This window comes from Oncorhynchus keta, chromosome 15 (assembly GCF_023373465.1).
Source record: "Oncorhynchus keta strain PuntledgeMale-10-30-2019 chromosome 15, Oket_V2, whole genome shotgun sequence".
In the NCBI taxonomy this organism is placed as follows: domain Eukaryota; kingdom Metazoa; phylum Chordata; class Actinopteri; order Salmoniformes; family Salmonidae; genus Oncorhynchus; species Oncorhynchus keta.
In genome coordinates, this window is record NC_068435.1 from 44,693,622 (window position 1) to 44,837,800 (window position 144,179).

At 43.9% G+C, this 144,179-nt stretch overlaps 3 protein-coding genes and 2 long non-coding RNA genes across 11 annotated transcripts; 3 read left to right on the forward strand and 2 right to left on the reverse strand.

The window, feature by feature from the left end:
- Positions 1-20,130: 20,130 nt before the first annotated feature.
- Positions 20,131-96,380, forward strand: LOC118395073 (receptor-type tyrosine-protein phosphatase S-like). Of its 3 annotated transcripts, XM_052464237.1 has the most exons (33): positions 20,131-20,306; positions 23,435-23,580; positions 23,904-24,045; positions 45,887-46,075; positions 56,405-56,515; positions 61,819-62,088; positions 62,327-62,706; positions 63,293-63,494; positions 63,753-63,889; positions 64,460-64,604; positions 67,136-67,456; positions 70,534-70,727; positions 71,066-71,092; positions 71,390-71,507; positions 71,691-72,332; positions 73,629-73,723; positions 73,892-74,145; positions 74,245-74,332; positions 74,501-74,716; positions 74,991-75,148; positions 75,833-75,945; positions 79,784-79,881; positions 80,166-80,301; positions 81,012-81,187; positions 81,893-82,012; positions 86,016-86,170; positions 86,405-86,690; positions 86,913-87,091; positions 87,317-87,443; positions 87,539-87,664; positions 88,503-88,657; positions 92,762-92,897; positions 93,546-96,380. In XM_052464237.1, the coding sequence occupies exons 1-33, from the start codon at positions 20,168-20,170 to the stop codon at positions 93,612-93,614; spliced, it is 5,850 nt and encodes a 1,949-aa protein (XP_052320197.1). In that variant the 5' UTR covers positions 20,131-20,167; the 3' UTR covers positions 93,615-96,380. The 3 variants fall into 3 exon arrangements, with proteins under 3 accessions (XP_052320197.1, XP_052320195.1, XP_052320196.1); XM_052464235.1 differs by lacking the exons at positions 67,136-67,456; positions 70,534-70,727; positions 71,066-71,092; positions 71,390-71,507; positions 71,691-72,332 and adding an exon at positions 60,434-60,448; XM_052464236.1 differs by lacking the exons at positions 67,136-67,456; positions 70,534-70,727; positions 71,066-71,092; positions 71,390-71,507; positions 71,691-72,332.
- On the forward strand, positions 24,399-26,096 carry LOC127907684 (uncharacterized). Its single transcript, XR_008065446.1, has 3 exons — positions 24,399-24,572; positions 24,603-24,794; positions 24,825-26,096. It is a non-coding gene; the product is annotated as an uncharacterized LOC127907684 (long non-coding RNA).
- Positions 96,381-104,870: 8,490 nt separating the features above from the next.
- Positions 104,871-118,564, forward strand: LOC118395041 (GRAM domain-containing protein 2A-like). Of its 3 annotated transcripts, XM_035788818.2 has the most exons (13): positions 104,872-105,121; positions 107,715-107,876; positions 107,991-108,051; positions 108,220-108,292; positions 108,659-108,762; positions 110,454-110,543; positions 110,653-110,724; positions 110,925-111,023; positions 111,306-111,387; positions 111,532-111,612; positions 111,861-111,960; positions 117,555-117,663; positions 118,079-118,564. In XM_035788818.2, exons 1-13 carry the CDS (start codon positions 105,081-105,083, stop codon positions 118,127-118,129), a joined length of 1,125 nt encoding a protein of 374 aa, XP_035644711.2. In that variant the 5' UTR covers positions 104,872-105,080; the 3' UTR covers positions 118,130-118,564. The 3 variants fall into 3 exon arrangements, with proteins under 3 accessions (XP_035644712.1, XP_035644711.2, XP_052320205.1); XM_035788819.2 differs by lacking the exons at positions 117,555-117,663; positions 118,079-118,564 and adding an exon at positions 113,441-115,740 and having other exon boundaries at positions 104,871-105,121; XM_052464245.1 differs by lacking the exons at positions 117,555-117,663; positions 118,079-118,564 and adding an exon at positions 112,086-113,264.
- LOC127907685 (uncharacterized) lies at positions 109,744-110,396 on the reverse strand. Its single transcript, XR_008065447.1, has 3 exons — positions 110,325-110,396; positions 110,097-110,174; positions 109,744-109,870 (listed from the first exon to the last, which is right to left on the reverse strand). It is a non-coding gene; the product is annotated as an uncharacterized LOC127907685 (long non-coding RNA).
- Positions 118,565-127,005: 8,441 nt separating the features above from the next.
- On the reverse strand, positions 127,006-139,499 carry LOC118383302 (alpha/beta hydrolase domain-containing protein 17A-like). 3 transcript variants are annotated; one of them, XR_008065444.1, is made up of 7 exons: positions 139,338-139,499; positions 138,484-138,561; positions 137,958-138,361; positions 137,447-137,641; positions 128,029-128,208; positions 127,447-127,808; positions 127,006-127,293 (listed from the first exon to the last, which is right to left on the reverse strand). XR_008065444.1 is itself a non-coding variant. In XM_052464247.1 (6 exons), exons 3-6 carry the CDS (start codon positions 138,353-138,355, stop codon positions 127,583-127,585), a joined length of 999 nt encoding a protein of 332 aa, XP_052320207.1. In that variant the 5' UTR covers positions 138,356-138,361; positions 138,484-138,561; positions 139,338-139,499; the 3' UTR covers positions 127,006-127,582. The 3 variants fall into 3 exon arrangements, 1 of the variants encoding a protein (XP_052320207.1); XR_008065445.1 differs by having other exon boundaries at positions 127,432-127,808; XM_052464247.1 differs by having other exon boundaries at positions 127,006-127,808.
- Between the last annotated feature and the right edge of the window lie 4,680 nt (positions 139,500-144,179).

Below are 144,179 nucleotides of genomic sequence, written 5' to 3' on the forward strand. Positions count from 1 at the left end.
ATTGTAGCTGGAAACTGCATATTTTTAATGGACTGGCAGTTTCATTAAATAGTACCCGCAAAACACCAGTCTCAATGTCAACAGTGAAGAGGGGACTCTGGGATGCTGGCCTTTCTAGGCAGAGTTCCTCTGTCCAGTGTTTGTGTTCTTTTGCCCATTTTAATCCTTTCTTTTTATTGGCCAGTCTGAGATATGGCTTTTTCTTCACAACTCTGCCTAGAAGGCCACATCCCAGAGTCACCTCTTCACTGTTGATGTTGAGACTGGTGTTTTGCGGATACTATTTAACAAAGCTGCCAGTTGAGGACTTGTGAGGTGTCTGTTTGTCAAACTAGACACTCTAATGTACTTGTCCTTTTGCTCAGTTGTGCACCGGGGCCTCCCACTCCTATTTCTATTCTGGTTAGAGACCATTTGCGCTGTTCTGTGAAGGGAGTAGTGCACAGCGTTGTACGAGATCTTCAGTTTCTTGGCAATTTCTCGCATGGAATAGCCTTCATTTCTCAGAACAAGAATAGACTGATGAGTTTCAGAAGAAAGGTCTTTGTTTCTGGCCATTTTGAGCCTGCAAACGAACCCACAAATGCTGATGCTCCGGATACTCAACTAGTCTAAAGAAGGACAGTTTTATTGTCTCTTTAATCATAGCAACAGTTTTTAGCTGTGCTAACATAATTGCAAAAGGGTTTTCTAATGATCAATTAGCCTTTTAAAATGATAAACTTGGATTAGCTAACACAACGTGCCATTGGAATACGGGAGTGATGGTTGCTGATAATGGGCCTCTGTACGGCCAATGTAGATATTCCATAACAAATCTGCCATTTCCAACTACAATAGTCATTTACAACATTAACATTGTCTTATCTGTATTTATGATTAATTTGATGTTATTTTGATGGGAAAAAAGTTGATTTTCTTTCAAAAACAGGAACATTTCTAAGTGACCCCAAACTTTTGAACAGTAGTGTATATCACAAGACCACTGCCATGTGGGTTAACCCAACGGCACTGTAGTCAGTTCTCCTGTACATGGAGCAAATAGTGTGCAGGTTTGTTTCCAGTCAGATCCAGCGACCAGAATCTTCGTTTATATGCTCAGAACCTCTGTACTTCATCCAAAAATGGGGTTTATAAGCACACCATAAAATACTTTTTTTTAGTTTTTACACAGCTCTTACAGGACCTCCTTGGTAGATTAGAAGACAGGAGAGGAGGCCAGGGGAGAGAATGAGTAGAGGAGTGTGGGGGTCTGGAGTGTACTGTGGATGAGTGAAAGCTGTGAGATGGGTTGTGACTTGATTGATGCCCTTCACCAGATGAATCAGAGATTGTGATGTGTCAGCACAGATTAATAATGCACACTGCTTTGATATACCTCTCCTTTACCTCTCTATCCCACTTCTCTCTCTTTTATCTACCTTTCTCTCTCTGTTTTTTCCCCTTTTTTTTCTCCTCTCCACCCTGTCCTTTCATGTTCTTTCGTTCATGTTTTTCTCCTGTCTTCTCTCCTCTCCTGTTCATTTCTCTCTCTCTTCTTTCTATCACTTCCACCTCCTCTCTCCTTTTTTTTCCTCCTCCCTCCCTCTCTTCTTCCTCACTCCCCTTTCTCCCCCTCCCCCCTCTCCCCCTCCTCCCCTTTCTCCCTCTCCTCCCCTTTCTCCCCCTCCTCCCCTTTCTCCCTCTCCTCCCCTTTCTACTATCTCTCCTCTTTCCCTATCCACTGTTACATTAGGATTTATTTTTTCTTCATTTTGCAATATTCTTCCTATCAGATCTTTACTCTAGCTCTGTTGAAGAGGCAATGTATATGTTAATGTGTTGATTTGCAAGCCACTGTGAAACGCTCCAACGTGGAAGTAGCCAAGTGGTCGCACTGAGGTGCTGTTGCTGCCGTGTCACCGAGTGACAGAAGTTATAAAGGGCAGGGAGATTGAGTGACAAGATGGCTGACGTGATAGAAACTCATCAGACGTGGAATGGAGGCTGTGGTTGGCAAAGAATATTGGAGAACGTTCTGAAGAATGCGGGTGAATTTGCCTGGTGTTTTGGGCAAGGAAAGTGTTGGGAAAGAGAATTAAGCTTCTTTGGTTTTTGGGCTGTAGAACAAGGCTATTTCCGTTGTACAAAGAAAAGAAAATCCTCTTTCTGATTGAGAATCCCTTTTTGGCTCAAGAGTAAGGCTAGTAAACTCATGAATGTTTCCTGGATGGCTGCCGAGACCTAGAAGAAAAGAGAAAATTAATCAGTATCCAGACAGTAATGACTTGTTTTGATGAAATCTGTCCATGTTAATGCTTTGACCTCAACTGTATCACTATCAGCTATGGATTATGGCTACTGCTGTCTACACTGGTCTGTCTGTACATGATTATTTCATATCCCTATCTGTGTGGGCTGGGCAGATTTCAAAGGTTATGACTCTATTTGCATAACATCACCTCTCACGACGACAGGTCAGAAGGATGGAGACGATTTGGGTCCTGAAAGAGTGGTGGGGGAGTATATATAATTGTATTTTTTGGGGGCCAGATATTGCGATTATGAATTGATATTTTCAAAACGTGGTAATTCCATCAGGGCAGAGAACATCACTTCTAAAATTAGATCTTAAGAAAGAATAAAAAACTGTGCTAACTGAATACAAAACCAAATGAAACAAATATTTTCCAACATTGATATAGGCTACAATGATATAGGCTACAATAATAGGCTTATTACAACTACATATTAATAAACATATATTTTTTTACATAATCATCAAAATATAGTACGCTATAAGCACTTATTAATTAGTTAATGAATAACATTGAGTTCCTATTTCCTATTTTACCAACATTGAGTTCTTAAATAGCCTAAGTTAATTATTTATTCAGGCAGCCATAAGAAACAGATGGAACAGGAAGCTTATGATTGTGTAATTATGTATACACTCACCAACAAGTTTATTAGGTACACCCATCTACTACTGGGTTTGACCCCCCTTTACCTCCAGAACAGCCTGAATTCTCAGGGGCTAGGATTCTACAAGTCGGTAAACGTTCCACGGGGATGTTGGACCATGCTGACGGGATGGCATCATGCAGTTGCTGCAGATTTAATGGTGGTACACCACCGCCACCAGCCTGTACCGTTGACACCAGGCAGGATCGGTCCATGGACTCATGCTGCTTACGCCAAATCCTGACTCTGTCATCAGCAGGATGCAACAGGAACCGGGATTCGTCAGACCAGGCGACGCTTTTCCACTCCTTAATTGTCCAGTGTTGGTGATCGCGTGCCCACTGGAGCCCCTTCTTCTTGATTTTAGCTGTTAGGAGTGTGGAACCCATTGTGGTTGTCTGCAGTAATAGCCCATCCATGACAAGGACCAACAATGTTTGAGTTCCCGAGATGCCGTTCTGCACAACACTGTTGTACTGCGTCATTATTTTTTACGTCTGTTGACCCCCCCCCATGTTAGCTTGCACGATTCTTGCCATTCTCCTTCGACCTCTCTCATCAACAAACTGTTTTCGCCCACGGGACTGAGACTGGATTCGATTTTTGTTTGTCGCACCGCTCTTGAGAAACCCTAGACACTGTCGTGCCCAGGAGGGCGGACGTTTCTGAGATACTGGATCCGGCGTGCCTGGCACCGGCGATCATACCACGCTCAAAGTCGCTTAGGTCAAAGTAATTGAATACCTTGATGTCTGCCTGCCTGCTTCATGTATGTGATTCACTGTACGTCGGCGCACTCCATTTTTGTGAACCATTTTAGTGTATCATCAAAAGACAGTATGATAACCATTATTCAGTCTGATGGTATTTGGTATGCACCAGGCTGGCTGAGATGTCTGGCCGTTGTGAGGACGGGGGTGATTTGTCAGTCTGTTATCTTTGGCAGCTCTTTCATTTGTCACAGACACACACACACACTTGCCCAGAAGTGCGTACGGGCACGCACACACTGCACACACACACAGCCGCAAGGACACACACACATATAACAACAGAGAGCACGGACATGCACGCAACCCACACTTGCGCGGCTGCAACAACACACACTCGTGCACACACGCAAACACTCTCTCAGTCTCCCTCTCACTGACAGACAGGACAGAACCATGTCTGTTTTTCTACGTCATTACTTTGGCTTTCAATTCGATTCACATCTTTTCTGTCCCTCAAGGCAAAACTCACCTTGGCGTCACAAATCTCTCATCTCCATCAGGAACCAATGCAATGAATGGCTCGCTACTAGTAGAATTGCTCAAGATGGGTGCATGACACAGGAGGTTGGTGGCACCTTAATTGGGGAGAACGGGCTCGCGTGAATGGCTGGAGCGAAATGAGTGGAATGGTGTCAAATACATCAAACACATGGTATCTAAATATAATCCTACACTTTAGTGCACCATTAATGAGTATTTACGTTTTGTTTCTTAAATTTTTTTCCCCTGCAGATACAATGATGTTAGCCTGGGTGCCAGTCCGCTCCTGCTCTCATGTTTGCCTTGACAATGACAGCAATGGAGTTGGCAAGTGCACAAACAGATCTGGGACCAGGCGACAATGACATCAGTGTGGTTCTTCATTTATGCGAGACCATGTAGCCAGCAGCGCCAGGGATAATTAGATCTCAGAGGAGAGGACAGGGATCATGTGACCAGGCCTAGCCAGGTGTCGCCGTGACAGTCTATATCGCCATGACAGTGTGTGTACTCAGAAGGGACGGAGCTGGGTCAACATACAAATGTTATACCAAGGAATTAATACACAGAATATCGATGGCCGAGGTTTTACAATTAGAATAATCTAAATCTAGCCTGCATGATGTGGACAGCAGAGGCCAAAAGCACTACTGAATGAAGTAGGCTCGGCCTACACGTTCCAAATAAAGGAAAGGGGATCCCTAGTTAGTTGCACAACTGAATGCATTCAACCGAAATGTGTCTTCCGCATTCAACCCAACCCCTCTGAATCAGAGAGGTGCGGGGTGGGCTGTCTGAACCGACGTCATCGGCACCCGGGGGGCAGTTGTTGATGTTGGGGGTTAACTATGTTGCTCAAGGGCAGAACGGCAGATTTTTCAACATTGGAGGCTCGGGGATTCGAACCAGTGACTTTTCGGGTTATTGCAGTGCCTATCTGATAAATAGTCCTCATCTTCCTGAAAAGCTTGATGTGTCTTAATAATGACATGGAAGTGAGTGAAGATGATCAAGGCCGTCTCTGTTGTCAGGGAGCTTCTATTGTTCTTTCTTCCATCTTTTCTCCCCTCCTCCAGAAGCTACTTCACTAATTGGCTGCTGTTGCTCCCGTCAGAAGCATCTCAGGTTTCACTGTGTGGCTCGCTTGATGGGTTTTTAATCGTTCATTTGCTCAGGAATGAGGGGAGGCCTGCTTCACAAAAGGCACCCTATTCCCTATATAATGCACTACTTCTGACATTTTGACAAGGGCCCATAGAGCTTTGGTCAACAGTAGTGCACTACATAGGCAATAGGGTGCCATTTGGGATGTAGACGAGAGCTCTGAGGAGTATGGCGGCCGCTCAGCTCAGCCTGGACATCTCATTAACTCCCCTGAGAGACACGACAGACAGGCAGAACAGAACAGGACTGACTGAGCCTCTACTGTAAAACTAAAATGGAGGGCGCGGGTGGGAGGGAGGCAGTGATAGAGAGAGGGACAGAGACAGAGAGAGACAGGGCCCGGTGCCATCTTGGTTATTAAAAACATGGAGGGAGAGAGAGAGAGAGGGTTCGTCACTAGTTACCACAGCCACAAAGTCATAAACCCTGCCTATTTCAACAATTTATCTTCTTAAAATGTGATTTTAAACCTCACCTTAACCCTAACCTTGATCCCACTGCTAACCTTGTGCCTTGCCCTAAGCTTAAATTACATTTGAGTTTTCACGAATTTCTACGACATGGCCATTTTCACTCTGTGGCTGTGGTAACTGGTGGAAACCAGAGAGAAGGAGGGATGTGTGTGTGTGGGGGGGGTGGTGGATTGACAGATGAATACATCTACTTTCACAAACATACCAGAATATTGCATAAACATGTTATTAATATACACTATTTTTCACTAGTCTATCTGATTACTTTTACTCATTGAATCAGTAGGAGTACTGTCAAACAGATCAGCATCCACATAAACTGCATGTAGCCAGTCCTTATCTAGAATACAGTATGTAGTACATACTGTATTCTATTTAATGGTGCTCCGTGTACTGTGCTGCCTCCAGCATGGATCCAGGTTTCTGGCAGTAGGAATACTGCATAGTAAATGATCATCTGCACGAGTTGCATGTAGCTAGATATGCAGAACATACAGTAAGCACTGTAGCTACTGCACCCAGCTTGTATGGAGGTATCTGGCAGGCTCAGATATGGTAATTGACCCACGAGCTGACAAGGTCTCAGCCATCAGGCTGCTTAATGAGCCAATGAACAGACAGACAGAGTTAGACAGACCAAGGGCCTGTTTTAGTGATAGAGATTGCAGGGATGTGGAGGATGACAGGACTGAAGTGTGTCTCTGGTTGTCGGTAGGGGAGATTTGCCTGTTTCTCTCTGTTAAAGCTGTTTATCCCCCAAGAAAGTGATGTTTAGTCACAGGAATTAGCATAATCTCTCTCTGTCGGTGAGAGTGTGTTTTAGTGTGGGCGTGTGTGTTCGGTTTGTGTGTATGGATACGCCTATGTGTGAATGTGAATGTTGTGATAATGATTATTGTTCATGCACAGCTGTATATGATTAGAAACTTCTCTTTACAATTATGATAACATTTCAGGTCCATTTCTGTTAAGCGTTTTGAAAACAGTAATGGTTCCCGAACCTTTTTCCGGTGTGGCCCACCTAAAGCTAATGGGAGTTTTTGGCCACCCACCAAGCCAACAGCAGTGTGTTTGTACTGTATATACAGTGCCTTGCGAAAGTATTCGGCCCCCTTGAACTTTGCGACCTTTTGCCACATTTCAGGCTTCAAACATAAAGATATAAAACTGTATTTTTTTGTGAAGAATCAACAACAAGTGGGACACAATCACGAAATGGAATGACATTTATTGGATATTTCAAACTTTTTTAACAAATCAAAAACTGAAAAATTGGGCGTGCAAAATGATTCAGCCCCCTTAAGTTAATACTTTGTAGCGCCACCTTTTGCTGCGATTACAGCTGTAAGTCGCTTGGGGTATGTCTCTATCAGTTTTGCATATCGAGAGACTGAATTTTTTTTCCCATTCCTCCCTGCAAAACAGCTCGAGCTCAGTGAGGTTGGATGGATAGCATTTGTGAACAGCAGTTTTCAGTTCTTTCCACCGATTCTCCATTGGATTCAGGTCTGGACTTTGACTTGGCCATTCTAACACCTGGATATGTTTATTTTTGAACCCTTCCATTGTAGATTTTGCTTTATGTTTGGGATCATTGTCTTGTTGGAAGACAAATCTCCGTCCCAGTCTCAGGTCTTTTGCAGACTCCATCAGGTTTTCTTCCAGAATGGTCCTGTACGTGCCTACCACAACGTGCCTACCACTTTGAAGATGCAAAATATTTTGTTGGGCGTAACAAACAAGAATTAAGACAAAAAAACGGAAAACTTGAGCATGCATAACTATTCACCCCCCTAAGCCAATACTTTGTAGAGCCACCTTTTGCAGCAATTACAGCTGCAAGTCTCTTGGGGTATGTCTCTATAAGCTTGGCACATCTAGCCACTGGGATTTTTGCCCATTCTTCAAGGCAAAACTGCTCCAGCTCCCTCAAGTTGGATGGGTTCCGCTGGTGCACAGCAATCTTTAAGTCATACCACAGTTTCTCAATTGGATTGAGGTCTGGGCTTTGACTAGGCCATTCCAAGACATTTACATGTTTCCCCTTAAACCACTCGAGTGTTGCTTTAGCGGTATGCTTAGGGCCATTGTCCTGCAGGAAGGTGAACCTCCGTCCCAAGTTGGATGGGTCAAGTTGGATGGGTTCTCGAATCTCTGGAAGACTGAAACAGGTTTCCCTCAAGAATTTCCCTGTATTTAGCACAATCCATCATTCCTTCAATTCTGACCAGTTTCCCAGGCCCTGTCTATGAAAAACATCCCCACAGCATGATGCTGTCACCACCATGCTTCATGGGGATGAAGAGTGGTGTTGGGTTTGCGCCAGACAGCGTTTTCCTTGATGGCTAAAAAGCTAAATTTTTGGCTCATCTGACCAGGGTACCTTCTTCCAAATGTTTGGGGAGTCTCCCACATGCCTTTTGGTTAACACGAAACGTGTTTGCTTATTTTCTTCTTCAAGCAATGGCTTTTTTTCTGGCCACTCTTCCATAATGCCCAGCTCTGTGGAGTGTACAGCTTAGTGGTCCTATGGACAGATACTCCAATCTTCGCTGTGGAGCTTTGCAGCTCCTTCAGGGTTATCTTTGGTCTCTTTGTTGCCTCTCTGATTAATGCCCTCTGGCTGGTCTGTGAGTTTTGGTGGGCGGCCCTCTGTTGGCAGGTTTGTTGTGGTGCCATATTCTTTCCATGTTTTAATAATGGATTTAATGGTGCTCCGTGGGATGTTCAAAGTTTTGGATATTTTTTTATAACCCAACCCTGATCTGTACTTCTCCACAACTTTTGCCCTGGCCTGTTTGGAGAGCTCCTTGGTCTTCATGGTACCACTTGCTCGATGGTGCCCCTTGCTTAGTGGTGTTGCAGACTCTGGGGCCTTTCAGAACAGGTGTATATATACTGAGCTCATGTGACAGATGATGTGACACTTAGTTTGCACACAGGTTGACATTATTTAACAGATGATGTGACTTCTGTAGGTAATTTGGTTGCACCAGATCTTATTTAGGGGCTTCGTAGCAAAGGGAGTGAATACATATGCACGCTCCACTTCTCCGTTTTCTATTTATTTTAAAGATTTTTTTCATTTCACTTCACCAATTTGGACTATTTTGTGTATGTCCATTACATGAAATCCAAATAAAAAATAATTTTAAATGACAGGTTGTAATGCAACAAAATAGGAAAAACGGCAAGAGGGATGAATACAATGCAAGGCACCGTAGATATATCTATATTTTCTTTTTTACCAAGGACTGACTAACCCTGTTGTGAGCCTTGACCTAAAAGGCACCAGCAGCTAACCTCTATCTGGGATCATTTTGAGTGCAATAACTTATCTCATTCATCCTAAAAATCTGTACTCCTAACAGCATATCATCTTCCCTCTTCACTGGGATGTTAACAGGTTAAAAGGGGATAATCTGGGATTGACCAAACCTAGGTTACCATGGTAACGGACATCACAAGGTCAACATCATATTCTGGACCAATCCGTTTGATTGGAAAGTCATATGTATCCAATCCGCATTATATGCTACAGTCTACCATAAGGCCACCACTTCAATTGAACAGTCATATTGTGGTTTTTGCCTATTCTGCATATAAGGCCTGGTTGCGTGTGAATAAATTGTTTCCCTTCCGCTCTTGTAATCCGGCCTATATGTACTTTAATACCATTTGGTGCTAAGTTTTCCTGCCAGTCCATCTGTTCGCTTCATTCTGAGGGCACACACGGTCAATGAGCAGATGTCACTTGTTCTTCTGTGTCCCAGTACAGTACAGTACAGTACAGTACAGTACAGTACAGTACAGTACAGTACAGTACAGTACACCACTCCTTTAGAGGTATTATGACCAGTGACCACATCGCTGCACTAAGCACTTGACTACACCACCTATGCAAATCAGGTTAAACCCTTTGGTGGGTTTGTTTGGGTCTGATATGGATAAGGTCCCTGGTTTGAGTCCCTCTTTCACGGGGCAATAAGAGGAGGCATGTACAGGTACTATGAGTACACCTTGAGAATGCAGCCAAGAGAGTACAGTTTATACCGTTTTTGACACCACGGCTACAGCCACTGCTGAGCTCAGCCTCAGGCAGGGAGGTCTAAAGGCTCCTGTTATGGTTACTTAAGTGGTTGACAGGAAATCGAATTCTGAAATTGGTTGAAGAAAAACGAGGCGTATAGCATACACGCCTGCACGCACACTTGCACACACACATGCACACACACAAAGTCACTCAGGAAGCATAGCACACAGTCGTTCTAAGCCCTACAATGCCCATTCCGCCTCACCAAACCCCAGGGAGGGACGATCACTAAATGCAGCATCCACCACAAGCCAAGCTTACGTTCCCTATGGTTGTGGGGGAACTTGTTTTTTTTCTCATATTCATTCTCGGAAGTATGATTTGAGGATCACTCATCCTGGCTCGTAGCTTAACATGAGTAAATGGGGTAATCTCTTGACGGCTTCTGGTTCCGAATGTTTGAGGTTGATAACGTTCCTCGTTCCCAAACATTCCTTCCTGTAGGAACTGGTATTAGTTCGTCTAACGAATATGTTATTGCCAGTGGGAATAGCTAATACTTCGGATTTCTAAATACTGCTATATAACTCAGTGGAAAAAACCTTAATATAGACGCTTTGTTCAGGCACCCTGGTCTGTAGCTTCATTGATATGCAGCAAAGTGAACAGTGCTGGTACTAGGAGACTGGCGGTTATGTCGTTTTGTCAGAAAGAGCTTGGATGACTTGTGAAGTGGGGATCACAGGAACATAAAGACAGCAGCTCTCCTGCTGAAAACGTAACCGAGGCCGATGCAGCAGCACCCCGCCTGCCGTAAGCCGTGCCTCATCCTGCGCCACTCTCATTCCTGGCTCCTCCTCTCTCTGTGTGTTTGTGTGTGTGTGTATGTGTTAGGGAGAGAGAAAGTGAATGTTGTGCTTTGCGTGTGTGTGTGTGGTGTGGGTGTGTGTGCGTGCGTGCCTGCCTGCTTGCGCGCATTTGAGTGTTAGTGTGTGTGTGTGTGTGTGTGTGTGTGTGTGTGTGTGTGTGTGTGTGTGTGTGTGTGTGTGTGTGTGTGTGTGTGTGTGTGTGTGTGTGTGTGTGTGTGTGTGTGTGTGTGTGTGTGTGTGTGTGTGTGTGTGTGTGTGTGTGTGTGTGTGTGTGTGCGTGCATGCATGCATGAAGGAATGACTGTCTCTTTGCCAACAGGGTCTTGGGTCATGTAGATTGTGCTGCTCCAACAGCCTGCTCCACCACCACAGGAGATTCTGTAGCCCACAAATACACATTTCCTGTGCTAAAAATGATTTGTATTGTATGGAACTATACATGTGTGTATATGAATAGTTTCACAATATGTGTACTGTATACATACTACAATATGAAATCTCGAATGAAAGCGAAGCACCCTCCAACAGTGTGTGTGTGTGCATGCGTACTACTGTATGTGTGTGGTTTTGTGTATCCTTATATTCTGTCACTAAACTCAGAAATCTGTTCAACTGTATTGGTCTAAAGAGACTATCCTGTAGCTATTAACTGCTTTAGCTAGCTGTCTCCCAGCTACTGATGGGCTGTAAACCTGCCCAAGGAAACAGATCCTGCCTGTGATCTCAGATCTCACTGGCTGCTTTGTTGTCATGGAGACAGGGCCCGTAGAGGCTGCCTCAGCCCGACTGTGGTGAAAAGCATGCTGGGTAAGAGGGAGGGGGAGGTGATAAAAACAAAACATGTTATCTCACCCACAGTGGAACGGGAAAGGGTTGTTTTCCTCAGTTCAATGTGTTGATGCTTAGAATCATAATAGAGTAATTTCCCTTGATTTGCTCTTTAGATTCCCCACGAGGTATACTCCATGTCTGGCAAACTGAAGATAACTTCAGTCTCATACAAAGGCTGCATCTGTCTGTCTGTCTGTCTGTCTGTCTGTCTGTCTGTCTGTCTGTCTGTCTGTCTGTCTGTCTGTCTGTCTGTCTGTCTGTCTGTCTGTCTGTCTGTCTGTCTGTCTGTCTGTCTGTCTGTCTGTCTGTGTGTGTGTGTGTGTGTGTGTGTGTGTGTGTGTGTGTGTGCATGTGTGGGGGGGGGTGGTGTGTGTGTGTGTGCATGTGTTCGTGTGTGTGTGCATGCATGCGTGAATGTGTCTGTCTGACTGAGAATCAACCCCACACATGAATGGTCTCAGGATGCTTTACTGTGTGTCGTTGTGTAGTCACACATTCCCGCAGGTCATGTTGACTCATTCCCTCCTTCCTGTGTTGTTGCAGGTCCGCTGGATGGTCACACTGAGGATTCCACAGAGCAGGCCATGATGCCTCAGCTTCAGTCAGGGCTGTAGAAAACACACAGAGGTAAGGACTCACACACATACAGTCGTGGCCAAAAGTTTGGAGAATGACACAAATATAAATTTTCACAAAGTCTGCTGCCTCAGTTTGTATGATGGAAATTTGCATATACTCCAGAATGTTATGAAGAGTGATCAGATGAATAGGCAATTAATTACAAAGTCCCTCTTTGCCATGCAAATGAACTGAATCCCCCAAAAAACATTTCCACTGGATTTCAGCCCTGCCACAAAAGGACATCATGTCAGTGATTCTCTCGTTAACACAGGTGTGAGTGTTGACGAGGACAAGGTTGGAGATCACTCTGTCATGCTGATTCAGTTCGAATAACAGATTGGAAGCTTCAAAAGGAGGGTGGTGCTCGGAATCATTGTTCTTCCTCTGTCAATCATGGTTACCTGCAAGGAAACACGTGCCGTCATCATTTCTTTGCACAAAAAGGGCTTCACAGGCAAGGATATTGCCAGTAAGATTGCACCTAAATCAACCATTTATCAGATCATCAAGAACTTCAAGGAGAGCGGTTCAATTGCTGTGAAGAAGGCTTCAGGGCGCCCAAGAAAGTCCAGCAAGTGCCAGGACCGTCTCCTAAAGTTGTTTCAGCTGTGGGATCAGGGCACCACCAGTACAGAGCTTGCTCAGGGATGGCAGCAGGCAGGTGTGAGTGCATCTGCACGCACAGTGAGGCGAAGACTTTTGGAGGATGGCCTGGTGTCAAGAAGGGCAGCAAAGAAGCCACTTCTCTCTGGGAAAAACATCAGGGACAGACTGATATTCTGCAAAAGGTACAGGGATTGGACTGCTGAGGACTGAGGTAAAGTAATTTTCTTTGATGAATCCCCTTTCCGATTGTTAGGGGCATCCGGGAAAAAACTTGTCCGGAGAAGACAAGGTGAGCGCTACCATCAGTCCTGGGTCATGCCAACAGTAAAGCATCCTGAGACCATTCATGTGTGGGGTTGATTCTCAACCAAGGCAATGGGCTGACTCACAATTTTGCCTAAGAACACAGCCATGAATAAAGAATGATGCCAACACATCCTCAGAGAGCAACTTCTCCCAACCATCCAGGAACAGTTTGGTGACGAACAATGCCTTTCCAGCATGATGGAGCACATTGCCATAAGGCAAAAGTGATAACTAAGGGGCTCGGGGAACAAAAAATCTATATTTTGGGTCCATGGCCAGGAAAGTCCCGAGACCTTAATCCCATTGAGAACTTTTTTATTTATTTATTTCACCTTTATTTAAAACACCCCATTATTTAGCGATTTCTAAAAATTGCAAATGAAATGAAATAAATATGCCTGCCCTCAAGCTTATCCTTTTCTTAACAATCCTGTCGTCTCAGATTTTCAAAATATGCTTTAGAACCAGAGAAAATCAATCATTTGTGTAAGAGTGGTGATAGCTAGCTTAGCATTTAGCGTTAGCATTTAGGCTAGATGTCCAGTTGAAACTAACCGAAAATTCAGTCACCTAAACGTCCAACTTTTTTCCGAATTAACTCCATAATATCGACTGAAACATGGAAAACGTTGTTTGAATCAATCCTCTCTTCATTGAAATGCATTTGGAAAAATACTGGTACCTGACTTTTTGCGCACCAATTTCCACGCAGACACTTTTGTAGGCTCTTATGGTCAATCTTCCAATATGCCTACAAATAATGCTGCAGACACCTGGGGGAAACGATAGGAAGTGTCCGTTCATTCCTGTCGCATTCACAGCCATATAAGGCGATCATGGAAAACAAATCCTGTTGATTTCCTGGTCACTCAAACATCTTGGTTTTGCCTGTAGATTTTGTTCTATGGCACTCACAGTGAAAATCTTTGTAGTTCTGGAAACGTCAGAGTGTCTTCTTTCCAAAACTATCAATTCCAAGCATAGTCGAGCATCTTTTCGTGACAAAATATTGCGCTAAAAACGGGCACGTCTTTTTATCCAAAAATGAAATACTGCCCCTATAGGTCTAACTTAACCAGGTAGGCTAGTTGAGTAAGTTCTCATTTACAACTGTGACCTGGCCAAGATAAAGCATAGCAATTTGACACATACAACAACACAGAGTTACACAAGGAATAAACAAAACATACAGTCAATAATACAGTAGGAAAAAAAAAAAAAGTCTATATACAGTGAGTGCAAATGAGGTAAGTTAAGGCAATAAATAGGCCATGGTGGCAAAGTAATTGCAATATGGCAATTAAACACTGGAATGGTAGATGTGCAGAAGATTAATGTGCAAGTAGAGATACTGGGGTGCAAAGGGGCCAGATAAATAAATAAATACAGTATGGGGATGAGGTAGATAGATGGGCTGTTTACAGATGGGCTATGTACAGGTGCGGTGATCTGTGAGCTGCTCTGACAGCTGGTGCTTAAAGCTAGTGAGGGAGATATGAGTCTCCAGCTTCAGTGATTTTTGCAGTTCGTTCCAGTCATTGGCAATAGAGAACTGGAAGGAGAGGCGACCAAAGGAGGAATTGGCTTTGGGGGTGACCAGTGAGATATACCTGCTGGAGCGCGTGCTACGAGTGGGTGCTGCTATGGTGACCAGTGAGCTGAGATAAGGCAGGACTTTACCTAGCAGAGACTTGTAGATAACCTGTAGCCAGTAGATTTGGCGACGGGTATGAAGCGAGGGCCAACCAACGAGAGCGTACAGGTCGCAGTGGTGGGTAGCATATGGGGCTTTGGTGACAAAACGGATGGCACTGTGATAGACTGCATCCAATTTGTTGAGTAGAGGGTTGGAGGCCATTTTATAGATGACATCGCCGAAGTCGAGGATCGGTAAGATGGTCAGTTTTATGAGGGTATGTTTGGCAGCATGAGTGAAGGATGCTTTGCTGCGATATAGGAAGCCGATTCTAGATTTAATTTTGGATTGGAGATGCTTAATGTGAGTCTGGAAGGAGAGTTTGCAGTCTAACCAGATACCTAGGTATTTGTAGTTGTCCACGTATTCTAAGTCAGAGCCGTCCAGAGTAGTGATGCTAGACGGGCAGGCAGGTGCGGGCAGTGATCGATTGAATAGCATGCATTACGTTTTACTTGCATTAAAGAGCAGTTGGAGGCCACAGAAGGAGAGTTGTATGGCATTGAAGCTCGTCTGGAGGTTCGTTAACACAGGTTATTTAACACTTGTGGTCAATCCTCAAGAGGCAGGTGGACAAACAAAAACCCACAAATTCTGACAAACTCCAATCATTGATTATACAAGAATGGGCTGCCATCAGTCAGGATGTGGCCCAGAAGATCATTGACAGCATGCCAGGGCGGATTGCAGAGGTCTTGAAAAAGAAGGGTCAACACTGCAAGTATTTACTCTTTGCATCAACTTCATGTAATTGTCAATAAAAGCCTTTGACACTTATGAAATTTTTTATTTATTTTTTATTTTACCTTTATTTAACCAGGCAAGTCAGTTAAGAACAGATTCTTATTTTCAATGACGGCCTGGGAAATGCTTGTAATTATACTTCAGTATTCCATTGTAACATCTGACAAAAATATCTGAAGACACTGAAGCATCTCCAAACTTTGTGAAAATATATATTTGTGTCATTCTCAAAACTTTTGGCCACGACTGTACACATGCAGACACGCATGTGCACAAACACTAATGACGGGGGTAAAAAATCGATACAATTACATATCGGGAAATTATTTTTGACTATATATCATATCGTATTGACAATTTCGCAATATAATTAATGCAATAATTAATGCAATATAACTCTTTCATTGCTTGTTCTCCTGTTTATTTTCAAATTGGGAGGCCATTTCTTTTCAAAGTTTTTTTCCCCGTGACTGATCAAAACTTGTTTTCTCATGGCTTTGTCTTGTCCCTCTGCAGTAGACAGACTGTATATACTGAACAGAAATATGAACAGAGCATGCAATCATTTAAGCGATTTTACTGAGTTACAGTTCATATAAGGAAATAAGGACATTTTTATTAATTAATTAGGCCCTAATCTATGGATTTCACATGACTGGGCAGGGGCCCACCCACTTGGGAGCCAGGCCCACCCACTTGGGAGCCAGACCCACCCACTTGGGAGCCAGGCCCACCCACTGTCCAGGCCCAGTCAATCAAAATGAGTTTTCCCTCACAAAAGGGCTTTATTACAGACAGAAATAGTCCTCCGTTTCTGAGTGACTGGTGACTGGTCTCAGACGATCCTGCAGGTGAAGAAGCCGGATGTGGAGGTGCAGTGGTTGTGAGGCCGGTTGGACACACTGCCAAAACGACGTTGGAGGTCAAATTCCTTGACTTTTTTCACCTTTTATTAAGTTTTTATTACAGCCTTATTCTAAAATTGATGAACTATTTGTTCCCTCATCAATCTACACACAATACCCCTTAATGAAAAAGCAAAAACATGTTTTTAGAATATTTTGCTAATTTATGTAAAAAAAAAAAACAGAAATATAAAATTTACATAAGTATTCAGACCCGTTACTCAGTACTTTGTTGAAGCACCTTTGGTAGCCTCAAGTCTTCTTGGGTATGACGCTACAAGCTTGGCACACCTGTATTTGGGCAGTTTCTCCCATTCTTCTCTGCAGATCCTCTGTCAGGTTGAATGGGGAGCGTCGCTGCACAGCTATTTGCATGTGTCTCCAGAGATGTTCGACCGGGTTCAAGTCCAGGCTCTGGCTGGGCCACTCACGGACATTCAGAGACTTGTCCCGAAGCCACTTCTGCATTGTCTTGGCTGTGTGCTTAGAGTCGTTGTCCTGTTGGAAGGTGAACATTCGCCTGAGAGCTCTGGAGCAAGGTTTCATCAAGGATCTCTCTGTACTTTGCTCCGTTCATCTTTGCCTCGATCCTGACTAGTCTCCCAGTCCCTAACTCTGAAAGCCATCCTCACAGCATGATTCTGCCACCACCATGCTTCACCGTAGGGATGGTGCTCCAGACGGGACTTTTGGCATTCTCGCCAAAGAGTTCAATCTTGAATTCATCAGACCAGAGAATCTTGTTTCTCATGGTCTGAGAGTCTTTAGGTGCCTTTTGGCAAACTCGGAGCAGGCTGTCATGTGCCTTTTACTCAGGAGTGGCTTCCATCTGGCCACTCTACCATAAACGCCTGATTGGTGGAGTGCTGCAGTGATGGTTGTCCTTCTGGGATGTTCTCCCATCTCCACAAAGGAACTCTAGAGCTCTGTCACAGTGACCATCTGGTGCTTGGTCACCTCCCTGACCAAGACTGTTCTGTCCCGATTGCTCAGTTTGGCCGGGCTGCAAGCTCTAGGAAGAGTCTTGGTGGTTCCAAGCTTCTTCTATTTAAGAAGTATAGAGGCCACTGTGTTCTTGGGGACCTTCATAGCGGCAGAAATGATTTGGTACCTTTCCCCAGATCTACAGACATTTCCTTCGACCTCATGGCTTGGTTTTTGACATGCACTTTCAACTGTGGGACCTGATATAGACAGGTGTGTGCCTTTCCAAATACTGTCCAAACAATTGATTTGAACACAGGTGGACATCTCAAGGACGATCAATGGAAACAGGATGCATCTGAGCTGAATTTCGAGTCTCATGGCAAAAGGGTCTGAATACTTAGGTATTTATGTTTTTTTTATTTTGAATACTTTTGTAAATGTTCTTAAAACCTTTTTGTCGTTATGGAGTATTGTGTGTAAATTGTACGTTTTTAAAATGTATTTAATCCATTTTACAATAAGGCTGTAATTGTTACAAAATGCGGGAAAAGGGAAGGGGTCTGAATACTTTCCGAAGGCTCTGTGTATGGCCCTGCTCCAAACACCCTGTAGATGTGATGTATGCTATAGTCTATGCTCTCTGTAGGTACAGTACACTAAGGGACGTGTGCCAAGGCTGAACATAAGAACCCAGAGGCAAATCTGACATTGTTTCCCAGCCAACAGGGTCAATGCAGGGGTAGTAGAGATGAGATTAGTTTTACGGCATTAACAACTGTTACGACCGCTCCTGGCAAGGCCTGCACTACAGTATGTAGATGGGACTGTTTTCTCCATTCCCAGACTCACAGTAAGCCCGTTTGTTTAACTGTGTTTATGGACCACAGCCGGACAGCCGGTGCTGCTGGGGAACAGGTCATGTGGGGGAAGGAGAAGGATCAAAGGTTTTGATAGCAGGTTAAATACAAGAGGGACGGCGAGATGGGGGAGACAGGGAGTTGGAGGGGGGTGAGACAAGGTGGGAGGGGTGAGACAGGGGAGCCTTGTGGGGAAATCAGGGATCAAAGGTTCACGTAGATGTCCAGTTAAATACAATAGAAGGAGATGGGGTGGAAGAGACAGGGGACAGGGAAGGCGGAGCCGGGGAGAACAAGATGGGGTGACGGGTAGAGACGGTTGGGGGTGAGACAGGTGATGGGTTGGACGGGTAAGGGGGATATAGAAGTAGACAGGATTGAGATGAGAGAAGGGTAGACCAGAACAGGGGCTTGATTCGAGTGACAGACCACTAAAGATTGAATTAGATCAGGATCAATTCGCCATAGTGGGAAAGAGCGATTTCCAAAAAGGACATTTATCCCATTGACTTTCTTCAACCCTTTTACAATGTTACCCTACTGAGTCAGCCCAGTTCAACAGGACCCACATGCTTCTTATCATCCGTTGCATCATGCTGATGATGCTTGCTAACAAATTGAGTTTCTTTAAGAGGAGACTTCATCGTGCTGGATGGAATGGCACTTGGACGATCTCTGATTAGGTTGTAGCTATTAGGTTATTGAATTGAAAAATAGATCCTGAAAGCTCTTCGATTCCCTATCTGTTAGGAACTTCTCTCCAAGCCTAGATAAGAGAGAGGGGGAAGGAGGGAAGTAAGCGCTCCATGAAATACATGTCAGATGGGCAGATATGTTTATAGACCGGTTATACTTAGAGCTCGGGCGGGTTAAAGAGCCAGACTCCAATGCCTTTAAGCGTGTCAGATAAGAGCTAGAGAATTCCATATACGTTTTAATATGGAACTCTCGACCGGAAATGGTAGAAAGTCCCTGTATTAGGCAACCACGTTCAACACTTTCACTGGATGTGGGAAACTGTAGATAACTGTGGGACGTGTAGGATGTGTGTGCACTCGCTTGTCAACATCCTTGTAAACGTGTGTTCCTCTAATCTGTATGTATCTATATAAGTATGTGCGCACTTTTATCTGTGTCTCTGTGTGTCTTCCATCCGTTCTGAACAGGATGGAGCAAAGAAGCCTGTCTCATTTGCTTTCACACCTGCATTCCCACACTGGGGGGGGTGAGGTAGGAATAGAGGTAGAGAAGGAAAGAGGGAGGGATCGATGCGACTGGAGGAGTTATCGACTCCTGGAAGGGGAGCTTCTGCAGAGCTCGGCTGAATATCTCCTCTCCTGTCAGGGATAAAAAAAATCCCCCCCAGGCAAAGAAGAGTCAGGCCTGATCCCCCTGGTTGGACTAGGATTACCCACAGGACATCTACTATAGGGGGCCTTCGCCATCTAACATTATAGATATTACACTCTTATTGAATATTGCACGGTGCCGGGATGGCATAAACACCCCTTCTGCTTCAATATCATCTTTGCTTGAGTGTTTCCATATTAGAGTTTTATGTGCGGTTTGTATGTATGTTTGTGGCCAGTGAGGAAAGACTGTGTCAGTAGAAAGGCTTGAAGAACAGTGGGTGGATAGACTGAGGATAATGTCTGTACTGGGCTCAACACCTTCCTTTTATTTATGGGTGTTTACTGTATACACATGCAGAGGCTCGCTCGACCTGTCAATCCAAAGTCAAAAGTGTTTTTTATTCAACTGACCAAATCCGGTGTGATCATCGACTCGGTTTAATGTTCTTCAAAAGGATATTCTCTCCCTCGTATTTATTTGAACACATTTGTTTTTATGGGTTTGTTTGTTTTTCCACAGAGTGCCAAGCCCTGTTGAGTGAATCCCCCCTCATCCCCCACCTCCATCCCCAGTCGCCGGAGGTACCATGGTTCCCCCCAGTCCTGGCGGAACCATAGCCCAGTCCAGGGTGCCTCGCCCTGGGTACTGCCTCTGCCTCTACCCCCCTTTTTTGCTGCCACTGCTGCTGGTGCTCACTTCCCTGCCTAACCTCTCTGACGCCTTAGGTAAGTAACACACTGCAGATTTATGTTTGTGTGGGTGTGTTAGTTCATGTGTCTGTATGGTATGTCCTCCAATTGGTCGATTTGTTTATGTGTAGGTTTGTCCGTTTTTCTGCATGGCCACCGATGCATCCTATCTCTCTACCTCACCCTCTCTCTATCCCTCTCTCTCCCTCTGTGCTGACAAGCGTCTGTAACAGTGAGTTGTGTTGGTCAACGCCAGCTGCAGTGAGTGGTGACGTGGTGTTGGGCTGGAGGTGGACCGGTGAAGGTGTGTCTGCCTGTCTGTTTCGGCGGTGATGGGTGTTTAACAAGATCTGTCAGGGCCGTGGTGGTTTTATTACACCAATAAGCAGCACACACACACACACACACACACACACACACACACACACACACACACACACACACACACACACACACACACACACACACACACACACACACACACACACGTCAGCGCTTATCCGATTGTCACCTTCATCAAAGCATGCCAACAGATGTCTTGTCTTATGGATCGACAGTCAGACAGGTGAACAGAGAACACATCTCATTTAACACTGCAGCACAGAAAACTCTACGGAAGTATGTGGCACTTGAAGAGCATGAATGGTTTTTTGACACTGATGAGCAGTGAGGGGAAGTCAGCCTATAGTTAGTCATCACATTGCGGCTACTGTATGAAAGCATGCCTTGATATGTCTTACAGTTCAACATTTTAAGGACAGTGTGTTTACCTAGAGGTATTACTGCGAAGTGTTGCTCTGTGACTCAAAGAAAATAGCATCCCAAAAAGAGCAGTCTGAACCACCATATTTCTTACACTGATGGAGTGCCCGTGTTAATATTTGTTTTGGTTGGTGGCTAGGACCGTGCGTTTTTCTTGACCATGTAACCTGACCAGGAAAAACTCTGGACCCTAATTATAGGCCACTTCTGTAATTGGTATGGATTTACAGTGAACCTGAGTGATCGATCTGGTCAGACTTGTCCAGATGGATCTCATTTCCAGCCTCCAGTCATAGTGGGGGTGATTATAGTATCATGACACCCACTTGCTACCTACTGACGCACATCTGCACATTATACTTTCCCAGCACTGCTATTAGATAATCATAGCCATGTGGTGTTTCATTATGATAGGCCAGATATATGTAAGTCCGAAGTCTATCATTATATCCCACTGGCAGCCAGGGAGTCAAGGAGTCAAGGAGTCAAGGCTACTCAGCCGTTAAAGGGACGGACCGCATTCTTGACTATCCTCACCAAATTCGTGGGAATTTTTCATGAAAGGAAAACCAATATGTATGTCTTGTTTGAATCAGAACCAAAGGCTCTAACCAGAACAGAATGCAGCTGGAGGCCGGTAGTTGCACCCATGTAATTGGAATTGGTTCTAGTGTGCAGCGGGAATAGCACAATAATGTCTTTGGAAGTGACAGTGCAGAAATGTAAACCAATGTTGAATGTGAAATCAACCCTCTAACACAGCTCCCCAAAGTACTGCCTGTTCCCGAGTGCAACACTTCACAACTGACAGAGTGTGTGACGTGTATGGTAAAAAGGCTCCAATAATACTCCGTTTTTTACCCCCGAAAAGTATTGTTGAGGTTTCTCTCGGTTTCTGCTCAGGCACTTTACCTCACAGCTCAGAGGTGGGCTGGCTGCTGTGTGACTGGTACTCACTGAAGTGTGAAGTTAGCAGGGGAGGGAGTAAAGCCAGAGAGCTTTTCCGTCTCTCAGTGATTTTTGGGGAGTTATTGCAGTGTTTCTTTGCAGTGTTTCTTTCTTCTTCAGCTGCTCTGCAACTCTATTGTAGAACTGAATCGACACAGGAGGGATCTGGCCCAGTGATAGAGTGAGTGACAGACCGAGGTGGGAGAGCGGTAAGAGAGGGAGGAAGGGAGGTTGTTATGGTGAGGGTCAGGCCGGCTTTGCCCTGATGGATAGAACCGATTCCGCCACTGAGGAGGAGTTAAGCTGGCTGCCATGGTAACAGACACAGAGGGATAGAACTCTGGGCTTGCCGAAGAAGAGTCTGACATTCTAAGATGGGCAGAGAGACATAGGGAGGGAGGGACAGTATGAGACCGTGTGCGAGAGAGAGGAGAGAAAAGTGTATGAAGTAGCTTGACAAGATTATGGAATTTTTGTGCATGAAATAGATTTGTATTTGCTGTTAGTAATAAGCATTACTGCATTTCGGAAACTCTAGCAACCGACATGACACGTTCTAAAACTAGACCGTTCAGATCAAGCACACTGTGTTCTAAAACTGCATAAAACTGTCTTGTCTGTTAGAACTGGACTTTAGAAATATAAAAAGTATAAGTGAAAAGCCAAATGTATGTACTAATTCAATCCCTAAATCCTTGTACTCAAAATGGTCTCCTTGTTTCATTGTGATTTACTGCAGAGGCTGAAAAGGGTATGTGTGATATTAATACATTAAAGCCAATTATCTGCTGTGAATTTCCACCACACCTTTTCATACACCCGTGTAGCACCCACCCATGTATTCTCACAATCTGTGCTGCATAGTGGAGTAGCGTGCCCCAGTGTAGTGAAAAAACCTTCTCCTGTGAAGCTGAAGCACATCTTTTATAGATGACACACAGGAAGTCCTTGGTCATGTCCTCTAAATGATAGCCAGGAAGTGAGCTGTACTTAGCGGCCAATCACCATGTCCATCACGACTCAGTGATGTCATGTATCTCTCTTCCTGTCCACGGCTTTGGGCTAGTTAGCATCTCTTGAGAGAGAGCTGTCTATCTTTGGGTAGATCAGTTGGTAGAGAATTGTGCTTGCAATGCCAGGGTTGTGGGTTCAATCCCCACAGGGGACCAAGTATAATAATGTATGCACTTACTGCTGTAAGTTGCTCTGGATAAGAGCATCTGCTAAAATGTCAATTATGATTCATGTATATTTACATGGGGAAAATATTATGCAAAATCATTTTAGTACCATCATTCTAAATGAATGTTTAATCATTTGGATGTGTCTGTCTATCTATCTGCTTTATGGATGTTTGTTTTCTGAACTGCATTTATGTCTTGGACTCCTGGCTACAGAATTTCCCTATGAGGACAATAAAGTTTTAATTGATTTGAATTGTCTGCCTATCCCAGCGGCGCCCAAGTTTACCAAGATTCCCGGAGACCAGATTGGGGTGTCGGGAGGAGTGGCCTCGTTTGTGTGCCAGGCGTCAGGTGACCCCAAGCCCATGGTCAACTGGAACAAGAAAGGCAAGAAGGTCAACTCCCAGCGGATAGAGGTGAGCTCACTCCATTCTCCAATCTGTAAAGATCATATTTGTCTATTAGCAATTTTTAGGGGTTTTGTTTTGTTACTTGTTGGACCTGCTCTTCTCTTCTTTTTTTTTTATTCCCCTGAACACTGGCCTTTTCCTTTCGTTCCCAATTGGTCTCCTTCCTGGTTACTCACCTGGTTTCTGTCTCTTCCTGGTTCTTTGTCCTGTTTTCTGTCTCTTCCTGGTTCTTTGTCCTGGTTTCTGTCTCCTCTTGTTTTCCCCCTCATTCCAAACTGTTTCTCCACTTTATGTTTCCTGACTGTTTCCTATCTCCTCCTCTCCCCTAGACGATAGAGTTTGATGATGGAGCAGGGGCCGTGCTGAGGATCCAGCCTCTCAGGGCCCCCCGAGATGAGAATGTCTATGAGTGTGTGGCCCGCAACACTGAGGGAGAGGTGGCCACCACCGCCAAGCTAGCCATCATACGAGGTGAGTGTGTGTGTGTGTGTGTGTGTGTGTGTGTGTGTGTGTGTGTGTGTGTGTGTGTGTGTGTGTGTGTGTGTGTGTGTGTGTGTGTGTGTGTGTGTGTGTGTGTGTGTGTCCACAAGAATAGGAAACAAACAACATTTTACCAACTGTGGACATTTTGTTAGTCCCTACCAGGTCAAATGCTATTTCTAGGGGGTTTAGGGTTAAGGTAGAATTAGGATTAGAATTAGGTTTTGGAGTTACTAGGGGGTTTAGGGTTAAGGTAGAATTAGGATTAGAATTAGGTTTTGGAGTTACGGTTCGTTTTAGGATTAGGATTTAGGTTTAGGGTTAAAATTCGGTTTTGGGGTTAAGGGTAAAATTAGGGTTAGGGAAAATAGGATTTTGTGTGCCCACAAGGTTATTTAAACAGGACTGTGTGTGCCCACAAGGTTATTTAAACAGGACTGTGTGTGCCCACAAGGTTATTTAAACAGGACTGTGTGTGCCCACAAGGTTATTTAAACAGGACTGTGTGTGCCCACAAGGTTATTTAAACAGGACTGTGTTACCACAAGGTTATTTAAACAGGACTGTGTGTGCCCACAAGGTTATTTAAACAGGACTGTGTGTGCCCACAAGGTTATTTAAACAGGACTGTGTGTGCCCACAAGGTTATTTAAACAGGACTGTGTGTGCCCACAAGGTTATTTAAACAGGACTGTGTGTGCCCACAAGGTTATTTAAACAGGACTGTGTGTGCCCACAAGGTTATTTAAACAGGACTGTGTTACCACAAGGTTATTTAAACAGGACTGTGTGTGCCCACAAGGTTATTTAAACAGGACTGTGTGTGCCCACAAGGTTATTTAAACAGGACTGTGTGTGCCCACAAGGTTATTTAAACAGGACTGTGTGTGCCCACAAGGTTATTTAAACAGGACTGTGTGTGCGTGTGCGACTGAGTTCCTCTTTATGACCATCTTCATTACAGTACAATTGCTAACATGCATTGGTCAAAGTAGCCTTGTGGCTAGAGTCAGTGAAATAGAAGTGTAATGTGGACCAAACTGTGAATCATTTTTCATTGCTTTCACACAAAATGCATTCAATGACCACATTCTCCGAAATCCATGAACCCTTTTGTCATTCGTACTCCGCCACCTGCAAAACTATATATTTGCAGCACATGTTTTCAAATGCTAACACACTGTTTCCAAAACTGTTAAAACACACATTCAGAACAGAACGATGGCAAATTTCTTGCATGTCTGCAGTTACCAGATTGAACTATATAGAAAATCTCAGCAGAATATATAATCATTCCAAACACAGCTGATTGCAATTTCAGCTGAAAGCCTACACAAGTGTCCTGGAGTTAGTCTCGTTACCAAACAGACAAAAGAGGACGGCTTCGGAATAATTTAGTTTGGAAACATGGATCAAGGAAGACAGGTTGTTGGGGAGAGAAGAGTGGCAGGGTTGAATTAGACATTCCAGAAGACACTTTCCAAGATGCATCGCCAGAGAAGACATAAGATGTGATGTTGATGAGAACTTGTGGCCAAATGCAAGAGCGAGGGAGAACTAGAACCCTCACAGTACTGTACAGTACGAGTGATTATACTATACATTTTGTTGATGGGGTTTTTTGTAATTATTATTGCCGCCCTGGAATTTCACGAATTCGTTTTTTTTGTTTCAGCTTTTAATTTTTCACAAGTAAATTACTGTATGTGTCACGTTCTGACCTTTTTATTTCCTTTGTTTTGTATTTATTTAGTTGGTATGGGTGTGAGTTGGGGTGGGCAGTCTGTTTTGCGTTTCTATGTTTTTCTATTTCTGTGTTCGGCTTAGTATGGTTCTCAATCAGAGGCAGGTGTCTTTAGTTGTCTCTGATTGATAATCATACTGAGGTAGCCTGGGTTTCACTGTAGGTTTGTTGGTGTTTGTTTCCTGTGTCAGTGTTTGTGCCACATGGGACTGTTTCGGTTTGGTTATTTCACATATTAGTTTGTTTTTGTATTTCATAGTGTTCAGTGCTTTTCTTATTAAAGTCGTCATGAACACTTTACCACGCCGCATCCTGGTCTGATCCTTCCTCCTCTTCAGACGAAGAGGAGGAAATCTGCCGTTACAATATGCAAAGACATAGAAATAAATAAAGGCTATTGAAGAAAATTGCTGCATTTCTGACTCAATCTTGTTACATATACTTCAGTACAGTCAGTGAAAAGATGGTATTTTTATTCTACAATGAAATACTGATGTCTGTGAAAAATCATTCAAACTTCAGTGAGAAGTTCATAGTTCATAATTCATGTAATGCTCCCTGTTAGTGGTTTCAAGGACAGTGTGTTATGAGTGACGGTGTGCTTTCTGAGTGAACTCTTACCAGTGTTTTGGTCGAACAAGCTTATTTTGAGACGTATGAAGTGTTTTGGTGGTTTTGAGTGAGTTTTGGAGGTGAGATCAACTGTTTGGCCAAGATGCACATTGGTAGTGCAGACTGTGTGGAGCGTTTTGAAAAAGTGGCTTTAGTATTGACCAATGCTTGTTACAATTGAAAAAAACCTAATACTGTCTATTTTAAGCACACACGTCTTGCACACACATTCTCACACCTGCTCACACAACTGCTTACACACAGTCTCTCCCTTTGTTCCCTTCCCTCTCAACACAAGACGTGACAAACACCCTGCTTACACCCTTCTATAGCAGGACAGAAGGAGCTGTTCTTTTTTAGCCTGAGAGTTAGTGTGATTTGGCTGTGTTGAGGACCAGTTAGCATGTGATTTAGACTACAGCTTCGCTCTCATAATCACTTAATTTGTTCGGTTCCCAGACTGAGATGGTGTGAATCTAATGTAGCTGAGTTTGGCTGTAAAGCCTGGCTGTAAGCCTAGGAGCTGTGGACTGGGCTTAGGCCCAACACAGGAGAGGGGGATGGAGGGAGAGAGCGGGATGGAGAAGCGGGATGGATGAGATAACGACTCCTTTTTACATGGGAAAGCAGAGGATTAGAACTGGGCTTGGACAGGAACCCAGTTCTGCAGGAGGGAAGATGAGGAAGAGAGGGATGGAGGGATTGAGGGAGGGATATACGGGAGGAGAGAGACAGAGGGGATATAGGGAAAGATGGACGGGGACTCAGTGGGGGAGGAGGGCGAGTAGTGACACAGCAGGAGAAGGAGTGGAGAGAGGCGGAGGGGAGAGAAATAAGAAAGGAGGTATAGAAGAAAATAATGAGGAGTGAAGGAGGGAGGGGTAGATTTGGCAGGCTTGTGGTATTCAGCAGAAGGCTGGTAGCCTGGGGAATAGCCTCCTGTCCATCTGTTCACAGGCCTGTCATCACTATACATACACACCCAACCCCCCACTCTGTGTCTGTGGGACATTACTACATAAACCCTATAGCCCTTCAGTGCGTGTGCGTGTTTGTGTGAGCCATTAAATCATAAGCTATTTTTCCTCAATGGAGCTGTGTATATTCTGAATTTGAATTTGAACTTAAGCCCCTTATGTAGCCAGAGGTGTAGACTTACATTCGATGATACTTTGCAATCTGTCTCCGAGACCTTGACTGCACCATAGACTTAAATAATGAAATAATAATGCATATTTGTGTATATATATATAGGGAGGGGGGCACGTGGGTAACTGAGGGGCCCTGCCTTGATAGGGTAACTGTTTAATACAAAATATAAAAATATAAAAATAAAATGCATAATAAATCAATGTTACTGGTCAATTGTGTGAGTCAGGGGCCCAAGAGGCAATCTTTTTATATATATATATACACAGTACCAGTCAAAGGTTTGAACACACCGACTCATTCAAGGGTTTTTCTGTATTTTTACTATTTTCTACATTGTAGAATAATAGTGAAGACATCAACATTATGAAATAACACATATGGAATCATGTAGTAACCAAAAAAGTATTTATATTTGAAATTCTTCAAAGTAGCCACCCTTTGCCTTGATGACAGATTTGCACACTCTTGGCGTTCTCTCTACCAGCTTCATGAGGTCAGCTTCAGTTGGAATGCATTTCAATTAACAGGTGTGCCTTGTTAAAGTCTAATTTGCAGAATTGATTTCCTTCTTAATGCGTTTGAGCCCATCAGTTGTGTTGTGACAAGGTAGGTGTGGTATACAGAAGATAGCCCTATTTGGTAAGACCAAGGCCATATTATGGCGAGAACAGCTCAAATAAGCAAAGACAAATGACAGTCCATCATTACTTTAAGACATGAAGGTCAGTCAATCCGTAATATTTCAAGAACTTCTTCAAGTGCAGTCGCAAAAACCATCAATCGCTATGATGGAACTGGATCTCATGAGGATCACCACAGGAAAGAAAGACCAAGAGGTACCTCTGCTGCAGAGGATAAGTTTGCAGCCCAAATAAGATTGCAGCCCAAATAAATGCTTCACAGAGTTCAAGTGTGCGCTGGGAGTCGGGAAGCAAGTTCAGGCAGTGCATCATTTAATAAACAATTGAACAAAACAAGAAACACGAACAGCGTACAGACAGGAAACAAACAGAAACAATGACGCCTGGGGAAGGAACCAAGGGAGTGACATATATAGGGCAGGTAATCAAGGAGATGAAGGAGTCCAGGTGAGTCTGACATGCAGGTGCGCGTTCCGAACGATGGTGACAGGTGTGCGCCATAATGAGCAGCCTGGTGACCTAGAGGCCAGAGGGAACACACGTGACAGTACCCCCTCCCTCCCAGCCGCAGGACACCGATCCAAAATTACAATCTCGGGATCAGGAGCGGAACGGTCACCTCTGCTGAGGCGCGGAAACCTGTCAGTCCGGCTGAGACGCGAAGAATGGTGACCTAGAGCGCCAGAGAGAGCATATGTGATGGTATCCCCTCCCCCCCGTTCGGCTCCACCCGCAGGACGCCAACCAAAGGGATGATCCCGGGGATTCCGGAATGGACCGGTCGCCTAGCCGAGGTGCAGAAACCTGACAACCCAGCTGAGGTGTGAGTGCCTGATGAGCCGGCCGAGACCTCCCGGTTGCCTCGGTCGAGGCACGGGAACATGTTCACCAGCTGAGGCATGGGAGCCTGTTGAGTCTGCTGAAGCATGGGAGCCAATCGATTCCGCTGAGGTATGGAAACCCATCAAGCCAGCTGAGGCAGGGGAACCTGACAAACCTGCTGAGGCCTCCCAGGTAGCTCCGGTTCGGACACCCGGACCCAACATCACCTCCAGCACAAAAAAATACAAATAAAAACACCCCCTGATTCTTCCCTTTGGTGAGGCGTCATTCTGTAATGTGTGCGCTGGGGGTCGGGAAGCAAGTTCAGGGAGTGCATCATTTAATAAACAAATGAACAAAACAAGAAACACAAACAACACACAGACATGAAACTGAAACAGAAACAATGACGCCTGGGGAAGGAACCAAAGGGAGTGACTTATATAGGCAGGTAATCAAGGAGGTGATGGAGTCTAGGTGCGTCTGATGACGTGCAGGTGCGTGTAACGATGGTGAAAGATGCCACTACCAAAGGACACCAGTAAAGAAGAAGTGTCTTTGTGAGACGCAGAGTGGGTGATGGGATGATCTCCACATGTGTGGTTCCCAACGTGAAGCATGGAGGAGGAGGTGTGATGGTATGGGGTGCTTTACTGGTGACACTGGCAGTGATTTATTTAGAATTCAAGACACACTTAATCAGCATGGCTACCACAGCATTCTGCAGCGATATGCCATCCCATCTGGTATGCTCTTAGTGGGACTATCTTTTGTATTTCAACCTAGCAAAATGTGGAAAAAGTCAAGGACTCAAATACTTTCCAGAGGCACTGTATATCCTCCTAATATTGTGCAATCTGTGTGTTGATTTATTGGCCTGGGCTATTGTTTGTTTGAATTCAATACCAGATTGATCAGAGTAGCCACTCATTTTGGTTATTTGTATGGTATTAAAAAATATTCTTCTGTCATGTAAATTATATAGAATTGCATGAAATGTGTTTTAAAAAAGGCTTATTTTTTAAATAATTTTATAAATAAAGCCCCAGGGTTTATGATTTCTTAATCTGTCCCTGGGTGGGTGGGATATGGGTTACATTTACAGCTCTCTTATGAAGCCACATAAGACTTTATAAGATCATGTACAATAGCATCTTTTTGTAATGGTTGGCCACTCAGTACTCTCTGTCTCCCAACGAGATTTACTCCACAGAAGACTTGTTGTTGGCCACAGGAGTGAGCTACTCCTCAGCCTGACTGCTAATGGAGGGAAGCTTATGTAGCATGCTGGGGTAACTGGGGTCGGGCAGAGGAGATATCTCATTTAGACACTCACACCTCCCTCTCTCTCCTTCGCTACATCTCTCGCCATCACTCTCTCTCTCTCCATCTAGCTTGCTCTACCAAAGTACAGTACACCATATCTTTCCATATGTATTCCTCTTCCCCCTCTCCCTCTGGACACTGCGGTTTTGCGGTTTCCTAGCCTAGGGGAGGTTTTAGTATCTGCAGTTCTGCGTGTTTTAAACCTCCGGTGGGCGAGAGATTCTCATCGCTGCAGTAATGTGTGTGTGTGTGTGTGTGTGTGTGTGTGTGTGTGTGTGTGTGTGTGTGTGTGTGTGTGTGTGTGTGTGTGTGTGTGTGTGTGTGTGTGTGTGTGTGTGTGTGTGTGTGTGTGTGTGTGTGTGTGCTAAACCATGATTACCAACACCTCCCACTGCCCCATTTTCAGAAAAAGGGGTCTAGGAAGAAGGGTGTTAGAGAATGATTTTCTACCACTATGACAAATATGCTATGACATAGACTGTCTGATCAAGTAGAATCAAATCCAATTGTATTTGTCCCATGTGCCGGATACAACAGGTGTAGACTTGACCATGAAATGCTTACTTCTCAACAATGCAGAGTTAAAATTACGAAACAAATTAGCAAATAAAAATAGAAAATAGTAGCACAATACATAACAACGACAAGGCTATATACAAGGAGTAGCGGTACCCAGTCAATGTGCAGAGGTATGAGGCAGTTGAGGTAATCGAGGTAATATGTGCAGTAGATGTACTTTGGGCAGAGGTAAAAGTGATTAGGCAATCAGGATAGATAATATACGGAGTAGCAGCGGCGTATGTGGACAGTGTGAAAGTGTGTGTGTGTGTGTGTGTGTGTGTGTGTGTGTGTGTGTGTGTGTGTGTGTGTGTGTGTGTGTGTGTGTGTGTGTGTGTGTGTGTGTGTGTGTGTGTGTGTGTGTGTGTGTGTGTCTGTGTGTGTCTGTGTCTCTGTGCGTTGGAGTGTCAGTGTAAATATGTATGCGTGTGTGGGTGGAGTCCAGTGAGTGTGCATAGAGTCAGTGTAAGAGACTCAGTGCAAAAAAAAAGGTCAATGCAATAGTCTGAGTAGCCGTTTGATTAACTGTTCGGCAGTCTTATGGCTTGGGGGTAGAAGCTGTTCAGGTGCCTTTTGGTCCCAGATATGGCTCTTCGGTATCGCTTGGTGTGCGGTAACAGAATGAACAGTATATGGCTTTGGGTGGCTTTTTTTCGGGCCTTCCTCTGACACCGCCTGGTATAGAGGTCCTGGATGGCATGGAGCTTGGGCCCTGTAGCGCCTTGCGATCGAGGGAGGTGTAGTTGCCACACCAAACAGTGACGCAGCTGCTCACGATGCTCTCAAAGGTTGCAGCTGTATAACATTTTGAGGATCTGAGGGGCCATGCCAATTCTTTTGAACCTCCTGAGGGGGAAGAGGCGCCTTCTTCACGACTGTGCTGGTGTGAAGGGACCATGTTCAGTCCTTAGTAATGTGGACACCAAGGAGCTTGAAGCTCTCGACCCGCTCCACTACAGCCCCACCGATGTGGATGGGTGCGTACTTGCTCCTCCGTTTCCTGTAGTCCACGATCAGCTCCTTTGTCTTGCTGACGCTGAGTGAGAGGTTGTTGTCCTGGCATTGTGGTCCACACTGCCAGGTCACTAACCTCCTCCCTGTAGGCTGTATTATTATTGTTGTGCCGTCAGCAAACTTGATGATGGTGTTGGAGTCATGCTGTTGTGGGTGAACAGGGAGTACAGGAGGGGACTAAGCACACACCCCTGAGTGGCCCCCGTGTTGAGGATCAGCATGTGTTGTTAACTACCCTCACTACCTGGGGGCGTCCTGTCAGAAAGTTGCAGAGGGAGATGTTCAGTCCCAGTGTCCCGAGCTTGGTGATTAGCTTGACCTGTAGTCAATGAACAGCATTCTCACATAGGTATTCCTCTTGTCCAGGTGGGAGAGAGGAGTGTGGAGTGCAATAGAGATTGTGTCATCTGTGGATCTATTGGGGCGGTATGCAAATTGGAGTGGGTCCAGGATGTCTGGGATGGTGGTGTTGATGTCCTCCATGACCAGCCTTTCAATGCATTTCATGGTTACAGATGTGAGTGCTATGGGACAATAGTTGTTTGCTTGCCTACGGAGCTGTGAGGGGAACGGCACCTCAGTACCTCCAGGCTCTGATCAGGCCCTACACCCAAACAAGGGCACTGCGTTCATCCACCTCTGGCCTGCTCGCCTCCCTACCACTGAGGAAGTACAGTTCCCGCTCAGCCCAGTCAAAACTGTTCGTTGCTCTGGCCCCCCAATGGTGGAACAAACTCCCTCACGACGCCAGGACAGCGGAGTCAATCACCACCTTCCGGAGACACCTGAAACCCCACCTCTTTAAGGAATACCTAGGATAGGATAAAGTAATCCTTCTCACCCCCCCTTAAAAGATTTAGATGCACTATTGTAAAGTGGCTGTTCCACTGGATGTCATAAGGTGAATGCACCAATTTGTAAGTCGCTCTGGATAAGAGCGTCTGCTAAATGACTTAAATGTAAATGTAAATGTTGTTTAGGCAGGTTACCTGTGAGTTCTTATAACAGGGACAGTGGTCGTCTATAGACTGGGACATGGAGATGTTGAAAATGTCCGTGAAGAGATTTGCCAGCTGGTCTGCGCATGCTCTGAGAATGCGACCTGGTATTCCAATTGGCCCATCGACCTTGTGAGTGTTAACCTGTTTAAAAGTCTTACTTGCATCGGCCACGAAGAGCAAAATCACACAGTAGGGGCTCTCATGCTTGGCTCAGTGTTGTTTGCCTCGACGCAAGCATAGAAGGCATTCAGCTCATCTGGGAGGTTTGCATCACTGGGCAATTTACGGCTGGGTTTCCTTTTGTAATCCGTAATAGTCTGCAAACCCTTCCACATCTGACGAGCGTCGGAGCCGGTGTAGTAGGATTGTATCTTAGTCCTATATTGACGTTGGAGGTCGTAGTGGCATTTCTTGTAAGCATTCATGTCCGTGTCCTGTTTCTTGAAAGAAGTAGCTCTAGCCTTTAGGCCGGTGCGGACACTGCCTGTTATCCATGGCTTTTGGTTTGGGTACGTATGTATGGTCACTGTGTGGGATGACGTTGTAGTGGCTTCCTTTCGTCTTTACCATAGCCACTGCCCAAGCCTGAAGCGGGGTTGTTTGGTACGCATACAGTCCACACTCAAGGTTTCCAAACGGCCAAACATTCCATGACATCCAGGGATATGGTGCAACAAAAATGTTTATTCTTCTTATATCTAACAAATAAATGATTCTCCAATCAACTTAAAGCACAAAATACTTGATATGGAAAATACATATTATGACATGTCTGTATGTCTGTATGTCTGTATGTCTGTATGACTGTATGGTCAAAAAACTATACCGCTCCCGCATCTAGCAAGGACTCCCTCTCCCGAAGGCCCAACTTCCTGCCTTTATCCTAACACACTTACCACAATACAATGAACAGGCAAGAGGGGGGGCCAAATGGCCGAGTTACACTAACAACAAATTAATATATCTCAATCGGGTAAATATAAATCATAAAGGTACGTACCTAATATTTAATCATTTACATGAATATTTAATATATTTACACAAATATACATGGAGCTCCATATGTTCGGTCTTTTATACAAATATGTCCAAATCGGCTCTAACAGACGTCGTCAATGCACTTATTGCTGAAACCTGTGACTGATGTGGTAAACCCTTCAGTGTTATCGGATGAATCACTAAACATATTACCGTCTGTGCTAGTGAAGCTGTCTTGTAGCTTAGCTCCGGCAAGGGACGGTCTTGTATGCGTTTCTGTGGGTAGAGAATAAGTGCTCCAGAGTGTTAGAGCCTCTTGTGGTGCAGGAGACGCGTTGGTAAAAGTGATGTTAAAAGTGATTCCCCCAGAGTGTTCCTTGTTGGGATGCAGAGGTCCCTGATGCAGCATTCAGGACTGCAAGCACCAAAACATTCAATTGATACTATAGAGATTCAGATGCTTATGTTGTTAATCTTGCACGCGGCAGACACCACTTGTTTGGTTCCACGAGACTAGCGTGTTATGCGTGCAGACCGATTTCAATTTCAATCGAGTCAGTATGTGGCAACATAATATGCTATTAATATGTGCATGTCGGCATGTGTTATCTGTAGCAGTAGGGGCTAAGTCGGGGTGGGGAGGGGGCGGGTTGTAGAAAGATAGATATACAGTCGGACAGTAAAGAGTCAGAGCATCATGTCGACGCTCATTACCATAAAAGGGACATTATCATTTAAAGTGTTTCCCTAAATCTCTTTAGGCTCTTTTATGTCAACACTAGGAGGTAGAGAATTACCCCAGATGACAGTTAAATCGTACCTAAGTGGGGAAGGATCATAGTCATTCAGGGTTTACCCTAGGTTTGTTCTTAGGCGGGCTGATTTTCCATTGAAACTAAGTAAGATATTTATTTTAGATGAAGGTGATAGAGGGGTCCTAAACTCTGGTGCTGAGTTTGTTTCTCTGTGTGTGTGTGTGTGTGTGTGTGTGTGTGTGTGTGTGTGTGTGTGTGTGTGTGTGTGTGTGTGTGTGTGTGTGTGTGTGTGTGTGTGTGTGTGTGTGTGTGTGTGTGTGTGTGTGTGTGTGTGTGTGTGTGTGCCATATCCTGGCTGTAGAACCATGTATGCGTCGCTGTGCAAACACTAGGATTATAGCTGCTAGCCTCGTAACAGAACCCCAGGAGAAAAACATTGGTCATAACCCGTCATTTCTCACACACACACACACACACACACACACTTACAAGTCCTTGCAAAATGCACATTTTTTTCTGGATGATGGTGCCCATGGCAATGGGTGCGGTCGGCAAGTTTGAATTTGTGTGCAATTTTAGTTTTTAAGACAGTTTCCTGCAATTCTCTGTATTTCTCCATGGAGCCAAGATACATTTTTGCCGTTTAAAGTTAATTTCCTACAATTCTACACATTTTTTTCATGTAGCTGAGAGCTATAGCTAATTTCGCCTCACCTGCGTTATTTGCCTTGTGTATATATTTGTATTTTATTTATTTAACCTTTATTTAACTAGGCAAGTCAATTAAGAACAAATTCTTATTTACAATGCCGGCCTAACCCAGCCAAAACCAGAGGATGCTGGGCCAATTGTGCACCACCCTATGGGACTCACGGCCAGATCTGATACATCCTGTATTGGTACCAGGGACTGTAGTGACGCCTTATGCACTGAGATGCAGTGACTTAGACCACTGTCCCACTCAGGAACAGTATATTGAGCCCCTTGCTCAAGCAATAAGGCAAAATGATTAATTACATGGTATTGGCATCAGAGGAAAAGAGCATAAAATTGCCTTATATGCTGATGATGTGCAAGTTCACATGACTGACCCTAACACTTGCCTCCAAAAACTATGGGTATTTTTCAGGGTACAAACTTAATGTACACAACACACAAATTATATGCTTTAATTACACCCTATTAGAGGAAATAAAATATACATTTGGTCATTCAAGGTCGCCTAATCCAGTCTGTAGCTGGGGATAAAGAAACATTTCGGACATTAACAGGGATACTGAACCTTATATATCATCATTTACACTAGACCTCTGGTCTCTGATGGTGAAACAACACAAACTGGAAGAGGAAATCAGAATATAGAAATGGTTTGAGTTTGATCCATAATTTAAACCAGGTAACTATGATTTAAAAAATGAATGAATGTGATCTGAAATGCATATAAACAGGCAATGTCCAAGACAATATCTTCACTCTGTCATGGCATGATAACCTTGAGAAAAGACTCAACTCTTTATATTAAAGCAAAATGGGAAATGAACTGAATATAGCCAGAGCTATCAGAGGAAGAATGGGACAATATAAGCAGTGCTCAACATACAGTACCAGTCAAACGTTTGGACACACCTACTAATTCAAGTGTTTTTTGTTTTTACTATTTTCTACATTGTAGAATAATATTGAAGACATCAAAAATATGAAATAACACATATGGAATCATGTAGTAAACAAAAAAGTGTTATACAAATCAAAATATATTTGAGATTTGAGATTCTTCAAAGAAGCCACCCTTTGCCTTGATGCAGCTTTGCGCACTCTTGGCATTCTCTCAACCAGCTTCATGAGGTAGTCACCTGCAATGCATTTCAATTAGCAAGTGTGCCTTGTTAAAAGTTAATTTGTGGAATTTCTTTCCCTTGTCATGACATTACTTTCATTAATCTGATGACTGTTATTTATCTAATTCACAAACTATGTTTAATTGTTACCCGATTAAATTAATCATGTAACAATTAACTCATTAGGATTTGGGGCACCACGAGAGCGGTTGTTTAAAGAGTTACCATCTCCCGAATTAAACACATGTAGTAAGCAAACAAGTGTTAAACAAATAAAAATATATTTTATATTCAAAATTCTTCAAAGTAGCCACTCTTTGCTTTGATGACAGTTTTGCACACTCTTGGCATTCTCTCAACCAGTTTCATGTGGAATGCTATTCCAACAGTTTTGAAGTAGTTCCCACATATGCTGAGCACTTGTTGACTGATTTTCCTTCACTTTGCGGTCCAACTCATCCCAAACCATCTCAATTGGGTTGAGGTCAGTTGATTGTGGAGGCCAGGTCATCAGTTGTAGCACACTGTCACTCTCCTTCTTTTTTAAATAGCCCTTACACAGCCTGGAGGTGTGTTGGGTCATTGTCCTGTTGAAAAACAAATTATAGTCCCACTAAGCGCAAACCAGATGGGATGGCGTAGCAATGCAGAATGTTGTGGTAGTCATGCTGGTTATGTGTGCCTTTAATTCTAAATAAATCCCTGACAGTGTCACCAGCAAAGCACCCCCACACCGTCACACCTCCTCATCCGTGCTTCATGGTGGGAACCGAACATGCAGAGATCATCCGTTCACCTACTCTGCGTCTCACAAAGAACCAAAAATCTCAAATTTGGGCTCAAAGGACAGATTTCAACAGTCTAATGTCCATTGCTCGTGTTTCTTGGACCAAGCAAGTCTCTTCTTATTATTGGAGTCCTTTATTTGTGGTTTCTTTGCAGCAATTCGACCATGAAGGCCTGATTCACGCAGTCTCCTGTGAACAGTTGTTGTTGAGATGTGTCTGTTACTTGAACTCTGTGAAGCATTTATTTGGGCTGCAATCTGAGGTGCATTTAACTCTAATGAACTTACAGAGCATTTAACTCTGTAACTTGAAAAGTATACACAATAGAGATGTGCAAAGCTCTTTTGAGACCTACCCAAAGGTGTTGCCAAAGTTGTTTCTAACAGGGGGGTGAAGACTTATCTAATCAAGGTATATTAGTATTTCATTTTTCATTAATCTTTAAAAACTGTGTAACACAACAAAATGTGGAAAAAGTCGAGGGGTGTGAATACTTTCTGAAGGCACTGTATATTTCGGCACACACTGTACTGTGCATAAACTCTCCCACCTTGTAACGTAGACGCTTGGAGTCGGAAAACAAGTGCAGGTGGTGACTTTAATAATAAACGCAACATGGAACAATATAACAAACATGAGTAGCGTCGAGACATGAAACACATAAACTATACTGACTGGGGAAGGAACCTAAGGGAGTGCCAGATATAGGGGAGGTAATGAGTGAGGTAATGGAGTCCAGGTGTGTCTCATGACGACGTGCAGGTGCGCGTAATGATTGATGCCAGGTGTGCGTAATGATTGATGCCAGGTGCGCGTAATGATTGATGCCAGGTGCGCGTAATGATTGATGCCAGGTGTGCGTAATGATGATCCAGGACCGGTGGTTAGTATTCCGGAGAAGTCGGGCGCCGGAGGGGAGGAGCGGGAGAAGGCGTGACACCCATGTATAATGTGGAGAGCTCATATGCTGTACATCTAATGACAGCGAGCAGAGAGGAATACATAAAAGCTCTCTCTCTGTCTCTGTGCTCTACTGCAGTGGCCTGGTCTCATAAACAATCAGTTACACCATGCAGCAGCAAGCAGCCAGCAGAATAGACCCTGAGGTGATGGAAAGACCCCTGTATGCCTATCTCATTCTCAATTCAATTCAAAGGGGCTTTATTGGCATGCAAAACATGTTTACATTGCCAAAGCAAGTGGTAAAAACGAAAGAAAAAATTACAAAAGCCAACAAAGCGAATTAAGCAAAGACAATAACAATCGGACATTAAGAGTAAACATTAGGCAAACTAAATGTTTGAATAGAATAAGGACATTAAAAATATTAGATTATTAGCTGTTAAAAATGTAGTATAACATTTAAATGTTGCACTTTTTCTCTCTTCCTTTCTCTCTCTCGCCCCATGTGAGCTTCTCTCTCCCTCTCTTTCTCTCAACCCCTCCCCCTCCCACACTTTCTGCCTCTCTCTCTTTTCCTCCTCTGAGGGCCTTGCCTCTCGACCTGTCCATCGATCCCTCTCTCCCTCCTTTCTTTAATTTTCTCCCTCCTGTCGATGAGGTATCGCTGGCTTCCATTCAGCCAGGTTATTAGTATTGATCAGATAGGGCCAGGGGTGTTGCGGCTCGTTTTGCATACCCCCTCAAATGGGTGTCCTCTGGACAGCTAGCCAGGATGTGGTCAGAACCCAGGCAATGGTGGTGACAGGGCATCTAACGTGGAAATTAGTTTTACTGACTATACTTGAGTCTCGTCTCGTTTATTTTTCTCATCTTCTATTCCCCTCCCCTTCCCTCCATTCCCCTGTCTCCTCTCTTCCCAGTCCTTTTCCTCCTCTCCCCCTGTCTTACTTCCACACCTGCCCATCTCCTCAGTCCTCCTCTTGTCCATTCTCATCTCTTCTCTTCATCCTATTTCTGTCTCCTCCTGTTCCTTTCTCCTGAGCGCGGCCTATCTGACAGGCTCTCTGCAGCCTATCTCTGAGGAGATAGCGATACAGTCAGGTGAAGACAGATGTTACAGTGACACACTACTGGATGGCTGGCAGGGGGAACCGTTGAGATAAGAAATAACAGCTAGATCATATTTCTGGTTTTAAATCAGACTGTTTTGCCCATAGTTATGTTTGTTAGAAAGCATTAGTTAGAAACTCTGCATTAGTTAGAAACTAATATTCAGTGGGATCTGTTTGACACTCCATTGGGTGTCATGGTGACAGATGATCTATCTCAGAAGGGAGAGAAAAGGGATACCTAGTGTGTGTGTGTGTGTGTGTGTGTGTGTGTGTGTGTGTGTGTGTGTGTGTGTGTGTGTGTGTGTGTGTGTGTGTGTGTGTGTGTGTGTGTGTGTGTGTGTGTGTGTGTGTGTGTGTGTGCAGGAGAAGGGTGTCAGGTGGAGGAGAAGGGGAGAGAAAGGAAGAGGGGGGAAGAAAGGAACGAGGGAGGGCTGATGGAAGGATGATTATGTGGCTGGCCATCTGGACTGCAGTCAAAGCCAATTCACCAGAGGAAGTGTGTGTGTGTGTGTGTGTGTGTGTGTGTGTGTGTGTGTGTGTGTGTGTGTGTGTGTGTGTGTGTGTGTGTGTGTGTGTGTGTGTGTGTGTGTGTGTGTGTGTGTGTGTGTACGTGTGTGTGGACGTGTGTGTGTACGTGTGTGTGTACGTGTGTGTGTACGTGTGTACGTGTGTGTGGACGTGTGTGTGTACGTGTGTGTGTACGTGTGTGTGTACGTGTGTGTGTACGTGCGCCCTGTCTCATGCATCTGTGTGTGGGCACCTGTGTGTGATTTTCTCTGTGTCCCATTGTGTATTTCTCCCCATACCTTGATAGAATTAGCATGAACATACACATTGGCAATAACACAAAGCCCCAACGCAGTTGGACACAGTCACAGACGTCTTTCCTCCTAATCATTTGTACACTAATAATTAGCCGGCTAACAAGTCGCTATTACCCCCTGTGCCTTGCCTCTCCCTGCTATCTGACTGCCTAATTGACGTTGCTGTATCTGAGAAGGAACCCTGTGCATAGTTATTAGAGCTATAATTACTATACACCTCACGGCACAGAGAAACACGGAGGATACCAGTGTTTTCTGTGCATAGCTATTAGAGCTGACACTACTACCTCCTACCTGCCCAGGCCTCTGGGGAAGGAGCGGAGGAGGGGGTAGCCCACTGTCTGTACTGTAGATATGATATATCATCATAATATATGCCACTTAGTAGAGGCTTTTCCCAAAACGACTAACAGTACAGTGAGCTTGTACATTTTACCCTAGGTTGTGTATATGTTCCCGTACGTTGTGTATATGTTCCCCGTGGGAATTGAATTCCGATGACCTTGGCCTTACCAACTGAACAACACAGGAATACATGTACGTGTGTCAAATCAAATCAAATCAAATTTGATTCGTCACATACACATGGTTAGCAGATGTTAATGCGAGTGTAGCGAAATGCTTGTGCTTCTAGTTCCGACAATGCAGTAATAACCAACGAGTAATCTAACTAACAATTCCAAAACTACTGTCTTATACACACAAGTGTAAGGGGATAAAGAATATGTACATAAAGATATATGAATGAGTGATGGTACAGAGCGGCATAGGCAAGATACAGTAGATGGTATCGAGTACAGTATATACATATGAGATGAGTATGTAAACAAAGTGGCATAGTTAAAGTGGCTAGTGATACATGTATTACATAAAGATGCAGTAGATGATATACAGTATATACGTATACATATGAGATTGTAATGAGTTTCCTCCTCTTCTTCCGAAGAGGAGGCGAAACGGATCAGAGGACCAATACGCGGCGTGGTAATTTTCCATGGTACTTTTTAATGCTTTAAGGTACACATGAACAAACTAACAAAACGTGAAAACTCAAAAAACAGTCCTATCTGGTGCACACACAGAGACAGGAAACAATCACACAAACACACAGTGAAACCCAGGCCACCTAAGTGATTCTCAATCAGAGACAACTAATGACACTTGCCTCTGATTGAGAACCATACTAGGCCGAAGCATCGAAATAACCAAAACATAGAAAAACAAACATAGACTACAAACCCAACTCACGCCCTGACCATACTAACTAAACACAAAACACAGAAAATAAATGTTTGAACGTGAATAAGTACCCCCCAAAGTGCGGACTCCGGCCGCAAAACCTTGACCTATAGGGGAGGGTCTGGGTGGGCGTCTGTCCGCGGTGGCGGTTCTGGCGCTTTCTCGCGGACCCCACTTCACCATTGTCTTTGTCCGCCTCCGTGGCTTTCTCACCATGGCAACCCTCTCAATGACCCCACTGGACAGAGGGGCAGCTCGGGACAGAGGGGCAGAAGCTCTGGACAGAGGGGACAGGGGCTCTGGACAGAGGGACAGGGGCTCTGGACAAAGGGACAGGGCTCTGGCGCCTCTGGGCTGAGGGGCTCTGGCGCCTCTGGGCTGAGGGGCTCTGGCGCCTCTGGGCTGAGGGGCTCTGGCGCCTGGGCTGAGGGGCTCTGGCGCCTCTGGGCTGAGGGGCTCTGGCGCCTCTGGGCTGAGGGGCTCCGGCAGCGCGCCGGACAGGCGGGACGCTCCGGCAGCGCGCCGGACAGGCGGGAGGCTCCGGCAGCGGCGCCGGACAGGAGGGACGCTCCGGCAGCGGCGCTCCTCAGGCGGGACGCTTTCCGCAGCGGCGCCGGACAGGCGGGACGCTCCGGCAGCGGCGCCGGACAGGCGGGACGCTCCGGCAGCGGCGCCGGACAGGCGGGACGCTCCGGCAGCGGCGCCGGACAGGCGGAGGCTCCGGCAGCGGCGCCCGGACAGGCGGGAGGCTCCGGCAGCGGCGCCGGACAGGCGGGAGGCTCCGGCAGCGGCGTTACAGGCGGGAGGCTCTGGACAGGCGGGAGGCTCCGGCAGCGGCGCCGGACAGGCGGGAGGCTCCGGCAGCGGCGCCGGACAGGCGGGAGGCTCCGGCAGCGGCGCCGGACAGGCGGGAGCACCTGCAGGGAGGAGACTGAGAGACAGCCTGGTGCGTGGGGCTGCCACAGGAACTACCAGGCTGGGGAGACTTTCAGGAGGCTTGGTGTTAGGAGGAGCCTGAAAGACCGGGCTGTGGGGGGAGCACTGGAGCTCTGGTGCGCAACCTTGGCACCACTTCCCCAGGCTGGACAACTGGACTGAGCCCGGACCCTCAAGAGTGCAGGCACAGGTTGAACCGGGCTGTGGGTAAGCACGGGAGATCTAGTGCTTACTACACGCACCTCTCCCCTAGGCTCCACTCCCACAGTTGCCCGGTACGAGCGGAGCGCAGGCAGAGGACGTCTGCACCCCTCCCAGCGCCCGGAGACACAGCACGCAGAGCCGGCGCAGGATAACCTGGACCAAGACTGCGTACCGGCGACCAGACCCGCTGAGCAGGCACCATACGCCCTGGCTCAATGCCCACACTGTGCATGGCACTCTCGGGGGCTGCCCTATAGCGCACCGGGCTATGGACACGCACTGGCGACACCGTGCGCTCAACCGCATAACACGGTGCCTGACCAGTAATGCGCTGCTTATCATAAGCACGAGGAGTGAGCTCAGGTCTGCTACCTGGCTTAGTACCCCTCGTGTGCCCCCCAAAAATTTGGGGCTGCCTCTCGTGTCGCACTGCCGTGCTGGCTCCTCACATTGCCAGCTCCTCTCTCCGGCTGCCTCTGCTTTCCTAGCTGCCTCCACCTGTTCCCATGGAAGGCGATCCTTTCCCCGCCAGGATCTCCTCCCAGGTGTAGCAAGCCCTTGCCGTCCAATACATCCTCCCATGTCCATTCCTCCTGTGATGCTGGCCGCTGTTGTGCTGCTGCTGCTGCTGTCGTCGCTGTCCTTTACCACGCCCAAAGCTTGGTCCGATTGTGGTGGGTGATTCTGTAATGAGTTTCCTCCTCTTCTTCCGAAGAGGAGATGACCGAAACTGGATCAGAGGACCAATACGCGGCGTGGTAATTTTCCATGGTACTTTTTTAATGCTTTAAGGTACACATGAACAAACTAACAAAACGTGAAAACTCAAAAAACAGTCCTATCTGGTGCACACACAGAGACAGGAAACAATCACCCACAAACACACAGTGAAACCCAGGCCACCTAAGTATGATTCTCAATCAGAGACAACTAATGACACCTGCCTCTGATTGAGAACCATACTAGGCCGAAACATCGAAATAACCAAAACATAGAAAAACAAACATAGACTACCCACCCAACTCACGCCCTGACCATACTAACTAAACACAAAACACAGAAAATAAAGGTCAGAACGTGACAGAGATGAATAATGTAGGGTATGTAAACATTATATTAGGTAGCATTGTTTAAAGTGGCTAGTGATATATTTTACATCATTTCCCATCAATTCCCATTATTAAAGTGGCTGGAGTTGAGTCAGTGTGTTGGCAGCAGCCACTCAATGTTAGTGGTGGCTGTTTAACAGTCTGATGGCCTTGAGATAGAAGCTGTTTTTCAGTCTCTCGGTCCCAGCTTTGATGCACCTGTACTGACCTCGCCTTCTGGATGATAGCGGGGTGAACAGGCAGTGGCTCGGGTGGTTGTTGTCCTTGATGATCTTTATGGCCTTCCTGTGACATCGGGTGGTGTAGGTGTCCTGGAGGGCAGGTAGTTTGCCCCCGGTGATGCGTTGTGCAGACCTCACTACCCTCTGGAGAGCCTTATGGTTGTGGGCGGAGCAGTTGCCGTACCAGGCGGTGATACAGCCCGCCAGGATGCTCTCGATTGTGCATCTGTAGAAGTTTGTGAGTGCTTTTGGTGACAAGCCAAATTTCTTCAGCCTCCTGAGGTTGAAGAGGTGCTGCTGCGCCTTCTTCACGATGCTGTCTGTGTGGGTGGACCAATTCAGTTTGTCTGTGATGTGTATGCCGAGGAACTTAAAACTTGCTACCCTCTCCACTACTGTTCCATCGATGTGGATAGGGGGGTGTTCCCTCTGCTGTTTCCTGAAGTCCACAATCATCTCCTTAGTTTTGTTGACGTTGAGTGTGAGGTTATTTTCCTGACACCACACTCCGAGGGCCCTCACCTCCTCCCTGTAGACCGTCTCGTCGTTGTTGGTAATCAAGTCTACCACTGTTGTGTCGTCCGCAAACTTGATGATTGAGTTGGAGGCGTGCGTGGCCACGCAGTCGTGGGTGAACAGGGAGTACAGGAGAGGGCTCAGAACGCACCCTTGTGGGGCCCCAGTGTTGAGGATCAGCGGGGTGGAGATGTTGTTGCCTACCCTCACCACCTGGGGGCGGCCCGTCAGGAAGTCCAGTACCCAGTTGCACAGGGCGGGGTCGAGACCCAGGATCTCGAGCTTGATGACGAGCTTGGAGGGTACTATGGTGTGAAATGCCGAGCTGTAGTCGATGAACAGCATTCTCACATAGGTATTCCTCTTGTCCAGGTGGGTTAGGGCAGTGTGCAGTGTGGTTGAGATTGCATCGTCTGTGGACCTATTTGGGCGGTAAGCAAATTGGAGTGGGTCTAGGGTGTCAGGTAGGGTGGAGGTGATATGGTCCTTGACTAGTCTCTCAAAGCACTTCATGTTGACGGAAGTGAGTGCTACGGGGTGGTAGTCGTTTTACCTTAGCTTTCTTGGGAACAGGAACAATGGTGGCCCTCTTGAAGCATGTGGGAACAGCAGACTGGGATAGGGATTGATTGAATATGTCCGTAAACACACCAGCCAGCTGGTCTGCGCATGCTCTGAGGGCGCGGCTGGGGATGCCGTCTGGGCCTGCAGCCTTGCGAGGGTTAACACGTTTAAATGTTTTACTCACCTCGGCTGCAGTGAAGGAGAGGCCGCATGTTTTGGTTGCAGGCCGTGTCAGTGGCACTGTATTGTCCTCAAAGCAGGCAAAAAAGTTATTTAGTCTGCCTGGGAGCAAGACATCCGGGTCCGTGACGGGGCTGGTTTTCTTTTTGTAATCCGTGATTGACTGTAGACCCTGCCACATACCTCTTGTGTCTGAGCCATGTAGGAGCAATGAGCTGGCCAGGCTCCAGGCATTTTACATTTTAGCAGATGCTCTTATCCAGAGTGACTTACAGGAGCAATTAGGTTTAAGTGCCTTGCTCAAGGGCACCTCAAAATATTTTTCACCATTCGAACCAGCGACATTTCAGGCTTAGTGACTGAAGGCCTACTGGATCATTTGTTTGTTTGCCAACACTGTTGGCCAACAATTCATCAAGAGGGATTGTAGTTTGAAGTGTGCTTGGGAGTCTAACCACCATCTGTGGGTGTGGTGTGATTTTGGTGTTTTTGAGGAGACTCCAAATGATTTTAGATGGAGAGAATGGTGTCATAACACTCAGCACTGTTTCATGTGTTGTAGGTTTGTGTTAACCACATTGATCAAACCAAGGCATGATATACTGGGGTTCTGCAATCTATCGTCCATGTTGGTACCAAACATCCAACCTTCCATGGTTCTAATTCACATTCTCTGTGGAACTGTCTTACGAGACAAATTAAAATGACTTGTCATCAAAGCGACTTAACAATATCTCTTCTCCCTCTCCTTTCCCCTCTTTCCATCCCACCCTTCCCCAATTCCTAACCCTCCAGAGGATCTGTTGCCGTTTGGTTTCCCCAGCATCGACATGGGACCGCAGCTAAAGGTGGTGGAGAGGACCAGGACAGCCACCATGCTGTGTGCTGCCAGCGGCATCCCAGACCCAGAGATCTCCTGGTTCAAAGATTTTCTACCTGTAGAACCCAGGTCCAGCCTGGGACGCATCAAACAACTACGCTCAGGTGAGATGGAAGGGAGAGAGGGAAGGGAGAGAGAGAGGCCAGTCAGAGAGAGAGAGAGAGAGAGAGAGAAAGAGAGAGAGAAAGAAATGGGTGAGGAATACAGTAGTGATATGAATCACAGGATTCCTCAGTATGTCCTTGGGGAGGTTTGTCTACTACAGAGCAAGCTAGAACTGATGTTCATAGCACACTCTTTGAAGCCCTCTTCATGTTCAATGTCATTTTATAAATGTTTCTGGAGAGACCAGACGTATTGTCTAGGCATGTCTGGCAAACAGTGCATTCGGAATGTATGCAGACTCCTTAACTTTTTCCATATTTTGTAACTTTACAGCCTTATTCTAAAATGCATTAAATCTATTTTTTCCTCATCAATCTACACACAATACCCCATAATGACAAAGCAAAAACTTTTTTATTTTTTATTATTGCAAATGTATTAAAAGTAAAAAACTGAAATATCACATTTACATAAGTATTCAGACCCTTTACTCAGTACTTTGTTGAATCACCTTTGGCAGTGATTACAGCCTTGAGTCTTCGTGGGTATGATGCTACAGGATTGGCACACCTGTATTTGGGGAGTTTCTCCCATTCTTCTCTGCAGATCATCTCAAGCTCTGTCAGGTTGGATGGGGAACGTCGCTGCACAACTGTTTTCAGATCTCTCCAGAGGTGTTCGATCGGGTTCAAGTCCGGACTCTGGCTGGGCCACTCAAGGACATTCAGAGACTTGTCTTGAAGCCACTCCTGTGTTGTCTTGGATATGTGCTTAAGGTCGATGTCCTGTTGGAAGGTGAACCTTCGCCTCAGTATGAGGTCCTGAGCACTCTGGGGCAGGTTTTCATCAAGGATCTCTCTGTACTTAGCTCAGTTCATCTTTCCGTCGATCCTGACTTAGTCTCTCTGGCACTGAAAAACATCCCTACAGCATGATGCTGCCACCACCGTGCTTTATCGTATGGATGGTACCAGGTTTCCTCCAGACGTGACGCTTAGCATTCAGGCCAAAGAGTTCAATCTTAGTTTCATCAGACCAGACAATCTTGTTTTTCATGGTCTGAGAGTCCTTTAGGTGACTTTTGGCAAACTCCAAGTGGGCTGTCATATGTCATGTGTCAGTTTTGCCGGGCGGCATCTCTCGGATGAGACTTGCTGGTTCCAAACTTCTTCCATTTAAGAATGATGGAGGCCACTGTGTTCTTGGGGACCTTCAATGCTGACATATTTTTGGTACCCTTCCCCAGATCTGCAGGCCTTGACACAATCCTATCTCCGCGCTCTAATTGCAATTCCTTCGACCTCATGACCTTGTTTTTGCTCTGACATACACTTTCAACTGTGAGACTTTATGTAGACAGGTGTGTGCCTTTCCGAGTCATGTCCAATCAATTTAATTTACCACAAGTGGACTCCAATCAAGTTGTAGAAACATCTCAAGGATGATCAATGGAAACAGGATGCACCTGAGCTCAATTCCGAGTCTCATAGCAAAGGGTCTGAAAACGTATGTAAATAAGGTATTTCTGTTATTTGTTTCTAAAAAACATGTATTTGCTTTGTTGTTATGAGGTATTGTGTGTAGATTTATGAGAGAAAAAAGTCATTTAATCAATTTTAGAATAAGGCTGTAACAACAAAATGTGGAAAAGGTGAAGGGGTCTGAATACTTTCGGGATGCACCTGAGAGAAAGGAGGAGGGAGGATGACAGGACAAAAAGGGATTCTTTCGTTTTCTACGTTCAGTTCCCCTGTCCTGCCATTTTTATGTCAAGCTGGTTTGACTGTGGTCTTTCAGTTTGTCATACTTCCCAATCTTTCCATTCTGCCTTTTTGTTTTGTGTAATATTTTACTCTGCAGAGGGATACTATAGTGTGAATAACCCTAGTGTCGGCAGAGAAAGATATGTACACATACACTTATATGACTTGTACAAAAAAGCTATTAAACACTAATCCAAGTATTTTTGCCATAAAGAACATGATGTAGGAGAAATTATAGGTGCCAGATTGGTAGACACAGAACCATATTTAATCATACACACAGAACTATGGGTAGTGTAGTACAGCATTATGGACATGTAAACCAGAGTGTATGCAAGGTAATTCCACATGGAGAACATGGTCATTCTACATGGAGAACATGGTCATTCTACATGGAGAACATGGTCATTCTACATGGAGAACATGGTCATTCTACATGGAGAACATGGTCATTCTACATGGAGAACATGGTCATTCTACATGGAGAACATGGTAATAACACATCCCTCACCTGCTTCTTGCGTCCTTTTTGTTTTTCTCCATAATCGTCAACAGCCTTCAGTAAGTATTACTGTAACCATAGCCATGCACACACCTTTTTATTGTATGTCTCTTAGGCAACTTACGGTCACTACACCGTCAAAGCAGTCTTTCCCAAATGGTGGATCAGGACCCACTGGTGTGTCACAGCCAGTCCTTTTGGGGTCACAGAAACTGACTAGAGACGGCTGTGAATAGAAACATGGTTTTGTTGATTTAATGGGTCAAAGGGTAAACAACTTTGAGAACCTCTGCATTATAGTCCCTTGAAGACACTGAAGATCACTCTCTGCATCTCTACAGCCTCACTCTCTTTCCCTGATCCCTCTCTTCCCTCCAGTGTCTACACACACACACACACACACACACACACACACACACACACACACACACACACACACACACACACACACACACACACACACACACACACACACACACACACACACACACACACACACACACACACACACACACACACACACACGCACACACACACACCATCTCCCGAGGAGGTGTAGTGAGGCATATGGTCCAAGAGTCAAAGTTTGTCAAGAGTCTTCATAACTCAAAAGTGGTGTACATTTTCGACAACCATCTGTTGTGTAGGTCCTGCCATACGCATTTAGAGAAGTCTGCAGGCCAATCCTCCTCATTAATTTGGGTTTGAGGCCTACAGAATTTCCCCTAATGTACGACGTGAGATCCACACAACATATGGTGTGCAATATGGACTCAGTTTGACATTTACACCACTTTTGACATGTGAAATTACCAAACAAACTTTGGTTTTTGGGGTGAACCTTTTAAGTGTTTCTCGGATTAGGAATGATGGACAGACATCTCTCCTCCTAATTTTGGGCATGGTAGAGGGACACTGAAAGCACACTTTAGATTAGGAGTAGCTAAATCTTTGTAACCACGCAAGTTTAGCTTTGTGAACACATGGAGTAGTCAAATAATCATGTGCAGGGCTTGTCCACCTTGTTTCCTGTATAGCTTACCATTGTCAACCACTCCCATTTATGTTGTTATCTGTCTCTGTGCGCTTCTTTCAATCTCTGTGTATGTGTGTGTGTGTGTGTGTGTGTGTGTGTGTGTGTGTGTGTGTGTGTGTGTGTGTGTGTGTGTGTGTGTGTGTGTGTGTGTGTGTGTGTGTGTGTGTGTGTGTGTGTGTGTGTGTGTGTGTGTGTGTGTGTGTGTGTGTGTGTGTGTGTGTGTGTGTGTGCGTTTCGTTTCAGGATCTGTTGTTTCATAGAGTGCTGTCAAGTACTCTCTATCTTCCTCCCTTTCTCCTTCTTTTTCCTCTTTCCCCTGCTCTCCTGCTTGGTTGTTGCACAGATAAGTTATGCCTGTTTTGCGCCGAGCTCTGCTTTGTTCCATGGGGACGGGAGAGCGAGAGAGGGAAAGGGAGAGGGAGGAGGGACGTGAGAGAGAGTTCTGCCTCGTTTGCCTTTCATGTGTCTGCAGGAGAGAGAAGCAAAGAGGTCAGCTGCAGCTAGCAGAGCAGCGAGAGAGCGGGCTCAATAAGCACAAACAGGAATGTACGCAGGAACATACACACATACATTCCCTAACAAGAAAACTCCCCATAGTTTCCAGAGTGTTACTGTAACTTCAGCCTCTCTAGATGAGTAGTTGTCCAGGTGTAGATACACTACTCCTGTGGAGGAGTCTCTCTCTCGCTATCTATCTCTCTCTCTCTCTCTCTCTCTCTCTCTCTCTCTCCCTCTCTCTCTCTCCCTCTCTCTCTCTCTCCCTCTCTCATGTCTCTCTCTCTCTCATGTCTCTCTCTCTCTCCCTCTCTCTCTTTCTCTTTGTCTCTATCTCTCTCCCACATACACACAGTGTCTGGATCGATCGCACCTCTCCTGCGCTGTCTTACTGTATGTCCGGACGTCTGTCTCTACACTGTTAAAATGAAGTGCTTTGTAACACTAAAACTAGTGGCAACTGAGCTGCCACCACCTTAAAGGAGATGAAACCTTACCTTTGCTGCAGTATTGAAACACATAGTTATGAGGGTATTGGGACAGATTGAAGGTTTATTGAAACACATAGTTATGAGGGTATTGGGACAGATTGAAGGTTTATTGAAACATTCATCCCGGGGTGTTCTGAAACATGACATGGTGTGTTGGAACGCCACATAATGAAGTTGTGCGACACCTTGCCTGAGCCTGGGAGCGTTAACCTGGAAAAGGTTGAAAACACTGTTACCTTCTCTTTTGGTGTCCTTTCCTCTTTCTCTAAAAGCTCTTAAACACTATGATGGTTTTTCGAACCCTGTTTTAGTGCAGAATTAGATCCCTTCTCTTTTTGTATATTCCCTGCTATTATATGGTGTGTTTATGAACTCCTCATAATTCCTTTTTTAGTTATGAGTAGTATTATGCTTAAACAGAGGACACGAGAAAAGATTGTTTTGTGAAAATATAAATGAATACGTTTGTTCAGGATAATAAATAATTCATGAGTACAAAATTACTTTTTCAAGACATGATTTTGAAGCTTCAAATGTTCACATTTTCTTTGCAAATGATCAAATGACGACAACACATGAGTAGTTCTTTCACACTTTTATATTGATAAAGTAAGACAATTCAAAGATCTGTGAGGTATTAATCATATTCATATTTTTCTAAATCAATGGAAATATGGCATTATATTTCGAATTTATGGGATAAAATAATGGCAAAGACTGCTAATGTTAGCAGTAGCACTTATACAAAGTTTAGCCCAGGGCTCAATGCGATCCATTATCCATTATGCTAATGTCTCTGACCTGAGTCTTTGTATTCAGATGATGATACATGGCATGGAATGTTGGTCAGATGGATTGAATCCCAAGACGGGGCGGCAGGTAGACTAGTGGTTAGAGTGTTGGGCCAGTAACCGAAAGGTTGAGAGATCGGAATACCTGAGCTGACAATGTAAAAATCTCTCATTCTGCCCCTGAACAAGGCAGTTAACCTGCTGTTCCAAGACCGTCATTGTAAATAAGAATTTGTTCTTAACTGACTTGCCTAGTTAAATTAAGGTGTAAATCCGATGATATGACTCACAGTTGGCATAATTCTTGTTAGGATTGGCCAGCCAGTGGGTAACTTAATATGTATGTTTGTTTTTCTGCAGGGAGACAAAGACATATAAATATTAACAAGGAATAATGATATGCATAATTAAGTTATCACATTCTATAATATTGTTACAATATAAATATACAATTATTAAACATGTCAATTGCAATATGCAAAATACTTATGTGATTAAGTTATGCAAATATAGCAACAAAATATAAATATGCATGTCAAAAGTGGGATGCAATAACATGTGGTGTGGACCCTGGTTGCTTCTGTGTGTTGCTCTCCATGTGTGTCTGTTAGATGACTAATGTGATGTAGTTGTTGAGTGGCTTCATTGCAAGTATATAAAAAATAAAAAAAATGTGGTGTGGAAGGCCAAAACTAGAGCAGGCTAAATTGGCAGTGACTATGCATGACTTGGACTATTAAGCATTCAGCATCTGAAATGCTACAATGTGATAACATTTTGTACGCACGTTTTCTTTGATATATACTTTCTTGGATTGTTTTGTAGAGTTTCATCTGAACGTTTGGTGTGCTCTCACCTATCTGGGTTCGTGAAGACCTGAAACATGGCTGCTTTTCTTTGACTTGACCATATAGTTTCCTAGAGGACACGCCTGCCACCAATGCCCTCTCTCTCCACCTGAATTCTGAACAGTTTGGCCACACAATGTTTGTAGTTCACATTTTGACTTTAAACATTTGTCTTCTGATATGGTTGGCTGTGTGCTTCAGTGGGTAAAATTCCCCCCAAAAATGTGTCATCTCACTACCCCAGCAGGTTTAAGTCACACTTTCAGCACTTTATTCTGTCTCCTCCTGTTTCTAATCTGTCTAAATAAAAGACAGAAACAAATATAGGTGGGATTTCACAGAAAAATATTCTCCCTATGCCCTATTCTGAATTTAAATAAGTTTATTTAAATTTAACTTTAAAAAATGTTGACTTGAGTCCATGTTAACTCTACCTAACTTGACAAGCAGAAGACCAGGGTTCACCTAGACCTTCTCACATGAATACCAGTGATGAATGTCCACTTTCCACATGTTACCTCATGCTACAACTGCTATAACTTACATATCCTAAAAGTTGGCGCAGACAGAGAGGGCTGCCTCGCTTCTAGTTCTTAGGAAACGTTGCAGTTTTTTGTTATTTCTTATTACATTGTTAGCTCAGAAAATGTTATGTGTTATTACATACAGCCGGGAAGAATCTATTCCGCCGTAACTCACCAGCACTATGACCAAGAATACGACATTCGCGAAGCAGATCCTTTGTTCGCACCACCCATGGCAATTGAACTGATTCAAGAGGCAGACCCAAAACAACGCCTGCAAAAAAGAGGAACTCGAAGCGATCTTCTAGTCCGACTTAGGAGGCGCGCACACCACCCACTTCTTCCGAGTATATTACTCACTAATGTTCAGTCCCTGGATAACAAAGTTGACGAGATCAGGGCAAGGATTTATTTCCAGAGAGACATCAGGGATTGTAACCAACATGGCTCTCTTGGGATATACTGTCAGAGTCGGTCCAGCCATGTGTATTCTCAGTTCATTGCACCGACAGAAGAAGGGCGGGGGTGTATGTTTCATGATTAACGACTCATGGTTTAATTGTAATTAGATACAGGAACTCAAGTCCTTTGTTCACCCGACCTAGAATTCATCACAATCAAATGCCGACCGTATTATCTCCCAAGAGAATTCTCTTCGGTTATTGTCACAGCCTCGTATATCCCCCCTCAAGCCGATACCACGACGGCCCTCAAGGAACTTCACTGGACTTTATGCAAACTGGAAACCATATATCCTGAGGATGCATTTATTGTAGCTGGGGATTTTAACAAAGCAAAAAGGAGGAGAGGAAAAGAGGAAAAGGCTACCTAAATTCTATCAGCATATTGACTGTAGTACTCGCGCTGGAAAAACACTCAACCATTGTTATTCCAACTTCCGGGATGCATACAAGGACCGTCCCCACCCTTCTTACGGCAAATCTGACCATGATTACATTTTGCCCCTCCCTTCCTATAGGCAGAAACTCAAACAGGAAGTACCTGTGCTAAGAACTACTCAATACTGGTCTGACAAATCGGAATCCACGCTTCAAGATTGTTTTGATCACGCAGACTGGGATATGTTCCGGGTAGCTTCCAAGAATAATATTGACGTGTATACTGTGATGGTTACTAATTTCATCAAGAAGTGTATAGGAGATGTTGTACCCACTGTGACTATTAAAACCTACCCTAACCAGAAACATCAGTATAGAGACAAAGTGGAGTCGCAATTCAATGGCTCAGACACGAGACATATGTGGCAGGGTCTACAGACAATCATGGGCTACAAAAGGAAAGCCAGCCACGTCGGGGACACAGACGTCTTGCTTCCAGACAAGCTAAACACATTCTTTGCCTGCTTTGATGATAACACAGTGCCACCGACACATGTTAACCCTCGCAAGGCTGCCGGCGCAGATGGCATCCCTAGCCGTGTCCCCAGAGCATGAGCAGACCAGCTGGCTGGTATGTTTACGGACATATTCAATCTTTCCCTATCCCAATCTGCTGTCCCCACATGCTTAAAGATGGCCACCATTGTTCCTGTACCCAAGAATGCAAAGGTAACTGAACTAAATTACTATCGCCCCATAGCACTCACTTCTGTTATCATTAAGTGATTTAAGAGACTAGTCAATCGATCGTATCACCTCCACCGTACCTGTCAAACTAGTCCCACTTCAATTTGCTTACCTCCCCAATAGGTCCACAGACGATGCAATCGCCATCACACTGCACACTGCCCTATCCCATCTGGACAAGAGGAATACCTATATAAGAATGCTGTTCATTGACTATAGCTCAGCATTCAACTCCATAGTACTCTCCAAGCTCATTATTAAGATCGAGGCCCTGGGTCTGAACCCTGCCCTGTGCAATTGGGTCCTGGACTTCCTGACGGGCCGCCCCCAGGTGGTGAAGGTGGGAAACAACATCTCCACTTCGCTGATATTCAACATTGGGGCCCCACAAGGGTGCGTGCTCAGCCCCCTCCTGTACTCCCTGTTCACCCATGACTGCGTGGCCATGCATGCCTCCAACTCAATTATCAAGTTTGCAGACGACACAACAGTAGTAGGTTTGATTATCAACAACGACGAGACGTTGGGTGAAGGCTCTGGGAGTGTGGTGTCAGGAAAATAACCTCTCACTCAACATCAACAAAACAAAGGAGATGATCGTGGAGATGATCACCTCTTCAACCTCAGGATTCTGAAGAAATTTGACTTGTTGCCTAAAACCCTCACAAACCTTTACAGAAGCACAATTGAGAGCATCCTGCCGGGATGCGTCTCCGCCTGGTAAGGAAACTGCACCGCCCACAACCGCAGGGCTCTCCAGAGGGTGGTGCGGTCTGCACAAAGCATTACCAGGGGCAAACTACCTGCCCTCAAGGACACCTACAGCACCTGATGTCAAAAGAAGGCGAAAAATAGAAAAATATCATCAAGAATAACAACCGCCGGTTGCCCCTAAGTGACCGCTAATGTCACTTATGCCTGGAACCGCCCCTGCACTGCCCAGAAGAAAAATATATAGTTGAAGTATTCCGTCCTCTGAGCCATGTTGTTGAACAGCATATCTGCAAATGTGTCTCAGTGACTCACCTAGTTTCTTGTTTTCTTCCCCTCTCTACACGGATACACAGTTACAGGTCTTAAACAGAAATACCCACCCTGTTATTGTCTGTAGTACGCTTTTCCGTCACACTGCTATGCCTTTGTGAGTCTGAAAGCAGCTGAGTGTGTGTGTGTGTGTGTGTGTGTGTGTGTGTGTGTGTGTGTGTGTGTGTGTGTGTGTGTGTGTGTGTGTGTGTGTGTGTGTGTGTGTGTGTGTGTGTGTGTGCGTGTGCGTGTGTGTGTGTGTGTGTGTGCGCGCGTGCGCGTGTGTGTGTGTGCGTGCGTGTGTGTGCGTGCTTGTTTCTGAGAGAGTTGTTTTGTCGTTGTCTTGTTTCATTTTCCCCCACTGTGCGGTAGATTGAAGTAATCCCCTGCTTTTGTGGCCCCTCCTCTGTCTCCATGTCTAACACACTTCTTCTGATAAGGTGTGTGTGTCCGGTGGGGGTGGGTGGCGTGTGCGTGCAAATGTATTTGCTTGCGCACACTGGTTCCGCCCCTAGCCCCATTTCAAACACACACAGTTTGTGATATGGGCATTGTAAGCATTGTGAAGGGTTTACAGCAGAACATGCTCCAGGAGAAAACGAATGGAATAATAATAATAATGTGCCTTAATAACATGGTTTAGGAGCCTGGGATAATAATGTACAATGCTGCTATACACCTCAGTGAATTGTATTGTACAGGGAAACAGAGGGGGGGGAGAAGGCTGAATGGGGATTTAAAGTGTTGCCATGTTGAGTCCTCTGTTTGACTTCAGATATGCTCCAGGGACTCCTATAGTGCATCGTTAACTACTCTCATTTAGCTTGCTGTGGGGAACATGGATTTTTCATGGCAGAAATGAACCAGTAATGTAAAATCCCTCATTTTAAATGGTAGTTTTAATCAGTTTTAGGTGATGCATGAGGGTTGATGAGTAAAAATACATTTCACTTATGAACGTATCAATAATTAACCCATTGTAATGTCTCTTTTTCCTCTCTCTCTCTCTCGCTCTCTCTCTCTCTCTCTCTCTCTCTCCCCTCTCTCTCTCTCTCTCTCTCCCTCTCTCTCTCTCTCTCCTCTCTCTCTCTCTCTCTCTCTCTCTCTCTCTCTCTCTCTCTCTCTCTCTCTCTCTCTCTCTCTCTCTCTCTCTCTCTCTCTCTTTCTCTTCCACTCTTCCTTTTTGTCTTTCTCTCTCCCCCATCTCTCTCTCTCTGTGTCTCTCTCTCTCTCAATCGATCTATCTATCTCTCTCTCTTTGTCTTTCAGGTGCCCTGCAGATAGAGAACAGTGAAGAGACCGACCAGGGGAAGTATGAGTGTGTGGCCACTAACTCTCAGGGCGTACGCTACTCTTCCCCAGCCAACCTGTATGTGCGAGGTAGGAACTGACCCCGGGTGTAAGACCTCTCACTCACATGCGTTATAACACACACACCACTATAACAAACACGCATGTAACAGCCGTCACTATTATACTACACATGTAGCGAGGTGTTAAGTGCTAGTTTGTTTACATGTTGTTTTGTTATTCATTTTTCTTCCTGTTGGCATCTACTAACCAAACACAACCAAACCTAACCACCAAGTGAAACACCAGTTGGTGACCTAAGATTGGTAATATTCAAGACTATACTGGGTTTTTAATAACTGCCACTGAATGGACGTAGACGAAGAGGGATGGGCCAATGACGTCATACATGTCCAGATTCTTCAGGAAGTATTATTGCACTGTGCAGTTCGAGGGCCTTTGCTACAGTATGACATCACTATATTGTCCTATCCCTCTTTATTTTATTGTAAATTGAGGGCCACAGGGTTTATGCTTCTATCTTCCACATTGATGGACTGATTTGCTAGGGAATAACAATTGGTTTCTCAAGTCTAAATCAGATATGAAAAAGAAAGAATGCAGACACTGTGGCCCTCCAGAAGTTTAAGACCCCTATTCTAGGTTCCTCGACTGGGGTAAGGGAGACCGGGATCTCTGGATTCAGTTTCATGGGTTCTAGACTCGCTGTTCTAAGCTCTTGGGCCCTTGAATTAGAAGTTCCTGATTCTTCATTTTAAGTGGGTTCTGTGGTTCTGTGAGAACCAGTGTGTATATGCGTGTGTGTTTACACGTGTGTGTGTGTGTGTGTGTGTGTGTGTGTGTGTGTGTGTGTGTGTGTGTGTGTGTGTGTGTGTGTGTGTGTGTGTGTGTGTGTGTGTGTGTGTGTGTGTGTGTGTGTGTGTGTGTGTGTGTGTGTGTGTGTGTGTGTGTGGCTTTGAGCTGGCCATTTTTACTCTCTCTGTGTTTCCCCGTTCTCTCTCTCCCCCTCACGTCATTGTGTTCTACATCAACCCCCTTACATCCCCCAGAGCTACGAGAAGGTTGGTGCGTCCTTTATTTTCTTTCGTTACTTCCTTTTTATGACAAATTTACTCCTAAAGTTAGGAGAATTCCCAAAGTTAAGGAGAGAGAAAACGGTCTGAAACAGTCTAGGACAGAGGTATGAATAACCCTCATGTTAAATTGGTTTTGATTTGATGAACACATTTCTTTGACTGAAGACGTTTCACTGAGCTCTCATGAGGCTACCTGCCTACACAGTCGTTTGCATTGATTGCATTGTGAGGCCTTGTTTGCAGACCTTTGTTATTGCTTTCACTCCGTGCCCGACATTCTCTGCATGGAAAGTTTCTTGTTGCTATGGAGACCCAGGAATTGGAAATTAAAAGGAGGCTATCTACACATGGAGGGAGAGCGGTGGCAGCGCTTGCATGCCTTGTATCCTGACCGTGTAACTCTGTATGTGCGCGTGCGTGCGTGCTTGTGTGTGTGTTGAATCGATTGATCTCAGTATTGTCTTGTCCCTTGTCTTGTATTGGTCGTGCTGTACTGTTCTGTCCGTGTGGGCCTGTGTTATGTCACTGCCGTGCTTCTGCACTTGCGGCATGTTGTGTGTCACATTGCCAGTGTGTGTCTCTGTCTCTGTGTGTCCTCTTGGTCTGCTACTGTTTGTTTGCCTACTCAGTGTAGCTTGTTTTCTGATTGGTTGAGTGGTCTTCATATCCCCCGAGGGAAAATAAATCAGTCACATCATGCTTTATTTAAGTGGCATTTAAAGAGCCACAGAAGTAACTTGCCATTTTTTGCAGACTCGTTTGGTCAGCAAAGACTAAGTCACTGCTGCTGACACAGGTTGACACAACACAACCAGAGGCCAACGCACAGTACTTCTTTATGTACACTATCTGGGTTTATATATATGCAGGTAAACAAAATGAACAATAGTATTTCATTGCACAAAACGTGAACGTTTTTTTTCAGTGCATCGTGTCCATGCACTTTATAGTGTTATTCACAAAGAAATCCTATGTAATTATATGGTTATTCAGCTGCTACACAGCGCATTGCTGTGCTTATGAAACTATACGATGACCTCCATTGATCAGCAGTGGAAATGAAAGATTTACCCACCTCTATATTGATTATATATATATATATATATATATATATATATTCATACAATGCACACATTAATGAAACACCTCGCCACTTCTATATTAGATGAGGCAGGATTAACTTGTGAAAATGCCAACTGGGTTTTAGTGTGCTGTGCTACTGAAATGAAACAGTATCCCAGCTCCCAGTCACCGCCTGCTATGGTCTCACAACCTGATCAACTGTTCCCTGTAGAAAAGCCTGTTATTGATGCTGGAGGGGAAATAGAATACATCATTGCATTACAGCGAACGCCTTGGACTATATAGTAGGCTACGTTATTAACAAAACCGGGAGCTTCTAGGAGATATGCTTCTCCATCAACATGCTGACCATTTATCTGAATACTTTGCGAATGAACTGTATATTCCATCATATTAAATACTACATTGTTTTCGTGGTGCTACATCCACATAGACGTCTGTAGGTGTTTATGATGCATGTTACTGAAGCCCCCTATCCACGGTGACATAATGGACTAGGTTAATCATTTGTGGCTGTCCTAATCTCAGATGCTCTCTGTTCAGCATGCCCTTGAATGTTGTACTGCCTTCTTGTATTAATACCTGCAGTGCTGGATGTAGCCTACTGTCAATATCAATGTGCTCTTCGTCAGATTGAATTGGACACATTGTAAATCAGTCTCCAAACTTTAAGATAACTTCTTGGCAAAATTCAGTAGTTAGATAAGTACACATAAATAGGCAACATTACACATACTTTAAGAGTTTTGTCTTTGTCCTATAAAAGATCAGGCTGAATTGCATGGATAGTTGCTCTTATCTGCTGCATGCTGGTCACTCTGTCCCTGTTTGTCTCCGTCTCGTTCTTGCATGCTCTGGAGAGAATCTGCCTGCCTGCTTTTTGATTTGATATCGGTCATAACAGTTGACATTTTTTTTTTTGTCTCTTTTTTATTTTTTTTAGACAAATGTCTCTTTTTTTATATATATCTTTTTTTCAAATGTCTCTTTTTTTTCGTCTTGAACTTTGGTGTCCAATTCTGGGTATCTGTTGGTATTCTAGGATCACTCCAAATGTATGGCACTGTTATGGACAAATGGGGTCATGTCCACTGAACTATTGAATCATTTGAAGATGCCAAAATGTTCATTCGTATTTGCTTTTGGTGAATAGTTTGTTTGCGTTCTATCTGTGGAAGACTAGAAACGCTGTGTAATTCATGGAACCTAGAGAAGATATTTCAACAATAAGTGAAGTTTATTGATGGATCTAAAAATGGCTAAATGGATCGGCTGAGAATCATTTGGGCGAAGACTGAGGCCAGCGATTCTATAAAGGCTGTTTCCCCCTGTTTTACTCCCACTGAGTGAGTGGAGATTCCTGTATTGTGAGTCAAACACATGAATCAAACAGCTGATTCAGATACCGTGTTGAGTCTTGATGCTCGCCAATATTTATACTGTCTGTCTGTCTGTCTGTCTGCCCTCACCTTGCATCCACTCCTGCCCATCTAGAGTCGTTGGTCTGTCTGTCTGATTGTCTATCTGTCTATTTTGTACGTCAGCCCTCTGTGTTGCAGCCTTGGGGTACCTAGTTTTCTGTTCCTATGACATCCACCAATAAAAGCCTGATTTTTGAAGAACCAAACAGCAGTTTCAAGAGCACCATGTGTTTTCTCCCCCCCCCCCATCCTCCTTTCTTCTCCTCTTCCCCCTCTGTCCTTTTCCCCCTTTCCTATCTTCTCCTCCCCCTCTTACCCTCTCTGTCCCCATCCCTCTCTTCTAATCTCCCGCCCTTCTTTCTCTCTCTTCTGCATTCTGACATTTCCACCTGTGCCCTGGTGTGTAGGATCAACAGACAAATGTGCATACTCTTTTTTTGTTAATAAACGCATGCACATACTATCTTTCTTGCTATTTCTCTCTCACTCTCTCTTTCATGATGGATGCCTTGATGTTTCCTTATTTAACGTGTTCAAAGCGTACCTTGTAATTGCAACGAAACCTATTTATATCTCCATCATCCACTCTTTCGCTACATTGCTTATTTATTTCCAACATTGCTGTGTTCATCTGGTATTCTGGTTGTACAATGAGGCTGTGATTTGCCACATTGATTGTCATTGTCTGGAAGAGGAACCAGACAATACTCTCTCTCTCTCTCTCTCTCTCTCTCTCTCTCTCTCTCTCTCTCTCTCTCTCTCTCTCTCTCTCACTCTCTCTCACTCTCTCTCTCTCTCTCTCACTCTCTCTCACTCTTCCCCCTCTCTTCTCCCACGGGTTCTTCATGAGCATAGTTAACTCTTTAAAGTCGTCCAGGAATGCATGTGACCCATGAGCTCTATCTCTCTATGCATCTTATATAAGATAGACCTGACAGATAGCTAGTAGATTCAGATTCAGCACAATTGCAGTTAACAGGAGCACTCTGTGCATGTTGTCTGGCTGATAGCAGGTTTTATTGATTGGCTCGGCCAGCGCCACGTATCTAAAGGGCCCTCATCTGCAGTGGAGAACTTACCCTGGAGGCACAGAAGTCTCTTTGAAGTTTCTCAGTCAAGTTTCTGGCGAAGTTTCACTTTTCCAGTCAGTAGCCTTGAGCTTCACTGCAGGGGGAGTTCAGCTGTAGTTTAGATCTTCACATCAGTTTGATTTTGCTCATCTTATCCTTTCAGAGAAAATGGCATTGGTATTTTGTGCCGCCCAGAGCTCCAATATTTGAATTGTAGATCTTGTTTTGTAACAGGGATTGGGGAAGAGGGCGTTTTCTAGTTTGGCTTCTACAGTGATGTGTCCAGAATAGCAAATTATGTCTTGTGAAATATACAATGGGTTGTTGCCCAGTGGCTAAGACATAAGAATCGTACAATAGATTTCATGTGTAGGGTGAAATGTAACTTGAGATAGTCAGCAGTCTCTCAACATGGAATCTGTGTATTTCAATTGCAATCATTAGCCTTTTCAAAACTACCAATGTGGTTTTGATGAAACGTGAAATATTCCTTTATAGAACTTCTGTAAAAGCAGTGAAGATCATTCTACCCTTTCTGTTACCCCTCTCTCTCTCTCTCTCTCTCTCTCTCTCTCTCTCTCTCTCTCTCTCTTTCTCTCTCTCTTTCGTTCTCTCTCTTTCTTACCCCCTCTCTCTCTCGCCCTCTCCTGTCCCTCCCTCTCTCCCTCCTCATTCCCCTCTCCCCATCCTCCCCCTGTCTTTCCCCTCTCCTCCTCTCCCAGTGCGTCGCGTGCCCCCTCGTTTCTCCATCCTGCCCGCCAACCATGAGATCATGCCTGGCGGCAGCGTCAACATCACCTGTGTGGCAGTGGGCTCGCCCATGCCCTATGTCAAATGGATGCTGGGTATTGAGGACCTGACCCCGGAAGACGAGATGCCGGTGGGACGCAATGTTTTGGAGCTCAACGGAGTGAGAGAGTCGGCCAACTACACCTGCGTGGCCATGAGCAGTCTGGGGATTATAGAGGCCACCGCACAGGTGTCAGTTAAGAGTAAGGGACATCCTTTAGTTTTCTAACTGTGCTTCCACTGTGTCCGCTCGCTGGATTTCTTCTCTCCCATTAAAACATAAATGCCCCTAACAGCCACATTAAACATATAGATTAGATAGTTAGGGCCACCTATGATCTCGCAGGTGTCCGCCAAGAGTAAGGGGACACTAGTCTTCCCCTATCTGCCTTAAGACGTTATTAAAGACAGTTACAAAAATATCTGCTTCTACCGTCACAGCTCTTCCCAAGCCTCCCGGTACCCCGATTGTCACAGAGACGACCGCCACCAGTGTTACCATCACCTGGGACTCCGGTAACCCCGACCCAGTGTCCTATTACATCATCCAGTACCGGGCCAAGACACCGGACAGCAAGTATGAGGCGGTGGACGGTATCACCACCACCAGGTACAGCATCGGAGGGCTCTACCCCAACACGGAGTACGAAGTCAGGGTGTCGGCCTTCAACAGCATCGGCCAGGGCCCCTCATCCGCCCGGGTAGAGGCCAGGACAGGGGAACAGGCCCCGGCTAGCCCCCCCAGGAACGTCCAGGCCAGGATCATCTCCCAGAACACTGTCATGGTCCGCTGGGAAGAACCGGAGGAGCCCAACGGACAGGTAAAATACAATTGAAATGAGTGAATCTGTTGTTTTATTAAGAGAATAAGTAGCAGGGATCATTCTCAGTAATCCACTTCTCAAACAATAATGAACGTCTCAGAACACTGAGGTGCAATAGGCAATAGTTAGCTAGAGAAACATCTATTCCCTGGGCAGTATAAATAACAAGCTGAATAATGGAATCAACATAAACAACAATAATCACAAAAACAAGATGAGGGCAATGCATCCTAAACAGATAATACAAATGATGTGACATACATATTACAGTTTAAATCACACACTATAATGGTTAGGCTTTAGGTAGAGGTCAGTTGAAAAGTCATCTAGTTATTAAATTATAACGGTCATGGCAACCTTGAAGCTAATGCAATGTTTATCTAGCTCAGCTAGCAACATAGGTCCAATATAATGGAATGTGGATAGATGTCACAATATATAATAGCTTCCAAACACAAACAAACAAACATGGACCAGACATGAGAGGTTAACTAACACTTTCTTTCTTTCTTTCTCTCTCTATCTCTCTCTCTCACTCTTTGTCACTCTCTCTCTCCTACCCTCTCTCACTCTCTCCATCCAGGTGAAAGGTTACCGGGTGTACTACACCATGGACCCATCTCAGCCCATGAGTCTGTGGCAGATCCATAACGTCCAGGACAGCACCATCACCACCATCCAGAGCCTGGTACCCTCTGAGACATACACAGTCAGAGTACTGGCCTTCACCTCTGTGGGAGACGGACCCTTCTCTGACTCCGTCCATGTCAAAGTTCTGCCCGGAGGTGGGTGGGTGGGTGGGTGGGTGGGTGGGTGTGTGGGTGGGTGGGTGTGTGTGCGTACACTATTTTCTGACTTGGTTCATGTCAAAGTGCTTCAGTCATTTTTAAGGTTAGTCACATAAATATTGCGAGTCTTCCATCTTGGTAAGACTGGTCTGTTTAAATAAAGGATTAATTGAACAGTCTAGAAGCTACTAATTGACTGAATGCTAGAGAAGTGAATTCTAACTCTTGTCCTCTCTCCTGTCCTGTCCCCTGTAGTTCCAGGGCAGCCAGGGAAGTTCAAAGTGGGAAAGGTGACAGACACCAGTATACAGCTCACCTGGGAACCGTCCTACATCAAGGAGGGCATCGTCAACTACGAACTGCTCTACAAACCTGTCAAGTTTGGCAGCCTGGTAAGACTTCTTCTTCAATACGAAGTACATTTCATTAAACTTTTACTGCAGTGGGCTACATCAGGGTCACACAAGGTTGATTCTTGGTAGTCTCGATCAAGTACACCTCACACACATGGTTATTGGCTTCAAAGAAAGAAGACAGCTGTACTATGTCAGATATAGAAATGTAATCAGTTTGGAGTTTGCATCCCAATATTACACTTGATATACATCACAGAAAACTGAAATATAACAACATTGGTTGACATAGAAACACCAGATTCATCTTTGCTAATTATGAAATGTGTTAATTATGAAATATATTAATGACATTCCAAAGACTGCAGGAAAGAACTACGATTATTAAATTGATATAATACACACAGATAATCCAGAGTAATCCCTCCCTTTCTTTCTTTCTTTCTTTCTTTCTTTCTTTCTTTCTTTCTTTCTTTCTTTCTTTCTTTCTTCCTTTCTTTCTTTCTTTCTTTCTTTCTTTCTTCCTTTCTTTCTTTCTTTCTTTCTCTCTCTACCCCTTCTCTCTTTATTTGATTCATGTTCTCTCTTCCCCATCTCTCTCTCTAACAGGAGAAGTTGACATTCGGGCCCAGGGCGTCGTACACAGTGGAGGGTCTGAGGGCTAATACAGAGTACTCCTTCTCCCTGGCAGCCATTTCCAACAAAGGCATCGGAGCATTCACCAACGAGCTGGTCCAGAGGACATCACAAGCCAGTATGTTTTCCTTTGTCACACCTGCAAACACAACACTAATGTAACGTTAAAGTGTCTCTGCACTCCTGCTGCTTGTCATCCCACACAGCTCCAGAGTCACTGGACCCTGGGAGTCGTCCACACCCTTTCTTGTCCTCTCATCCATTCCTTTATCCTGTGCACTCGTCCATCCCCCGTATCCATCTCCTCTGTATTTGGAGTGTGCCTGACGTCCAGCACACCAGCACTTTGTTTTTTTTTAACTCTCATCAAGTCCCAAGCGGACGCCGCTTTCTGGTTTTTTTCCCCCTCCTCTTTCGCTTTCTTCACTCCTTTCATACGGTTTCCTTTCCTTCAAAGTTGGTCAAAAGTGGACTTTTTTTTCCTCCAGTTCAGGGTCAGCTCACTGTTACAGGTCAAATGTCAATAGTCGTGAGGATATTATATATGTGTTGCCTTTGTTAGAGGTAAGTGTTGGAGGCAGTAATAGGTCTGTATCCTGCCTTGAAGGTAAAATATTCCTTTTTAATATTTAATTATGTATTTGTTACCTGGGAAAAATGTACACCTTATGACTTACATAAGACGTACATTCACCAACAGAATCTTTCTACATGCCTTACCTACAAACGGAGGTTAGACCCGTGGGTGGCTGTTGAGGAGACAGCAGGCTGGGGAGTGACTGAATGCCTTTTATTTCGTGGAGCAGAATGCATTTCACACTCAGCTTGGCACAGTTAGCGTGCCACTTGGCTTTGGTGCACGTCGTGAATGTTCCCCCAGGCTACTGGTACTAAGACTGCAGCTCAAGTGTCAGACTCACATATCCGTCAAAATCCCAAAATACTCCAGTCAAATGCACACTTTTCCCTCTGCACCTTTATTTGGTCAGTGTTTCGGTTCAGTGTGATGTGGTGTCTCTGGTTGCATGGTAAGAAGGTCCTGTCTGCTATTAGTCGGAGAGATGGGTGAGTGTCTCAAACAGTGCCTGTTTATGTATTTTATCTTTACTGCTCTTCTGTCATGTGCCTTCACTCTTGTTCTATCTCCGAGTTCCTCTGACGTTGCACGAGGTCAACTTTCATGAAAGTATTTGTTTTTGGTTCCAGTTTCAAACCCTGCTCTCCACCTTTCTCTATGACATTTCAAATCCCCGAACCTAATTTTAAGACATGAGATAGGGCAGTTAAAGAAGCACTAAAAGATATAAAGAGTTTGGCAAAGTTCCAACACAATTATTACATTCCACTGAGGAGGTCCAGGAACCGTTGGTATAGCAAGACAGGAGGATTAACTGCTGAACTCTATACAGTATCTGTGTCGTTCCAGCCTAAAACCCCCAACAGCAAGCAACGCAGATGTAGAAAAAACATGTTTTCCCATCTCAAGAGGTTAAATTAAGAAAATGTCAAATATATATATATACATATATATACTGGCAATTAAAGTAACAGGGTTGACCGTAACAGGGTTGACGTTTTCAAGCAATAAAGCAGTAAGCAATAACTCCTCTTGTGACAGGGGGGAATGGAAGCTTTGTTGTGTGTCACAGGGAGGGAAATTGAATGCAAGATTCACAATATATCTATTTATTTTAACACATTTCATATCTATCAGTGGGCAACAGTGTTGACGTGCAATTAAAAAGGAATGGTTTCACCATATTAAAACAACAGTTCAGTTCACGTAACAGGGTTGACCTAAATTCATCTTCAGAAATGACTTGGTCAAAGTAACTAGGGCATTGTTGGTGAAAACATTGCGATTTGGGGGGGGGGTTGAGTGAGTTGAAGTCTTTATCATCTAAAACCTGAGGAGAGACATGTCAAAATGCATTTTCCATGTGGTCTATATTAAGATGCTGAGAATATAAATGTACTTCTTCTATAGAAATGGATCCTCCCTATCATTTAATAATTCGAAAGCAGATCATTCAATCAACATTCCTACTAGTCCCAGCCTAGGGGGCAAGTTTTAATGAGTTTGGATCCCAGGAAAACAATGAATTTCGAAGTCGGGTCCCAGGCTGAAAAGGTATAAGAACCCTTGACCTGCAGTATAGCTCTGTTCTTATCCAGCCCCACTAAGCTAGTCATAAATAATTGTGCTGGCATTGGTCAGAGCAGACAAGTGAAAGCCTTTCATCCGGTATCAGTTGCATATCCTCCTGGGCGGTAATTAAGTTGTCCACTCTGCATGGATACCCCCTGCCTTCTCCTTTATCTTATTACCTATTTAACATTATTAATTTCTTTCTTCCGCCATAATGGCTTTGTCTCCCGTGTTGGAGCCTTTGTTTCTCTGTTTAGCTGAGTCATGTTTGTTTGTCTTTAGAGGCCTTCTCTTTTAATTTAGTTTTGTATTATTTTCCCTTATAGTTGAGTTTTCCTTGGTTTAGTCTCAATTCCTTTTTCCACCATTTTCTTATATTATTGTTTTGCTTGGTGTTTTCAACCTCTCTCTGTCACTGTCTCTTTGCTTTCTCTTTCTTCGCTGCGTTCCTTACTCCCCTGCCCCTGCAAATTTCCTCTTCCTGCCCCTCGTCCAATCAGAGCCATCGGCTGCGCCCCTAGGCGTGTCCTGTGACAGCCCCAGGTCCACCTCCCTGAGGGTAAGTTGGAAACCGCCACCCACTGAGACCCAAAATGGCGTGCTGACTGGCTATGAGCTGCGCTACCAGCAAATGGTGTCTGGGGCCAGGGTCGAAGGTCAGGGTCCGGAGGTGAAGGGGCCTCCCATCCCCCCAGAGCAGGGGCAAGTGGTGTTGGAGGGGCTAGAAAAGTGGACCTGGTACCGTGTTATCCTGGCAGCTTTCACTACCGAGGGGTCCGGACCGGAGAGCCCGGCGCTGCTCTGCCGCACGGATGACGACGGTGAGTATGTGTGTGTGTGTGTGTGTGTACATTGATCAACTGATCAATGTATTGATAGAGTAATTATATGTTGTGTGTGGATGATGGCGCCAGAGGAGATGGCAGCCGTTTTACGATCACCTAACCAATTGTGCTTTTGTGTGTGTTTTTTTGTGTTATTTTGTACATAATGTTTCTGCCACTAAGTCTTATGACCTAAAAGATCTTCTAGATATCAGGAGAGTGACAGACTCACCCTGTACTGGAGGAATCCTTTTTCTTTAACAAGTCAGTTTTGCTAGCACAGACTGGAATATGTTCCAGGATTCTTCCGATGGCATTGAGGAGTACACCACATCAGTCACTGGCTTCATCAATGAGTGCATCGACGACGTCGTCCCCACAGTGACCGTACATACATACCCAAACCAGAAGCCAAGGATTACAGGCAACATTTGCACTGAGCGACAGGGTAGATCTGCCGCTTTCAAGGAGTGGAACTCTAACCCGGAACCCTATAAGAAATCCCGCTATGCCCTCAGACAAACCATCAAACAGGCAAAGCGTCAATACACTACTGAGATTGAATCGTACTACACCGGCTCTGACGCTCGTCGGATGTGGCAGGGCTTGCAAACTATTACAGGCTACAAGGGTTAGCACAGCTGCGAGCTGCCCAGTGACACAAGCATACCAGATAAGCGAAATTACTTCTATGCTCGCTTCGAGGCAAGTAACACTGAAACATGCATGAGACCATCGGCTCTTCCGGATGACTGTGTAATCACGCTCTCCATAGCCAATGTGAGTAAGACCTTTAAACAGGTCAACATTCACAAGGCCGCAGGGCCAGATGGTTACCAGGACGTGTACTCCGAGCATGCGCTGACCAACTGGCAAGAGTGTCTTCACTGATATTTTCAACCTGTCCCTGACTGAGTCTGTAATACCAACATGTTTCAACAGACCACCATAGTCCCTGTGCCCAAGGACACTAAGGTGTAACCTGCCTAAATGACTACTGACCCGTAGCACTCACGTCTGTAGTCATGAAGTGCTTTGAAAGACTGGTCATGGCTCACATCAACACCATAATACCAGAAACACTAGACTCACTCTAATTTGCATACCGCCCCAACAGATCCACAGATGATGCAATCACTATTGCACTCAACACTGCCCTCTCCCACCTGGACAAAAGGAACACCTATGTGAGAATACTATTCATTGACTACAGCTCAGCGTTCAACACCATAGTGCCCTCAAAGCTCATCACTAAGCTAAGGACCCTGGGACTAAACACCTCCCTCTGCAACTGGATCCTGGACTTCCTAACGGGCCACCCCCAGGTGGTAAGAGTAAGTAACAACACATTTGCCACGCTGATCCTCAACACGGGGGCCCCTCAGGGGTGCGTGTTTAGTCCCCTCCTGTACTCCCTGTTCATCCATGATTGCGTGGCCAAGCACGACTCCAACACCATCATTAAGTCCACCGACAACATAACGGTGGTAGGCCTGATCACCGACAATGAAGTGACAGCCTATAGGGAGGAGATCACACTGACAGTGTGGTGCCGGGACAACCACCTCTCCCTCAATGTGATCAAGACAAAAGAGATGATTGTGGACTACAGGGAAAAGGAGGGCCGAACACGCCCCATTCTCATCGACAGTACTATAGTAGAGCAGGTCGAGAGCTTCAAGTTCCTTGCCGTCCACATCACCAAACACACCAAGACAGTCATAAAGAGGGCATGACAACGCCTATTCCAACTCAGGAGACTGAAAAGATCCTCAAAATGTTCATCAGCTGCAGCTGCAGCTGCAGTCCCCTGACTGTTTGCACCACTCACCAGGCGCTACAGAGGGTAGTACGTACGGCACAGTACATCACTGGGCCAAGCTTCCTGACATCCAGAACCTATATACCAGGCGGTGTCAGAAGAAAGCCCTGAAAATTGTTAAAGACTCCAGTCTTTAACATAGACTGTTCTCTCTGCTACCACACGGCAAGTGGTACCAAGTCTGGGTCCGAAAGGCTTCTTAACAGCTTCTACCCCCAAGCCATAAGACTCCTGAACAGCTAATTAAAGGGTTACCCAGAACCCTCTTTTACCCTGCTGCTGCTCTCTGTTTATTATGTATGCATAGTCACTTTAGCTCAACCTACATGTACACTACCGTTCAAAAGTTTGGGTTCACTTAGAAATGTCCTTGTTTTTGAGAGAAAAGCACATTTTGTTGGTCCATTAAAATAACATAATATTGATCAGAAATACAGTGTAGACATTGTTAATGTTGTAAATGACTATTGTAGCTGGAAACGGCAGATTTTTTTATGGAATATCTACATAGGCGTACAAAGCCCAATTATCAGCAACCATCACTCCTGTGTTCCAATGGCACATTGTATTAGCTGATCCAAGTTTATCATTTTAAAAGGCTAATTGATCATTAGAGAACCCTTTTGCAATTATGTTAGCACAGCTAAAAACTGTCCTGATTAAAGAAGCAATAAAACTGTCCTTCTTTAGATTAGTTGAGTATCTGGAGCATCAGCATTTGTGGGTTCGATTACAAGCTCAAAATGGCTAGAAACAAAGAACTTTCTTCTGAAACTTGTCAGTCTATTCTTGTTCTGAGAAATTTAGGCTATTCCATGCGAGAAATTGCCAAGAAACTGAAGAACTCGTACAACGCTGTGTACTACACCCTAAAACAGAAAAACGCAAACTGGCTCTAACCAGAATAGAAAGAGGAGTAGGAGGCCCCGGTGCACAACTGAGCAACAGGACAAGTACATTAGAGTGTCTAGTTTGAGAAACAGACTCACAAGTCCTCAACTGGCAGCCTCATTAAATAGTACCCGCAAAACACCAGTCTCAACGTCAACAGTGAAGAGGAGACTCTGGGATTCTGGCCTTCAAGTCACTTTTACTTTATACTTATGTGTTTTTTTCTACCTAACACTTGTTTTTCTTAGAACTTTTTAAAGCATTGTTGGTTAAGGGCTTTTAAGTAAGCATTTCACTACAACTACACCTGTTGTATTCGGCGCGTGTGACAAATACAATTTGATTTGTGTGTGTTCCTCAGTCCCGGGTGCGGCCCCTCGGCAGGTGGAGGTCCAGCCCATCAACTCCACGGCCCTCAGGGTCACCTGGCGATCTGTGTTGGCAAGGCAACGCCAAGGCCAGATCCGTGGTTACCAGGTGCACTATGCTCACGTGGAGAGCAGCTCATCACGCACCCTGCCCCGGATCAAAGACCTGCTATTGGACGACAGCCAGGTGATGTCATCACTAATCTTACTATTCTTACTTCCAATTTTCTTTAAAATATTTAATTGGAATATCTTCACAACAGTGAAGTGCACACTTAAAAGGATAACGTACACCTTTGCCAGCTGTCACACCTCTCCAGATCACGTCAGGTTTGTAGCGCTAAAGTGAAGCAAATCGTTCGCCTTACATTTATCTCAGTTTGAGACTTTGTAGTTAAAATGACTTCCCCCTACGCTCTTATTTCCTCCTCCTATATCTAATCTCCTCTCTTGACTCATTCACTTCTCTCTCTCTCTCTCTCTTCCCTCTCTTTCTCTCCCATCCGCGTCTTCCCGTGGGATCAGTTTGTGGAGGATGACTTTACTGAATACGTGAGTAGGGCTCATTCTGTCAGTATTAAACGGAACCGTATGTGGTACGTTGCATAAGGAAGTTATGAAACCCTCATTAGGAGATGCCTTATATCTGAGATACAGCCAGTTTGTAACATGTCTCTATGTGAAAGTAATAGGGCAGAGTAAGTTCATGCTCATTGCTGTTTTAGTGGAGATAGGACAAGAAAGGAAGGGGTAGGCAGGAACGGAGACGGGAGGGAAGAAGAGAGAGAGGTTTTATAGAGGTTTAGCTGAAAAATAAGTGTGTGTGTGTGTGTGTGTGTTACCCTGTAGGAGATGATTGTGGGGGGTCTTAAGCCAGAGACATCTTACTCTGTGTCTGTGGCTGCTTACACCACTAAAGGGGACGGAACACACAGTAAAGCCAAGGTGGTGCAGACACTGGGGATTGGTGAGCATCACACACACACTCAAAAAAGGATGAGATCACTTAAGAATGCACACACCCATAATACACACAAAATACACCCAGTCTACAATAGCATATTACACATATTATACAGTATATTCATGTATTAAACGTACAATGCATAACTGACATGTTTGTGCCTCTCCTTCCTGCTCTTGTCTGCAGTGCCTGGTGCCCCCTCCCTGTCAGTGCGCCCGGGATCTGAGTCCTCCTTGGTGGTGAGATGGGGACCCCCTTCAAGGGGGTCAGACTCAGGTCCAGGTGCCAAAGGGTCTGAAATTCAGATCCAGGGTTACCGGCTACAGTTTGGGCTGAAGAATGCCACTCTGGACACTATAGTGGAGTTTTCGTCCAGGGAGCGAATGTACACTCTCACAGACGTAATTCCAGGTTTGACCTATGTCGTTACTCTTTCTGCCAAAAGCCGGTCGGGGTATGGAGATGAGTCGTGGGAGGAACTCGAGATGCCCGAGTACCCACCCAGGGGGTACCCCCAAATCTTGGAATCCATTAATGCCACCTGCTGTTCACTCCAGTTCTCCTGGCTACCCCCTGTGCCAAGCGAGCGAAACGGCGTGATCACTGAATACACAGTAGCTTACCGGGAAGAGGGGGGTCTTGACCCTATGGGCATTGACCCTCTCGGTCCTCCTCGCCAGATCACGCTCCCAGCCAGTGAGTCCAGCTACACCATCCTGGGCCTGAACCACAGCACTGGGTACGAGGTGCAGATGTGTGCTCACACCAGCGTAGGTCCCGGCCCCTTCAGTCCCCCGCTGCTGTATCGCACAATGACATTCGAGACAGGTAGGGCTGGCCTGGGGCCTGTGCACAGGGCTCAGGAAAAACCCCCCTATTCACTCTAAGCACTGGTCTAGAGTCATATTTGTCTGCCTTAATCTGAACCTTGAATATCATAGTCCAAAATGCAAAGCTGACTCTGGGCCAGTTCTAAGGAGTGACTTTCATCCACAGAGTGGTTGAAAACTGCAAAGTCCACTGGAAAATCCCAGTCTCCTCCACCCACCCACACCCACCACCTCCTCCCTCACCTACCCCTCACCTCCAAGGAAAATGGACTGAATGCCACAGGAATGAATGTATGGAGAACACTCTCACACACCCACAGGTAAAAGTCAGTAGAAAAGCCGGGTAGGTTGTGAACTGTGAGGTAAGTGTTGAGTCTTGGCTCATTGGCTGAACGAGGCATTAGTTTCGACACATGGTTGGTATCTAAAGGTAAGCTTTTACATCAGTCAATCCCTCACCTCCTTTTGGATTGACTGAACCAATTCCAACCTTTGTTGACATGTCATTGGTGTGTTTTTTAACCCTAACAATCCCAGCAGGCACTAAACCACTAAACACACACATTCTTCAGTTCTGTTTCTCTCCCTCCACTCCTCATTCTGATCAATCAATCCACCTCTTCACCTCCTCCTCCTCCTCCAAACCTTCATCTAACGTTCCCACTAACTTGAATTCAGATCAGTCTGAAGACATGCTTCTACCCCATCACTCACACAGACACCCACTCACAGGTCTACAGGGTGGAAACGGAGGAGTGGAGAGGTTGATTGGCACAGGGCAGTCTAGATTGACCCTGCCTTGACTGTGTCTATATGTATCTTACAGGAGAATGATGTACGTCTAACCTCCCCTCATTCCCTTCACAGCGACCCCATAACCCTTTGAGAAGATAGTTATTTCGAAGTTACATATTCTGTGTGTTCTGTTCTGGGAAATCTACCAGAGCGAGTTAGGCTAGAATGAGATAAAGTAGGATTAGGCAGATGATGCCGTAGTAAAGAGGAAGTACAGTGCACACAGGAGCCAATGGTTCTTATCTCTTCTATTCTTCAATTCTATTCACTCTTATTTGGTACCCAGTGCCCATATACGTACTTCCTAAAGAATGTTGAGATGTATGACATCACTGTCAGGTCCTTCTTCATCTTATTTTAGGAATTGGGATCCTTTGTTATAGAACCTACTAGAATGGGTTGGTAGCCTCTCCACAAAGGGTTGTGGACCGTTGAGACATGTGAATAGGGCGGACTACACCTCAACTGATCATTTGTTTGTTCTCCATCTTCCAATCAGATGTCCCGAGGAACTTCTCAGTGAACTTGGCAACCAAGACGAGTGTTCTGCTGACCTGGGAGTTCCCCGACAGCCCCTACCCATACCACTTTACTGTGAGTGTGCGCGTGTGTGCACGCATGCATAAACATCAGTGTGTCTGTGTGTATGTGTGCGTAAACACAATTGTGCGTGCATGTGTGTGTGTATGTCGCTGCGTGTGTATATAACGTTTGTACAGTATGATCTTAGCCATAAAATACCCCCTATTCTATTCCTGCCAGGTGGAGTATAATCATCAGAAGATGGAGGTGGATGCCAGGCTGAGGAAAGCAGTGATCCCCAACCTGCAGCCCGATACTGACTATGACTTCAAGATCACCTCCCCCGAGGGCAACATGGGCCGGCTGAGGCACCGCATCCTAGCCAAGACGTCTCCACTAATCGGCATCCGTCGTCCAGAGATAGACCACACCCGGGACACGGAGACCACCATCACCATCATTCTGCCTTCACTGGAGAACCGCAGCCCTGTCAAGTAAGGCCTACCTAGAGGATGGATTTCTACTGATTTTAATGGTGTTTAGAATTTGCGATATTTTCTGATGTCCTGTGTGTTGGCTGTGTCTCCCTCTAGGAACATTTATGTGGTGGTAGTTCCACTGAGGAGGGCAAGGGGGGTCATCAGGCATCTCAAGAGCCCAGACGAGATGGACCTGGAGGAGGTGAGAGCTATGGCAACCCTATGCTATGGGGAACACATGACATGGCTGGTCCTCTCTCTGAGAACCTTTGCTCTTTTAGATTTGGTTTCTTAATGTTGACATCGTTTTTTTTTTTGTTTTAAACGTATCAATAACATCCGTCTCTCTTTCTCTTCCTCTCCTTCCCAGTTGTTGGACATCAGTCAAAGACAGAGGGACTCTAGACAGCAAAAACAGGTTGACCTGCGTCGAGCCTACATCACTGCCCGCTTCACCCCTGATACCCTGCCAGCCTTCTTCACTTTGGGGGACCAGCTGGACTACGGAGGCTTTGAGAACCGCGCTCTAGAACCGGGACAGGAGTACGTGTTCTTCATCCTGGCAGAACTCAACGGCACCACAGGGGTACGGGGAAATCCAATGAGGATTTTTTTTGGTTTGTTTTGTTTTTGTGTGATTGCATATAGGTATTGGTAGGACAGTGTGTATCTCTCTCACATAGTCACGTCTTCTCCCTCATTCTCAAAAGACAAGCTACTTTGGCATGGCCATGAACAACACTGTTACGGCAATGAAATAGACAGTATATCACTTGACGAATGGAGAATGAAAAGGCAATAATGTTCATATCCCCTCGTGCGATATGTATTCCTCAATGTGCTCTGTTTGTGTATCGTAGAAGATGTACGGGGCCAGCCCCTACACAGACCCAGTGATAGCCCCCGACTCAGACCCCCAGCCCCTGGACGCGGGGGACGGTCTGATCTGGGTGGTGGGACCCGTCCTGGCCGTGGTCTTCATCATCTGCATCGTCATCGCCATCCTGCTCTACAAGAAGTGAGTGAGACCCGGGGAGGGAGCACTAAACTTACACAGGGGTTGTATATCTAACAAGTATAACACGCTCAAATCAGCTTGCTTGCTTTGCTATAAACAGAAAAATATGATAATATGCTATTCGTCTCTAACATTCTCTAACACGCTATACCTCGCTAACACATACGTTATGGTTCTATCCCATGACAGCCATTGAAATGTGTCTGTTTCAACTTACACAGTATACTGGCATATTAACAGGCAGAGAAACAAGGGACGGGATTGTAAGGGCAGCTAGACTGACCCAGCCAAAGAGATGTGTCATCCTTAGTAACCCAGCCATCAAGCTTTTGAATACAAATGTATCACATTCCTCTTTTCATTATTCACTCCCTCGCTCGCTCCTGTTTCGGAAGCAGCAAGCCAGACAGGTGAGTGTCGGCCATACTAATTAGTTGGTATATTGTGTTGGTGACATATTTAGATCTAAGGACAAATGATATAGTGTCAATTCAAATGCTTAATTGGCAGTGCAGCAATTTATAGAAATAATACAGTCTAAAGTATTTAAAACTTGTGTTCATTGAACTCAATTGTGGTGAATACTGTTAGGTCAGTCATGACCTCTAACGCCTCTACTCTCTCTGGTGTGTCTCTTGTCTGGTGATTGTCCTGTTGTGTTCTGTCTCCCTGGTCCCTGAGCAGTAAGAGGAAGGACTCTGAGCCCGGCACCAAGAGCCTTCTGGGTAACGCTGAGATGATGGCCCACCACCCCACAGACCCCGTCGAGATGAGACGCATCAACTTCCAGACCCCTGGTATGCACAGACAAACGCATGCACCCACGCACACATGCACACACACACACACACACACACACATTTTTCGATAGCACATCTGTTCTTGATAAAAGAAAGAAAAGTTGCTGAATTTATATGGTGGGAGGAACTGCAATAAAGAACTAAGTGAATTTCAAGTGTAGAAAGTTACCACAGAAAACACACCACACACACCACCCTCTGAAGCTTCCACCAGGGTTTCATTTCCTTCTGAGATCAAAATGGCTGTCCTCCAGGTTAGTACAGTTAAGATGAGTCATCGTCCGTGAGTCATACCTGTGCAACGGGCGGCACGGCACTCTGCCCAAACACTGTAACCGTCTCAGTGTCTGCCCGACCGCCCACAGTCCCACCTGGCAGGCGCTAGATAGCCATGCCAGAGAGGACAGAGGTGTCAACACTGTCAGAACTGAAAAACACTTACATGACCTTTTTGTTCTTGAAAAGAGGAAAGGTGAGAGTTAAAGTTATTTTTAGCCAATAGAATTATATTTCTGTCTAGAATGCGTGGTGTAGATCTTCCTCTTTTCCTAGCGTGGCCAGACACGGCAGACCCACTCCGCCTCCACACCCTCTGTGAGTCCCACCTCCATCTGCTCTGGTGTTAATTCCCCCAGGCTACGCCTCCGCCACTTCCTGTTACCCTCTGTATTACGAGAAACTGCTTCCCCCTCACAGAAGGAACTTAGATGAGAATGAGTAGGATGTTATTGTGTAAAATATACAGTATATTGTATAATTAGGTTATTTGTGGCAATGTTAACATTATTCATGCCACACAGGTGTTGTTCAATGTATTCATCCGTTATGATATTGGCTTTAACAGATAGTTTTATTACAATTAGGCCTATATTTTGCAACACTGCTCATGGTGCATGATGCTATTGAATGATATTGTATAGCACTCTCCACTACATCTGACAGTGTTTTACATTGTATGGGGGCTAACACTCGACCTCCACACCATTACCACCCACTGTGTGTGTGGAGATGCTCAGGGTGCCGTTCGGCCTAATTAACACTCTGTCTTTTTTAGTTTTTTTTTTTCTCCGAATCATCGCTTGCGCTCCTAAACGCTCAGAAAAGTAATTTCCATATCAAAGGGAAACATTTCCAAACCAACCGAATCGCAGACTTTGTATCTTTTAAGTGGATTAATATTGATTCTCCATTGTGCTATTCGTGTAATTGTATTTTGCCATCTAACAAAGAACCCGTAAAATTCATCTTGTGCAATGACAAGAGTGGTGTGTGTAGGTGTACTCTATGCAGTCTTGTCACTGGTAGACGTACCATTATGCAGAAGAGGCAACTGCCTCAGGCCTCACATAACCAAAGAGGCATCATAATAAGACATTCAAACATCCCCCATCTAAAGCGTTCTGTTTAAGATAGAGATATCAACGTCTGCGGTGGAAGGTGGCCCAGATTTTAACGGTGTTTGTCAGACCAGGAGACATCCCGGGAAATCGATCTTCTCACAGACAAATCTGTACGGTTTGGGCTACACACTCATATGAACCTTCTATGGGAAAGATGAGACTCTCGCGAACACGATGGTGTTCTTGGTTTTGCTCTACAACCGTCATCTGAAGGTAACATGGTACTGGGCCAAAACATTTATGTGAAGTGAATAGGGCATTTCCACGTAAAAAGGTATATTTGTGGGTATTTGTGTTTTGTTGTTGTTTTTTGCTTTTGTATCTCTCAGATATAGGACAGAAACATACTTTCTACATACATCTAGCGAGATGCAATAGCATTTCTTTAGTAAAAAGACAGGTGCTGCTGCTGGTGAAAATACTGCCATGTATTATGGCATGTCATGCTCTTTTTGGCCAGACAGCATCAGATAAATGTGCTCCATATGGTAAGACAGAGTGGTGCTGTTTCGCTAGCTCGGATGCCTTTCTCTGGTGAGAGAGGTTCAGCCACTTGCTAATTCAAGGTAGTTGGCGGGTGCACAGAGCACTGTTTGGATGAATGTGCGAAGGTAACCTACTTTTTGAGAACAAGTATTTGATACACTGCTGATTTTGTAGGTTTTCCTGGTTACAAAGCATGTAGAGGTCTGTCATTTTTATCATAGGTACACTTCAACTGTGAGAGACGGAATCTAAAACAAAAATCCAGAAAATCACATTGTATGATTTTTAAGTAATTCATTTGCATTTTATTGCATTACTTAATATTTGGTACGGAAACCTTTGTTTGCAATTACAGAGATCATACGTTTCCTGTAGTTCTTCACCAGGTTTGCACACACAGCAGCAGGGATTTTTGCCCACTCCTCCATACAGACCTTCTCCAGATCCTTCAGGTTTCGGGGCTGTCCCTGGGCAATACAGACTTTCAGCTCTCTCCAAAGATTTTCTATTGGGTTCAGGTCTGGAGAATGGCTAGGCCACTCCAGGACCTTGAGATGCGTCTTACGGAGCCACTCCTTAGTTGCCCTGGCTGTGTGTTTCGGGTCATTGTCATGCTGGAAGACCCAGCCACGACCCATCTTCAATGCTCTTACTCAGGGAAGGAGGTTGTTGGCCAAGATCTCACGATACATGGCCCCATCCATCCTCCCCTCAATACGGTGCAGTCGTCCTGTCTCCTTTGCAGAAAAGCATCCCCAAAGAATGATGTTTCCACCTCCATGCTTCACGGTTGGGATGGTGTTCTTGGGGTTGTACTCATCCTTCTTCTTCCTTCAAACATGGCGAGTGGAGTTTAGACCAAAAAGCTCTATTTTTGTCTCACCAGACCACATGACCTTCTCCCATTCCTCCTCTGGATCATCCAGATGGTCATTGGCAAACTTCAGAAGGGCCTGGACATGCGCTGGCTTGAGCAGGGGGACCTTGCGTGCGCTGCAGGATTTTAATCCATGACGGCGTAGTGTGTTACTAATGGTTTTCTTTGAGACTGTGGTCCCAGCTCTCTTCAGGTCATTGACCAGGTCCTGTCGTGTAGTTCTGGGCTGATCCCTCACCTTCCTCATGATCATTGATGCCCCACAAGGTGAGATCTTGCGTGGAGCCCCAGACCGAGGGTGATTGACAGTCATCTTGAACTTCTTCCATTTTCTAATAATTTCACCAACAGTTGTTGCCTTCTCACCAAGCTGCTTGCCTATTGTCCTGTAGCCCATCCCAGCCTTGTGCAGGTCTAAAATGTAACCCTGTTGTCCTTACACAGCTCTCTGGTCTTGGCCATTGTGGAGAAGTTGGAGTCTGTTTGATTGAGTGTGTGGACAGGTGTCTTTTATACAGGTAACGAGTTCAAACAGGTGCAGTTAATACAGGTAATGAATGGAGAACAGGAGGGTTTCTTAAAGAACAACTAACAGGTCTGTGAGAGACGGAATTCTTACTGGTTGGTGGGTGATCAAATACTTATGTCATGCAATAAAATGCTAATTAATTACTTAAAAATCATACAATGTGATTTTATGGATGTTTTTTTAGATTCCGTATCTCACAGTTGAAGTGTACCTATGATAAAAATTACAGACCTCTACATGCATTGTAGGTAGGAAAACCTGCAAAATCGGCAGTGTATCAAATACTTGTTCTCCCCACTGTATTTACTATAAAAGGGGGGTGGGGGCTTTAGACTGGCCTCTGCTTGGGGCCTCCAAATCACTGAGTCTGCCCCTGAGTCTTGTGTAAGCTTCCAAGGCTAATGCCTATGCAGGATTGAGCTTAACTCAGTCTTGAGTCACACTGACAAACTCGGTTCGAAACCCGCTAAGTCACACAGAGAGCCCTCATAATGGCCCTTGACATCTGACCTCCTACATTTAACCCTTGTCTCTGTCCTGTAGGTATGATGAGCCACCCTCCCATCCCCATCACAGAGCTGGCTGAACACACAGAGCTGCTCAAGGCCAACGACAACCTGCGTCTGTCTCAGGAGTACGAGGTGAGAGATGCAGCATGGAGGAATGGATGAACATCACTCTTACATACAATACTATACAGTACCTAGGGATAGGGTTCTTCCTCAAAGTGTACCAATTGCCTCTTGCAAACTAAGATGGTATCCTATCCTATACTCCTTGATCTTCATCATAGCATTTTCATAAATTCTACTTAATGGGTGCTCTCAATTAGATTTGAGGTGCCATCAACTATAAATTAGGAGAAAAAAATGCAACCGATGTGGAAATCCTGTAACTCTTCATCTCTGTTTCCTGGTCTCTCCAGTCCATTGACCCTGGTCAGCAGTTTACCTGGGAGCACTCCAACCTGGAGGTGAACAAGCCCAAGAACCGCTATGCTAACGTCATCGCCTACGATCACACTCGCGTTGTCCTCGCTCCAATGGAGGGTTCAAGTCCAGGTACAGTCAGAGTGTCATGCACCCGAAAAATCTGAGTGGGCACAAAGTATGTGAGGATAGCTGGGGGCATACTCTTGAGCTGTCTGTATACTCCAAACTGGTGGTTGTTTTTTTAAACTAAATGTGCTTCTCTGGATCTTTGCTCAAATCTGGGTAAAGGATTGAAAGGAATGGATTGAAAGGAATGTCTTATTTGGTACATTTTGCTTTTCTAAATTCTGCCAACCTTGCCAGCAGGCATGCCAGCAAGATATTTAGATAAGCTAGCTACTCTACTTATGAGCTTAGATGATTGGGAACCTATCTGGGCTAAAGCCAACTTCATAAATTTGCTAGGTGGATAGTAGTATTATAGAGAAACAGAGACAAAAAAGGTAACCCCAAAATTATACAATTATTTTAAAAAAAAATATTTCAAAAAAATAATACAGGACTCATCTGAGGGGGCACGTGCCCCTGTGCCCCTTATGGGCATGACGCCTCTGGGTACAGTGTACAGCTTTAGAGATGATGGCCTCACTCGTAAGACATGAAATCATTGTAAATTATGAATAACATGTCTGATATTGTCTGTTCCCAGATACGAACAGACCCAGATACATGGACAGACCCAGAAAAAGCATAGTCCTTGACTAAAAGGAATAGAAATTGAAGTGAATAGAAATCTCAACAACTCTCCTCTCTCCCTCATTCTCCCTCTCCATATTCAGGTATCCTGGGTAGTGACTACATCAATGCTAACTACATTGACGGCTACAGGAAGCAGAATGCCTACATTGCCACACAGGGCCCGCTGGCGGAGACGTTCGGGGACTTCTGGAGGATGGTGTGGGAACAGAGAGCAGCCTCCGTGGTCATGATGACTCGCCTGGAAGAGAAGTCACGGGTGAGAGGGGGAGGGACAGGGCAACACTCATCCACTCATCGTTATTATCTACTGTAGGGCAACACTCATCCAATCGCTTAGAGAATAAGGGTTCTTTGTTTGTCCCCACAGCAGAACTCTTTTTGGTACCAGGTAGCACCTTCTTTTCAAAGAGTGTACTGTAGGGCAACACTCCGCCCCTTTGAATGGGACTAGGGCTCTGTCATGCATTGTAATGTGCAGTCATCCACTCGTGTGATCCACTATTGAAGGGTGCTGTCATTCATTGCTGTAGGTCAGAAGGGCTCTGTCGTCCACTGTCATCTACTCAGTATCATCCAATACTGTAAGTCACTGAAGATTACTGGAAAGCTATCATCCACTATAGGGCACTTTTTAGCTCACAGTCATGAGTCATCCGCTGAGGATGATAGGGTACTGTCATCAGCTGTAATCTGCTGCCATCCATTGAAAGAAACTGACAGTCATTTTAGCATCAGAGCCATATTTAGATATCTAAGTAGGTCAAGACAATTAGGCTAATGGATTAGTCTCTTTTGATTATCAGAAGATGTTTTTCTATGAAAATGGCAATGACGATGATGATAACGTCGACATTGAAGACGATGATGAAGATGAGCTTCTGCTGCTGATGATGAGATTTACTGACAAGGATGATTTTGATAACAATGATGCTGATGAAAAGTTTTTTTTTTCCTTCTGTAGGTAAAGTGTGACCAGTACTGGCCGACCCGTGGTTCAGAGACCTATGGGATGACCCAGGTCACCCTACTGGACACTATGGAACTGGCCACCTTCTGCGTGCGCACCTTCTCCCTGCACAAGGTCAGTACATACACACATGCATGCACGTACGCGCACAGGCACTCATGCACGGACACACACACACACACGTTGTGTTCTTCTATCTTCATGGGACCTACAATGTATTTATATTCAAATCCAATTTTTCCTAACCCCTAAACCTAACACTAACCCTTACCATGTCCCTAACCTTAACTCAAACCTAACCCATAATCCTAAACATAACACGAACCCTTACCATACCCCTAACCCTAATTGTAACCCTAATTGTAACCCTAACCTTAAAACTAACCCCTAAACTTAACATAGCCTTTGTCCTCATGGGTGTATGGGTAACACACACACACACACACACACACACAAATTCCACCTCACCTCCCCTGTTCTCGTTTATCTTCTCCCACTCCCCCTTTCTATTCTTCTGTTCATCTTGGTAAATCCATCGCCATTTGCTCTTGATTAATTTACTGTCATGCCCCATGACACTTCTACACTCTCAGCCAGCTAATGAACCAGAAACAATTTGAAGGGATTTGAATTCAAATCTCGACTGTCACATTGTGAGAAAACAGCAGGGAGCAAAGGGGAAGGTGATTACACTGTAGTTAATGGAGCATTGGTTCTATCCAGTCAGCATTTCAGCCTGAACCTGTCATGATGCACTGTTACAGAGAGATTATCACTGTTAGAATCACACTACTTCCTGAATATTGTATTTATCTAGGAACTAGAGCCCTACCAAGCAGTGTCTCAAAACACACATAAACTAGGCCAGCTGACTTTTAAGTGCTTTGAGGTACATTATTAATATATCAGTCATGAATATAGAGTACATACAGTGCATTTGGGAAAGTATTCAGACCCCTTGACTTTTTACATTTTTTTTATGTTAGTGTCTTATTCTAAAATTAATTTAAAAAAAAATCCCTCATCAATCTACTCAAAATACCCCATAATGACAAAGCTAAAAACTGATATATCACATTACATAAGTATTCAGACCCTTTACTCGGTAATTTGTTGAAGCATCTGGCAGCGATTACAGCCACAAGTTTTTTTGGGTATGACGCTACAAGCTTGGCACACCTGTATTTGGGGAGTTTCCGCCATTTTTCTCTGCAGATCCTCTCAAAATCTATCAGGTTGGATGGGAAGCGGCGCTGCACAGATATTTCCAGGTCTGTCCAGAGATGTTTGATTGGGTTCAAGTCCAGGCTCTGGCTGGGCCACTCAAGGACATTCAGAGACTTGTCTCAAAGCCACTCCTGTGTTGTCTTGACTGTGTGCTTAGGGTCATTGTCCTGTTGGAAGTTGAACCTTCGCCCCAGTCTGAGGTCTTGAAGTGCTCTGGAGCAGATTTTCATCAAGGATTTCTCTGTACTTTGCTCCATTTATCTTTCCCTCTATCCTGACTAGTCTCCCAGTTCCTGCCCCTGAAAAACATCCCCACAGCATGATGCTGCCACCACCATGCTTCACTGTAGGCATGATGCCAGGTTTCTTCCAGATGTGATACTTGGCATTCAGTCCAAAGAGTTTAATCTTGGTTTCATCAGACCAGACAATCTTGTTCCTCGTGGTCTAAGAGTCCTTTAGGTGCCTTTTGGCAAACTCCAAGCAGGCTGTCATGTGCTTTTTACTGGGGAGTGGTATCCGTCTGGCCACTCTACATTAAAGGCCTGATTGGTGAAGTGCTGCAGAGATGGTTGTCCTTCTGGAAGGTTCTCCTATCTCCACAGAGGAACTCTGGTTCTTGGTCACTTCCCTGTCCAAGGCCCTTCTCCCCCGATTGCTCAGTTTGGCTGGGCGGCCAGCTATAGGAAGAGTCTTGGTGGTTCCAAACTTCTTCCATTTAAGAATAATGTGGAGGCCACTCTGTTCTTCAGGCTCCTTCAACGATGGGACCTTATATAGACAGGTGCGTGCCTTTCAAAACCATGTCCAATCAATTGAATTTACCACAGGTGGACTCCAATCAAGTTGTAGAAACATCTCAAGGATGATCAATGGAAACAGGATGCACTTGAGCTCAATTTCGAGTCTCATAGCAGAGTCTGAATACTTACAGTTGAAGTCGGAAGTTTAGATACATTTAGGTTGTAGTCATTAAAACTCGTTTTTCAACCACTCCACAAATTTCTTGTTAACAAACTATAGTTTTGGCAAGTCGGTTAGGACATCTACTTTGCGCATGATACAAGTAATTTTTCCAAAAATGGTTTACATACAGATTGTTTCACTTATAATTGACAGTATCACAATTCCAGGGGGTCAGAAGTTTACATACACTGAGTTGACTGTGCCTTTAAACAGCTTGGAAAATTCTAGAAAACGATGTCATGGCTTTAGAAGCTTCTGATAGGCTAATTTACATAATTTGAGTCAATTGAAGGTGTACCTGTGGATGTATTTCAAGGCCTACCTTCAAACTCAGTGCCTCTTTGCTTGACATCATGGGAAAATCAAAAGAAATCAGACAAGACCTCAGAACAAAAATTGTAGACCCCCACAAGTCTGTTTCATCCCAAAACTCCTGAAGGTACCACGTTCATCTGTACAAACAATAGTACGCAAGTATAAACACCATGGGACCACGCAGCCATCATACCGCTCAGTTCTGTCTCCTAGAGATGAACGTACTTTGGTGCGGAAAGTGCAAATCAATCCCAGAACAACAGCAAATGAGCTTGTGAAGATGCTGGAGGAAACAGGTACAAAAGTATCTATATCCAAAGTAAAATGAGTCCTATATCAACATAACCTGAATGGCCGCTCAGTAAGGAAGAAGCCACTGCTCCAAAACCGCCATAAAAAAGCAGACTACAGTTTGCAACTGCACATGGGGACAAAGATCGTACTTTTTGGAGTAATGTCCTCTGGTCTGATGAAACAAAAATGGAACTTTTTAGCCATAATGACCATAATAATAATAATAATATATGCCATTTAGCAGACGCTTTTATCCAAAGCGACTTACAGTCATTATGCTTGGAGGAAAAAGGGGGAGGCTTGCAAGCCGAAGAACACCATCCCAACCGTGAAGCACAGAGGTAGCAACATCATGTTGTGGTGGTGCTTTGCTGCACTGGTGCACTTCACAAAATAGATGGCATCATGAGGAAAGGAAAATTATGTGGATATATTGAAGCAACATCTCAAGACATCAGTCAGCAAGTTAAAGCTTGGTTGCAAATTGGTCTTCCAAATGGACAATGACCGCAAGCATACTTCCAAAGTTGTAGCAAAATGGCTTAAGGAAAACAAAGTTAAGGTATTGGAGTGGCCATCACACAGCCCTGACCTCAATCCTATAGAACATATGTAGGACAGCACTGAAAAATTGTGTGCGAGCAAGGAGGCCTACAAACCTGACTCACTTGTGGAAGGCTACCCAAAACATTTGACCCAAGTTAAACAATTCAAAGGCAATGCTACCAAATACTAATTGAGTGTATGTAAACTTCTGACCCATTGGGAATGTGATGAAAGATATAAAAGCTGAAATAAATAATTCTCTCTACTATTATTCTGACATTTCACATTCTTAAAATAAAGTGATGATCCTAACTGACCTAAAACAGGGAATTTTTACTTGGATTAAATATCAGGAAATGTATTAGGCTGAGGTGTATGTAATCTTCCAACTTCAACTGTATGTAAACAAGGTATTTTTGTTTTTTATTTGTAATTAATGTGCCAAAAAATCTAAAAACGTGTTTTCTCTTTGTCATTATGGGGTATTGTATGTAGATTGATGAGTGAAAACATGTATTTAATCCATTTAGAGTAAGGCTGTAACGTCACAAAATGTAGAAAAGGGGAAGGAGTCAGAATACTTTCCAAATACACTGTATGTCAATTCATATATTATGTAATGTTTGGAAGCATAATAATTATCAAGTACATGGGGAGAACACAGATTCTTTTGTTTGGTTTCTGAAAGTACCCCTCCCTCCATTCTGCTATGTCTCATACAGTAGTAATGGTGATGGCACTAATAATGCTCTCCTCTCCCTTCTCTCAGAGTGGTAGTAGTGAACGGAGGGAGGTGCGTCAGTTCCAGTTCACTGCCTGGCCGGACCACGGAGTACCAGAGTACCCCACCCCGTTCCTTGCCTTCCTACGCAGGGTTAAAGCCTGCAACCCCCCTGACGCAGGTCCTGTCATCGCACACTGCAGGTAAGAGGACACACAAGCACACATATACCCACACACACATATACCACACACCTGCGACACACACACACACACACACACACACACACACACACACACACACACACACACACACACACACACACACACACACACACACACACACACACCCTGGATCCAGTCAGCCATATATGACAGGCTGTCCTGACGAATGACCACTGATAGCTCAGACCCCCCCCCCCTGTTTCTCTCTCTCAGTGCTGGGGTGGGCCGCACCGGCTGCTTCATCGTGATCGACGCCATGCTGGAGAGAATCAGACACGAGCGCACGGCTGACGTCTACGGTCATGTGACCCTGATGAGGTCCCAGCGGAACTACATGGTGCAGACGGAGGACCAGTACGGCTTCATCCACGAGGCGCTGCTGGAAGCAGTGGCTTGTGGGAACACGGAGGTGGCGGCCAGGAGCCTGTTCTCCTACATGCAGAAGCTGGGCCAGGTGGAGAATGGAGAGCACGTCACCGGCATGGAGCTGGAGTTCAAGGTGAACATATCAACACAGTGGATACTGTAGCATAGAAATATAGTGGATAGAATAGAGACATGTAGAAATATAGTTAAAATACAGAGATATGCCAGTCAGAAATAGGTTCACAATCAGAAATACTTGGTAATGTGGAATTAAAATTGGTTTTGGTGTAGTACAATGCTTTAAAATCAATCCTCTCTGTATCTCTCCCTCTCTACTTTCCTCTCTCTCCTTCAGCGTCTGGCCAACACAAAAGCCCACACGTCTCGGTTTGTCAGTGCCAACCTGCCGTGTAACAAGTTCAAGAACCGCCTGGTCAACATCATGCCCTACGAGACCACCCGTGTCTGTCTGCAGCCAATCAGAGGCCTGGAGGGCTCAGACTATATCAACGCCAGCTACATCGATGGATACAGGTACGTCTCAACCATAGAAATAGAAATAGTAGAATAGACATCCCAATTCAAGACACTGTTCCATTACTAAATTGATTTTGCATAGATATAAAACCCTAGGAAGATTGAATCTGTGCCTCAAACTGTCCACCATCTTGACTTGGCCCAGGTCTGATAAGCTATGTTAAACTTGCTAGTTTTATCTTTATGGTCTATTAATTAAGGATTGTGTCCATGTGGTTACAGGCAGCAGAGAGGTTACATCGCCACCCAGGGTCCACTGGCTGAGACCACAGAAGACTTCTGGAGAATGCTGTGGGAACACAACTCTACCATCGTTGTCATGCTCACTAAACTGAGAGAGATGGGACGGGTAAGGTTACGCACACACATGCGCGCAAGCACCCACCTACTCTCACACATACACGCACACACGTGCCATCTCTGTTCCTTAATGTGTCTATACAGGAGAAGTGCCATCAGTACTGGCCTGCGGAGCGTTCAGCCAGGTATCAGTACTTTGTAGTGGATCCCATGGCTGAATACAACATGCCCCAGTACATCCTCCGAGAGTTCAAAGTTACTGACGCAAGGGTGAGTGTGTGTGTGAGTCTGAGTGTGTGAGAGTGGTTTTGTGTGTGCAACATTTCCACAATAATCTCCATCCTCCTCAGACAAGTCAAGGGCAATGACGCGTGACTATTTATGCTTGTGTGTGTGTTGTAAATGTAACTGCGAATTACTTCTCCCTTTTGTAGGGTATTTTATATTGTAATCAGTCACCTCTCCCCCTTATTGTCCATCTATCAGGGGAGTTTGTGAGGGCCCTGGCACCTAGCATGTTCAATCGACCCACCGTAGATTACTCTAGTCAACCCTGTCCTCTCCTAACGCCCTGGACGTGTGTGTGTGTGTGTGTGTGTGTGTGTGTGTGTGTGTGTGTGTGTGTGTGTGTGTGTGTGTGTGTGTGTGTGTGTGTGTGTGTGTGTGTGTGTGTGTGTGTGTGTGTGTGTGTGTGTGTGTGTGTGTGTGTGTGTGTGTGTGTGTGTGTGTGTGTGTTGATAAGCCTGTCCTGACGGCCCATTAACAGATGTTGTATTGATCTTTGTGGAGTCAGGTTGTCTGAGCAGAGGAAATATGTAATTGGCTGCAGACAGACAGGCTCCAGAGCCAGGCAGACAGGATTTATACACACATAGATCAGACAGAGAGAAAATGAGGAGGGTAGGTGGTCAAAAACCATAACCAGACCTGCAACCTTACTAGAAAACTCTGTCTGAATAGATAGTAGAATAGTTTGATTGGTAAAAGCAGTAGGAGGGAAATCTTGCATTCACTTTTCCATTCACGTACAGAGAGCAGTGTTTACTGGTAACAATAAGGAGGAAGGAAGGGTGTATGTCACTTCTTCTTCCTTCCACTCTCCCATCAGGATGGCCAATCGCGGACAGTTCGTCAGTTTCAGTTCACTGATTGGCCAGAGCAGGGAGTTCCGAAATCTGGAGAGGGCTTCATCGACTTCATTGGCCAGGTGCACAAAACCAAGGAGCAGTTTGGTCAGGACGGCCCAATCAGTGTCCACTGCAGGTAATAGCTATAGGTTTTGATTAACAATGCATTGCCCTTATAGACTTCACACATCTGTTATTCCCCATTACTGCTGTATAAAGATTTTCCAAGATGGCGTAGCAGTCGGACGTGTATTTCTCTTGTCCCGTCTTGTACATAGTCATTTTCCTCGTCGTATATTTTGTATTTATTTTAATCTCACTTTCCATCTACGAACTGAATATACTATCCTGCAACCCGCCTCACCCAATGTTGTATGGATCTGCTATTTTTAGACTTTAGAATCGGAACCCCCATCAGAAGTTAGCCAACTAAATAGCTAGTAGCTAGTAGTCAGTTAGCCACTGCTAGCGGTCTTCACCGTTAACTTGGAAACCAGCCAGCTTCAGCTCGGTCAATACCTGCCAGTCTGCCCAGCGCGATATCAACCCAGAGCATATCGGACAACTTTTTCTCTACCTCATCACCAGATTCCTGCCACAAGCCCTGATCCATTACACCGGATCATCGCAGCTAGCTAGCTGCATTTGAGTGGCTACTGCTGGCTAACGCCTCTGTCCCACAAAGCAAGCACCAGTTAGTCTTGAGCTAGCCTTGAGCTCGGCCCATCTTCCAGCTAACCGAAGAGGTCTACCAGCTAATTTGGCTACAATACCTCTTTTGCCAATTGGACAGGGCCCTTTATTGCCGACACATAGCACTGCCGATCCATCACGACTGGTCTGCCGACGTAATCGTCCGAGGTGGTTTCAACAGGCTCTTCCATTGCAACATCGCCGAAGGACCATCTGCTATCTCTGGCCCACTAGCTGTCTGAATTGCCGTTTCTCCAGCTCGCCTAGCGTAGTAGTGACTACTGAACCGCTCCCTGATGCACCTGTTGCTGCTCATTGGACCCTATGATCACCCGGCTACACATGCCTCTCTCTAATGTCAATATGCCTTGTCTTCTGCTGTTTTAGTTAGTTATTATTGTCTTATTTCACTGTTGAGCCCCCATTCCTGCCCAACATGCCTTAGATAGCCCTTTTGTCCCACCCCCGACACATGCGGTGACCACACCTGGCTTAACTGGTGCCGGTAGAGACAAAACCTCTCATCGTCACTCAATGCCTAGGTTTAACTCCACTGTACTCACATCATACCATACTCTTGTCTGTACATTATTCCTTGAATCTATTCTACCACGCTCAAAAATCTGCTCCTTTTACTCTCTGTTCCGAACGCACTAGACGACCAGTTCTTATAGCCTTTAGCCGTACCCTTATCCTACTCCTCCTCTGTTCTTCTGGTGATGGAGAGGTTAACCCAGGCTCTGCAGCCCCCAGCACCACTCCTATTCCCCAGGTGCTCTCATTTGTTGACTTCTGTAACCGTAAAAGCCTTGGTTTCATGCATGTTCAGAAGCCTCCTCCCCAAGTTTGTTTTATTCACTGCTTTAGCACACTCCGCCAACCCTGATGTCCTTGCCGTGTCTGAATCCTGGCTTAGGAAGGCCACCAAAAATTCAGAAATTTCCATCCCCAACTACATTTTCCGACAAGATGGAACTGCCGAAGGCGGCGGAGTTGCAATCTACTGCAGAGATAGCCTGCAGAGCTCTGTCATACTATCCAGGTCTGTGCCCAATCAATTTCAGCTTCTACTTTTAAAAATCCACCTTTCCAGAAACAAGTCTCGTACCGTTACCGCTTGTTATAGACCACACCCAGCCCCCAGCTGTGCCCTGGACACCATATTTGAATTAATCGCCCCCCATCTATCTTCAGAGTTTGTACTGTTAGGTGACCTAAACTGGGATATGCTTAACACGCCTAGGGGTAGCCAGGCGTTTTCTAGAGGATTGAGGTCAGGGCTTTGTGATGGCCACTCCAATTCCTTGACTTTGTTGTCCTTAAGCCATTTTACCACAACTTTGGAAGTATGCTTGGGGTCATTGTCCATTTGGAACACCCATTTGCAACCAAGCTTGAACTTCAATTCAACCATAACGATGGTCATTATGGTTAACAGTTATATTTTTGTTTCATCAGACCAGAGGACATAACTCCAGAAAGTATGATCTTTGTCCCCATGTCCAGTTGCAATCCGTAGTCTGGCTTTTTTTATGGCGGTTTTGGAGCAGTAGCTTCTTCCTTGCTGGGCGGCCTTTCAGGTTATGTCGATATAGGACTCGTTTTACTGTGGATATAGATACTTTTGTACCTGTTTCCTCCAGCATCTTCACAAGGTTCTTTACTGTTGTTCTGGGATTGATTTGCCCTTTTCGCACCAAAGTACGTTCATCTCTGGGAGACAGAACGTGTCTCCTTCCTGAGTTGATCCCATGGTGTTTACACTTGCGTACCATTGTTTGTACAGATGAAGGTGGTACCTTCAGGCGTTTGGAAATTGCTCCCAAGGATGAACCAGACTTGTGGAGGTCTACAATTGTTTTTATGAGGTCTTGGCTGACTTCTCTTGATTTTCCCATGATGTCAAGAAGAGAGGCACAGAGTTTGAAGGTAGGCCTTGAAATGCATCCACAGGTACACCTCCAATTGACTCAAATTATGTAAATTATCCTAACAGAAGCTTCTAAAGCCATGACATAATTTTCTGGAATTTTCCAAGCTGTTTAAAGGCACAGTCAACTCAGTGTATGTAAACTTCTAATTCACCGGAATTGTGATACAGTGAATTATACTTGTGATTTGTGTCATTCACAAAGTACATGTCCTAACCGACTTGCCTAAACTATAGTTTGTTAACAAGACATTTGTGAAGTGGTTGAAAAACAAGTTTGAATGACTACAACCTAAGTGTGTGTAAACTTCCGACTTCAACTGTATATCCATCCTGCCCTGCCATTCTAAAATCTTTGAAAGCCAAGTTAACAAACAGATCACAGACCATTTCGAATCACACCGAACCTTCTCCACTATGCAATCTGGTTTCCGAGCTGGTCATGGGTGCACCTCATCCACGCTCAAGGTCCTAAACGATATCATAACTGCCATCGATAAAAAACAGTACTGTGCAGCCGTCTTCATCGACCTGGCCAACTTTTTAGACTCTATCAATCACCACATTCTTATCGGCAGACTCAATAGCCTTGGTTTCTCAAATGACTGCCTCACCTGGTTCACAAACTACTTGTCAGATAGAGTTCAGTGTGTCAAATCGGAGGCTCTGTTGTCCGGACCTCTGACATTCTCTATGGGGGTGCCACAGGGTTCAATTCTCAGGCCGACTCTTTTCTCTGTATATATCAATGATGTCGCTCTTGCTGCTTGTGATTCTCTGATCCACCTCTCCGCAGACGACACCATTCTGCATACATCTGGTCCTTCTTTGGACACTGTGTTAACAAGCCTCCAAACGAACATCAATACCATACAACACTCCTTCCGTGGCCTCCAACTGCTTTTAAATACTAGTAAAACTAAATGCATGCTCTTCAACTGATTGCTGCCTGCACCTGCACACCCGACTAGCATCACTACTCTGGACGGCTCTGACTGAGAATATGTGGGCAACTACAAATACCTAGGTGTCTGGTTTGACTGTGAACTCTCCTTCCAGACTCACATGAAGCATCTCCAATCCAAAATTGTATCTAGAATCGGCTTCCTATTTCGCAACAAAGCATCCTTCACTCATGCTGCCAAACATACCCTCGTAGAACTGACTATCCTATCGAACCTTGACTTCGGTGATGTCATTTACAAAATAGCCTCCAACACCCTACTCAGCAAACTGGATGTAGTCTGTCACAGAGCCATCCGTTTTGTCTATGGCCTATTTATTGCCTTACCTCCCTAATCTTCTACATTTGCACACACTGTACATAGCTTTTTCTATTGTGTTATTGACTGTATGTTTGTTTGTGTGTAACTCTGTATTGTTGTTTTTGTCGCACTGCTTTTGCTTTATCTTGGCCAGGTCGCAGTTGTAAATGAGAACTTGTTCTCAACTGGCCTACCTGGTTAAATAAAGGTGTGGGTGTGTGTGTGTGTGTGTGTGTGTGTGTGTGTGTGTGTGTGTGTGTGTGTGTGTGTGTGTGTGTGTGTGTGTGTGTGTGTGTGTGTGTGTGTGTGTGTGTGTGTGTGCGTGTGCGTGTGTGTGCGTGCGTGCGTGCAGTGCGGGTGTAGGGCGAACTGGAGTCTTCATCACTCTGAGCATTGTTCTGGAGAGGATGCGTTACGAGGGAGCTGTGGACATCTTCCAGACAGTGAAGATGCTGAGGACACAACGCCCTGCTATGGTGCAGACGGAGGTAGGCTTCAAAGATACAACGCCCTGCTATGGGGCAGACGGAGGTAGGCTTCAAAGATACAACGCCCTGCTATGGGGCAGACGGAGGTAGGCTTCAAAGATACAACGCCCTGCTATGGGGCAGACGGAGGTAGGCTTCAAAGATACAACGCCCTGCTATGGTGCAGACGGAGGTAGGCTTCACAGACACAACGCCCTGCCATGGGGCAGACGGAGGAGGGCTTCACAGACACAACGCCCTGCCATGGTGCAGACGGAGGTAGGCTTCACAGACAACGCCCTGCCATGGTGCAGAAGGATGTAGGTTTCACAGACACAACGCCCTGCCGTGGTGCAGACAGAGGTAGGCTTCACAGTCACAACACCCTGCCATGGTGCAGACAGAGGTAGGTTTCACAGACACAACGCCCTGCCACTGTGCAGACGGAGGTAGACTTCCCAGACACACCGATGACCTCTTCAATTATAAATTATAAAATGGTTTGTTGAGAAATGGACAGATATTGCTAGATGTTTTTTTCCATTCATTCATACAGATAGCAGACCACCTCACTAGCTACACAAGCTACACTAGCTACACTAGCTACATGTCCATGCCATCAATATACTGCACTAGACAGAAATCTGTCTATTCTTTCTTTTTGTTCAGGATGAGTACCAGTTCTCCTACCAGGCTGCCCTGGAGTACCTGGGGAGTTTTGACCACTATGCAACCTAAGAGAGGAGAGGAACTGTCATCCCTCCTTCCTTCTGCTCAGATAGAGGTCCACAGAGAAACAAGGAACAACCAACGAGAGAAGCAGGCTGGAAAACGACAAAACAATGAACCTTAAATCCCACCTGAGGGACGACACTACTAACAAGGAGTAATTATTACGAGAACATCAGCAACAAACAAAACGACAACAACAACAACTAGATGAATGTCAAAGAAGACCTGCGCTCTCAGGAAAGACCTGGAAAGGGTGTGTTGGGAGTCGGAGACAGACTACTACATGTGTAATCCTGCTTATTCTTCTTACCTCAGTGTTCAAAATGTGGAGGACTTATAATACCTGTGTGTGTTGTGGTCGGCTATTTCAAAAATGAAACCAGTGAAAAACAAAAACTGCTTCAGAAACAGGAGTTGTGATATGTGTGTGTAAAAAATACAAGGACACAAAAAGCCTGGATATTTGCTGCACCCTAAATGGGTTTTTGTGTTATTATCTTTCTATCTATGGGTTAAGTGTGTGAGGTGTGAAAGTGCAAAGGTGAACGTTTTCATGTGTCTGTCGTTCTGCATTCTGGTGTCTGTTGCTGCCAGAGCTAGTCCTGGCTTAACCTGAGCACAGTTTTAGACAGAGGACTAAACCTAGTCCTAGACATCAAAGTAGGACTTGAGGGACGGTTTGAGCTGCATGTCCGTGATTGGACGCCAGACTCTCCTACCCACAGTGCCAAGAGAAACCACGCTGTTCCTTGGCAGATGGAAAATGTACTTTGACCTCGGATGATGAGGATTGGTGCCCTACTATCTGTACATCCAGCTTACAATGCATGAGCAGTAAACTCACAGATCTAGAATCAGTTTACCATCCTTAAATTGTAACCTAAACCATTTGGTTGAAAAAGCTAAATTGACCTTGATCAGTGTCTGGGGGCAACTTCACCCTATTCCAAGTGGGGATCAATATTATTACAAGTCAATGTTTAGTCATCCATGCTTACTTGCTATTGCTGACATCATATTTCATAACCTAATGACAGTAAAGGTTAAACACAGATTAGGCAATTCCATGTCAATCCCAGCCAGTCATTTCAGGAGGTTCCATGTATGAATTGAATGTTGTCTATATTTTTCTTGGAGGGCCATTTTGATGAATGAACAGAATTTCAAATAATGGTCTTTTTTTGGGGGGGTCAATTTCCAGCTTCTGCAGAAACCATTGTAAGGATCCTATTCATTGTGGTTCAGTGTCTTTGCCTTATCTTTCACCTGGTTGGTTCTCTGCAGTTTAGGCTGTATCCCATGTACCTGAGCTAAGCGTTGAGTGTCATGATGTAGCTTACACCTATTTGAAGCTTACACCTATTGAACCTATCTGAACACCTATTTGAATTGTCACTATATATTGGAATGGTCCAGATGGCTCAGTGGGTTGGAGCTGGGTTATGGCAGCGTTAAGGTTGTTGGTTCAATTCCTGCTTGGGGCTATGTATATGGTACTGAATATGTGTGTTAACCGCGAGTTGCTTTGGATGGAATTAGTTTTGCTTGTTAAACAATGTAAATCCCAACGGGTTGAGAGGAGAAGAAAGAGGTTTGAACTCAAACTCAACCCACTCTCTTCCTCTCAGTCCCTCCCTCGGCTCACAGTGGCTCTTTACATCTTGGCTCCGGTTTCTCTCTGCTCGTAGTCTTACTGTGTAGACAAAAAAAAAAAACGAACGACACAACCCGATGCTTTCACCTCAAATCCACTCCGACATTCCCCACCATCCCTTGAGATGTTGTCCTCTTCTCTTATTGATTTGATGTACTATAATCTGCTTCCCCAGATACGTCGTGATTGTAGAGCACAGTATGGTTTATCGTACATGAACTTGAACTGTACATACCGTCTGACGTATAGAGTTCTTTATAGTCCAGTACATAGGCCTGAGCATAAGGCGTACATACAGTACAACACGCATAATTATTAATTATTTAAAAAAAGAGCCTTATTGTTATTGTTGACTTTGTCAAATATTTATTTGATATGATTTTTAAAATATTTATTATCATTCTATTTTGTTACTGTTATTAAGACTTGATTTTTTACTATTGGTTGATTTGTTTATTCATTGTTTTATTTGGGAAAATAACCGAATATAACCAATGAGATGTTGTTTACTTGGCAAGCCAATTTTACTGTATGATATCGTCAATGTTTTTTTAATTGTCTTTTTTATTTGCTTTAGTACAATGTGTACAGCACTCTGTGTGGAGTGCTATTTGATACTGATGTCCTCATAGATAGATACTTAGAGCCAGACCTAGTTTCAGTTCAGTGACTCCCCCCGCCCCCATTATCATAGCTAAAGTGGTACGATCCGATCGCCAATACGGCGGCATAGATAGAGAGTTTAAACGGTCGAGGAAAGTACAGTAGTTGTTGAAAGTCTATGTTACACTGTTCAATTATAGTGTGCTACTATAGATCGAAGGAGTATATGATAGCATTTTGGAACAAATTGTGGGGAAAGTATTTAACAATTAAGTTATCCGAATATGAAATTTAAGTTTGGTCCAAACGTTTATCTGGTGTGACTTAACATTTTAATGATTAAAATATAAATATACCTGAAATGAAAGACCCACAGACTAAACATGTGACATTAAGTTAGGGCCAGTTTCTATGGCATCACATATATCCTGTTACCTAGTAACTGTTATTTTCTTTAAACCCTGGTTGTAGATAGTATTGTATGTTGACTTTGTATTAAAAGCAGGATGATTGGAGATACTTGCATAATGAGTCATTTGGTTCCTCTGTCATTGTTTGTGATTGTCTGACAACTGGCTGCAAATTATACAATGTAAAAGTATAGGAATATAACACAGCAGAAGCAAGGGAGGAAGCCTTTGTGATGAGATACATTTCAAGAAGAAAGGTGTGAAGTGTATCTTTCTCCACTAGGTGGTGTCCAACCACCTATCTAGAAAGAACATTTCAATTTATTTTACTTGGCAAGTCAGTTAAGAACAAATCCTTATTTACAATGACGGCCTACCGGGGAACAGTGGGTTAACTGCCTTGTTCAGGGGCAGAACGACAGATTTTTACCTTGTCACCTCGGGGATTTAATCCAGCAACCTTTCGGTTACTGGCCCAACACTCTAACCACTAGGCTACCTGCCGCCCCAACATGTAGGCTACATGCCGCCCCAACTGGTAAAGGTGAGCCCCAACATGTAGACTACATGCCGCGCCAACTGGTAAAGGTGAGCCCCAACATGTAGACTACATGCCGCGCCAACTGGTAAAGGTGAGCCCATGTAGGCAACATGTAGGTGCTGTAGGCTACATGCCGCCCCAACTGGTAAAGGTGAGCCCCAACATGTAGGCTACATGCCGCCCCAACTGGTAAAGGTGAGCCCCAACATGTAGGCTACATGCCGCCCCTGGTAACTGGTAATGCCGCCCCAGGTGAGCCCCAACATGTAGGCTAACATGTAGGTGAGCCCCAACATGCCGGTAAAGGTGAGCCCCAACTGTAGGCTAATGCCGCCCCAACTGGTGAGCCCCAACATGTAGGTAAAGGTGAGCTACATGCCGCGCCCCAACTGGTAATGCCGCCCCAGGTGAGCCCCAACATGTAGGCTACATGCCGCCCCAACTGGTAAAGGTGAGCCCCAACATGTAGGCTACATGCCGCCCCAACTGGTAAAGGTGAGCCCCAACATGTAGGCTACATGCCGCCCCAACTGGTAAAGGTGAGCCCCAACATGGCTAGCCGCCCCAACTGGTACCCCATGCTACATGCCCCCAACTGGTAACTGGTACATGCCGCCCCAACTGGTAAAGGTGAGCCCCAACATGTAGGCTACATGCCGCCCCCCAACTGGTAAAGGTGAGCCCCAACTGTAGGCTACATGCCGCCCCAACTGGTGAGCCCCAACATGTAGACTACATGCCGCCCCAACTGGTAAAGGTGAGCCCCAACATGTAGGCCCAACATGTAGGTGAGCTAACATGTAGGCTACATGCCGCCCCCAACTGGTAAAGGTGAGCCCCAACATGTAGGCTACATGCCGCCCCAACTGGTAAAGGTGAGCCCCAACATGAGCCCCAACTGGTATGAGCCCCAACATGTAGGCTACATGCCGCCCCAACTGGTGCCCCAACATGCTACATGCCGCCCCAACTGGTAAAGGTGAGCCCCAACATGTGAGCCCCCCAACATGAGCCCCAACATGTAGGCTACATGCCGCCCCAACTGGTAAAGGTGAGCCCCAACATGTAGGCTACATGCCGCCCCAACTGGTAAAGGTGAGCCCCAACATGTAGGCTACATGCCGCCCCAACTGGTAAAGGTGAGCCCCAACATGAGCCCCAACATGTAGGCTACATGCCGCCCCAACTGGTAAAGGTGAGCCCCAACATGGGCTACATGCCGCCCCAACTGGTAAAGTGAGCCCCAACATGTAGGCTACATGCCGCCCCAACTGGTAAAGGTGAGCCCCAACATGTAGGCTACATGCCGCCCCAACTGGTAAAGGTGAGCCCCAACATGTAGGCTACATGCCGCCCCAACTGGTGAGCCCCAACATGTAGGCTACATGCTACTGGTATGAGCCCCAACATGCATGCCCCCCAACTGGTAAAGGTGAGCCCCAACATGTAGGCTACATGCCGCCCCAACTGGTAAAGGTGAGCCCCAACATGTAGGCTACATGCCGCCCCAACTGGTAAAGGTGAGCCCCAACATGTAGGCTACATGCCGCCCCAACTGGTAAAGGTGAGCCCCAACATGTAGACTACATGCCGCCCCAACTGGTAAAACATGTAGGCTGAGCCCCAACATGTAGACTACCCCAACATGCTACATGCCGCCCCAACTGGTAAAGGTGAGCCCCAACATGTAGGCTACATGCCGCCCCAACTGGTAAAGGTGAGCCCCATGTACATGTAGCCCCAACATGTAGGCTACATGCCGCTGAGCCCCAACATGTAGGCTATGCCGCCCCAACTGGTAAAGGTGAGCCCCAACATGTACATGGCTACCCCATGTAGGCTACATGCCGCCCCAACTGGTAAAGGTGAGCCCCAACATGTGGCTAGCCCCCCAACTGGTGGTGAGCCCCAACATGTAGGCTACATGCCGCCCCAACTGGTAAAGGTGAGCCCCAACATGTAGGCTACATGCCGCCCCTGGTAAAGGTGAGCCCCAACTGGTAAAGGTGAGCCCCAACATGTAGGCTACATGCCTGGTAAAGGTGAGCCCCAACATGTACTGGCCCCAACTGGTAAAGGTGAGCCCCAACATGTAGGCTACATGCCGCCCCAACTGGTAAAGGTGAGCCCCAACATGTGGCTACATGCCCCCCCAACTGGTAAAGGTGAGCCCCAACATGTAGGCTACATGCCGCCCCTGGTACTGGTAAACATGGGCTGAGCCCCAACATGTAGGCTACATGCCCCAACATGTAGGCTACATGCCGCCCCAACTGGTAAAGGTGAGCCCCAACATGTAGGCTACATGCCGCCCCAACTGGTAAAGGTGAGCCCCAACATGTAGGCTACATGCCGCCCCAACTGGTAAAGGTGAGCCCCAACATGCCTACATGCCGCCCCAACTGGTAAAGGTGAGCCCCAACATGTAGGCTACATGCCGCCCCAACTGGTAAAGGTGAGCCCCAACATGTAGGCTAAAGGTGAGCCCCAACATGCCGCCCCAACTGGTAAAGGTGAGCCCCAACATGTAGGCTACATGCCGCCCCAACTGGTAAAGGTGAGCCCCAACATGTAGGCTACATGCCGCCCCAACTGGTAAAGGTGAGCCCCAACATGTAGGCTACATGCCGCCCCAACTGGTAAAGGCCCCAACATGCTACATGCCAACTGGTAAAGGTGAGCCCCAACATGTAGGCTGCCGCCCCAACTGGTAAAGGTGAGCCCCAACATGTAGGCTACATGCCGCTAACTGGTAAAGGTGAGCCCCAACATGTAGGCTACATGCCCCAACTGGTAAAGGTGAGCCCCAACATGTAGGCTACATGCCGCCCCAACTGGTAAGCCCCAACATGGTGAGCCCCCAACATGTAGGCTACATGCCGCCCCAACTGGTAAAGGTGAGCCCCAACATGTAGGCTACATGCCGCCCCAACTGGTAAAGGTGAGCCCCAACATGTAGGCTACATGCCGCCCCAACTGGTAAAGGTGAGCCCCAACATGTAGGCTACATGCCGCCCCAACTGGTAAGGCTAACATGGCTACATGCCGCCCCAACTGGTAAAGGTGAGCCCCAACATGTAGGCTACATGCCGCGCCAACTGGTAAAGGTGAGCCCCAACATGTAGGCTACATGCCGCCCCAACTGGTAAAGGTGAGCCCCAACATGTAGGCTACATGCCGCCCCAACTGGTAAAGGTGAGCCCCAACATGTAGGCTACATGCCGCCCCAACTGGTAAAGGTGAGCCCCAACATGTAGGCTACATGCCGCCCCAACTGGTAAAGGTGAGCCCCAACATGTAGGCTACATGCCGCCCCAACTGGTAAAGGTGAGCCCCAACATGTAGGCTACATGCCGCCCCAACTGGTAAAGGTGAGCCCCAACATGTAGGCTACATGCCGCGCCAACTGGTAAAGGTGAGCCCCAACATGTAGACTACATGCCGCCCCAACTGGTAAAGGTGAGCCCCAACATGTAGACTACATGCCGCGCCAACTCTAATCTATCAGTATACCTGAAAGTGTTCCTACCTGCGATCCCTCAACATTCAGGTTGTGAAACATTTCCTTGTATTTTGTATTTGGATCTCAGCCAAATGGTTTTCTTTAGAATGTTGTAATGGATGAAAAATGTCTATGTGTCGTCTAAATTCTAAAACGCAGTTGCAATACCCTTATGCACTACAGAGATTGTCACAAGCTTCTCACCTATTGTGTAGTGTGATACAGTGATAGTACACAAAGAATGGTGTGCCCTGAGCATGGTTGGGTGTGAGTTACAGGAAACTTACATAATACCAGGGCGCACACACACACACACACACACACAAAGTGAGGTGCTGCAGATCCTATCACCTCTCATTCTGATGCACCTAGATGATACAGTCTATGGCACTTTTTGCTCAGCTCCGAATGTACGCCTTATACCTCCAGCTTGACTATCTTTCCCCTCAAACTTGCATGTCATTATATACAGTCGAAGATCTGTTTAAATGTGAGTGAAATGCGAGCGAAATTGCTTCCATGGTGCAAACCAATTGGGGCCAAGCATTTACAGTGAAGCACGTTGTCATGAAACTAATGTTCTATTGGATGTAACTCTATCATTCAGCGGTGTCACATTTCCTTGTGGAGATCTCTTGCCGTGACCGGCCCAGTAACCCTAACCCCCTGTCCCAACACAATATCTCACAACGCTGAGGGAGGGCGTAACACTACACCTCGGCGCTCTGACGCCAAAAGAATACAGCCACAGCGATAGTACACTTGGCCATATAAACGTATACAGCTACCCAATCTGTCTGTCCCTGTTAGTAGGGGATGCTCTCAGGTTGACCTAATGTCTGTAGTAGTATCGGGTTGGTTTGTCAGAGGGTGGTTGAATTCCTTGCTGATACAGAATGGAGAGGTATCGACTATATGTTCATTACAAGCTTATAAATGTATGAATATCTCATGCTGTAGCTTATTCATCAGCCTGGCTAACACAGGGTTGTTTTGATATGGACTGTATGAAATGCATTTAACAATCCCTTCACCCCAAGGCACCTAGTAGGTCTCCGTAACGCTTCAATGATACAGTACATATTAAATAGAGTCCTTATGTACCTTGGGGTAAAGGCAGTCCTTGAGTTGGAGTGAAATAGGTTCAGGTATTAATTTTGGGTGCCAGTACTTATTGTTTATATTTAGGTGCAGAGGCTAAATACTTTTGCGCTAATATTCAATAAGAGGAACATGAGCTCAAGCAGTAGAACATTTGAGGTGTTGGTACTCAACTGAGCTCCTGCCCAAGTCAAGCACTGGGTAAAGGGATTGTTCATGCATTTCATTACAGTCCATATCAAAACACCTCAAGTCCAATTGTCCAATTGAGCTGACATATTCAGTGTTTACCATGAATCTAGTCTCCACTAACGCAGGAACATTGCCTTCTTGGGTTAGAGTCAGATCTGCGCCAGCCGACACCAGCACAGCAGTTGTTTTGACAGTGCCAGAGGTGGAACTGTAGTGGCCTGTAGTAGCTTATAGCCTACCTAAAGCGGACATTGCCCTTGACTGCACCGAGTCCCATTTCGGAGATATCCCAAGCAGCCGTGTTTACAAATTCAAACACTGGAAAGTGATATGTAATCTACACCTTGATTATGCTGAACGAAAAATCCACATTATTTAGATTTATAAACTGGGTGGTTTGAGCCAAACTGCTGATTAGCTGAAAGCTGTAGTATATCAGACCGTATACAATGGGTGACAAAACATTTATTTTTACTCTTCTAATTACGTTGGTAACCAGTTTATAATTAAACAATAAGGCCTAAGGAAGTGTGGTATATTAGCCATATACTGTACCACAAACCCCCGAAGAGCCTTATTGTGATTATAAACTGTTTACCAACGGAATTAGAAGAGTAAAAATACATGTTTTGTCATACCCATTGTGGTTCGAGCCCTGAATGCTGATTGGCTGAAAGTTGTGGTATGTCAGGCCATATACCATGGGTATGACAAAACATATATGACCAATATACCACGGCTAAGGGCTGTGTCCTAGCATTCTGCGTTGCGTTGTATGTAAGAACAGCTCTTAGCTGTGGTATATGGGCCATATACCACACCCCCTCAGGCCTTATTGCTTAAAGAGACTACACTTTCTCCCGGCTAACTTGACTGGGGCAGGTGTGATTTTGTGACAATGATTGCAAGAGCTACTCACCGATTTGACAGCTCCAATGCAGTTCCACCTCTGCTACGCAGTGCTATCGACGGTTAATCTGATCCGACCTTGGCATAAGCCAAGGCCTAAAATTGTCAATCAAGCTGTAACGCTGATCTTCCGCGATATGGATTGAATTGAGCCCCGATGTTTTTTCCCAGTCTATATTAGAGGAACATAAATGTCCTGTAAAGGAATTGGTGAGTGATGTAGGATGTCTGCATTGAGTTGAAATATATAGTCTATAATATATAGGAATATATAAGAAGATATAGGACATATCCATACATTGTATAGGAATATATATACAAATATATAGGCTATATCCATACATTGTATAGGAATATATATACAAATATATAGGCTATATCCATACATTGTCGCAAAGTGGGTCGCGGACCGTTAATGGTGGGTCGCGACGTGTCCGAGTAAATGTATAATTATTTCATGAATTACTGGAATTGACTTGGCCAAGTGCATCTGCGGTCTCTGCTCAGTTTGGCAGCTGCACGAGTGGGAGGGAGATATCCTCGTGCTTCACGGTTAACCGGATCTTTTTTATGCAGTTTTCTTGAAGATCACTCTGCGACACACACGATGCAGCGCTGTCGTTCAGCAGCAGGTGATGCTCTGTCTGCCACTGACTTGTCATGACCACTAGTCATCACTCACCGCTGTCATGAAATGGACTCATGCTAGCAACAAGTTTTGACTGAGCTCAAATGTCATGAAACGCATATAGAGCGATCTCTTTCATACCAACTTATAACGAGGAGCGCCCACAATGTGTTTTGTGAGGGGATGTGCTTAGTAATGAGTCTCTCATAATGAACAAATGATGGTAAACCCAGGGAGTTCTTTCAGAACCTCTGCAGAATGCTTCAGGAAACAGTGTTTCGACAGTTGAAGAGTACGTCAGCTAGATCAGCAGAAATAAGGTAGTATTAACTAACGCTCATAGTAGTAGATGTGAGTTTCTCTTTCAAACAATCCCCTGGCCTTGTACACAGCTAATAGTTAACAATCGCCTAAGCAAACTACCTACTGACAGTGCAACCCTAGTAGCAGTACAGATGAAGATGAACAACGATCAGGCCCACTGTACATCTTACTGTAGAAATTATTGTTGAAAACTAGTCTAGGTTTGAACTGTTGCAGTTAAAATACAATTGTTATTCTGAACTGGAAAAAACTGATTGAAGCAAGATGTTTTTCAGGTAAACACACTCACACAGGTCTGGGTTGCTCATCTACAGCAGGAAGCGGTCTCCTGCCTGACTGAGAAAGCAGTAGATGTTCTGATCCAGTTTGGCACCACATACCTACGCGAGAAAGGGTTCTCAACCCTGACATACTTAAAAAACAAGTACAGAAACAGTTTCAAGGCTGAGCATAACCTCAGTGTGGTACTGTCAAAAACAGAGCCCAGAATAGACATGCTCTCATTAGGACTGTGTGTTTTCTGGTCTACATCTGTGTGATGTGATCAATCCGTTTATTACAGTTCAGAATGAAAATGATGTATTGTGTTTTAACAGCAAAGGTTCCAACGTAGAAAGATATGCAAGAGTGTTTTTAATGGGGGAAAATAAACATTAATATATATTTATATGGATATTTAATTTCATTGTTTTTTGTTTTTGTCTATGCTGCATTTGTTTTAGGCATAAGGGCAATGAAATGTACCGATATTTATAGAGAGTTGCATATTTTCCTAAGCTTGGGTCCCAGGAAAACAGAATTTCTAATTTGGGTCCCAGGCTGAACAAGTTTAAGAACCACTGCAAATTGAGCATTATTTATTATCATGGCCAGACAGATACAAATTTGGCTGAATTTCCTCAAACTCAAAAATGTCTTTGCCATGATGATAAAGTGGTTTTCAGGAAAAACATGTATCCACCTCTTTCAAACATCAAACAAGAATGCGATACTACACCAGCCAATTTTTAAGAATCTGCATTGTAACTAGAAAAAGCTCAAACCAAGTTTACACATCCACTGGGTCAAACAGCTGTGTGTCAGAGTGTGTGAGAGTGTGTGTAGTGTACGTGACATGTGTGTACATGTGTTTGCATTTTGAGTCATGCATTATGTGTATGATTTCCCCAGCACTAACCTGTGGGTGGGAAAGGATTGTTACAACACCTGTAGCAGCAGTTTCCACAAGCAGCAGAGGTGTGTGCAAGTGGCACCGGCAGCATGCTCGGGCCTCCAAAGTTGATTGGTTAAGCTTGAATGGTATTCCCGCCCCCAGAAATTGATAGATGAAGCCAACAATAAGCTTGAAGAGGATAGGCTGGTAACAGAAGAAGGCTGTCTCTGCCTCTAGCCATCTATCAGCTGCTGCTCTCTGTGGGCTAAAGTCAGGTAGGAAACTAGAGAGACAGGCTGGGCATATACTGCAGCACATTGGTGGCGAAGTGTGTGTGAGAGAGTCGCTTTACATCGACACAGTCAGTGAAGTACAGAAGGGTGGAGTGGAGAGGAGCTCAGTGGGATTGTTAGTGTGCGTGGAGGAGTGTGAGAGACATTTAACCACTCCAGACCATGAACATGAAGCACCGGAGGTTCTCCCTTGACAGCTCAGTGTGAGTATCAACCAATCAAACTTTTTGAAATAAGTGATTTATTATTATGCATTGTTTCTGTGCAGTTATTGACAGGCTCAGTTAAACTCCAGCTGTAGAGACCGTCTCCAATGTTTATATTTACATTAGGAAGTTGGAATGTCCCTTAACATAATCTTATTGGATTTTCTAATAGGATATTACAGTATTGAATACTCTACAGTCCTCAAACATACAATTAGTACATACCACAGATTAGAACACACCCATATGGGGTTTGGGCCATTCCGCTTGTATTTATAGCTGTTTCACAAGTGGGTTAGTCTGAATGGAGGATTCACCTGAGTGGAGAAAAAGAAAGTGAAAGAGGAAGAGAGGGAAGGAAGGGAACTTGTTTGTTGCTATAATTTGGACTCAGGGGTGGACGTAACATAGTAAACGAAAAGCCAGGACACTCAAATTAGTATGATATGTTTCATTTTGGTATATAACGTATACATTTTTGGATGTCCATCATCCATTTTGTATGATATGTTACAAATTACAATTTGTATGATACGTTTGTTATGATTTTCAATTTGTTTAATATGTTACGAATTTGTGTGTATGATTTCCCCAGCACTAACCTGTGGGTGGGAGTAGGATTATTACAACACCTGTAGCAGCAGTTTCCACAAGCAGCAGAGGTGTGTGCAAGTGGCACCGGCAGCATGCTCGGGCCTCCAAAGTTGATTGGTTAAGCTTGAATGGTATTCCCGCCCCCAGAAATTGATATGTTAAAAGAATCCCAATTTGTTGTGGCTAACATTAGCTAGGTGGCTCACACTAACGTTAGCTAGGTGGCTAATGTTAGCTAGACTAGGAGTTAAGGCTAGGGTTAGGGTCGGGTGTTATCTTAAAGGGTTAGGGTTAGGGGAATGGTTAGCTAACATGCTTAGTTGCAAAGTTGCTTATTTGCTAAAATGCTCAAGTTGTTCGTGATGAGATTCAAACAAGCAACCTTTGGGTTGCTCGACGTTTGCGTTATATGCCAACCCATCCACTCCGTCCAACCATCCTCCTTTCATTTTTGACTTAATAAATCCCTTTCCTGCAGTCAAATAACCTAGTGCCCTCCTGGGTGGAATGTTATTAATATTTGTAATAAATATTATTTCAAAAACCTGCTGAAAATCTGAAGTTTTTATGTCAAACGGTTTTCTGTGATGTATATAAAGTGTAATATTGGGATGCAAACTCATAATATAATACCTTTGAAATCTATAACTGACATGGTACAGGTGACTTACTTTTTAAAAGTCCATAAACATGTGTGTGAGATGTGTACTTTTGTTTCAAAGTAGATTTGTCTAAGACTAAGAAGACCAAGAAACACTCTGTGTGACCCTGATTTAGCCCACTGCAGTAAAATTAAGGAACCTTCTTATATAACCATACCAAATGTAACATATTCAAATTTCAATGTCCTGGATTTTCGTTTACTATGTTACATCTGGTCTATGAGACCGGGCTGTTTTGTTTACATTCCACCAAAATGCATTGCAGTCATATTTTTCAGGGCCCTTGTCTTTATTTATTTGTAATTTTATAAGATTAGGTGAAAATAAACATTTTTCTTTTGTCATTTATGAGATACAAACAGGTTGTTTTGCATTATATCTGATTGCTTTGTTTGTTGTAGTTTTAATATAATCTTTATTTTGTATATATATATTTTGTATGTAAGCATATATTCTCAATCAATAATTCATCAAATTGTTTTTTTCGGTAGTGGATATGTATATTCTCAAGGCTTTTTTTCGTAAAGATTGTTTTGGGGACTCTTTAATTCTGTGATGATTTAGGGCATTTTATTTGCACATTCACATTGAAGTTTGACTTTTTGAGCTGTAAATGTAGCTTTTGTTTGCTATCAGGCCTAAATTGTCTGTAAGGAGTGGCACGATAATTAATTAAGTGATGAAACAGGATTAACAAAGATTAACAAAGATACATGTATATTCAATTTCCATTGTTTTGCCTCAGGTGGGGGAACTTAAACATCGTATAACACACACTTTTGCATGTGACATGTTTTGACCATTTAAAATGCAAATAATAGCAAATCTTCCTTTGACCTGGATGCCACATATGTTTTAGACAACTAATTTAACTGTTAAGGTGTTGTTGACCATCTTATCAACTACGAGCTGGAACTGCTCTGCCAACCGTTGAACTCTTCTTTATGGTTATCTGATGGTATCAAGTAGATGATGTGAATGCAAATAACGGGTGGCAGGCAGCCTATTGGTTAAGAGCATTGGGCCAGTAATCACAATGTTGCTGGTTGGAATGCCCGAGTCAACTCGGTGAACAATCTGCCAGTGCCCTTGAGCAAGGCACTTAACTCTAATTGCTTCTGTATTAATTCATTGTTGGAGCAACTTTCACCAGAAGACAAAACTATACCCATGTGTAGGTGAATTTAAATTCAAACCACAACTTTATGTTAATTACAAAGTAAGACCTATACTGAAGGTAAATATGCAAATAGCTAAGTATGACCTCTAAACAGAAAGTGTTTACAGACCCAGGTGGCGACACTCTATGACCGTTTAGTGTCCTGTTCCTCCAGGTCGCTGGAGGATGGTGATGGAGGTCATCTGCTGGACCAGAGGAGAGGCAGCCGCAGTAGGCCAAAGAAGAGTGGAGAGAGGAGGAAAAGCCACAGTCTAGAGGAGGCACAGCTAGAAACACAGGGGCTGGGATGCAGCCTGAACCGGAGCAACTCACTCAGGTCAGAGGTTACTTATGAAAGCAAGTACAATGACTAGAACAGGGCGTGGACTGGGGGAAGCGAAGCCCTCGAAGTCCATATGTGCGTGTGTAATCGTGACCTCCCTATCCACAGGTCACAGACCATAGAGGAGGAGAGCTTCCATCGGCCTGATGGCGTCATTGTCACCAAAAATGTAAGCACATTTAAATGTAGAGCACAACACCCTGCAGGTACTATTGCACCTTCTCCACTACATGTTTGGGTTCTTGGGTCTGGCTCAGAAATATGTCCTGATTGAATGATTGATACATTCATGAATTGGTTGATTGATTCATTCCATCATTTCCTCTCTCTCTTGTAGAGCTTTGTGAAATACAACAAAGCCTTTCACAAACTCTTCGAAGACGTTCCTGCAGAGGAGAAACTAACTCATGGTGAGTTGATACAAGTACATGGGGAGTGTGTAACTTGTTTATGATTTTGTCGTTGTCCATTGAGTGTTTGTCTGGGCTGCGTGTGGATTCATGGCTTTGCATGTTTGCTTATGGAGTCGACATAATAATGAATGCATTGGGACATTCAATATAATTCATTCCACAACCTGTGCATTGTGCTCCTTGCTAACAACTAATTACATCAAAATACTTGTTCACTCACTTTGCACAATATTTTAACATGTGCCCTCAGCTGCTTAGGACGGCATACAGGACATCACACTGTATTCTGGGAAAAGGGACGTTTCATTCAGAAACTCTCTGTTGTCTCTCTCATTTGGCACTGTTCTCTGCTTGTGTTTTCAGCGTTCACCTGTGCCCTGCAGAAGGAAGTGTTGTATCATGGGAAGCTATTTGTGTCTGTCAACTATGTGTGTTTCTACTCCTCCGTACTCCTCAAAGACACCAAGGTAAGATGCTCAAATATAGTAGAGTAGAGTGCATAACGCCAAGTTCGCCAACATACAGTGCTCTCCATAATTATTGGGACAGTGAATCATTTTTTCTTCTTTTGGCTCTATACTCTATACTCTATATTCTATACTCCAAACAATGACTATGTGGTTAAAGTGCAGACTTTCAGCTTTAATTTGAGGGAATTTTCATCCATATCGGGTTAGCCGTTTAGAAATTACAGCACTTTTGGTACATACATAGTCCCTCCATTTTAAGGGAACAACAGTATCAGGACAAATTCACTTATATGTGTTTTAAAGTAGTAAAAAGTGAAGTATTCGGTCCCGTATGCATAGTACACAATGACATCATCAAGCGTGTGACTCTACAAATTTCTTGATGAATGAGAAAGTTACAGGCCCACAAATATCATACCCCCTTCCAAAAAAATGCTAACTTCCCTTATTTTAATGGTGAGAGGTTAGATGTATGTTAGGGGTATGTTATTTTGGCATCTGTAACTTTTTTTCACAATTTAATTCAGGATTATTGGTAATCAATGCAGTTATTTTGAAGTGTTTAGAAACATATTATATTCTTATTTACAATAAAAGTGACTCCAAAATGACACAATACATTATTTACCATTCATTTCTATTGGGCACAGAATTATCTGAAACACAATTAAAACAAATATGGATGAGAATACCCTAAAATGAAAAGTGACAGTCTGCACTTTACCGTCATAGTCATTGTTTGTCTCAAATCCAGACTTTTGGAATATAGAGCCAACAGAAGAAAAAATGCATCACTGTTACAATAATTAGGAGAGCACTGTAAGTAGAAGTAGATGTACAGTTGTGGTCTGTGTTATGTGTGACGTTGATGTGGTACCTGTTTCGTTCTGTGTTGTGTGAAGTTGTTGTGGTACCTGTTTCTTTCTGTGTTGTGTGAAGTTGTTGTGGTACCTGTTTCTTTCTGTGTTATGTGTGAAGTTGATGTGGTACCTGTTTCTTTCTGTGTTGTGTGTGAAGTTGTTGTGGTACTTGTTTCTTTCTGTGTTGTGTGAAGTTGTTGTGGTACCTGTTTCTTTCTGTGTTGTGTGTGAAGTTGTTGTGGTACCTGTTTCTTTCTGTGTTGTGTGAAGTTGTTGTGGTACCTGTTTCTTTCTGTGTTGTGTGTGAAGTTGTTGTGGTACTTGTTTCTTTCTGTGTTGTGTGAAGTTGTTGTGGTACCTGTTTCGTTCTGTGTTGTGTGAAGTTGTTGTGGTACCTGTTTCGTTCTGTGTTGTGTGAAGTTGTTGTGGTACCTGTTTCTTTCTGTGTTATGTGTGAAGTTGATGTTGTACCTGTTTCTTTCTGTGTTGCGTGTGAAGTTGTTGTGGTACCTGTTTCTTTCTGTGTTGTGTGTGAAGTTGATGTTGTACCTGTTTCTTTCTGTGTTGTGTGTGAAGTTGATGTGGTACCTGTTTCTTTCTGTGTTGTGTGAAGTTGATGTTGTACCTGTTTCTTTCTGTGTTGTGTGAAGTTGATGTGGTACCTGTTTCGTTCTGTGTTGTGTGAAGTTGATGTTGTACCTGTTTCTTTCTGTGTTGTGTGAAGTTGATGTTGTACCTGTTTCTTTCTGTGTTGTGTGAAGTTGATGTTGTACCTGTTTCGTTCTGTGTTATGTGTGAAGTTGATGTTGTACCTGTTTCTTGTTGTAGGTGGTGGTTCACGTGTCCAGCATTAAGGAAGTGAAAAAGCAGAACTCAGCCTTGTCTATGCTCTCCATCCACACTACAGATGGAGACAAGGTCGGAAAAAAAACCACAGTGGCCCTGATAGTCTTTGTTTGAGTGCATGCGACTTTGCATGTTGGTTGTTGTGTAGTCCCTTATGCATCTGTTTTGTCTATGTTTTCAGTATTTGTTTGTGTCTTTGCGGAACCGGCAAGTGTGTTACAAAATCCTGCAGACTGTGTGTACACAAGCACAGGTATACCCACATGATCTCTGACCTATCTCTCTCTTGCTCTCTCTTCCTCTTGCTATATAACTATCTCCCGTCTTTCTCTCCCCCGTCTTATTTACCCCATTTCTATCTCCTTATCTATAATCTGCAATTATCCTCTCCTTTCCTTGTTCTCTGTTTTCACCAAAGATGAATACTCTTTAACACACTGCATTGTGTGTCAGACTGTGTTCACACGGCAGCAGGGGGAGAATGGTAGCAGCAGTTCCCACGTCTCGCCAGGAGAGAACGGTGTTGACGACGTGAATCGGGACATAGACACGGTAAGACCCCATCAAGTCCCACCGTGTACTGCCCATTTCTACTTTGACTGGGGATGACAAATGTCTGTCCTTTGTTGACACACCTACCTCTGGTTCCTCGTGGTTGATCTGCGCTGTGCACTTTTAGTGACGTCAAAGAATTCACTTTCACTTTCCAGAACTCACTTTCAATATGATTTTGTGTGGAATGAAGTAAGACACCACTAAGATAAATCATGGGCTTGTCATGATCAGACACACAAGCATACTTTCCTTTTCATTTGAACCCTTCCCTGCCCACAGATATCTAGCCACTCTAGCCTGGAGGACAGTATGGAGCAGAGCCTTCCTATAGAGACTGTCTACTCTAACCTGCCCAGCAGAGGTTAGAAAGACTGTATTCGGATGTTTCCGCAAGAGACAGGAGAAAGAAAGGAGGGGAAATAGGAATAACAGAGGACATAAAAGAGAATATTATGTTACGTTGTAATAGAACAATGATTAATAAATGCATGTTCACCTTCCTCAGGGAGGGACAGCTCCACTCCTAGAAGCAGCATCAGCAAAGACCAGGACGATCAGTTCACATTCACAGAGGAGGAAGACTCGGGTAGTTTAAACACACACTGAAGCACACGCAGACACACTGACAGCCACAACCACACACACGTGCACATATACCACACACACACTGAAATGTTGTTTGAATAATCAGTCAAATCAATCAAATGTGTTTATAACGCCCTTCTTACATCAGCTGATGTCACAAAAGTGTCACAAAGTGCTGTACAGAAACCCAGCCGAAAAACCCCAAACAGCAAGTAATCCATTGAATCCATTTTCTCTTCTCTGGATCAGCTAACTCATGTTTTTGGAGAGTCACTGAAAGGATTAAATCTCTCCTCCTCATCAGAGAGATGAGCAACCTCAACGTCCTCCTCTCCATCTATCTGTTTCTGTGAGTACCATCTACCTCTCTGCCTTTCTCTCCGCCGCCTCTCTACCTCTCTAGCCTCTCAATGTCTAGACCTAGATGCTGAAGCCCTTCCCTCACCTCTTGTCTTATCCACACACTGCCACCAGGGCTGATGGGCGGCCAGCTCTAGGAAGAGTCTCGGTGGTTCTAAACTTCTTCTGTTGAAGAATAATGGAGGCCAACGTGTTCTTGGGGACTTTCAATTCTACAGAAATGTTTTGGTGCCCTTTCCCAGATTTGTGCAACGACACAATCCTGTCTCTGAGCTCTACGGACAATTTCTTCGACCTCGTGGTTGTTGCTCTGACATGCATTGTCAACTGTGGGACCTTGTATAGACAGGAGTGTGCCTTTCAAAATCATGTCCAATCAATTGAATGAACCTCAGGTGGACTCCAATCAAGTTGTAGAAACATCTCAAGGATGATCAATGGAAACAGGATGCACCTCAGCTCAATTTCTCATAGCAAAGGGTCTGAATACTTATGTAAATAGGGTGTTTCTGTTTTTTTTTTTTTTTTTTTTTTTCAAAACTTTCTAAAAACCTGTTTTTGCTTTGTCATTATGGGGTATTGTGTGTCGATTGAGAAGAAATGGTTTAATTTAATCAATTTTAGAATAAGGCTGTAAAAACAAAATGTGGGAAAGGGGAAGGGGTCTGAATACTTTCCGAATGCTCTGTACAGCCTCGTTATTGTTATTGTGTCATTCTTTTGTTTTACTTTAGTTGAATTAGTAAATATTTTGTTAGTTCTTAATTTTCTTAAAACTGCATTGTCGGCTAAGGGCTTGTAAGTAAGCTTTTCACGTTAAAGGTGTTATATTCGGCACGTGACAAATACAGTTTTATTTTATTTTATTCAATTTATCTCGCGCTCTCATGAGTGTTTTGTTCTGATCTTGTCCATTTTCAGACGTGCGTCTACACATGATTTTCAAATGTCTCTTATCTATCCATGGTGTACACGCATTGTGACCAGATTTCCTGGTCCCTTTGGCTATATAATCACCTTTTCAAGGAAATGCAGGTGTCTGCCTAACAGTCTGTCTGCTTAGGTATGTTGTCTTTCTGGTTTGGTTTGGAGTCATCTGATGTTTATATGAGGTCTGGAGAGATGGTTTGATAAGGTACCTTCAGAATGTATTCACACCCCTTAACACTTTCCACATTTTCTTGTGTTTCAGCCTGAATTTACAATGGATTCAATTGCAATACCCCATAATGTCAAAGTGGAATTATGTTTTTTCACATTTTTTACTAATTAATACAAAAATGAAAGCTGAAATGTCTTCAGTCAATAAGTAGTCAACCCCTTTGTTATGACAAGCCTAAATAAGTTCAGGAGTAACAATGTGCTCACCAAGTCACATAATATGTTGCATGGACTCACTCTGTGTGCAATAACATGATTTATGAGTGACTACCTCATCTCTGTACCCCACACATACAATCATCTGTAAGGTTCCTGAGGTCGAGCAGTGAATTTCAAACACAGATTCAACCACAAAGACCAGCTTTTCCAATGCAACGCAAATAAGGCCACCTATTGGTAAGTGGGTAAAAAAGCAGACATTCAATATCCCTTTGAGCAAGGTGAAGTTATTACACTGAACAAAAATATAAACACAACATGTAAAGTGTTGGTCCCCTGTTTCATGAGCTGAAATACATTTTCCATATGCTCAAAAACTTATTTCTCTAAAATGTTGTGCACAATTTAATTTACATCCATGTTAGTGAGCATTTGTCCTTCGCGAAGTTAATCCATCCAACTGACAAGTGTGGCATATCAAGAAGCTGATTTAAATAGCATGATCATTACACAGGTGCACCTTGTGCTGGGGACAATAAAAGGCCACTCTAAAATTTGCATTTTTGTCACACAACACAACGCCACCGATGTCTCAAGTTGAGGGAGCATGCAATTGGCCTGCTGACTGCAGGAATGTCCACCAGAGCTGTTTCCAGATAATTTAATGTCAATTTCTCTACCATAAGCCGCCTCCAACGTCGTTTTAGAGAATTTGGCAGTACGTCCAACCAGCCCCACAACTGCAGACCACGTATATGGCGTCATGTGGCGAGCGGTTGTCAACAGAGTGCCCCATGGTGGCGGTGGGGTTATGGTGTGGTGCCTAATGCATTTATTTCAATTGACTGATTTCCTCACATGAATTATAACTCAGTCAAATTAATGAAATTGTTGCGTGTTACATTGATATTTTTGCTCAGTTTAATTACACCTTGGATGGTGTATCAGTAAACCCAGTCAAAGATACAGGTGTCCCCTAATCTATGGATTCCACGTGAGTGGGAATATAGATATGCATCTGTTGGTCACAGACACCTTAAAAAAACATGCACCTCACAATGGGCCTCAGGATTTGGTCACAGTATTTTTGCGCATTCAAATTGCTATCGATAAAATGCAATTGTGTTCGTTGTCTGTAGCTTATGCCTTCCTAACTTGCCGGAGAGGAAGGAAACCATTCAGGAATTTCACCAGGAGGCCAATGCTAACTTTGAAACAGTTACAGAGTTTAATGGCTGTGATAGGAGAAAAATGAGGATGATCAACAACATTGTAGTTACTCCACAATACTAACCTAAATGGAAAACTGTACAGTGTAAAAAATATTACAAAACGTGCATCCTGTTTGCAACAAGGCACTAAAGTAATACTGCAAAAAAATGTGGCAAAGCAATTAACTTTTAGTCCTGAATACAAAGTGTTATGTTTGGGGCAAATCCAATACAACACATTACTGAGTACCACTCTCCATATTTTCAGAAACAGAATTGAGCTAAGGCAAAATCCTAAAGGAAAACCTGAATCAGACTACTTTCCAACAGACACTGGGAGATGAATTCCTCTTTGAGCTCCCGAGTGGCGCAGCAGTCTTAAGGCACTGCATCTCAGTTCTAGACGCGTCACTACAGACCCTGGTTTGATCCTGGGCTGTATCACAACCGATCATGATCGGGAATCCCATAGGTTGGCGCACAATTGGCCCAGCGTCATCTGGGTTAGGGTAAGCCTTCATTGTAAATAAGAATTTGTTCTTAACTAACTTGCTCAATTAAATATAGGTTAAATAAAAAATGTAAAAGACAAGGACAAATCTAAACTGGAGTTGCTTACCAAGAAGACAGTGAATGTTCCTGAGTGGCTGAGTTACTGTTTTGAATTAAATCTACCTGAAAATCTATGGCAAGGCCTGAAAATGGTTGTCTAGCAATGGTCAACAACCAATTTGACAGAGCTTAAAAGAATACTGGGCAAATGTTGCACAATCCAGGTGTGGAAAGCTCTTAGAGACCATCCCAGAAAGACTCTCAGCTGTAATTGCTGCCAAATGTGCTTCTACAAAATATTGACTCAGGGGTGTGAATACTTATGTAAATTAGATATTTCTCTATTATATTTTCAATAAATTTGCTAACATTTCTAAAAACATGTTTTTACTTTGTCATTATGGGGTATTGTGTGTAGATGGGAGAGAAAAACAGATATTTAATCCATTTTGAATTCAGGCTGTAACACAACAAGATGTGGAATAAGTCAAGAGGTATGAATAGGAAGGCATTGTAGATGGATCTTGTTTTCGAAGCACAATATGTTCTCCAGATGGTCATACTACATGTACTGTGAGCTTCTTTCACACTGCATGTACTGTGAGCTTCTTTCATACTGCATGTACTGTGAGCTTCTTTCACACTGCATGTACTGTGATCTTCTTTCATACTGCATGTACTGTGATGATCTTGATCTTTCATACTGCATGTACTGCATGTACTATGATCTTCTTTCACACTGCATGTACTGTGATCTTCTAATGCATGTACATACTGTACTGTGATGTACTGTGATCTTCTTTCACACTGCATGTACTGTGAACTTCTTTCATAATGCATGTACTGTGATCTTCTTTCATACTGCATGTACTGTGAACTTCTTTCATAATGCATGTACTGTGATCTTCTTTCATAATGCATGTACTGTGATCTTCTTTCATACTGCATGTACTGTGAACTTCTTTCATAATGCATGTACTGTGATCTTCTTTCATACTGCATGTACTGTGAACTTCTTTCATAATGCATGTACTGTGATCTTCTTTCACACTGCATGTACTGTGAACTTCTTTCATAATGCATGTACTGTGATCTTCTTTCATACTGCATGTACTGTGATCTTCTTTCACACTGCATGTACTGTGAACTTCTTTCATACTGCATGTACTGTGATCTTCTTTCACACTGCATGTACTGTGAGCTTCTTTCATAATGCATGTACTGTGAGCTTCTTTCATACTGCATGTACTGTGATCTTCTTTCATACTGCATGTACTGTGAGCTTCTTTCATAATGCATGTACTGTGAGCTTCTTTCATAATGCATGTACTGTGAGCTTCTTTCATAATGCATGTACTGTGAACTTCTTTCATAATGCATGTACTGTGAGCTTCTTTCATAATGCATGTACTGTGAACTTCTTTCATAATGCATGTACTGTGAGCTTCTTTCATAATGCATGTACTGTGAACTTCTTTCATAATGCATGTACTGTGAACTTCTTTCATAATGCATGTACTGTGAACTTCTTTCATAATGCATGTACTGTGAACTTCTTTCATAATGCATGTACTGTGAACTTCTTTCATAATGCATGTACTGTGATCTTCTTTCATACTGCATGTACTATGATCTTATTTCACACTGCATGTACTGTGAACTTCTTTCATAATGCATGTACTGTGAACTTCTTTCATAATGCATGTACTGTGAACTTCTTTCATAATGCATGTACTGTGAACTTCTTTCATAATGCATGTACTGTGAACTTCTTTCATACTGCATGTACTTTGAGCTTCTTTCACACTGCATGTACTATGATCTTCTTTCACACTGCATGTACTGTGAACTTCTTTCATACTGCATGTACTGTGAACTTCTTTCATACTGTATGTACTGTGAACTTCATTCATACAATATAAACTGTGAACTTATTTCATACTGTATGTACTGTGAACAAAATAATGGGCTCTCCCATTAGAATATGGTTCCTCTCACGATTTCTTCTTCTTTTTATTTTATCCAACCTCCAAGTCCTTATAGTAGATAGGTTTTCCTTGCAACTGTCTCCTTTGGTTTCTCTTTCATTAGTTGCCTGTGAACTGTGGAGGATACATGTAATTGCGTGTTTGTGCTCTGACAATACTTTCTATTTGCCCCTCAGGGGATGAATAAATTCATATTGAATTACACCTAATGATGATAGATTTATATAGACTGTGTTATATTTTGTATCACACTGTAGAGAGATTACCTTTCATGTGCGATAAAACAGTATTCAACAGTATAAACAATAAAGATTAAGGAGGGAACACTTCCTTAGTTACTTTTCCGTATGTGTACAGTACATAAGCTTGTGTGTGTGTGTGTGTGTGTGTGTGTGTGTGTGTGTGTGTGTGTGTGTGTGTGTGTGTGTGTGTGTGTGTGTGTGTGTGTGTGTGTGTGTGTGTGTGTGTGTGTGTGTGTGTGTGTGTGTGTGTGTGTGTGTGTGTGTGTATAGGGTGGTGCTTCTACTGTTGTCATCAGGGTACATCGGCCTGCGGATCCTAGCACTGGAGGAGCAGCTGAGTTCCCTAGGGGCCCTGCCTGAGTTCTCCATACACCAGAGAGTGAGCAAACACGCACACCCCGCGGGGTAGTTTTCCACAGATTACTGTTCCCCGTTGTGATACTATCAAGCACCTTAAAAGAACTCCAAACTTCTACATGAAAAAAGGAAGTCACTTCTCAAATGAAAAACCATTAAACTATTTATGGTGAAGCATGCAGGCATGAGGATAAGGCAAGCTAGCTCAAACCGGTTGTGTAGACAGAGCGTTCTCAGACATCAGCAGCTACAGTACACTAGCAGCAGCAATCGCAGAAGGTTAGAAGATAAACGGCCCTGGAGGAATGTCACTTGTTTTTCCAGAAGTCACTCCACTATTATTATCCATAACCCTAACTACAGGAACACCCCTTGTGGGAATTTGAATCTTCACTTTACTAATATGTGTCCTCTCACTGCTCCTTCCTCATTCACAGATACAGGTACAAGGAAACGTAGTCTGCAGAGACACACAGCAGGAAGAATAAAGAGCAAGACTGTTTGTCCAAAGCCACAGGACAACAAACTACGCAGATCCACTTACTGTATAAAGGGTCTCAATTTCACGTCGTCTTGTGACTCGCGCGATGGACCATTGTTAAAATATTCAGTATTTATTTGTGGATCCTCCCGATCTGTTGAGGAGACAGATCACTTAGAATCTACGACTCTAGCGCCCCGTGGTGGTGGTTTCTCAGAAATATGGAAAATGTTGACTTCATACAAAGCAACATACCTTTTTATCTTTTTCTTGGTAGCCTATATTTAGTAGAATTTGATTTCAGGCCGTCGCAGTCCACTCCTAAAATAAATTGTCTTCCTGTTCTATTTGTTTGTATCAGCTCAACTGGTTATGCCTGTTTTATTGTCTTGCTGTAAATTGTGTTATTTTTTAAAGTAATTAAAGTTAGCAATTACTCTCATCTCAAATTTTCTTGCAAATTCATTTTAGAGAACTTGTCTAACTGTCAGTGTCACAAACAGGCCAACAGGGGGCACATTCTCCTCAAAACCAAATGAAACCTACTGTACACAATTATTAGGAAGTATACTTCCAATCTATAATATCATCTATTTGAAAAAAGGCTACTTCTAAACATTCAAAATATATGTTTTCTTCTTAATACCGTTCTTGAATGTCACCCTATTAACTCAAATGGATCGATCACTGGCATAAAGCAGTTTCTCTGGACCCCTGCAAGGTCGGAGTTCCGCCCCTCCCCTTCCTAAAATAAAATAGAATGTGTCATCCAGACAGCCACTCACAAAGTATAGACTACTGATTGCTGTCCATGGTGCTGAAATTTCAACATGTCTATGCGGCTGTCTATTGAATCGATTCTAGGCTTTCTGAGGTGCCAGGGCATGTTGCCTATAGAGCTTTGCTTTGGCTCATGGATAAATTATTATTGTTAGTCCTATTTGGTCGTCATTCTCTCATACTAAGCCTAAACATTTCATGAAGCTATAGCCTCCTACATGGTGTCTGTTGTCTGCGGGCAACAATGTGTCTGCTGGCGGCTATAACGTAATGACTTATTCTATAATTAAAGTTGGAAATTCAAACATTGCCGATTGTAAAATTGATTTCCGATTGCAACAGCATACGAATCAGTTACCGATGTATTTTTTAAAATATACAACTGTCCTGTATGGCCTAACTGAACGTGCATGACATGAGTTCTCTCCTGGCTCGGATAGAGAGTTGTGCAAAACCAGTCTATTACCCCTTAAGAATCATACCCTTTTTCTCACCTAAAATGACATACAGTACCCAAATCTAACTGCCTGTAGCTCAGGACCTGAAGCAAAGACATGCACATTCTTGATACAACTTGAAAGGGAACACTTTTGAAGTTTGTGGAAATGTGAAATGAATATAGGAGAATATAACACATTAGATCTGGTAAAAGATAATACAAACAAAAACATCATCTTTGAAAAGCAAGAGAAAGGCCATAATGTATTATTGTTGTTTAGGCACAATTTTGATTTTGGTCACTAGATGGCAGCAGTGTGTGTGCAAAGTTTCAGATTGATCCAGTGAAGCATGGCAAGACTGGACAATATTTTCGTGTCAAGTCTACCAAAATGTGCCGAATTGGTCAATTGATTTCAAGTACATAACTGTAGGGAACATACAAAAATCATATGGTAATACAAAATGTAAGTTTTACACACTCCCAGGAATGTCATACATGACGGATCATTAGCTTATACACTAACTTTCACACATCTAGATGGCCGGGTGTGGAGCCAGAGACAGCAGGGGTTAAAACTGTAGAACCCAGTTCCTACATTTGAATATAAAAATGTATTTTGTCCAACAAAACTATACTACATTTTATCTTTGGGACCCTCAGAATGACAAATCAGAGTAAGATTAATGCATCTACGTACATGATTTACCTTTAGAGGTGAATGTGTCAAACCAGTTGCTGTGATAAAAGTGTTTTGTTCTTGTGCACTCTCAAACAATGGCATGGTATTTTTTCACTGTAATAGCTACTGTAAATTGGACAGTGCAGTTAGATTAACTAGAATTTAAGCTTTCTGCCCATATATACGACATGTCTATGTCCTGGAAAGTTTGCTGTTACTTACAACTGTCATGCTAATCACGTTAGCTCAACCGTCCCAGTATAAGGACACCCATCATGTAGTGGTTAATGCCAACCAATACAGACAGTCCACCTTCAAATCACTAGTTTACTGGCGATTGTTTCATTACGCAATGTAGCCTACTACATCCTTAGCAGTAGCCTACAGTACCTTGCAAAAGTATTCATCCCCCTTTGGTGTTTTTCCTATTTTGTTGCATTACAACCTGTAATTTAAATAGACTTTCATATGGATTTCATGTAATGGACATACACAGAACAGTCCAAATTGGTGACGTGAAATGAAAAAAAATGACTTGTTTAAAAAAAAAACTACAACATTTCAAAGGGAAAAGTGGTGCGTGCATATGTATTCACCCCCTTTGCTATGAAGCCCCTAAATAAGATCTGGTGCAAACAACTACCTTCATACGGCACATAATGAGTTAAATAAAGTCCACCTGTGTGCAATCTAAGTGTCACATGATCTGTCAGTACATATGCACCTGTTCTGAAAGGCCCCACAGTCTGCAACACTACTAAGCAAGTAGCACCACCAAGCAAGCGGCACCATGAAGACCAAGGAGCGCTCCAAACAGCTCAGGGAGAGAGTTGTGGAGAAGTACAGATCAGGGATGAGTTATAAAAAAAATATCAGAAAGTTTGAACATCCCACGAAGCACCATTAAATCCATTATTAAAAAATGGAAAGACTACGGCACCACAACAAACCTGCCAAGAGAGAGAGGACCGCCCACCAAAACTCACAGACCAGGCAAGGAGGGAGTTAATCAGAGATGCAACATAGAGGCCAAAGATAACCCTGAAGGAGCTGCAAAGCGGAGATTGGAGTATCTGTCCATAGGACCACTTTAAGCCGTACACTCCACAGAGCTGGGCTTTACGGGAGAGTGGCCAGAAAAAAAAGCCATTGCTTAAATTAAAAAAATAACCAAACAACGTTTGGTGTTCGCCAAAAGGCATGTAGGAGAAACATATGGAAGAAGGTACTCTGGTCAGATGAGGTACTCTGGTACTCTGGTCAGATGAGTCTAAAATGGAGCTTTTTGGCCATCAAGGAAAACGCTATGTCTGGCGCAAACCCTTCAACACTCATCACCCTGAGAACACCATCTTTGTTGGCTGCTGTTCCTTCACTCTGCAGTCCAACTCATCCCAAAACATCTCAATTGGGTTGAGGTCGGGTGATTGTGGAGGCCAGGTCATCTGACGCAGCACTCCATCATTCTTCTTCTTGGTCAAATAGCCTGTACACAGCCTGGATGTGTGTTTGGGGTCATTGTCCTGTTGAAAAACGAATGATAGTCCCACTAGGCACAAACCAGATGGGATGGCGTATTGCTGCAGAATGCTGTGGTAGTCATGCTTGTTAAGTGTGCATTGAATTCTAAATGAATCACAGATAGTGTTACCAGCAAAGCATCCCCACACCATCACATCTCCTCCTTTATGCTTCACGGTGGGAACCACACATGCAGAGTTCATCCGTTAACCTACTCTGCGTCTCACAAAGACACGGCAGTTGTAACCAAAAATCTCAAATTTGGACCACTGGTATAATGTCCGGTTGCTCATGTTTCTTGGCAAAGCAATTCTCTTCTTATTATTGGTGTCCTTTAATAGTGGTTTATTTGCAGTAATTTGACCATGAAGGCCTGATTAACACAGTCTCCTATGAACAGTTGATGTTGAGATGTGTCTGTTACTTGAACTCTGTAAAGCATTTTTTGGGGCTGCAATTTGATGCTGATAACTGTAATGAACCTATCCTCTGCATCAGAGGTAACTCTGGGTCTTCCTTTCATGTGGCGGTCCTCATGAGAGCCAGTTTCATCATAACGCTTGATGGTTTTTGCGACTGCACTTGGAAAAAAACTTTCAAAGTTCTTGAAATTTTCCGTATTGAGTGACCTTTATGTCTTAAAGTAATGATGGAATGTCATTTCTCTTAGCTTATTTGAGCTGTTCTTGCCATAATATGGATTTGGTCTTTTACCAAAAAAGGCTATCTTCTGTATACACCCCTACCTTGTCACAACACAACTGATTGGCTCAAATGCATTAAGAAGGAAAAATTAACTTTTAAGAAGGCACACATGTTAATTGAAATGCATTCCAGATGACTACCTGATGGAGCTGGTTGAGAGAAAGCCAAGAGTGTGCAAAGCTGTCATCAAGGCAAAGGGTGGCTACTTTGAAGAATATTAAATATAAAATATATTGTTTAACACTTTCTTGGTTACTACTTATTTCATAGTTTTGATGTCTTCACTAATATTCTACATTGTAGAAAATAGTAAAAATAAAGGAAAACCCTTGTGTCCAAAATCTTGACTCTCTATATAGATATAATTGTTGTTCCTGTTGTTGCCTGTTTTGCATATTATTTTGGCATTAATACGTATCACAAAATCAGTTTGCAAACAATGTAAAAAAAAAAAGAAACATTGAGTTAAAAAATCTGCACACAAACATGGTCTAGTTTTTGTTTTCTTGAGTAATGCAGGTGTTTCAGCGTAGCTCAATGTTTTCTGTGGTGGCGGGGCAGCCAGCGGAAAATACAGAGCATTGGGGTTGGTAATGTTCTCTAGTTGCGTCGTGATTGGCTCAGTGTTTGGAAGGAATTAGTGGCTAACTGCAAGAGTTGCAAAGCAATAAAAAAATAGCTCAGACTTGGAAAATGTGTTTTGTACAGTCATCCAACTCGGAATTCCAAGTCGGGAACTCAGGCATCTTTCTAGAGCTCCGATCTGAAGATCATTGATGTGATGATTTGACCTTGTTTTCAGTTCCCAGTTGTCTTGAAAGCACCTTAAATCCAGAGAATGCCAGAGAATATTTTACCACAAGAAGGACCACCGTGCCACCTTCCTGTTCAAGTGAGCAAAAGCACAACAAGGTGAGTCCAAAAATGTCTTGTATGCTGCTGCATAAATGATGTAATATGCCAGGGAGATATGTATCCTGTAGCTAAGAAAGTAACACTAAGTGTATGTTGTGTAGTAAGGCCACATGTGGCCCATGTGCCTCACCCTAATAATTTGGTATTTTTCCCACTCATAACTCAGCCTATAGCCTGTTTTAGAAAAATGCAATCATCGAATATTGAGAGCTTTCATTGTCTGCTTATATGCCCTCTTTATTTATCTTACGGTTAAGACTTGGTGTACAGGGAGAATACTGTAAGAACAGCCCATGTTCTGAATTCTGCCGCTGTACATTTCAAAAGCGCTGAACAAACAGTTATATTGACTACGTCCGTCCTCGCTCGCTCGTTGTCTTAATCGAAATGACGGATGGCCTCTTATCCACTCGCCCTTCCCTTATGCCATAGTTCGTACATCTCAATCACCATTAGAAACCACATTTGTTTAAGCAAGTCAGCCATATCAGCTATGTTTTTTAAAAGGACAGTAAATTAGTCTTAATGAACTGTTTCAGTTATAGTGTCACCGTTATAGTGCAATTATGTATTGTTTACTGTTGTAGCTTTGATGGCATGCATCTAAAAAAAAAATGTTGGGAGTTTTTCCCATCAATATTTACAATAAAGTGGGGATCCTGACTGACCTAAGACAGGGATTTCTTTACTAGGATTAAATGTCAGGAATTGTGAAAAACTGGGTTTAAATGTGTTTGGCTAAGGTGTATGCAACCCTCCGACTCCAACTGTACATATAACTAGGAATAAAGTGACAAGGCAACAGGATAAACAGTAGCAGCGGCGTATGTGATGAGTCAAAACAAGTTGCTGTAAAAAGGGTCAATGGAGATAGTTAAAGAGTTACCCAAACAGCTACCCGCACAAACTATTTAGCAGACGTATGACTTGGGGGTAGGTCCTGTTGGTTCCACACTTATCAGAGAGAACAGTCTATTATTACTTGTTCATGAACAATGCACTGTAATTACTACATTCATTCACAAATGATGTGATTTGTTTTTACAACCTAGAGTCAACAAATGATCAACGCAGGTTCATATTTTTTGTACATAATTGTTCTTTATTGTTTTTTTCTCCCCATTGTCAATAAAAAGGTCAAGGTTCAGTCCCATTAATTAATGTCATTACATGTCATTACAAAGATAAAATTACAAATCATAACAAACATAGAATAGGTAAGTACAATATCCATATATAAACCACTCCCACATGTTCTAACCCCACCCAGCTTTTTCCCTATCCAAACTCGAGCACAAAACTCAAATCAATACTTTAGTTGCAGTAATAAAAAACAATCAATACCCCAGTTTAAAAAGCACTATATCGTGCAATGCCTCGAGTTCTACTTTGTCCTCTGGCATCACACACACAAAGTTATATTCCCCACCCAAACATTTGCCCAGCAAAACACAAATAATAGACATGCGTACAGTCGTCAAGGTATCGCTACCTCACTTTCATTATCATAAAGGTCAAGAGAGACTATTCTTTATTCAGTCTCAAGTCTCATTGAACCATGGTATTAATTATCCCCCCTTATATTCAGACACCTTCTTAGCAAGAACCACCTAGGGTACAATAATGAAAACTGGAACAGGTCTAGTCTCATCCTAGAACCCTGGCAAGTCTAGAACCCTGGTGAGCCTAGAACCCTGGCCAAAAGAAGCAGAGGAACTTCCACCACCTTAGGTTGGGTGACACAGCATACAGTGAAAATGGAGTAGATACTTGTTCAAAATTATCATGGAAAAGCAGCCCGCCTACAAAGTGCCACTTTGACCCAGGATGACTGCAGTGTTAAGTAGTGTTGTTCAGCATACACCAGCTGTTGTCCCTTCAATAGAGAGGTACTATTATAGACAGTAACTGCAGTATTCTATGACGAGATCATTCCTAGAGTCCTTGCTTCCGGTCTTTCTGGGGGGAGGGTCAATTAGTCAACAATACTAAAATAGACACTGTATGTACATATTATATTTAACTACACTTTGGATGCTTTGTACAATAGTCCTGAACTTAAGACCTGCTCATCATGCTTGCTTGTGCCGTGTGGTTGTTTGTGGACTGATGTGGTGGAACCTGCACCACACTAACAGTGAGAAGCTCGTTTACGGCTTGGATCAGACATGAATCGTTCTGTCGCCATGGAAGAGCTCCTATACACCACAGATATCATACCATCAGTTCATGAAACTGGCATTCATGTTGGCTCCATCTATGTTATGGAACCTAATTATGATTCGACGTTTCAAACAGAGTTTGAGTAATGGATCGACTCAATCCGTAGTGGTGGAGACCTGCGTTACAGCCCGATAGAAGCGCCCAGGTAATGTTCCTGCGCTTGCGGAGACCGCATTCACGGTAAACACTGCATATGTCGGCTCAAATCGCAAATAACCTTCACATTTCAACCGCGCTACAGCGCTGAACCTCAGTGATAAGGATTGAGTCAAGCGCTAAACTCTGTGCCTCTGCAATACACTATAAAAATGTTATTACTTTGAGAGAAAATAAATGCATGAGCAAAGATTGAGGATAAGAATTAAGGAATGTGTAATCCTTCCAGATCTCAGAAAGTCAGTAAAAGTGTTATATTTATAAAGACGCTATAACACAATTTCTTTACCATTAGGAATAGAAAAGGTCTGTCGTCCTGTGTTTGATACAGATAAGTAGCAGCAAACCGAAACAACTATTGCGTACATGTACGATGTAAAATGTAAGACGCATGAAATAACATGTTACTTTGACAGAAAATGACAGTTCAGATGGCTTCGCGGACATCATCCACTGCAATTGATCATCAGTCCTGCTCTCTCCATCCACTAAACAGTAAACTGAACCATCTTCTCAAGAGCTACAGAGAAGACTGTTCCTAAAAATGAAAACTAAAAGAGATATTCCAAACCGGTTTTGTTGTATAGGCTTGATTGTTCTTCAGTCACATTTGCAATCTATCAAGACAGACACAGAGGTCTCCTTACAAAAACAAACTTGTTTGTTTTTTTTGCTTGTATTTTCTAGCCTGATGATTCCAGATGTGTTTGTGACTACAAAATCTATGTTCATCTAAGGCTTCAGAGACATCAAAGTCTCCACTACCCGTAGACTTCAGACACATTGGATCATATGGATGGGAAACAGTCAAACAAATAGTAAGATTAAATACCGCAGTACATCTTCATTCCTTGCCCTCGCTCAAGTTATCATAACCTTAAAATAAGAAGTTAAGACACAGACTCACAAGAGAGAAGACCTTCTGATAATATGAGAAAGTCTTCTCTCCTGCGAGTCTGTTTTAACTTCTGAGCAAGCGGACAGGGGCAAGTGGACAGAAAATAACTGGCATGAGAAAATGTTATTTCTCAAATGACTCTTAAAAAGGCCAGTTCTCCTCCCTCTCTGGATTGGTGAAAGCAATCCAGAGAGGGAGGATGTCTCTTAAGAGCGACGGGGAGAAATACAAAAGCAGAGAGACAGCTGTCTACTGTAGACACAGGGAGGAGTGATGTCAACTCAGGTCCATACAGACAGCATCTTCAACTCTTGAGTTGTACATATATACATACATACTACATACATACATACATACATACATGTAACTGCCAAAAGAAAGGAAACACTTTAGTAAATGAGGGACACAAAGTATTTTGAAAGCAGGTTCTTCCACACAGCGGTGGTTCCTGAGTTAATTAACAATTTAACATCCCATCATGCTTAAAGTTGGATAAAAATGCCCAGTTGCCCATTATTTGGGCTACCATAGCTAGAAGAGAACTCAGTGACTTTGAAAGAGGGGTCTCAAAGAAGCATAGTTTTTTATTTAACTAGGCAAGTCAGTCAAGAACAAATCCTTATTTACAATGACGGTCTACCAAAAGTTAAAAGGGCTCCTGCGGGGACGGGGGCTGGGATAAAAAAAATATACAAATATTGGACAAAACACATTTAAAAAGGGGTTGTGGTTGTGTGTTCCAGACACTTGTAGAATCTTTGCCAAGGCGCATTGAAGCTGTTCTGGCGGCTCGTGGTGGCCCAACGCCCTACTAAGACACTTTGTTGGTGTTTCCTTTATTTCGTCAGTTACCTGTATGTATACAGAGAAGACAGTTTGTAGGTGCGCACACATATTCAGCCTCAGGAAGTCTCAAGGAACACGTATCCAAAGTCGGACAGTTGTGTCCATATCAAGAGGTCATTCATTTCCATGAGTCAACACACATACCCTCAACGCACTCACAGATTTACAGCATACTGGATGCTCCTCTTCAGGTACTGTAGGTTGATGACTTTGTACAGCTCCTTACAGACACACGCACACACAGAGCTAAAACACACACAGACACACACACACACACCCTCCCTCTCCTCCACTCTCAGGCGTGTGCTGCAGCCAGGTCTTGGTTGATGAAGCGCCGTAGTCTCTCCAGGTATTGGCTGTAGAGCTCTATGTCGTTGTGTCCCGCCCCCTCCACCCAGAGTGGCTCCACGGCCTTGGGACAGCGCTCAAACAGAGCCAGGCCGTGGGAGAAGTCGATCACCTCGTCCTCCGTACCGTGGATGATCAGCACCGGGGATGGGATCTTAGACACCTTCTCTATGCTGCAATACATCGGTTATAATCAGTTAGTAAGCAGTCTACGAGACCTTGTCCTTGTTTCTGCGATTGCATTTGTGTATGATTGTTTTGTAATGTGGTTTTTGGGTGAGGAGTCCAAATATCTATTTAATCCAAAAAAAAGTGGGCCTTTATGACAATTTATTTTGTCCTGGATCTAAATTAAGCATTCTAATGGCTTGTCTTTGTGCATGTGTGTCTTACTTGGGGAAGGCATCAAAGCAGTAGGTCTTCTTGGTGTCGGGGAAGGCCACCCTCATGCCAGAGGTGAGAGGGGAGTGGAGCACCACAGCAGCACACTCAAACCTGGACGCCAGGTCTACCGTGGGTACCGTGCCAATACTTTGCCCATACAGGATGATGTTCTCTGGGCTGATGCCATACCTGACACACACACGCACAGAGACAGAGAACTGAGTAAACAAATACAGAGAGAACCAAAATAGGCCTACTTGTTTTTCCAACAAGCTCTCAGTCTCAAAATCGGAATTACACATCGGATTCTATCGCTGGATTTGAACTTGGAACATTTGGAATCAAATGCAGATGCTTACGCCCATCCGCCACCACGTGATACAGGTCACCCCTGACCTGTATCACGGGTGACCTGGCTGTGGTATTCAGTGTTTGCTAGGGCTGTCCCCGACAAAAAAATTATATTGGTTGACCGAGAGTCATCTGTTATTTCGACCAATTGATTGTTTAAAAAAAATGGTGTTTTAATCAAATCAACTATTTGCTTGTCTGATGCTTTAAGCACACTGCTTAATAAAATAATTAAGTCACAAGGATGAATTAATAGAGGGAGTCCGACCGCAATTGATTTGATTGTGGCGGGCTCAGATGACAAACTTGGAAAGGGGGAATGTATGGGTGCTCAGGAGGTAACGGGGAAGTCTGATGTGTACCAAACAAGTGCTGTTAGATTACAATATAATTTTTGGACTGTTTAGAACAGGGGTGTCAAAGTCAAATGGACGGAGGGCCAAATAAAAATTTAGCTACAAGCCGAGGGCCGGACTGTTCGAATGTTCATTGAAAAATTTTAAATGACGCATATAGTCTAGTGAACCTAATTGAACCTACTGAAAACCTAACAAATATATTCCAATATGATCAGATAAATAAAGCAATATTTTCTTATGGCTCTGTCAGTAATCTTTAATTTTCAACAGACACAAAAGACAAATTTCCTTTATATAAAAATCCCCATAACATGAACATTAAATGAAAGAAACCGGTATTCAAGGCACCATCAGTAGCCTATATTTTCTATTTTTGGGCTAAATTTACTTCAAAGAAAAAAACAATAATAGCAATTTTCTATCATCCACTCAACTGAAATATTTTAAAAATATAATTGGATTGAAATACAATAAAATAAAGTGCAAAAATCTATTAATCAAAAACAACACTTTGTTTAAGGAGAAGTAACATGCAGTGAAAACAAATATTAAACTTTAACTTTTAAACTTGAACTGAGTAAAAACTCTAAATATGTGATTGCACAGTAATGTTCACTTGTTTGAGGTTGAGGGTGATACTTGGTGGTGTCCCATCTTTTCCACAAGTTCATCAATGTTCGGGGTAAGGCTCTGAGCTGAGGAAATCCTCAGAATTGAGTGGAGGTGTTCAGCAGTAAGTCGACTTCTGTGTGATGTTTTGTTCAAGTTCATCAAAGAAAACAGTTGTTCAATGCCAAACATAGACAACGTTTGAGCAGCCTGGATGCGCAGCTGGGGCATTGTGTCGGGAGGAAACGGGAACTCCGCAGCACCCACTGCCGCATATTTTGCCCTCAGTGCATCATTGCATTGAGGTCAATCAACTCCATTTGGAGGTTTGGTGGTGAGCTTTCCACGTCAACAGCAAATGGGTTACCGAAAAAACCTGCTTTTTGTGCTTCAAAGTCAGCAAATCGGCGTAGAAAGTCAGCGGCAAGCATACCTATTTTATCAGCCAACTGTGCGCTCGGGAACGCACTGGTAGAGAGCTTCTCTTTCATGGTCTGGCAGCTGGGAAAGTGGCTCAAATTTTCTTTCCGCATCTGCGTCTCCCACAGAGTCAGTTTGGTTTTAAATGCCTTCACTGTACTGTACATATCAGAGATGACACGATCCCGACCCTGCAGCTGCAAGTTCATTGCATTCAGATGACTCGTAATGTCACACAGAAAAGCCATTTCACACAGAAACATTTCGTCTCGGAGTTGTGTTGTGTCTTTCCCTTTGCTGTCCAAGAACAGACAAATCTCCTCATTCTTTGAAGCACCTTTCCCTGGCTTAGCCATCGCACCTCTGTGTGATAAGGCAAATCACATGCAACTCCGTCAGAAATGCCTTGAACTGGCGGTGATTCAAACCTTTGGCTCTGATAAAGTTAACTGTGCGCGTGATGATGCTCATTACATGCTCCATTTTCAAGGCTTTACCGCACAACGCTTCCTGGTGTATGATACAATGATAAGCTGTCAGCTCACCTGTCGCGTTTTCCTCTTGCATCTTTTCCCGTATCTTCGCCACCAGTCCGCTCCTGTGTCCACACATTTTGCTCCGTCGGTTGTCAAACCCACGAGTTTTCCCAAGGCAGCTCCATCTCATTTACACATCTTGACACCTCTTCAACAAATCATGCCCCGTAGTTGTGCCATGCATAGGACGTAAAAGCCAAAAACTCCTCTGTCACGCTTAGGCTGGAGTCCACTCCGCGGATGAAAATTGACAACTGGGCAATGTCAGAAATGTCGGTGCTCTCATCCACAGCCAAGGAATATGCAATGAAATCTTTTCCCTTTTTCACAAGCTGCTCTTTAGATTGATGGACAACTGGTCTACTCTCTCGGCAATGGTGTTTCTGCTCAGACTCACATTTAAAAAGAGTTTTTTCTGGGCAAACTAATCATGCAGTTTTTGATGAAATCCCCTCCGTAAATGGCCGGGCTGATTTAGCGATCTCTTCTGCCAAAATAAAACTGGCCTTGACAGCAGCCTGGCCTTGTGATTTGGCTTTTTTGAACAGAGCCTGTCGAGATTTGAGGCCTCGTTTTAATTCCTCTGCCTTTGTAGCCTTTGTTCCATGTCCATATTCTTGTTTTTGTCCGCGTGTTTCGTTTCATAATGTCGTCTCAGATTATACTCTTTCAGTACCGCCACACTTTCTCCACACAGAAGACACACAGGTTTTCCAGCTACCTGTGAACAAATACTCCGACTCCCACCTTGTTTGAAACCCCCGGTTCTCAGTGTCCACCTTCCGTTTTGCCATTTTTGATGGGTATCTGAAAGTTAATTTTACTGTGATGCTGACAACTGCTGTGCCAATAAATATTGAAATGAAGCAGCCTACTGCTCGGTGCGTCACCGTGCATTGTGGGAAATGTAGTATTGGTGCGTGTAAAAGATCTGCGGGCTGCCGGCTTGCTGCGGTCTGCGGGCCGGTTCTAATAATAAATCAAGATCATCCCAGGGGCCGTAAAAACCTTCTCGCTGGCCGGATGTGGCCCGCGGGCCTTGACTCTGACATATGTGGTCTACAGCTATATAAGGCTGCTCTAATAAGCCCACTAATGATAATGACATCACTTAATATTATATCTTTTTTATTATTTATTTTACCTTTATTTAACCAGGTAGGCAAGTTGAGAACAAGTTCTCATTTACAATTGCAACCTGGCCAAGATAAAGCAAAGCAGTTCGACACACATAACAACACAAACATACAGAGTTACAAACATACAGTCAATAATACAGTAGAAAAAACAAGTCTATGTACAATGTGAACAAATGAGGTGAGAAGGGAGGTAAAGGCAAAAAGGCCATGGTGGCAAAGTAAATAAAATATAGCAAGTAAAACACTGGAATGGTAATTTTGCAGTGGAAGAATGTGCAAAGTAGAGATAGAAATAATGGGGTGCAAAGGAGAAAAATGTATTCATTAATTAATACAGTAAGGGGAGAGGTAGTTGTTTGGGCTAACTTATAGATGGGCTATGTACAGGTGCAGTAATCTGTGAGCTGCTCTGACAGCTGGTACTTAAAGCTAGTGAGGGAGATAGGTGTTTCCAGTTTCAGAGATTTGTGTAGTTCGTTCCAGTAATTGGCAGCAGAGAACTGGAAGGAGAAAGGAAGAATTGGTTTTGGGGGTGACCAGAGAGATATACCTGCTGGAGCGCGTGCTACAGGTGGGTGCTGCTATGGTGACCAGCGAGCTGAGATAAGGGGGGACTTTACCAAGCAGGGTCTTGTAGATGACCTGGAGCCAGTGGGTTTTGGCGACGAGTATGAAGCGAGGGCCAGCTAACGAGAGCGTACAGGTCGCAGTGGTGGGTAGTATATGGGGCTTTGGTGACAAAACAGATGGCACTGTGATAGACAGCATCCAATTTATTGAGTAGGGTATTGGAGGCTATTTTATAAATGACATCGCCGAAGTCGAGGACAGGTAGAATGGTCAGTTTTACGACGGCATGTTTGGCATCATGAGTGAAGGATGCTTTGTTGCGAGATTTAACTTTGGATTTAACTTTGGATCTAGATTTAACTTTGGATTGGAGATGTTTGATGTGAGTCTGGAAGGATAATTTACAGTCGAACCAGACACCTAGGTACTTGTAGTTGTCCACATATTCTAAGTCAGAACCAACAGAGTAGTGATGTTGGACAGGCGGGCAGGTGCAGGCAGTGATCGGTTGAAGAGCATGCATTTAGTTTTACTTGTATTTAAGAGCAATTGGAGGCCACGGAAGGAGAGTTGTATGGCATTGAAGCTCGTCTGGAGGGTTGTTAACACAGTGTCCAAAGAAGGGCCAGAAGTATACAGAATGGTGTCGTCTGCGTAGAGGTGGATCAGAGACTCACCAGCAGCAAAAGCGACATCATTGATGTATACAGAGAAGAGAGTCGGTCCAAGAATTGAACCCTGTGGCACCCCCATAGAGACTGCCAGGTGCCCGGACAACAGGCCCTCCGATTTGACACACTGAACTCTATCAGAGAAGTAGTTGGTGAACCAGGCGAGGCAAATATTTGAGAAACCAAGGCTATCGAGTCTGCCGATGAGGATGTGGTGATTGACAGATTCGAAAGCCTTGGCCAAGTCAATGAATATGGCTGCACAGTATTGTTTCTTATCGATGGCCGCCTAATTTGCCAGAATTGTACGTAATTATGACATAACATTGAAGGTTTGCAATGTAACAGGAATATTTAGACTCGTTACACCCGTTACATAAAAATACAGAACGGTTCCGTATTTCACTGAAAGAATAAACGTCTTGTTTTCGAGATGATAGTTTCCGGATTCGACCATATTAATGACCTAAGGCTCGTGTTTCTGTGTGTTATTATGTTATAACCAAGTCTATGATTTGATAGAGCAGTCTGACTGAGCGATGGTAGGCACCAGCATGCTCATAAGCATTCATTCCAACAGCACTTTTGTGCATTTTTCCAGCAGCTCGTTGCTGTGCTTCAAGCATTGAGCCGTTTATGACTTCAAGCCTATCAACTCCCGAGATTAGGCTGCTGTAACCGATGTGAAATGGCTAGCTAGTTAGCGGGGTGCACGCTAATAGCATTTCAAATGTCACTCGCTCTGAGACTTGGAGTGGTTGTTTTCCCCTGCTCTGCAAGGGCCGCGGCTTTTGTGGAGCGATGGGTAACGCTGCTTTGAGGTTGGCTGTTGTCGATGTGTTCCTGGTTTGAGCCCAGGCAGGGGCAAGGAGAGGGACAGAAGCTATACTGTTACACTGGCAATACTAAAGTTCCTATAAGAACATCCAATAGTCAAAGGTATATGAAATACAAATCGTATAGAGAGAAATTGTCCTATAATAACTACAACCTAAAACCTCTTACCTGGGAATATTGAAGACTCCTGTTAAAAGGAACCACCAGCTTTCATATGTTCTCATGTTCTGAGCAAGGAACTTAAACGTTAGCTTTTTACATGGCACATATTGCACTTTTACTTTCTTTTCCAACACTTTGTTTTTGCATTATTTAAACCAAATTGAACAGGTTTCATTTTATAGGCTAAACTGATTTTATTGATGTATTATGATAAAATAAGTGTTAATTCAGTATTGTTGTAATTGTCATTATTACAAATAAATAAATAAAAATTGTCCGATTAATCAGTATCGGCGTTGAAAAATCATAATCAGTCGACCTCTACTAGTAATAATAACAATAAGGTGATCAAGAAAATATCATTATTATAAATATTGTTTTTCTGTCAATTTGGAACAGTGTAAACAACGCTAAATAAATTAAGTAATGCCAGAGAGGCTGTTCGAATGAAAAAAAAAGGGTAAAGCCTTTATTACAGCATAGCAAAGATTAAAAACGGCCAAATTTGTGAAATTGTTTATCCGACATGTTGTGGTTGCGTGAGGCTTGGTGCTCACGGAATCAGTGGGCTATTAAAAAAAAAAAACACTCAAACAGGCAGCAGAAGCAGGATCTGTCTTACTTCTGTAGATATGGATGGTTTATAAAGCCAGGCACATTTAACAGTTAGGCTGTTGATTACAGACCTAATTAAGTTGGGGTTTCCTCTCTCCTCACTGTTCTTAGACATTTAAGTCTAGGGCTGTTTTCTCATCTCCCAACTCTGCTGCTGCTTCCGCTGCATTGTTCTAAACACCCACCAATATGCTGGGTAAATTCAGTATTATGCGCATAGCAACATGGTCTAGGAAAAGGTGCCAATTCAACAGCGCACTGATGTTTCAGAACAGTGGACAGCGACCGCTACCCGAAGTGGAAGAAAGCGCATATGTAATAAAATGATATCATTTTTTTGTGTTGCACCATCCCCACAGCCTCCACAATGGACTAGTTAACTCAGGCAGGCGAGAATTAGACAGTTGTCTTATACACCATGAAAATAAATGTTTCTTTTTGCTACTGCTCGACTAAAGAAATCTCAAATCTAAGACCAACAGCCTATCGACCAAACAATCGACCAGTTGACGAAATGGAGCTACAGTTTGATTCAGAGTTTGATTATTTGTTACATTGCACTTTTGCCTCCCATTTGGTCCGGATTAATTTCACATTGCCAAATATCCAACAAAAAATCCTAAACAAAACAACATGTCCATGCAAGTCATTTGTTAATTTGACAAAAACGCTCACGTTAAATCCATCTACAGTGCCTTCGGAAATTATTCAGACCACTTTACTTTTCCCACATTGTTAGGTTACAGCCTTATTCTAAAATTGATTACATCGTACATTTTTTCTCATCAATCCACACACAATACCCCATAATGACCAAGCAAAAAACAGGTTTTAGAAAAAAACAAATATCAATATTACTCAGTACTTTGTTGAACCACCTTTGGCAGTGAAGCCTCGGGTCTTAGGTACGACGCGACAAGCTTGGCACACCTGTATTTGGGGAGTTTCCCCCATTCTTCTCCGCATGGCCCCCCAATGGTGGAACAAACTCCCTCACGACGCCAGGACAGCGGAGTCATTCACCACCTTCCGGAGACACCTGAAACCCCACCTCTTCAAGGAATACCTAGGATAGGGTAAGTAATCCTTCTCACCCCCCCTAAAAAGATTTAGATGCACTATTGTAAAGTGGCTGTTCCACTGGATGTCATAAGGTGTATGCACCAATTTGTAAGTCGCTCTGGATAAGAGCGTCTGCTAAATGACTTAAATGTAATGTAAATGATATCCTCTCGAGTTCTGTCAGGTTAGATGGGGAGTGTTGCTGCATAGCTATTTTCAGATCTCTTTGAGATGTTTGTTTGGGTTCATCCGGACTCTGGCTGGGTCAGTCAAGGACATTCAGAGACTTGTCCCGAAGCCACTCCTGCCTTGTCTTGACTGTGCTTAGGGTCGTTGTCCTGTTGGAAGGTGAACCTTCGCCCCAGTCTGAGGTCCTGAGCGCTCTGGAGCAGGTTCATCAAGGATCTCTCTGTACTTTACTCCGTTAATTTTTCAGTCGATCCTAACTAGTCTCCCAGTCCCTGCCACTGAAAGAACGCTTGGCATTCAGGCCAAAGAGTTCAATCTTGGTTTCATCAGACCAGAGAATCTTGTTTCTCATGCTCTGAGAGTCCTTTAGGTGCCTTTTGGCAAACTCCAAGCGGACTGTTGTGCCTTTTACTGAGGAGTGGTTTCCGTCTGGTCACTCTACCATAAAGGCCCGATTGGTGGAGTGCTGCAGAGATGGTTGTCCTTCTGGATGGTTCTCCCATCTCCACAGAGGAACTCTAGAGCTCTGTCAGAGTGACCATTGGGTTCTTGGTCACCTCCCTGACCAAGGCCCTTCTCCCCCAATTGCTCAGTTTGACCAGGCGACCAGCTCAATTAAGAGTCTTGGTGGTTCTAAACTTCTTCCAGTTAAGAATAATGGAGGCCACTGTGTTCTTGGGGACCTTCAATGCTGCAGACATTTTTTGGTACCCTTCCCCAAGATCCGTGTCTCAACACAATCCTGTCTCTGAGCTCTATGGACAATTCCTTGGACCTCATGGCTTGGTTTTTGCTCTGACATGCACTGTCATTGTGGGACCTTAAATAGACATGTGTGTGCCTTTCCAAATTATATCAAATCAATTGAATTTACCACAGGTGGACTCCAATCAAGTTGTAGAAACATCTCAAGGATGATCAATGGAAACAGGATGCACCTGAGCTCAATTTCGATTCTCATAGCAAAGGGTCTGATTACTTATGTAAATAAGGTATTTTTGTTTTTAATTTGCTAAAAACTTGTTTTTGTTTCATCATTATGGGGTATTGTGTGTAGATTTCTTAGGATAAAAAAATATATATATATATCATTTTAGAATAAGGGTGTAACATAACAAAATGTGAAAAAAGTAAAGAGCTCTGAAAACTTTCTGAAGGCACTATGTTTATCCTGAACCATCACTTGTGAGACCCAATCTTCATATTACTTATGCTTTGGTCTTCCAACAACATGCGGGATGAAACAGCGCAAAAGCCCCTCTAACTGCGGCGTGAACAGGCTATTTTCAATAGCCTATCCCCGGTATAGTCTCCGTCTCCCCTAATCTACATATACTCACAGAATGTGAAACCCCACCTCTTTAAGGAATACCTAGGATAGGATAAGTAATCCTTCTCACCCCCCCTTAAGAGTTAGATGCACTATTGTAAAGTGACTGTTCTACTGGATGTCATAAGGTGAATGCACCAATTTGTAAGTCGCTCTGGATAAGAGCGTCTGCTAAATGACTTAAATGTAATGTAAATGATATCAAGTTATGATGCTGCAGGCTGCATTTCATCAAACACTCACAGTGAAACAACCAATAATACTGTGCAACTCTGGTTATTTTCCTTTATTTGGTCCGGACTGCGTTCTCACCTGCAACAAACAGCATCTTGGTACGAAACGGACCAAGACCACCCTTTTTTGAGCAAACCACAGTGTGTTGCTTAGTGCGCTTCGGAGTATGGGTAGTGTGTTCACACCAGTCCAAACCAACAAAATTAAGGGGGAGAGTTTGGAAATAAACACTCCAAACAAATTTGGTGTGAAAGCCCCCTAATTCAGCTGATCAAAGGTCTTGATGATTAGTTGACGAGCGGGTGTGGCTGTGTGTGTGTGTGTGTGTGTACCAGCTGTTTACCGGGAGCGCAGGGCGTGCCAGGCAGCGTCTATGTCAGCATAGAGGTTCTTCTCTGAGGGTTTGCCGGTGCTGACACCATAGCCAGAGTAGTCGTAGGAGAAGATGTTACAGTTGATACGCGTTCCCAGGCCAATGTAGAAGCTACTCATCTGACCCAAGTCTACTGCATTACCATGGGAGAATAGCAATGTGAACCTAGGAGAGAAGGAGATGGGGGTGTGAAAAGGTGATGGGGGGAGGGAGGGAGGGAAATGGAGAAAAAAAAGTACAATTTAAGAGAACGTAAAATAGAAGTGTGATGTACTGTACAATAGAACCATCGAATTTAATAGAACACTATCATACTTCATGAATTTCTATAAATAGAACAACCTGCACAGATGTATATTTTTAGGGATAGACACTATGCACAGAGAGAAACAGATGCCATCTCTTTGAAAACAAACAAGAGAAATGTCACAGCCCACCAATTGATTCACTAAATACTTCTTCCTCCCCTCCACTCACTCACCTGGCATTGGGGGCACAGCGGATGTACATGCAGCCCACCCTGTTCCCCCGGCTAGACCTTGTCAGGAACACGTCCGTCATGTCCAGCTCTCTCTGAGTATACTGGAACTCTGCCCTCTCTGTCAGGTGGAGCTTCCACCTGCCCTCTCCTCCTCCTCCTCCCCCTCCTCCTCTGTCTCCCCCTACGCCACCCAGCCGGGAGCGCAGGCCCGGAGCCCCCAGAGAGGGGGGTGCACCCCCAGGTGCGGTCCCGGCTGCTGCCGCAGCTGTAGCCTCTGGGTCTGGCAGCATTGAGTAGGTGGGCTCTGGAGGGAGGAAGGCCAGCTTGGCTGCGATGCGGCTGGGGCAAGGAGGGCAGCAGAACAGGCAGCATAGCTCTCTAATGGAAAGGCCGTTCATCTTCTCCTGGGGGGGAGAGGGGAAAGTGTGTGTGTGTGGGGGGGGTGAGTGTACTAAACAGCTTGACTAGCCGTATATATGACACACAGATGGATGGAGCATCTGATGGTGAAGAGAAAATATTCTACCTGTATTAAAGTTCCTCAGGGACTTGGAATGAGATGGCACAAAGGTGCCAACACCACCTGATCAGGTCACTCAGCAGCCTGGATCAGTGGGCAAAAAGAGTACAATGAACACACAGTACAGACCTGCTCAGTTAGCTTACTACCACATTATTCTGTAAGGTGGGACAATCAAAGTGAGGTTTGAACCAGTGACCCTGTGAATACATGCTACATGGTCCTGACCTCAGTCTTGGCTGAGACGTTGTAAGCCAGCCTTGCATATATAGGAAGCCGTAGCTACTATTTAGTTAATGCAAGACAATTTCAGAATTCACAAGCTAACGTTAACTATAGTAGCTCATTTACAATGTCCTAAAAATGCACATATTGTGTTTATTCGCGTTAACTAGCAAGCTACCAGGAAAGGCAAGATAATATCTAGGTAACTTTAACTTCGATATCATACTGCATATCATACTGCATATTATGGTGAATCACTCAGTAAAACACTGATGTTCAATAATGAGGATAGTTAAAGCTAGTTATCGTTAGCTGACTAGCGAATTAGCTTGATAAACTAGCTATATTGATTGTGATGCACCCTAGCTAACCCTGCTAGATAGCTACCGGTGCATAAAGATAACGTTATGGGTCTTAAAATATAGCTTGGGAAACGAGACGATATTTACCCAGCTAAATCTGTGGCTAATGTTAATGCAATAACGTTAGCTTGCTATCGGTAAATAACTTGCTAGGTGGTGTAGCTAATGCTAGTTGGTAAAGCTAGCTAGCTATGTCAAAACATCAATTAGCTAGCTAACGTTAGTGTTTGTGATAGACATATTCCTGTCTATCAAAAAATAGCTGCACAGTACCTCGAAAATTCTTCTTGAGCCCTGACATGGGTAATGTACTCTGTATAATTAGATATGTGTCTGTCATTTGTAGATTGGCTAGGTAAATATCATGACAACTACTTATTTTTTTCCACAACCCTGTCCGACTAGACCCGGAAGTGACGGAGGGAGAGGGCGTAGCCCAATTGCGTTCATTTAGCGCTTACGGTGTTACATTTTACAAGCTTGTCGTTTTCACTGATTACATTGTGATACTATATATTTGCACTGGAAAAGAGCCGACCGTGTGTGTGTGCGTGGGAATTTTCCTTGTTTTACTATCCTTGTGGAAATTTTGGGGTTAGTAAAACAAGAAACATTTTCCCTAATGGGGTCTTTTCCCACATCCCCATGACAATGGCTATTTTAAGATCAGGGGTTAGGTTTAGAGTTAGGGTTAGTGTAAGGGTAAGGGGTTATAATTAGGTTTAGGGTTAGGAATTAGGTGTGAGAGAAAGAGAGAGTGAGAGGGTAAGAACCTTAGGTTTGGTCAGTGTGTTTCCTCTGGGACCTTAATTAGAGAGGTACAAATCAAAAAGTACAAAACTGCCCAGTTTTGCTTAGAAGGGTTCAGCATTTGTCAAAATGTACTTTTGTAGCAGGTTTAGAAGAACACACACAGCAGGTTAGGATAATTAGGTTAAGGTTAGGGAAAGGGTTAGCTAAAGTGCACAAAAATATATCTGCTTTTGACTTCATATTTAAAAGCGAAGTTTCCCATCTAGATATGACCCTTAGACAAGTGCGTGGATCAGAGCATTTTACCTGAAGTGTGTGGTGTCATTGCTTTGCTGTGTCTGTTGGAGAACTATGGCTGTGTTTACACAATAACCCAATTGTGTTTTTTCCATATCCAATCTTTTCTTCTGACTATCAACACTCAGTTTTATATGTGACCCACTATCAGATGTGCACATTCACACTCATGTAGCCTCTGAAGTAGCGTTAAAGATGCTAATTTCCTGTCACTGTTCCTTTACATTTTGGGGGGGTTGTCATGCTAATGAAGGGACATGTATAACAAACCAAAAAGAATGCCAAGACTGTGAAAAGCTGTCATCAAGGCAAAGGGTGAATACATTGAAGAATCTAAAATCTTAAATATATTTTGATTTGTTTAACACCTTTTTGGTTACTACATGATTCCATATTTGTTATTTCATTGTTTTAATGTCTTCACTAGTATTATACAATGTAGAAAATAGTAAAAATATTGAAAAACCCTTGAATGAATAGGTGTGTCCAAACTTTTGACCGTTGCTGTATATAGGATGTCAAAAGATCAGATTCCATGTATTTTTTTTGCCGTTTACACATTAGGGAAAAGATCAGATGGGTATCAGATATTCAAATAATTGGAAAAATATCTTAATTGGGCTGCCTGTGTGAACACAGCCACGGTGTCTGTTGGATAACTATTTTGAGAACCATCCGGTTTTGAAGAAATGTGTGGTCAATTTTATTATATGTGTTTCGAGAAATGTGTTAATTTTCTAAAAGTTGTTATTTATTGAAATGTGACAGACTATGTATTGCTTTGAAAGATATGCCACTGCAGTAATGTCTTTTCATTTTCAGTTTATTCTAGCCTACGTGTTTAGATAGATGTTTATGGGGGGGTCCAAGCAGTATATTGAACCCTTCCTCCACTGAGGTAATTGTCTTTCAATTAACCTATGTATTTTGTATTTCTAAAAGATTTACTGTTTATGTTTAAATGTGACTAACTGTTTTCCCTGTCCTTCATTGTGTAGTTTTAATTGTCACTGTTTTTGTTCAGTTGTGAACACGGTCAACTAGTAGTCTTTGAAAGCACTGCAGCACTACAGACATTCATGTCACTAGTGTTGTGTTTTACTGTAGCATATGTAAAACAAGCCATCCTAAACCTTTATTCCTTCAATAAACGTTGCTTATTTTTTATACTGCATCTGCCTCTGGCTGTGTTTATGGGCCTAGAACGTGTGATACCAATAGATTTTACAGATGGATAAGACGATTTACGTAATTAGGAAAACCATCATTTACAGCAATGACTTTGTCTGTCCTACCTCACAGAATAGTATGAATAGGCTGTAACACATTTGATTGAGTGAATATATAATTACTGTACACAATTATAGAGATACCCTGCTTTTATTTGTTGAGATCCTTCTCTGGAAACATCTGCCACTCAGCTGCTCCCTTGTGCCCCCCTTTCGTTTTATTTCTTTACTTTTGACAGCTTCCACTGATGGCATGGAAGTCGATGACAGCAACATCACCTAATTCCCTGTGGTAAATGATCACACTCATCTTTCGTCTCGCACTGTTCGTTCCTACGGCAGTGGTTCCTTTATTATGCAGTGTTTTAACCTACCTTTGACATTTTGTCACCCAGATTTGTCCATCATGGGTTAAGTCCTCTTTTAATTGGATTATATTTTATTGGATCCTAATCAGAATGTCATTCTTTCTCTCAAATAGACATTTTCCATTTGTTCCATATTTCTAGCCTAATGATATGCTACAGTGTTCAAAAACAAAAACAAAAATTTTTTAAATAATTTTGTCATTCTTTTTTTGTTTGTTAGATTTTTCATGATGAACATAAGTGATTGATTTGAATATGCAAGACAAAAACACAACTGTATGGGTGCGAGTGAAAGAGAGCAAGCGAGAGAGAGAAAGAGAGCGAGAGAGAGAGAGAGCACACAAAACACGATACATTACTTGGCCTAAACATCAGTGCCACAGGTAACTTCCACAAAGCTCTGAACGAGCTGAGAGACAAGGCAAGAAGGGCATTCTATGCCATCAAAAGGAACATACAATTTGACATACCAATTAGGATCTGGCTAAAAATACTTGAATCAGTTATAGAACCCATTGCCCTTTATGGTTGTGAGGTCTTGGGGTCCGCTCACCAACCAAGAACTCACAAAATGGGACAAACACCAAAATGAGACTCTGCATGCAGAGTTCTGCAAAAATATCCTGTGTACAACGTAGAACACCAAATAATGCATGCAGTGCAGAATTAGGCCCATACCCGCTAATTAACAAAATCCAGAAAATAATTGTTAAAAGTCTACAACCACCTAAAAGGAAGTTATTCCCAAACGTTCCATAACAAAGCCATCATCTACAGAGAGATGAACCTGGAGAAGAGTCCCCTAAGTAAGCTGGTCCTGGGGCTCTGTTCACAAACACAAACACACCCCACAGAGCCCCAGGACAGCAACAAAATTAGACCCAACCAAATCATGAGAAAACTAAATGATAACTAAAAAAAAAAAAAAAAAAACTACTTGACACACTGGAAATATTTAACAAAAAACAGCAAACTAGAATGCTATTTGGCCCTAAACAGAGAGTACATAGTGTCAGAATACCTGACCACTGTGACTGACCCACTGTGACTGACCCAAACTTAAGGAAAGCTTTGACTATGTACAGACTCAGTGAGCATAGCCATGCTATTGAGAAAGGCCACCGTAGGCAGACCTGGCTCTCAAGAGAAGACAGGCTATGTGCACACTCCCCACAAAATGAAGTGGACACTGAGTTGCACTTCCTAACCTCCTGCCCAATGTATGACCATATTAGAGGCACATATTTCCCTCAGATTACACAGATCCACAAAGAATTCGAAAACAAACCGGATTTTGATAAACTCCCATATCTACTGGGTGAAATACAACAGTTTGCCATCACAGCAGCAAGATTTGTGACCTGTTGCCACAAGAAAAGATCAAAGAAAAGAGTGAAGAACAAACACCACTGTAAATACAAACCGTATTTATGCTTATTTATTTTCCCTTTTGTACTTTAACCATTTGTACATCCTTACAACACTGTAAATATACAGTGAGGAGAACAAGTATTTGATACACTGACGATTTTGCAGGTTTTCCTACTTACAAAGTATGTAGAGGTCTGTAATTGTTTATCATAGGTACACTTCAACTGTGAGAGACGGAATCTAAATCAAAAATCCAGAAAATCACATTGTATGATTTTTAAGAAATTAATTTGCTTTTTATTGCATGACATAAGTATTTGATACATCAGAAAAACAGAACTTAATATTTGGTACAAAAACCTTTGTTTGCAATTACAGAGATCATATGTTTCCTGTAGTTCTTGACCAGGTTTGCACACACTGCAGCAGGGATTTTGGCCCACTCCTCCATACAGACCTTCTCCAGATCCTTCAGGTTTCGGGGCTGTCGCTGGGCAATACGGACTTTCAGCTCCCTCCAAAGATTTTCTATTGGGTTCAGGTCTGGAGACTGGCTAGGCCACTCCAGGACCTTGAGATGCTTCTTATGGAGCCACTCCTTAGTTGCCCTGGCTGTGTGTTTCGGGTCGTTGTCATGCTGGAAGACCCAGCCAAGATCCATCTTCAATGCTCTTACTAGTTGGTAGATCTCGCGATACATGGCCCCATCCATCCTCCCATCAATACGGTGCAGTCGTCCTGTCCCCTTTGCAGAAAAGCATCCCCAAAGAATGATTTTCCACCTCCATGCTTCACGGTTGGGATGGTGTTCTTGGGGTTGTACTCATCCTTGTTCTTCCTCCAAACACGGCGAGTGGAGTTTAGACCAAAAAGCTCTATTTTTGTCTCACCAGACCACATGACCTTCTCCCATTCCTCCTCTGGATCATCCAGATGGTCATTGGCAAACTTCAGACAGGCCTGGACATGCGCTGGCTTGAGCAGGGGGACCTTGCGTGCGCTGCAGGATTTTAATCCATGACGGCGTAGTGTGTTACTAATGGTTTTATTTGAGACTGTGGTCCCAGTTCTCTTCAGGTCATTGAATAGGTCCTGCC

Excerpts from the sequence above, each read along its gene's own strand:
- LOC118395073 (XM_052464237.1), top strand. The coding sequence starts at position 20,168 with ATGGTTCCCCCCAGTCCTGGCGGAACCATAGCCCAGTCCAGGGTGCCT. Across the intron at positions 24,046-45,886 it reads CAAGCTAGCCATCATACGAG|AGGATCTGTTGCCGTTTGGT; the intron begins GTGAGTGTGTGT and ends CTAACCCTCCAG. Across the intron at positions 63,890-64,459 it reads CTGTCAAGTTTGGCAGCCTG|GAGAAGTTGACATTCGGGCC; the intron begins GTAAGACTTCTT and ends TCTCTCTAACAG.
- LOC118383302 (XM_052464247.1), bottom strand. The coding sequence starts at position 138,355 with ATGAACGGCCTTTCCATTAGAGAGCTATGCTGCCTGTTCTGCTGCCCT. Across the intron at positions 128,209-137,446 it reads TGGCACGCCCTGCGCTCCCG|GTATGGCATCAGCCCAGAGA; the intron begins GTAAACAGCTGG and ends TGTGTGTGTCAG. Across the intron at positions 127,809-128,028 it reads TGCTTTGATGCCTTCCCCAA|CATAGAGAAGGTGTCTAAGA; the intron begins GTAAGACACACA and ends GATGTATTGCAG.
- LOC118395041 (XM_035788818.2), top strand. The coding sequence starts at position 105,081 with ATGAACATGAAGCACCGGAGGTTCTCCCTTGACAGCTCAGT. Across the intron at positions 111,388-111,531 it reads CTCTAACCTGCCCAGCAGAG|GGAGGGACAGCTCCACTCCT; the intron begins GTTAGAAAGACT and ends CACCTTCCTCAG. Across the intron at positions 111,961-117,554 it reads CTCTCCATCTATCTGTTTCT|GGTGGTGCTTCTACTGTTGT; the intron begins GTGAGTACCATC and ends GTGTGTGTATAG.